We start from the raw sequence: 127,682 nt of genomic DNA, 5'->3' as shown, positions 1-127,682 counted from the left end.
GTTCTGTAAATACATGCTTTACTGTTATCTTTGAGAAATCTATGTAAATAATATAGTCTACAACATAGAGACTGTACAATTCTGTGTTATATATGTGCCTAGTGCTCTGTTGGCACTCAATAAATTTTAAGTAACAAAATCGATAATCATATAGCCAAGGCATATTTTTCTTCCAAGCTCGAGGCAGGATGTGACTATATCCTAATGAGACTCGGTATACAAGCCACATGTGGAAACTTGTCTCATTACTTTATAGTCATGCCATGTATTTTTTTTAACAATAAAGTGACAATAAAAATGATTTTTAAAATGAGAATGTTTTGGATAAGTGACTTCTGTCCTGATCTTAATCACTGTGATTAAATATTAAACGCCAAACAAGAGAGACGTGACGTTCTTCATCACAACAGAAGCTGCTGGGAAGCCGCAGCACAGCGACAGCGTTAACCACACGGGGCACCGGGCCGTTGACTCTTGGATCATTTTGACCAAATAGTGGTAAGTTAAAAGAGAAAAAAAATCCAGAAAAACTTCCAAGGGAAGTTTTAGCTTAGCACTCTCATATTGCTTGAACTCTTCAGAGTACACAAAACAGTCCCTGAGATGCTCGGAATTGTAACTACCTTCTCCCGAGGCAGCAGAACGAATGAAGGCAGTGCCCTTTCTCATTACGTCACAGCCCGTGTTGACCTTTTCCACTGCCTTGATCTTGGGAGTCTTAGGTTGCATTCGTATATCCTCCTTTCATGAAGAAAAGGAGCCAATGCTGCTGTTGGTAAAAATTAAGTCCAGGATTGCCCTGTGTATAAGTAAGAAAGGCTGAGGCACACTGTCACACGCTCAGGTAAGCCGAGTGCTCCGATAATAAGACTACACTTCAGGAATGAGAGGAAAAGCTATCAAGTCAAGTCCTGGTTCCTGTGGATTTCAGTCTGAAATACAATCCACATTGGATACATGTATTGAAAAGATAAACTGCCTTTAAAAAAGTAACTTTTGTGAATAGGTAATAAAACCATGCAATTCAAGAATCAAAAAATTTTTAAAAGGTGTTCAATGAAAAGTCTCCTACTGCTCTCCCATCTGCTGGATCCCACCCCCACTGCCAGGTAACCACTGCTCACGTTTCTTAAGTACATCTCTGGTGTTGATTACATATAAGCAAATATGAATATTATTTTTACACAAAATATTTCATACCATAAACACTACTGCACTTTTTAAAAATTTTAATATATTAAGAACTTTCCATAATGGTATGTAAAGAGCTTTCGCATCCTTGTTTACAGCTATATAGTATAGTACTCCACTGTACGGGTGCACCGGGATTTATTTAACTAGACCCATTATTGATGGACATTTAAATTGTTTCCAAACTTTAAATATGCTGGTCACTAATGTTTGCTGAACACTTTCCTCTGTCAGTCGCTTTGCTGGTAAGCAGTTGACAGCATTGTTTCAGTCTCAACCCGGTGGAGTCGCTGACCTTTTACACAGCGGGTGCAGAGGGTCAGGATGGGTGAGTACCTGGACCAAGGTCGGACGGCGAGTGAGTGGAGCGACTGAGCCAGCACACAGACAGCCTAATTATAGAGAGTAATTAGAATTCTTTCCATGGGGAGTCAGACTGCTAGTATAGACACACAAGACACCTATTTTTGGTGCAAATCTTGTTTCTATTTGCTGCATTGTTTCTATTAAGTATTTTCTTCTATGCTTTTGTTGTCTTTGTAAGATTTTCCATAATTCCTCATGTATATTTTTCAAGTATTTCATTATTAATTTGCCATCAGGTGACTTCCCAGAGCCAGAAAAACTTTCTGGGAATTCTCTCAACAAAGAAACATTTCTAAGACAAAGGTATATAGTAATTGAAACCACAGTTTCCTATCAACTATCCATTCTGGTGTACAGTTTGAACTGTTGGCTGACTCTTGGACAGAGTTATTCCTCCTAAACATTTTTAGGATGTTAGTAGGATTTTTTCATCTGTGTACACCTCCTTTAAACTTGCAGCTTGCAGCATGGATGGAGTGAGTCCCTCTGCCGCTTGTTTGGAGGCTTAAGGAGACAGTCCTGCTCTGAGGCTAGGGCAAGCTTACAAATGCTACCCAGTAAGCTGAAAGGTAACACAAGGGCCGGAAGAGAGTTATACAGTGTTTGGGAGTTCAGTCATGGAACAGGTTTCATTTGATTGGTGGGTGGGGAAGGCAGAGTAGGAAGGGTTTCGTGGAGGAAGAAAAATGTCTGTTAATTAGAGACTTTAAGGGCCGATAGAAATTTGATAGACCTACTAGTGGTAAGAGTGTTTGAGTTTGGAGAGGTCTCGTTTAGGAAGAGAGGAGACTAGATTAACGGGGCGCAGGGATGAGACAACTAGTAAGAGATCAAAGCTGTAAACACTCTCCACACACACAAACAAAATGCACAGAAATAAAACTCAAGAGAGTCCTGGAAGGAGCAGAGCGAGTGAGACGTGGCTCGGCCAGCAGGGAGAGAGAACCTAAAGGGCTCCGCGAAGTGCAGTCACAAATCAGACATCACTCACACTTGGTTGCGAGGGGTTCCAGAATCCCTGCACTTGCTTTATGGCTTCCCCAAACGGATGGGGACAACGTTTAGCCTTTGCTGAGGGAGGATTGCTTGATCTGAATGATCAGCTATGGTGCCCTGTTCACAGCTAAACTGTCTGACAGGATGACCCTAGCCTGATTCTCAGGTTGACCCTTTCAACAAAGTCACTCTTGCAGGGCAGTTGCCTGGAAACAGGAAGCTTTCTGAGTTGCGCAACCTTTGAAAATTGGCATGATTTGTTAAAATAACAACAGTGAAAAAGAAGTGGGCGAGCTGAAAGCCGCTGCAGTCTGATACAGAGAGCATGGTGCCGGCTCCACACAGCAACTGCACTCTCCTGCACGGCGCAGGCTGCCGCACGCTGTTGCTCTAGTTCTGGTTCCAAACAGAAGCACACTTTACGCGATACATAATCATTCTTTCAGTGGGTACTTTTTCCCCCCAGATTCATAGATTTCTTTTTCCCATTGAGACTGGATTGAAAGAAGGGGAAAGATCAAGAATGGTAGATTTGACTACCACGAATCTAAAGAATTGAGTTAATTGCCGGCCTCTTGATTTTGTTTTTACAATTTTTTGTGTGTGTGTGAAATATAACACACACATAACATGCCCCTCCTCCCCAGCAGGCCTTCCTCCCATGTTCATCACAGCCTCCTCCCTCCCCATGTCAGTGCCACTAGCCTGATTTTAAAGGCAATCACTTCCTTTCCTTTAAAGTTTTTCTTAATCACTTAAATATAGATCTCTAAATGTTATAATTTTGTGTAATTTTGAACTTAATATAGAAATACAGTATTGGATTGTATTCTTTTGTTTCTGTCTTTCACTCAACTCATTCATAAGATCTATATTGCTGCAATAGCAATAGTTCCTTTATTTTCATTGCTGAATGGTATTCCAATATTGATGGTATTCAGTTTGTTTCCAGTTTGGGGCTATTACAAATGATGCTATTGAACATTCTTTTTTTTTTTTTTTTTTTTTATTTTTATTTTTTAAGATTTTATTTATTTTATTTTTTCCCCCCAAAGCCCCAGTGGATAGTTGTATGTCGTAGCTGCACATCCTTCTAGTTGCTGTATGCGGGACTCAGCCTCAGGATGAACGGAGAAGTGGTGCCTCGATGCGCACCCGGGATCCGAACCCGGGCCACCAGCATCGCAGCGCACGCACTTAACCACCAAGCCACAGGGCCGGCCCCTATTGAAAATTCTTATCCTCCTCTCCTGGTGCCCTTGGGCATGCATTTCTGTTGAGCATTTACTTAGCTGTAGAATTGTATCTAGTTACCTAGTAAGATACTGCCATAGAGCAGTCTACCAGAGTTTGCAAATCATGAATACAAATACAGTCCATACTGGGTGCTAAGAGACCCTCTGACTATCCAGGGATACCTCAAAGGAAGTTGGGTTTGGGGCATGGACAAGAGGATGGCTTAGCAGGTGTGCTGCCTTCCCCTTTAGCCTAGGCAGACCCTTCATAATTGTTTTAAGATTTTGTTTGAAGGAGTTCTGCTGTAAAAAGTTCGTTGGCAATACAGCATATGGAAATTACATTGCTTAGTGCAAGTATTTAATTAATATTAGTTGAATTAAATGATTAATAGGAGTCTGAAGGATGAGCAAGAAGAGGAGGCTAAATAGGGTGACCAGTTGGTTATTATAGTTGACTAGGTGAGTGATTATGAGAACTTCATGTACTCTGGAGAGGGGCAATGGAAATAGTAATATGGACGAGGCATTTCTGGTCCCCAGACTGCCTGGGTAGGTTGAGTGAAGAAAAGTAAGTGTTGGGCACATTAGCTGGGCAGACCTTGTGATGAGCCGAAAGGCAGGATCGCGAGATGGTTTCGGGCCTAGGCTTTGGACTCAGGCCCATCTGTGAGGTCTGACTCCTCCACTGACTAGCTGAGTGATCCTGGGTGAGTAACCTCACCTCATCCTCATTTCTTCAGTTGTAAAATGAGGTTAATAACAGGACTTTCAGGGTTGTTATGAAACTTAAGGGAGATAATGCAAGTAAAGTATTGGCACAGAAGCAGTAAGAAGCACTCAGGGTTAGCCACTGCTGCTGTGATTAGTAATCAATATTGTACTTACTAGAGCTAAGGAGGACATACTATCTATTAAATAAAGTGTAAAAGAAAAAGACTTCTTGAAATGAGGCCCTGGAAGAAGATATGTCACAATGATAATTTTAGAAGTGTCTAGAATTCCTTTAGGCAAGTGTGTAAATAAAAACTTGTTGAATTAAGTATATACAGCCTGACCTTACCAACGGTTGGGTTCCTACAAGAGTCACACCCTGAAACTGTACGAACACCCTGGAAATGTTCAAGATCTTATCTATTTAGTGGGATCTAAACCCCAGATGAGGCGGTAGATAAGGATTTGAAAACAAGGTTTAAAAAGGAGTGGGGGTGGTGGGGCTGCTGCTGCTTCTGAGCACAGGGATAGGGTCCAAATGGTTTTAAGACAAGCTGTGATCTAATTAATTATGTTGTTCTAACAGAACAGCTGTGATCTACAGGGGCTCTAAAAAAGTTTTATATACTGGTTTGCTTCTTGGCTGCACATTCGCCTCCACCTGGGGTGATTTTAAACTATCCCATTCCCAGAGACTAATTGGTCTGGGGTGGGCCTATGTATTGATGTTTTTAAAGCTCTCTCTGACATCCTAAATATGCAGCTAGATCACAAACCACTGGACAAATTGTTTCCATCATTATCCAAGAGAGTGGGAAAACCAGCCCAGATAACAAGGGCAGAAATTCTCCAAGTAAATAGGAAATTTCAACGTTCACATCTGTTAACTCAATCCTCAAGGTAGGTAAGCAGCACTTTCACAGGCCGCTCAGCTATGAGAAGTAACTTACTCAAGGTCACAGAGCTGCGCCCTAGTTCTCTGCAAGCTTTAAAGCCAAGCCCCTTACACCACACGTGGATTAGCTTCTCTAGTGCGCAGAGGGTTGGAGGGAATATGCTCAAGCTAGTTATAGTTTGGGAAGTCCACTTCCTTATGATTAAGGGGTTTCTCAGCCCATGAAACCAGTGGGTGCTGGCTCCTTACAGACTGGCACCCATCAGCTACCAGAGGCAGCTGAGCTCCTCCCTGGGGGCTGTGTGGGGAGCTATTAGAGGCCTGTCACAGCCAGCTGCTCAGGCTGAGACAGCGGGCCAGTTCCAGAGTGAGCAGTTGGCAGCTCTCAAGACCCTTCCCCTACCCTCACGCCCCAAGCAATGAGGACTTCCATTTTTAAAACGTTTTTTCTGATCATACAACTCTCATTCACTGTAGGAAACTTGGAAGCCAAAGAAAAAAAAATCCTCTGCTAGCCAGAAATAACTCCTATTAATAATTTGTATTTTTTGGTCTTTTAAAAAAAATGAAATTGGAGTATTGTATATAGTTTGTGTCCTATTTTTTCTCCATTTAATATTAATCCATTTTTTTCCCTGAAAACATTTAAAATAGCTGCAAAATACCTTCACACGAATGAATCTTAGTTTAACCACACCCCTTCAATTTTCTATTAAAAACACCAGAAAGGACTATGTGGACCAGTATGTTTATATCATTATGGAAAGAGTATACAGCCCTTTTAAGACTCCTAATGCTTATTTTCAAATTGCCTTTCAGAAAAATTGTACAAATTTGCATTCCCACCAGTACTGAGTTTCCTCATGGCACTCTTGCAAGAATTAAAAATGTTCTTACCAGTTTGATAAGATTTATAACTAAACTGTAAGGTCGAACAGTTTTTCATGTTTATTAACCACTTCTATTGAGCCATTGAAAGATTCCGAGCAGAACAATCTTTTAATATGCGTACCTGATCGTGTCAAACACCTCTTGCTTAAAAGCTTCAAAAGCTTTTCTTTGCATAATATATAGCCTTAAAAACTCTCCACTAATCTTCATTCCGGCCATTCTAGGCTTCGAGTTGCCATGCTTTCTGGCCTCAGACCTTTTGCACCTGCTATTCCCTCTGCTAGCTCTTTTCTCTTTGCCTAGTTCTTAGTCATCTTCTAGCTCATGTCACCTCTCCCAGGGACTCCCACTGACCACTCTTAGGTCCTATTATTCTATTATGGCTTCGTGGAACACCTTGTAGTCCTCCCCGCTGTAGCCTGCATCAGTTATATAAACAGATAGCTGGTTTTTTCCACCATATTATATAGCTCCATGAGGGCAGGAACATTATTGTTTTGCTCACTCTTCCCTGTGTGGTAACACACACAGGCTGGCGCTATACATTGAATAAATGATGTAGAATAATATGACCAACGCTGTCGCTATTGAAGGATTAGTCTGCAGTGTCTAAAATGAACTGGTGTGTATAGAATCTAAATAATAATTTGAGACTATTAAAAGAGGTCAGATGGTAACTGCTGGGAACTAAAGAATTTAGATTTTATTGCAAAGACTTGATACAGAGGACAGCAGTTGTTTTGAGAGCATGGAGATGGGGTGAGAAGAGTGACAAATTCATGAACGATAGCTTCGAGATTAGTTTAATACCTCCAACATAGGAAACACGGGAGTGCTATTAAAAAGGCAAAAATGAAGAGGCCTAATTAGACACAGGATAAATATCCCTCCTCAACCCTTCTTCCCCACATGCAAAGTCATTTGTGTCCTCTTCCATGCTCTCACTATACTCACTTTTTACTTCAGCCATTACTCCCATGTATTATGCAAATGTTAGTTTGCATCTCTGAGCTCAATGTAACACCCCAGTCAAGCAATGACTTTTGGCATCTACCAACTCTAGATCTGAATCCTGGCTCTATCAACTAAGTGGCTGTGTAAATATGTAACTCAGTTAATGCTTTATGCATCTCAATTTTCTCATCAGAACAAAGATAATTATTAGAATTGGTTTTATAGATCAAAAGAGGTAACACATAAAATGCCTGGCACATATTCCCAGCTTAATATGATATTACTGTACTATTCTTTTAGAAGACTGTGGTATGATCAAACCTGATAATATGTGAAGAATCCAAGATTCTTGACACATAGTAGGTGTGCATTGTTTAATGAAATTAATGTTCATTAAAACCTTATAAACCAGAAGAATTTTATATGCTCAATCACAATATCAAAGGTGGAATTAAAGGTAAGGTAAACTATAAGTTCAGGAACTGTGGTGGGACTATAAATTAGTATACTCCTTTCAGAGAGCAATTTGGCAGTATCTATCTAAATAAAAAACGTGCATATCCTGAAATTCAACGTAACCTTGTATACAAAAAGAGAAGTTCACAGAGATAAGTCACAAAGGGTTTTCATTAAGTTTCTAATAGCCATAACTTGCACATAACTTAAATGTCAGTCAACGGAGGAACACAATATAGCTATTATAAAATGGAACATGGACATCAGAATACATCTTCAATGTATTAAGGGGACTAGAGATACAAGACAGGTTTACAGAATATAATTCATGTGCTGGGTAAAAGGATCTGTGAAACCTACTATTTTCCTGGAAACTTAAAAAGCATTTTTGTAAAGACACTGAAGAGTTTGGAAAGATCAACAGAACTTTCTGATGGTTCTCTCCGGATGGAAAAATCACTTTAGGAAAATGATGGAGTTTTACACTAAATTAAATTAAAAAAACATATATCAAGTGTGTGTATATAATTACATTTAAAAATTTATTATGGGGAAATAAAAACTGATTGACCAAGATATTCTACTTCTTGGAATTAACTCCCCAAAACAATCTGAAATGGGTACAATTTATGTATAGATATTTACGTCAGCCTTACATTAGTACAACTTATATTTTACTAATTTACTTATTTATAGTAGTAAAAACAACTAAATACCCAACAGTAGAGAACTAAGTAATGGTACATCCATGTATTGGAACACTATATAGCCATTTAAAAACCATGCTGTAGAATAATTTTTATTAAAATGGAAACTCAATACTTCAAGGGAAAAGGATAAATTACAACAGAGTTATGTGCAGTGTGATCAGTGTTAACAGTTGTTACCTTTTTTTTTTTTTGCAAGGAAGACCGGCCCTGAGCTAACATCTGCCAATCCTCCTCTTTCTGCTGAGGAAGACTGGCCCTGGGCTAACATCCGTGCCCATCTTCCTCCACTTTATATGGGACCCCGCCACAGCATGGCTTGCCAAGCAGTGCGTAGGTGCGCACCTGGGATCCGAACCAACGAACCCTGGGCCGCCGCAGCAGAGTGCGAGCACTTAGCCGCTTGCGCCACCAGGCCGGCCCCAACAGTTGTTACCTTTAAATGGTAGGATTACAGGTGATTTTTCTCCTTTTGTTTTTTGGTTTCTTCCCCCTTTTGCGATCTTTTTTATTGACCAAAGTTTTTCTAATTTCCTAGGATGATTATGTAAATGAGGAAAAAATGCTATTAAAATATAGTCACACACTGTTTAACCATGTTTCAGTCAATGACCGACTGCATACATGATAGTGGTGCCATAAGATTAGTACCACATAGCCCAGGAGTGTAGAAGGCTCTTCCATCTAGGTTTGTGTAAGTACACTCTGTGATGTTCACAGAACGACGAAATCACCTAACGATGCATTTCTCAGAACGTATCCGTTGTTAAGCGACGCGTGACTGTATGCCAAGCTAACTCTAGGCTTGCTTTACAACTTGGACATTAATGTAACCACGATGCTAGTTACTTTGGTACAAATCCAAGAAATACTTCAATACTTCAATGTTTGGAAAGAGTTATAATGAAGTAAAAGTCACCATTTCCCAGGAATCCTAATAATAAAATGTTAAAGACACTATTTTGTTTATCAAAAGAATTTATTAGAAAATATTACATACTACATATCTGTTTAAGAGTATTGTTTCAGTAGACAGCACTCCATCCTCACACTGCAAACAAGGTCTCATGGATCATGGGGCAACCACTGTGCTTCTGAAGCTACATCTGTTGATGGAACATTTGAGCAGTACACACTGTGGCCATTTAAAGGAAGATAATGGAGAAAATGTGGTAATTAACAGAAAAAAAAAATCAAATGTTTGGAATGTTAAAATAATAAGTAACTATTTTTAGTCTCAAAATTCTAGGCATCACTATAGCCCAAAAACATCAGTCAATGTGACTAGTAAGTTAAAGGGACCGGGGTTTCAAAGGTCAAGTTAACACTGAATCTTCATAAAGAACAAGAGAAATCTGTAACCCCACAAAATGTTTTTAAGTTTGTGCACATGCAAAATTAATGTAAATTTCTGAAAAAAGCAAAAATGGGGAATGTTAAAACAATGTAACTTTTTTTTAACATAAAGCATGCACTTTCTAATACATTCTTAAATATTTCAAAGTTTCAAAAGTTTGAATTCTAATCCAGTAACATTCTTCATTAGCTATTTTAAATGCAGTCTAATCAGTACCCCAACCAGATATGGAATACACACTTGTTATTTTCAAGAAAAGTGGAAATAATTCATGGCACTGCTAATCAAAGATGTGAGACTTTAACTCTTGACCACACCACTTTTTTTCTTTAAAACTTTTAAACGTTTGCCAAAACTAAATGGTATAAAGCAAATTTTAAAATGTCACCAAACTCCCAAATGTCACTGCAAGAAAATGTAGGAAAAGCATGCATTGTGTGCTTAATCAGTTTAGGCAATTTGCTACAAAATTTTCAAAGTGGTAACTAGCTTTAATTCAAAATAGATTTGAAGTTCATACAATTGTTTCTAGAGTTCAAAACTGAAACAAATGAGGTGTGCATTGATATTTAAAACACTCTCTTAATATTTATTAGAAGAAATATACTTCCAAACTTCTTTCTCCATCATAATCTAAACACAAACTTTAATTAAAAATATATAGAAATCAGTAGAATACCATATTACAAATGCCCAGAAATGCAGAATAAAGATCAAAAACTGCTTGGAAATATTTCTAACACTTTTTGGGATTACACTCATAATCTAATAAAGATTATGAACTAGCACAATCATTATTGGGGCCAACATTTCAAAATATTTTGCCTATCAAAGCTAGCACCAGGAAAGTATTATGCACATACAATTGAGCAACAGATAATCTTTACTTCAGAAAAGCACAGTTCTACAGAGTATTGCTCTTGCTAGTTTAGCTAGTAAAAGGGTCAGTCTGTCCCACTGAGGCCTATATCTATCGTTGAGCCATTAACATCTTATCTGAATAGCTTTCCAGTTATTTGGTATCTACTGAAAATTGTTACTGGAATGAAACACAGTTTATCATGGAGATAATCCATTTTTTCCTCCAAGATGCCAATTAAAATAATGGCACCATGACATTTTTAACTTACCTTTTACAAAAATTAACATATTCTAGTATTTAAAAAAAACAACCAAATCCCTAGTCCCTGAAAGCCTGACCAAGACTCCATTATTTAATTTTCTCCCTTTCCAAAACACAGGTTTTAATGTCTAGAATTTTGCAACATGGTTAATGGCCATTATATGGTCACCAAATTAACACTATTAACTGTAAAGCATTCAGAGATTTCACAAGAGTGAAAAGAATTTCATTAGTGATTAGATAGATGAGCAACAAGCTGAGAGCCACTGAAGTGAGTCTCATGATTCTACCCTAGTTCTAAGGAAGGGAGGGTCACCACTTAACAGTAATTCTCCAGCTAGCACAAATAATTTGACACCTCTGATAGGTAGAAAGTATTAGGAAAGAACGTTAATTTTCACAAAGTCAACAGGTTTTCCAAACTGGTCTAACCTCAACAAAGAGTTTAGGCTGCCAAAGTTGTAAACCTAGCAAATCAAACTGCTTCATCTCAATTGGGGGAAAAAAGGCACAAAAGAAACACAAGCAGCATAACCTTTATTTGGTGATACAATAGGTGAACAGTGTTCAAAGTTTTGAACACTGAATTTGACTCGTGATAATTTGTTTTCTATCTAAACAATTTATTCAGATGTGTGCTTTAAAAATACACATTAGGAACCCTGCAATTGGTATGTTCTGTTATTAGAAATATTTTTCATGGTAATACATTATTTAACTTTCTATAATTAGAGAGAAAAATCATAAAGATCATACTTTATTTTTAGCCTGACAGAATAAATGTATTATATATATATCTATCTTCCAAACCAGTGCACTTAGAAGTTGCTAATTTATGCACTTCATTGTTCAAATCAAAAAGCTGTACATCTTCCAGTATCCACACTGTAACACAGTCGTAGTAAAAACGCACATTCCTTTAACCCTTTACTTTCCCTAGGATTTTCTTTCATTTGGGGGGGGGGGGGAAATGATATAGAAGTTGCAGTGCAGAACTATATTTACTTAGAACAAAACATTATATCCTACATTAAAAAAAATAATTTTATCAAAACCAAATTTCAATCACAGTTATGTATGATTTTTAGTTAAAGGTACATGTTGAAATTGCACTTTGCAGATATCTTGATAGTGTCTTTTACGGTGCTCCCCATTTCAGCCTATGTTTTTTTCAGTAGAAACAGGTTCTTCCAGAGTTTTCTTTTGGCTTCCCTTCCGTGAATACTTGTATTTGTCTACATAAGCTTTAACCAGATTTGCCACTTTAGTAGAATTTACTTCTCCACTCTTACTATGACAAACCTATGAAAAAAGAAGGGGAAATATTTTTTTCATACTTAAAGAGATTAAAGCAAAATGGAAAGCTTTGTGAACAACAAACAACCTCCAAGAGGTAACTAGACATTTCCACGTTTCATATCTCATATGAACTTATTCAAAACATAAAAAAACAGACAAGAACCTAGCTTTTATTATTTTAATTAGACTTAAGCATTCCTTTATTAAAATAGAGATGGTTCAAAACAATATGTCCATAACTCCACTAAAGCTATAACTTACTTTATCTACTGCTTTCCGTACAATCTCTTTATATTCTTCCTTGGTGATATCTTTATTTTGGTAAAATGGCTTAATGGCCAATTTTACCTCCTGTGCTGCTTTTTCTTGAATTTGCAATTTCTGATAAGAGGAAAATGTATAATTATTACTTGCCCAATCACATACTTTCAAAAAATTTCTTTAAAAATATGAAATTAAAAACACTGTGCATTTACATTATTGCAAGGAACTTCAAATATTAGTGTCATAAATACAAAATAGTTATTTACTAACACACATAACAAACATTTCTAAAAATAATTATGAAATATTACCAGTAACTCACTGGGCATCAACATATCTAGAAAGAACACTTCAAATAATGTTGGAATTTAAGACTATCAACAATAAATTCCCTTCACCACTTATACAATAGAAAGCTGTTATTTTTTCATCTTTATCATATACAGAATATGTAGGTTGCTCTCAACCTTGAACTTGCCTTGTCTGTCTTCGAGCTATCTGCGCTGGCTTCCACTGTAACACTTACTTTGCTTTCTGCCAATTTTACAGCAGCATTAGAGGCTTTGTTGTGACTTGATGAAGAAGTATTACCAGAACTTGGTCCCTGAACTGTTCCCATATTTCCTGGGGCTGCTGTTGGAGCAGGCAAGACTGGTGTACTCATGTTATTACTTACATGAGAAGCACTAGGAATACCCTGTTTTAAAGAGTTATCAGTTAATAAATTACTTGTATTCAACAGAAGTCTTTCAGTCACTATTAGAAATAACATTAAAAAATTCCAAGCAGTTCAACCTTAGTACTTAAGAAAGAAATGCATATGTCAGTCTTTCATGTCTAAAAGACTCTGACGAAAAATGAGTATAACATTTTTAAACACAGCCCTATTTAAATATGTCAAGATGACATTTAAATTATATATGTGCACTGTAATATTCTGACAGCAACACTAAAAACAAGAAGAAGAATAGCATTTAAAAAATAGTATCTTCCCTGCAAGGTTTTTTATGAAAATTAACTAAAGTAAGTGCCCCCACTTTAAAGATGGGAGAAAATGAGGCAGTGAAGTCAAATGGCCTGCAGTGAGTTGATAGGAGAAAAAGATCTAAGATCTCAAATTCTGGAATCTCATTCCCCTGCTCTTCCAATTACATCTTCCTGTCAGGATCCTAGAATTTCTGAAATGTACACATAAGGCTATAAGCAACACAATGTTTACAAATTATTATTCAAATTTTCTATATGGCTCAGTTTTATCTGCCATTTGTCTGAACAAGACAATACAAGCTTCATCACAGTACTTTATCACAAGTTCCTATCACCTAAAAAGTCCAACAAATCAGGGAAAAATTTTCAAGTGCCCACAATTGGATTCTAGTTTGGCTCATAATTTGGTCTTCTCAATCTGACAAAAAAAATCTGTCTGGATATCAGCAACAGCATATATGTAGCTTAGATTTGATAATATGCATTCAATTCATTTTCTTATTTAGGGATTGAGAGGTTTAGGGAAGGACAGTGAAAGAGGGGTTATGAAGGTTCACCATAAACCTAATCAAATAAACAATTGTTTTTGGATGCCAGGAACCTCGTCCCCCTCCCACCCACCCCTGCCCCCAGAAGCCCTTTCTTGAACATCTATCCCTAATAGTTAAATGTCTACAATGGCCATGTTGATTAAACTTGAGTTGCTAAAAACATACCTGCAATTGGTTTCCATCTGGCTGTGAAGCAATGTAGTTGACTTGGGATGGTGGGGGAGGGGGTGGTGGTGGTGGCAGTCCCTGAGTTACACTGGTAGGAGCAGCTACCGGCATGAGAGGCACTCCCGTGTGCAGATGCAAGGGTAGCTGAGGATGAATGTTAAATGGATTACGTTGGATGTTCATCAAAGGAGCATGAACACCCACTGGATATGGGAAGATGTTCATAGGCTGGTGTTGTGCATTCATTTGTTGCTGCATTACATTCATTTGTGGTTGCATCATATTTATAGGTAGCTGAGAACCATCACTTTGTTGGTTTGTTTGGTCTTTAAGGTTAGAATCTAACAAAAGAAAAAAGGCTTGTGAAAAAAATCATGTTACAAATTTCTTTAGATAGAGAAGTAAAGAACCACTGGTTATAGTAAAATTAACAAGACTCAAAACACCTAAACCCATCTCCAATTATTTAGTTTAATCCTGTCATTTCTAAATAGTGTGGCTGATTTTGTAACTAAAAGAAAACATTCAACTAAACTTATTTTTAACAATAAGTTCACATAACATCCGTCAACATTAGCAAAGAATCAGTAGCTCAAGAAACTTACTGACTAAAGAAATAATCATATAAAATTTAATGAGGTCACTAAATTAGAAGGTTAATCAATTTTTTTTATCGTCAATAGTTTTTTTCTTGCAATGTTCTTAACAAAAGCCAAGGAAAGATAAATCTTTATTAGAAGACTGACTTATTTATATGAGAACAATGATCAAAATAAGTCAAGTGCACACATCTGAAACAAATGAAAAAGAAGTTAAATCCTGCATAGGAACATCCCAAATTCTTCTACTGCAGCAAACTGTATATAAAATATTTACATCTTTGGCAAAGTTTGGGGAAGGGGTGGGGTGAAAAAAAATAAATACTGATGTGTGTATATATTTATATAATGCAAAGTGACTTGTAAACAACTAGGATTCAATTTAACATTACTAAACTATAAATAGGGATTATTTCAATTCATTCAAATAAGGTATTAAATTTGAAATCTCTTTCCACAAATAAAACAGTGTTAAAAAAGAAATAGAATATCTTACCCTGTTCAGTTGTTTCCTCTTCTTGTCTCATCCATCCGGACTGTGGACCTGAAGAATTCCTCCCTCGTCGTGAATAATAGTTTTGGACATCTGCTGGTAGAGTCTTTCTCACAGCCCAACTAGAAGCAGATGTCCACCCTGATCTATCTGCCGGTGTATCAAATGAGAACTCTTGCTCACTCTTGCGTTTATAGGGTTGCTGTTCCACAAACTTGAAAGACTCATTCCCTGAACTATTTGAATTCCCTGAGAGGGGTTTTCGGTTTTGCCACCGATTTTCGTTTTGATCTGTATAGGCAAAACTGCCTCTGTAAGTGCCTCTGCCACGGTGACCTCTACCACGGTTAGACATCCAACCTGAACCAAAGTTTTTATTCCAAGAATTCCCTGAATTTTCATTTCTATTTTCTTCCCAATGAGAATCTTTTGACTTTTCTGGATTTCTGGTCCTTGGATCAGGTCCAGAATTTATTTTTTCTGTTACCCAAGTGGGACAGTCATTTCTATGTTTGTCAGCAGAATTTGGATCATCAGCATCTGGACTGATGTCAGTTTTTTCTTTCCTTGTATTTTCATTCTGTTTCTCAGGGTCATTCTTTCTGTACCGATCATTTCCCCGTGGACATCTCCAACCATCATTTGTCCATCTTTCCTTCCACCGAGGAGAGTAACTATCTCTGTCATTTCTACCAAATGATGAACTCTTGCTTTTTGTTCTAGATCTTGATGGTGACCTAGAACGAGATTTGGACCTAGACCACCTTCTGGTTCTCCTTTCTCTATCTCGATCTCTCCTCGGCCCATCTCTATCACTTTCTCTTTCTCTGCTCCGGGACCTGGATTTTTCCCTTGGGGAGGAATCTTTCACTCTTGACTGAGATGTTCTGTTCTCTCTAGAAGAGTCTCTTTTTGGGGAGAGTGATTCAGATCTTTTGCCTTCCCTAGTGCTATCTCTTTTTGGAGATCGAGACTGAGATCCCCTCCTTTCTCTAGTAATATCCTTTTTGGGGGACTGAGAACGAGATTTTCTCCGTCCTCTTGCAGATTCTTTCTTGGGAGATGGTGATCGAGACTTCCTGCTTTCTTTTCCAGTTTCTCTTTTGGGAGACGGAGACTGAGACCGTTTCTTTTCTCGTGCAATGTCTTTGTTGGGAGACCAAGTTGTAGATGGGGAATGAAATCTAGATTTTCGAGTACGAGGCTTTTTGGCTTTATCCATCATATCTATTGGGCTTTCAGATGGTTGAGATACAGTTTCAACCTTTTCATTTGTGGGATCAGAAGATGACATGTTATTTTGAGAACTGTGCTCCACAGAATTTTCATTCAATTGTTTAGCATCAGCATTTACAGACGGTTCAATTTCAGATTCATTCTGGTCACTGCAAAATGAATCACATTCCATAGGTATCATTTCGTTATTGTCCTCACTAAAATGCTTCTCAATCTGTTCAATGTGTATATTAGGCAATTCTGTAGATCTGGGATATTCAATCAGAGATTCAGTCTTTTCTTCTAAAGATTTGTCTAATTTTGCATTATTTTCTAATAAATTATTTTCAGAGTCTTGAATGCTATTGAAATTTTTATCCCCTGAAGTATCATGCATTGCAATTATTTTTGCATCTTCAGTTTCAACATGCCCAAGCAACTGAACCTCTGAGCTCTCAATAGATTTTTTGTCCCCTGTTTGTATAATTTCACCCTCAGAAGATTCCACTTTGGGGCTGTCTACAAGCTGCTCTGTTTTTACTGTAGAATCTTCATGATCAATATTTTCTACTACAGGACTCTCTATAACTTTTTCTTCATTAACCACTGATTCTGCATTCTCAGGCAACTCACCCAGGCTTGGTACAGGTTGCTGTACTTCAATTTCAGATGCTGAACATGTCAGAAGATCATTTGGAGGATGATCTGTACATATATCTGCTTTTACCTCTGATTCTGAAGGTCCAGATATTTGGTCTTGATTTTCCAATGGATCACCTCCTTTTTCAGAAATATTTTTAGAAATCTCACTTTCTAAACACAAAACATTAGCCTCTATACCTGTATTCTCAATTTTTTGAATGTCCTCCTCCTCTCCAACTAGCACAGGAGGATCTTGGGCACAAGACTCAGAATATGAAGATTTCACTCGTTCTTCTGTACCATGGTTCTCAGTATGTTCCTCACTTTCTTCTCTTTGCTCACTACAACTTCTCAAGCCATTAGCAGACTCACTGTCTACTATCTGCACAGTACAAGTGTTACTACTTTCTATATCTGATTGGTGCTCTTTCTCTAACACAGGTGGTGTGTCAGATTCTGCTGTTTCTTCATCTATGGAATCACTGGAAGATGATTTTTCAGGGGGAGGTACAGAGCTCCGAAGTTTCTTTTTCAGTAAAGGTGGTTTTCTTCCTCTTCTTATAGACTTCCGTTTTGGAGCCTGTCTTGTTTGCTTTTCCGACTCAGCTGAAGAGGAAACACTTACAGATGGATTGCTGTTATCTGGGACATCACACCCAGAATTATCAGATACTGGGGATCTCTGAGACTGACTGGCTGTTTCAGCTCTCGTGTTACGTGTAGATCTCCTTGTAGGAGCTGTTGCTGCAGGTTTTCGTCTTGATCCTCTGGTGTTTGATGCACCAGAAGTTTGTTTCTTCTCCTCTCCTTCTTGAGTATGTGCTAATGCATATCCCTTGCAAGAAGTACCTAGTAATATATTTTTTAAAAAAAGTAAAAAGTAAGTATACATTTCAATAAATGATAATAGTTTGGCTTCAGCTTATTTTAGCATAAAACAGACCAGAGTGAAATCAAATATACTTAGGAACCAAATTATAAATAAATGCATAGCTACTAACATCTGAGTAATATCAGGTATTGATTAGCTTCTTTTTTTTTTTTTTTTAAAGATTTTATTTATTTAATTTTTTCCCCCCAAAGCCCCAGTAGATAGCTGTATGTCATAGCTGCACATCCTTCTAGTTGCTGCACGTGGGACTCGGCCTCAGGATGGACGGAGAAGCGGTGCCTCGATGCGCACCCGGGATCCGAACCCGGGCCACCAGCATTGCAGCGCGCGCACTTAACCACCAAGCCACAGGGCCTGCCCTGATTAGCTTCTTTTAATGCTACTGAAATGAGTTATCACAAGATTTGAATCCATGTGAGCAATTTTATAGGGAAAAAAAACAAAAGAAAATATGTTTGGTCTGATAACTGCCATTTGCTTTATGAATTAGTATTACTAGGCAAAAAGCAAGAGAAACCAAGTTATCCACAAATAGATAAAGACACAAACTATTATTCATAGTAAACAGGAGATGTTACTTCAAAAGATCTACGGATTAAACACTGAAGCCCTAAACAGAAGGGAGACTTCTAATCAATCAGTTCCTCAAAGACTTGTAATTTCTTCAAAAAAGGGATTTTCTAGTTGGAACAATTTTAAAGTCAAGTCACCATCCAAATATTTACAGAAATATCTAGGACTTACTAATCTATACCTTATTTTACAGCTCTTCTAAGTCATCAACACTCACTTTTTATGAGATTGAAAGAAGTTAATTTTTTAAAAACTAGAAAAACATTTCACAAACTTTACCAAAATTTTCTGAAGATATGGTACTTGTTGGAAAAATAGCTCTTGGCAACATTGAAGAGATGAGAGGAAGGACTTCTGTTTCAATATTCCAGGGTAGAAAATCAATTCTGAAAATTCAAAACAAAATAAGGACATTTTTGTTCCAATAGTTTAAAAATTTAAACCAGCAATTTAAAATTATTAATTTTCCAAATCAGGTAGCAACATTAAAATACAGCACACTTAAATTATTTTTTGCCCAAACAGCTAAAAATGTACACTCAAGGTTACTCATTGTTCAAAGATGGCTTCCAATTGGCTGCAAAGAAAAAACCTTAAAAAGTATGTTTTTCTGATAAATGGCAAAGGGAGATCAAGGGCAACTTAATATATAATAGCTGTTTCTCTTTTAAATAATTTAACGTAGTATTTTATCAAGAATTTTTTTAGGTTTTGTTCTTTGTCATTCTAAAAAATTTAACCCGGAGAATAAAATGCACAGATATATAAAATGCACAAATAAAATGCAAAGATTTTATTTGCATAAGTGTATGGTTTCATGACTTTTGACCAATATATATATCTGTGTAATCACCACCCCAAGCAAGAAATAGAACAGTTCTACCACCCCAGAAAGCACCTTTATGCCCCTTGTACCCCCTCTCTTTCCAGGCAACCAAAGAGATAATTTAGTTGAATTAATCAAATCAAGGTTTTAAGGAAATTAGCAAGGTCAAAGGGAAATCAGTCAATAAATTTTATTTATTTATGAACAAATAAAAATTTAACAAAAAGTGGAAATAGAACTTCTATTACTTGAATTTTGAAGCATATCATAGATAGTATCACATTTGTTAGATTTCTTTGTTTTATAGCACGTATCAAGGCCAAAAACATCAAAATACTTTTTTTTTTTTGGTGAGAAAGATTAGCCCTGAGCTAACATCTGCTGCCAATCCTCCTCTTTTTGCTAAGGAAGATTGGTCCTGGGCTAACATCTGTGTCTATCTTTCTCTATTTTATATGTGGGACACCTGCCACAGCATGGCTTGATAATGGGTGCGTAGGTCCGCGCCTGGGATACAAACCTGCGAACCCTGGGCCGCTAAAGCGGAGCGTGCAAACTTAACCACTGTGCCACTGGGCCGGCCCCATAAATACTTTTTTAAAAAGAAAAAAAAGAACTGATTTCTATTGCTATATTATATTCTAAAATTCCTCAACCTAAGGATGATGGCTCTTCAAAGTTTCCAGTGTCCCTATGGACCTGCTAAGACTCGAAAGTTTCTGCATCCAAACCCAATCCACTCTCAGCTGCTTCTTTCTCTGAGTCATATTTGTTCAGTTCAGGTCTCCTAACAAGACCATCCCATCCAGTATAAGGTGAGATTCTGGGGTAGGAGGAGAGAAGTCTGAAGAACAATGTGCAACTTGTACATATACAAAAATATATAACTCTAAGAAAAGGTTTCATGTTACACATATCTGGACTTCCTAATTTTACTTCTATTTATGTCCCATTGTCATTCCTAGAGGGTGAAGGCCCTATGCAGAACTATATCACAGTGATGTATAAAATAAACTTACAACATGTTACAGGAATGAATATAAAACTCAGACAAGGACCTTGATCTTTACATAGGAGCTTAATTTAAGTACATATCATGTACCTAGCAATGTTCTGGGAGCTTTAGGACTTAAACTAAGAAAGAAAGGGCTAGATTATAGAAAGTTATGAATACCAGGGCAGAGTAGGGACTTGATCAAATAGTTATTGAGGGGCCGGCCCGGTGGCGCAAGCAGTTAACTGCGCGTGCTCCGCTGCGCTGGCCCAGGGTTCGCCAGTTTGGATCCCGGGCATGCACCGACGCACTGCTTTAATGTTAAGCCATGCTGTGGCGGTGTCCCATATCAAGTGGAGGAAGATGGGCACAGATGTTAGTCCAGGGCCAGTCTTCCTCAGCAAAAAAAGAGGAGGATTGGCAGATGTTAGCACAGGGCTGATCTTCCTCATAAAAAAAAAAAAAGTTATTGAGAAGAACATTTTGGAGAGGGGAAATATGATAAAAGCAGTGCTTCAGCTAACAGCACACAAGTAAGATTGGAATGGGGGAAAGAGTAGAGGAAGGATGACAAATCTGAATGCTATTATTAATAATAAACCTCATTATTTAGGTGCTTTACCTTTGAAATGAATCAAATATCTACATTTATTAAACAGAAAAATAAAGGATTCTTTACTTTTTAAAGGGTTTTTTAAACAGCAGTCTTCATTAGGCATTTGAAAAACCAAAATTTAATTTGCACAAAACTTTCTTATAAACATAACTATTGAATAAGATACCTCTGTAGTTAAGTATTAATGATATCTTGTGCTCATGTTAGCATGTAAACACTTTAAGTAAACAGTGTTTTTTACCTTCCAATTCCAGGTAATGTATCAGGAAACCATGACAATTCCAGTTCCTGTCTCTTCTGCCTAATCAATGCACTGATTTCATTGACTTCTATAAATTCTGTACTAAAAGATAAATTTTAGACTTTCATAAGAATTCCAAAAATTTAAGTTTGGAGTAACAACTGGGTTATACCAGGAATAGCAGAAGTTTTTGTACCTAGCATTATAAATCACATTTAAAAGAATAAGAACTTTTTTCTATTTAAAAACTTACAAAATGAACTCATTCCTAAAGTAAGTAAAATTTTTATATTATAAATCAAAATTATATTTATCTGATTCATAAAAATAATGCTTGAATTTCTACCTTAAGTGACAGAATTTCTAAAAAGTCAATTCAGACTAATATCCTTGTTATTGAGAGAAAAAAGCAACACTATCTCTATCCCATGAACCAAAGCTGCAGCAAGCAGTTCTGGCAGAAATTGTAGGCACGACAGTTTCCCATCTGAAACTAAGCATAAGACAAAAGAATACAAAGGAAAGTATGGTTACTGTAACCAAAAATGGGTATAGTTCAGCTTTCAAAAGGCTACTTAGATGTAATTGTTTTCTTTGATACCTTGCCAAGCTCTAAAATTCAATCACACAATCTTAATCTGTCTTGTTCATTCAACCAACTCGTACATGATTTTAAAACTCCAACTTAATCTTCAAATTCCACAAATATCTACTTAGTATCTAAACGCCAGTCACCATGGATTCAAAGATGTCTGGATCTACTCTAAAAGGGTTCTGCTTTATTAGGTGCCACCCCCACAATTTAACAAATAGCCTATTTCTCTATCACATAAAAAGCTTGTGTAGAACAACTTAATTTATTAATTTTACTAATGAAAGCAAAGCCCACTAGCATAAGCAGTCATTGCATAATTGAGAGGGTCACAAAATAACAGGTTTTCTCTTTGCTTAGAACTGGTTTACTTTCCATAAAAACAAAAAACAAGGTGGGCTTTCACAGTGTTTGTTGAGCCAGGGTTTAAATTTCTACCAAAGGTTAATTATAATTAAAACATCAAATATAAAAAGCATAAATTAAAAGGAGAAAATACTAACCAGTAAGCTCTACAGGTAAAAGAAGATTCTCCAGTGTGACTATTAGAAGAAAACATATTGGAGAAAAAATTTCTGAAGCACTGACTTGTACACTGATTTGATCTTCGAGGCTAGAGAAGTAAAAGGAGGTTAGTGAAACAGCAAAGAAAAAAACTTCCATAATAGGGAGGGAATAGTTATATTTAAATATTTTGATATACCTGAGGCACTAGAGTTATGTACTAAACAACCATAAATTATTATCTAAGAAAAAGATTTTTCTTTATTTCAACAAACCTTATCTATCTTTATTGTTGCATTTTTCTTTCCTCCTATTTCACTGTATTTAGCATTTCCTGTACAAAGACACAAAAAGACTTGGTTATTTTGTCTTAATTTTATTTTAGAAGGTTGTAAACCAGTACTGATACTGGCATACTGACAAGAGAAACTTACAATATGTACAAAAGTTGCATTTAAATAATAGTACTTGCATTTATATAATTTTTACAAATGCTAATTTTATCTTATCTTGTTAAGCCACAGATACAAGGTAAGAGGCCACAAAAGAGGAAGTTGGTGAAATATGTAAAACGGCTATGCTCAGAGCATGAGTACTAAAATTCTAGTCAACATTTTCTGGCATCTTATGCAAACTGAAACTACCTTTTGTAACAAAAAGTATATACAAGAAATCAAATTATTTAATATCAATAATGCACTCCCTACGTCCTTTCAAACTATGACCTGAAAAACAGGTACTGTTAACTCACCTCAAGTAGGAGCTGACCAGGGAACTGAGGCCATCAGTCCTTGTCAATCATAAATTACCATTTAACCAGTGGTACCAACTTCAAGTAAGTACCTTCCTTCCTCTTCAAACTTTATGATTAGAATTAGGACAAGTAGGAGTGTTTATTAAAACAGCTTTCTGTTATAGCAATGTTTTTGGCTGCATTGCTTATGACTTGTTTTTTGGTTTTACCTGTCCCATCTGGAAATGTATTTCTATGGATACGTACTTCCAGGTTAAGGAAGATAAAGGATAGTTTCTGCTAACCACAAAAATTGTGTTAATCTCTTTATAGATTGCTGCTCTTAGTTTTTCTTTACCATCAAGCCTACGTTATTAGTTATCTTTACCTACCAATACATTTGTTGTCTGCAATAAACTGCTGCTGGTACTGTCATTGCTCTCTCCTCAGAACTCTGGAAAAAGTCTACAGTGCAAATGACAACTGTTCTTTCAATCTTCAGTCTTGCCTGCCTCACAAAGGGCCTACTGATTTTGTTCAAAATAAATCACCCTAACTTGGAGGCCTGTCTCCTGTTGTTATAAGACCATATGTATTTGGGGTTTCTTCTGTCAGTCCAGTTGGTAATAGCCTACTTTCTACTTAATAGCATACTAATTTCCTTTTAAGTTACTATACAACAGCTGTTTGGTTTTGTGCTATTATCCATCCTTCACACATGTCCTACCTAGAACTGCAGTAACAAATGTAATTTCAGCAGTGGGGAGAGGGGTGCTCACTGAGTTCCAGGAACTTATTTTCTTACCCTTCGACGTATATTTAAAAGATGACATCAATTTTTTAAATTGCTTAAAGAAGCCAGGAATAAAAATGTGTGATAGGTACCCAGCCACGTTCTTAGAAATAACTATTTCCTTCAGCTAGACACACAATTGCTGTGATGTAGCTACAACGTCTTTTATGCCCTAAGGTGCTGAGTCGTTTTCATTCACTCAACACTTGATGAGTATATACTGTTCACATAGCATACCTTCCCCCTTGGAAGCCTATCTCAGAAAGCCACCATTAGACAAAATGCTCCCTATGGGAAGAAGTGTTCGTTTTCTGGTCAATGCTAAGTGTGAAATCTAGTCCAAAAGCTATTTCACATATTTCTGGGTAATTCTCAGGTAATTACTGAGCAGTTACAATAACAATCGCAAAAAGTATTCAATGCTGGTGGATTTGTCTAAATTGTGGTTTCCTAGAGACCATTTCACAAATCTATTCTACTTATCTATCTGCCTTTGGACAGCAGTGATATGCCTTTTCATTTAATTTTTATCAAAGTAATGCAGGTACAAACTCTAAGAAATCAAAGAGCACTTCTAGGCTTATAAAGAAAAACTACAGAAATCCCTACTCTTGATTTCAGCCCCCCAAAAGCACTCATCAAATCCTGTGGCTGTTTCTTCTAATATTTGCCTCTTTATTTCTTAAAAACATGCTTATACTACTCTACCTTGATTTTTTTGGTTTCAGATATTTTCTAATGATTTTTTTTTACTACATAAGACTTTTCTCTTATACCACTGCCCTACCCATCTCCTCTGCTACCTCCACCCTAATGTTCTTTTTGATATATCAACATTTGATATATGCAATATTATATTATTATATAAACATTATTCACAGATGAACCATGTACTGAATTATGATTACTTACCTTGTACGATTTCTTGCTTTTCCTAGGGTTAATAACTGCTTTGTTTTCTCTTTTCCTATATTATCTATCATTAATTTCGCTAACTCTACAACCAAAGTATAAATCTCAATACACTCAAACATATCAACTCATCCATCAAGTTTGTTGCCTACTGTCTTGGAAATACTCTTCCTTTGTCCTACTCTAATCTGAAATGGTAACTTTCTAAAACCTGCTGTTCAACTGTTATTCTGGGACTGTCCTCTATCATCATCTTGATAATCCCCGTTATCTTTTTCCTGAGTTGTAACATTTTCTGAATCTCACATGTTCCTTCATTTACTTTCTCATTTACTGAAGGATACACATCCCTCCAGTAGAATTCTGAGAAATGGTGAGTGAGAATGAATTTTTGACCTTTTATGTGTTTGAGAATATCTTTATTCTGCTCTAACACTCGATTGATAGTTTGGCAGGGCACAGAATTTTCTAGGTTAGTAATTATTTTCCCCAGAATTTTCCAGGCATTACTCCACTGCTACATCTGTTGGTGTTGATAACTTTCTTTTATACCTGGTCTGTTTTCTCTAGAAGCTCTTAGGATCTTCTTATTTGCAGACTTCTAGAATTTCATGAAGAACTTCCTGTAGTTCTTTCCTCTTTTACTAGGTATTAGGTTATTTCTTTATCTGGATACTCACACTCTACTATTCTGGGAAATTCTCCCTTGTAGTACTTTTCTTGATAACTTTCTGCCTTTTGTTTTATTTTTCCTTTCTGAAATTTTATTATTCAGTATTGAACCTCATGGACTAATACCCTATCATCTCTGACTCTTCATCCCACTTTCTGAGATTTCTCAGCTTACCTTCTATTCCTGTTGAATTTTTAAAATTTCCGCTATAATATTTTTAATTTACCAAAGTTTTCTTTTTGTAGTCTTTTCTTGTTTCATTGATGAAATATTCCTTCTCTTATCTCTGAGGACATTAATTTTTAAGTTGTTCCTTGTTTCCCAGCACAGGGTTTGTTCTATCAGGTTCCTTTTGTCTCCTGTTTTGATCTCTATTATTTTGAAGATTTCCCTCAATTATCTGGGGATCCTTGACTGTTTGTGGGACACTAAAATACTGATTGAAAATGGTATGGATGGGTGGTCAGAGCCTTTCAACTAATAGGTTTCACTATAGGGTGATCAAGCAGATCTACTTCATTCAGAGACTCCCAAACGTTAATATCTCTAAGCCTTTTTTCTTAGGCAAGACAGTATCCCAGAAGATGTCTCCTATCTCCCACTTTGGAAACAAGCAAGACTGCCAGTGCTTTGGGAAACGACCATGGGTTGGGAACTAGAGGCCTCAACATTTGACTCTTGACTCTGTTGTTTCCTCTACTCATTTGTGCTAGAGAGTAAGCTTCCAGTCTTTGCCTGGGTAGATTCTTCCCCTACCCTGTTCAGCCAGGAATCTGCAGGATAAACTGCTCCTTTAAAAAATGTATCCAATTCTGGTTTTTGGCACCATCCTGTATCCCTGCCTTCAGAGATAATGGAGGCCTCCAGACCCAAGACTGTCTAAGGTTCTATGGTATGTAAACTGACTTCTTCCTTTTTTTTTTTTTTTTTTTTTTTTTTAAAGATTTTATTTATTTAATTTTTTCCCCCCAAAGCCCCAGTAGATAGTTGTATGTCATAGCTGCACATCCTTCTAGTTGCTGTATGTGGGACTCGGCCCCAGGATGGACGGAGAAGTGGTGCCTCGATGCGCACCCGGGATCCGAACCCGGGCCACCCGCATTGCAGCGCGCGCACTTAACCACCAAGCCACAGGGCCGGCCCAACTTCTTCCTTTTTTAATTGAAGTACAGTTGACATACAATATCCTATTAGTTTCAGGTGTACATCACAGTGATTAGAGACTTATATACGTTACAAAATGATTACCACAATAAGTATAGTTACCATCTGTCACCATACAAAGGCATTACAGTATTACTGACTAAACTCCCTATACTGTACATTATATTCCCCTGACTCATTCATTCTATACTTGGAAGTTTGTAGCTCTTAACCCCTTCACCTGTTTCGCCCACCCCCCCAGCCCCTCCCCTCTCTGGTAACCACCAGTTTGTTTCCAGTATTTATGAGTCTGTTTCTGTTTTATTTGTTTGTTTTTGTTTTTAGATGCCACGTATAAGTGAAATCATATGGTATTTGTCTTTCTCTGTCTGACTTATTTCACTTAGCACTGATCTGATTCTTAACTCCATTCTCCTCATGAAAAGTTTAGGTTTCAGCTTTCTGCTAAGATAGTTAACTATTCACCTTGTACAATCACTTTCAAGCTTCTATTCTGTGGACATCTCTTATCTGCTGTCCTTTCTCTCCAGTTCTCTTGTCTTTGTGGCTTTAAGTTTTTCTTTTCTTTTCATTCCTTTATTGTCATTTTAGTAGAGTTCTGGGAGGAATTAAAGAATTAAACAGGTGCTCAATCTGCTATGCTTAACTGGAAGCTTGTCTTATTTGTTTGAATTCAGCATATTCCAAAACATGTTTCATGAAAACACCTTTTCTACAATACAAACCAGTACAAAAAAGGTAGTGAGCTTAGAGTCCACTACTTGGCAGGCACCCAATTAAAGTTTGATTAATTGATTCCAAAGTTAATAAAGCCATAATTAAATAGATGTAGCACATAGTTAAAGACATACTCCATTAAGAAATGCCTGAAAAGGGGATACTTTTTGTAAACTACATCAATTATAAACTATTAGCACAAATCAAAGATTAATGTTCATTCCAAGAATAAAGTACATAAAGGAGGTTAAAATAAAAAAAGTATGACAACTCAGTTATCTAATATGACTGAAGAATAAAAGTGACATATCCTTAACAACTTTGCCAAAAGACAGTCTGTCTAACTTTTCATAATACTGCTAGTAAGGCAACACCATCTTCATTAAATGAAGAAACTAAATTAAACAGTTTATATACTTTTAGTAGAGTCACAGATGATTTAATGGAAAAACTAATACAAAATCCAAGTGGCCTAACTTCCAATAAAATTGTCTATTAGGCCTGCTGGAGTTTTAACTGTTATACTAATAATTTCTAATCCAGAAAAAAGAATTTCACAATTTCACACACTCTTCTCATTAGTTTGAGTAGTGCATAACATAAAGATAGATAACTAAATAGCCCTTTCCTGCTTCAAAAAAACTTTAAGAAATTAAAGAAGCTAAACTGAGTTGCTTCTAAAATCCAACCAAGCCACCCTAGGTAAAGAGACAGACAATATTTTCTCAGGAACTTCTTTTATAGAAATTTTTTTTATTTTTATTTTTTTATTTTTTTCCCCCCAAAGCCCCAGTAGATAGTTGTATGTCATAGCTGCACATCCTTCTAGTTGCTGTATGTGGGACGCAGCCTCAGCATGGCCGGAGAAGCGGTGCGTCGGTGCGCGCCCGGGATCTGAACCTGGGCCGCCAACAGCGGAGCGCACACACTTAACCGCTAAGCCACGGGGCAGGCCCTATAGAAAGAAATTTAAATTATCCTTGGGACACCACAGCTCCTATTCAGTGTAACTGGGTAAACAAAGATGTACTTAATTTGCACAACTTTCCACTAACTCTACCTTCATCTTTATCTCTTAGTTCCTTGCTCAGTCATCAAATGCCTACATTTAAGGGTCTAAGGTTGCTTCTCTCTTGAATGACAGGTTCATTACTGCCCTTCAACTTGGAGACAATTACATGTAACATTTACAGGTTCTCTTAGTCTTCTAATGAGGCAGTTTGTTAATAAATAATATCTAAGAAATCTCATAAGGAATGTGAAAATCAAAAGTTAAAACTCTTAAAGGTTCTATTCCTATAGGTATGGTTTATGAACTGTAGCCTGAAAAAAAAAACTGCTATCTATCACATTTCTGAAAAGTAAGGCAAAATAATCAAGGTTAATTTGTTTATTAAGTAGGAAGCAGACACTATGCTATCAAAATGATAGAGTTAATTTTACATTAAAAATTACTTAGCTCAAAAGTACCTCCAAACAAGAGCCATCAGGATAAGGGAGTAATATGAGTTATAAAGGTTGCAGACAACCACATAGTGAGAGGCTTCAAGTGGGTAACACTAACAATATCATACTTTAGTATTATTCTGTAGTGGGAAGAGGCACTGGATATGCAGTCAGAAGACTGGATCAAATTCCGGCTACTCCAACTGTTAGTTGTATGATCTTGGCCAAGATATTTAGGTTTTTAAAATTGCTTTACTGTTTATAATTATGAATGATTTTGAATATTCATAAAGCACAAAAAATGACACCTACAGAGCAGATTTAACATTTAGCCATTTTTACTTTACATTAATCTCTTTGTCTCTTTCCTTCACTAGAGGAAACTTCTTTCCTGAAACTGATGCTATCATTCTCATGCATGCTTTTATTATTTAAGCTTTCTGAGTCTCAGTTTCCTGTCTGTTACACCTATAGATCAGTTTTTATCATCAAGTAGTTGTAGCCAAGGGCAATCAAATAAATACTTAATGATCATTACCACTTTGTATGAAACCCTGGAAAATGCCATATAGATAACACAATCACTACCCATAAGAAACTTAAAATCTTACTAGAAAAAACACAAAACAAGACAATACACTGTATTTCACTGAAGTTAACTGTAAGACCTTGCATTATTTTATCTACAACTATGGGGGAAAATGGCCAATTAAATTCTCAGGGTACATTTTTTTTAATTACAGAAAATTTCAAACAAATACAAAAGTAGAGAGACTAGTATAGTGAAATCCCGTATACCTATATCCTAACTTCCACAATTATTAATTCGTGTCCAATGTTAATTTATCTACTACCTTCTCAAGATCATTTTGAAACAAATTCTGGACATCATATCATTTAATGCATAAATATTCCAGTGTATAATTCTAACAGATAAGTGCTCTTTAATCTAAGGATTAAAAATCCTTAATATCATTATCACAAGTAAAAAAACAGACAAAAAACCCCCAATACAAATACCCAATGTTCAGTTTTCCCCAATTGTCCACGTAGTTACACTGTTTTACTTTCTTTTTATGACATGTCGGAATATGGATCCAAATAAGATCTATACATTGTGACTGGCTGAATGTTTCTGTCTTGTTTAATCTATAGGTTCCCCTCCACCCCTTTTAAACTCCTTGGAATTTTTTGATGGAAGAAACCAGGTCATTTGTCTTTGGTCTAAAGACTGCATCCCGCTGTTGTCACTTAACATGCATCTCTGTCTCTATCTTGTAAATTAGTAGTTAGATTTCTTAATCAGATGCGGGGTTTTGTTTTTTGTTGGTCATATGACAGCATATTTGTTATTATTTACTTCCTTAAGGAGGTGTTTAATGTTTGGCTGTCTTTCCTTCTGTGATGCTAACAGCCACTACTGATCACTGCCTAGATCCATTAATTCATTAGAGTTTACAAAACACTGATATTCAAATTCTATAATTCCAACTTAAATTATTTGCTGAAATACTTCTAAAAAACTTAACTTTCCTTTATTACCTGTTCAATTATCCTGATGTATAGTTTATTTAGGAAAGGCAAGATAGATGCTTCGATCTTTCCTTTTATATATCAGTTTTCAAAATGAGTTAACTTTCTGGCATCCTCCAAAACAGACTAATTAGTTTATCTATTTGTTTACTTATAAGGTAGCATGATGAACTCATGGACTTAAACATATCTGAGAAGTTTCAATAACTGTAGTTATTTTAGCCTTCTTGCTGCTTAAACTGTCCCATTTTGGGCTAGAGGGAGCCCAATCAAGTTGATTCCTGAGACTTCATGTTATGATCCTAGTAGTCTTTGAAAGCTTCCTTGCTATCTGTTAGAAAAAATGTTCTAGGCACATCTTACTTATCTACTAACTCAAACCTGGAATCAGTCATTTATGTCAATAAGCCCTGGTTCTTTTATTGGGAAATGTTATTTAGAGAACACAATCTGGGCACAGGGTTGGGTCACAGTGTTTCCTATCATTTAGATATTTTATTTTATAATTATTGAAAGAGCTCTTTTTGACCTTGTAGTGGGTTGAAAGTGCCCCCCCAAAAATTCATGTCCACGTGGAACCTCAGAATTTAGAAATAGGGTCTTGGCAGATGCAATTAAGACTGATGTGAGATCATACTGCATTAGGGTGGGTACTAAATCCAATGAGTATCCTTATCAGAGACAGAAAATGATATAGAGGGAGACACAAAGAAGGCCATGTGAAGACAGGCACATTTCAGCATTGCAGCTATAAGCCAAAGAAGGCTAGGAATTGGCAGGAGCCACCAAAAGTTAGGAAGAGGCAAGGAAGAACTCTTCCCTAGAGCCTTCAGAGGGAGCATGGGTCTACAAACAACTTGACTTCAGACTTCTAACCTCCAGACTGTGAGAAAATAAATTTCTGTTGTTTAAAACACTAAGTTTGTGGTAACTGGTTACATTGGCCCTAGGAAACTAATACAGATCTAAGCATAGTTCTTTTTCTGTGTTTAAAGCAAATCATAAATAAAAATGAATATACAGGTATAATAAATTGATTAAGGTATTCATAAAACTTCTTTACATGCAGAATTCAACTTTTTCTAATTCCTTTTCAACTCCTGAGTTTGTCAGTGACCATTTTTCACACAATATCATCTTCTGTGCTATCAAGAACAGTGGTGGTTTCTTCAGGAAATCCATAAAAGAATTAGATCACTGGTGCTGGACTCTTATACCAGCTTTGCAATTAGGTATGTAGAATCAGCCAACTTTTGACTCTCTTGGGAATGATGGCACACATGTCTGATTAATTTCTCCCAATTCTCCCACTCTCAAGTAGGTGTCTAGAGTGGTCCACAATTATCTATGGATTTTCTTCTAAACTTCTGCTATCCATTCTTCAAATTTAATGATAACACCACTTTGTGTGTTCGTACATTCGCAGGCAGTGACAACTACTGCTGCTTGGCCAACTGTGATCATACAGGGCAAGTGATATGACAGAATCCCATTTCAGAGATGTTAGAATCTGAAAAAAATGGATTTTCAGAATTGATCAAATAAGGGTGTGCTAAATGAGTTATAAAGACAAAAAGAAACACCACCTCAGAAGACAGAGACAACTTTAGAAATTTTCTAACAGGTACTTGGCTTCCCATCTTTTTGGAATACCTTTACCAAGTTAGTTTTCCTAAAATGGTTTCACCACATTGTATCCCACTGGAAAAAACCTTTAATGGTATCTACTACTTGCATAGCTTTACTCCTCATAAGATAATATGCATAAATTTTAGCTTTATTGATCAAAACTCTCTAGGATGACCTGAAACTTCCTTTCCAGTCTTATTTCTCACATGGTCTTAAACATTTTTTGCCTGAACTCAAGAGTGGGGAAAGAAATGACAACTGGAAGAAACCAGCAATTTAAACTTAGAGCCAAGCACAAATACATATATCAACATCAACCAATCACCACTAAAATAATCTGAAGATGAATAGATCTTATTTGCATATGACATATAAACATCCATATTTCCTCACAGCATCTCTACTTGGTTGTAGAATAGGCATTTACACATCCAAAAGAGAACTCCAAAACATTCTCCTACCAGCCTTCCCCATCTCAGTAGCTGGCAACTCCATTTTAACAGATGCTCAGGCCAAGACCTTAGAGTCAACCTTGACTTCCATCTTTCTTATACGCCACATTCAATCCATCAGCAAATCCTGTTAATTTCACCTTTGAAATACAACACATACAGAACTGAACCACTTCTCACCACCTCCACTAATACCTTCTTGGCCCAAGCCACCACAATCTGTAGCCTGGAAAACAGCCACCTAACTAGTCTCTCAGTCTTCCTATGAGACTCTTGTCTTCCTAAGATCTATTCTCCCCTTAACAGCAAGAGTGATCCTTGAATAGTATGTCAGACTATGCTATCCCTAAAAATGCTTTTCACCACAACAGGCCTCCCCACCAATGTCTTACTCTTCCTCCTCCATTACATCATAACTCACTCTAGTCATACTGACCTCCATGCTATTCCTTGAACATACCAAGAATGCTTCTGTCTCAGGGCTTCTGCACTTGCTGTTCCCTCACCTGGAACACTTTTCCCTGAGATGTCTTTATGGCTTAATCCCTTACTTCTCTTAGATTGCTATTCTAATATAACCTTATCCAAGAAGCTTTTCCTGACCCCTTATATAAAATATCACTTCCAAAATGTCATCACCCTTTATCTCTTTACTCTGCTTTATTCTTCTTTAAAGCACTTATCACCACTTGTCATACTGTACATTTATCTTTTTTTGTCCACAGAAGATACTCTCTGTTAGCCAGTAATTTGTCTCTTTTGTGCACTACTATACCCCTAAGAGCCTAGAACTGTGCTTGGCATAGCTTCTTGAATGAATGAGTGGATCTCAATTGCCTTTTGCTCTCCTAGTATGAACATCTCAAACGAGTATTATGTACTGAGTATGGATTTAGAATTTAAACCTGAGTAATTTTCATTAAATGCGATACCTAAATACAAGCTATTTCATCAAATACATAATCTATTTCAATGCAGGAAGAAAAACTGGCCATGTTAGATATATTAAACTCCCCAAGTAAAAAGCAACATCATAGAAAAACTAACTAAATGGGTAATCAATAAGTATCCAGTACCCCACAAATCGAGCCAGACTCGTTCAGTTAAGACATTTGCTCATAATTATCTGGGTATTAGTACTCTTGTATTAAAGTATATGAGAGTATACTCAAAGTATAATGAGTATTTCTGCCTATCCTAACCAAATGATTTCAGGCATCTTAAGTAGACATGGCATTAGGTTACAGGCCTTGGACAATGTTAATCTTCTCGCAGGAATAGTTTTCTTTTTTTAAGAACTATAATTAAAAATTAGCTCTTCAATGTTAAATTGGCTTAGGATGTCCACTAAAAACTTATTTAGTATTTCATACTCTGAATAGTGAAACAAATTCTCAAATCCGAATGAGTTGCAGATTCTTATAAATGGCCTTCACTACAGTGAAGCACTAGAGGTTTAAGATTTGCCTATGCTTCTCTCTCTAAAAATGAATCCAGGCAGGAGATATATACTTAAAGAAAATTACAGTAGTCTTAAAAGTAAAATTAACATAGTGAGAGCGGGCCTAACACCTAGAGAAAATCTGTAACACTATTTGATTTTCCTCAGCAGTAAACTTTATATCAGATCCTAGAGTTACCAAGGAACGGCTATCCATAAAAAAGGATGCTAATCTACAGCAACGACATAGAAAAATAAAGAAGTTTTGGTATCAAAAGTTCTTTAACAAAAGAAAAATGCCTATCTAACCATTAAAGTCTTTTTAGCGCAATTTCACCTTAATAGTAAATTACCTAAGGCAGAGCATTTAATCTATAAATCTGAGGATCTATAAACCTGAGAGATGTTAATTCCAATCAGAAGAATCAATAACAACCACCAAACTTGGTATTCTTAATGTATAAAAAAATGAAGTTGATTATCATTTACTTTAAGAACAACAAATTCATTATTTTTAACTATAAATAGAAATTTATTTTAACCTAGCCTATAAATGCTCACCTCCTCGCTTACAAACAGCTCATAGTAAGTTGTTCTTTGGAACAGAATAAACAGCCTGAGCTCCAAAGAGGAGTCACAAAGCACTATACTGCCATTTTTCTCAGGCCCTGCTGCAAAGCTTTCTTGTATTACAGAACCATGCACTAGACAAGAACAAAAGACAAGAATATTTAACTGCTCATGTAGATAAATACGTAAGATAAATATGCTTTATTTCCAAAGTTTCAAATTAGAAGTGTGGCTAGAGGCCAAACCACAACTTCCTCTGGGAACTGGGAATTCACTTCTCACTGTCACAGACTTCCCTTGCTACTGCTTACAGTTACTGGCCCACAAGGTATTTTATCCCATCTCCCCTAAGGACTTCTGCACTAATGAGTAGAGTAAGACCACAAGGTATGTTGCTAACCATAAAGTAACTGGAAAACACTCTTTTCTCCTTTTTCTTTCTCAACACACACAGATACACACACTCTCACTCACTCTCATCTTCCTTTCTCCAAGCTGAGGATAAAAAGAAAAAGGGCAAGGAACAGCATAAATGACTCCATGAAAGCAGTTTATGTAGGGCTGAACACAAGGTACAGAGCTCAGTAGAGTTCTGTGCACAACTATTTTCCAAACCAAAACATTACAAATAAGAGCTTTAGCACAAGCATTGAATTAAGAGATACAAAAAGGTAGAAAACACAAGTAAAAAGTCACTTACTATGTATCATCTTCAAGTCATAAAGTTTTGCACTTAATAGATCTTCTCTTATGACTTTTTTTCTGTAAACATCAATAAAGAGGTGAAATAAGATAAAACTGTCATTTTGCTCATTTATTTTCAATTTACTGCTCACCAAAATGAAATCTATTATACATTGAGTTTTAAATTCTAGCAAAGGAAGCATGACTAGTTGCCACCCTCCACTCCAATGACTTACAGTGGAGGTCCACTACCAAGACACAATATATCATCACAATCCCCTTCCCTGGAACTGTCAGAAAGCATGAAAAAGAGAGTGGTGTCAGAGTTTTACTGCTTTAGAAGGGAGAGGCAACACTGAATGGATATCATCTAAGTGCCGGAGAAACTAGCTATATGCAACAAACGTAAGACTGAATGGGAAGAATGCTAAAAATATCCAAAATACTCCAAAAAGAAGGTACTGTAAATATCCACTAGCTGACAGATTTTCTACCTTGGGAGAAATCATTAAGGGTCTGACTTCGTGGACAAAAGCAAATTATTATTTTGCATCTGTTATTTCCCTACACTGTCTCCCTACCACAAATTCCCTGAGAAAAAGCAGTTAAGCATGTGGACTACCTCAACTGTGTTAGACCCGCTGTATCACTCTGTTACAGGTAATGATCACTGCACTCTCAGCAAGAGGCATGAGCACTGGGGTAATTCTGAGACAGCACAAAAATTCATATCCATGACATTGTCACAGCCAGTGATAGGAGCTATATCAAGAATGAAGCTAGCAAAAGGTCTTTCTCTCTTTTTTTTTTTTTGGTGAGGAAGATTAGCCCTGAGCTAACACCTGTTGCCAATCCTCCTCTTTTTACTGAGGAAGATTGGCCCTGGGCTAACATCCGTGCCCATCTTCCTCTACTTTATACGTGGGATGCCTGACACAGCATGGCTTGAGCATAGGTTTGTGCCCAGGATCCGCACCTATGAACCCCAGGCCGCCGAAGTGGAGCGCATGAACTTCACCACTACGCCACCCGGCCGGACCCAAAAGGTATTTCTTCATTATGCCTGGGAAAAGTGTGCTATCTACTATGTAAATATAAATGCAAGAATCAAGCTGACTCAGATACAGTTAAAAGAAAATGTAAATAAAATTTGTTCTAATGCAGGTATTGACTTGGGTTTATGGGTAGGCTCTTGGAGTGGGTATTCCATGAATCTTAGAATCACATACAAAGTTTTATCTGTAAGTATGTTTTATGACATGTTTTTCTGGCAGAAGATGTCTAGAGCTTTCTTCAGATTCTCAAAGAAGTCCATAACTTCCCAGAAGTCAAGATCTAAAGATCTACAGTGTTATAAATTAGTGGCATGATTCAATAAATCTCAGGGACTACTGTCAACTCTTTTGGTAACTAAATAAATTTACTCTCCTAAGAAATTAGTATTCTGATTAAATGTACTTATGAATCATAGATTTAATTATGAATTTGACAATATATTGACTTAAGAATACAACTTTTGGACAGCTCTAAATATATTTCAGATCAAAATGGGCTTGAGTTTTAAATGTATAAGAAAAAGTTATTTTAAGTATTATTAATAAATTAATTTCCGGTATTCTACTAACTCAATTTAGTTCAAAAAACATGTTAAATTAATCTGTTAAACTCAAGTACTAAGCACTATTTCTAGGCAATTATGTTTTAACAATAGCAGTTAAAGAAACAAAACCAAACATGTTAAAAAAAATTTTAAAACATAAACATTTGCTATAGTAGGTAGCAAGTGTCTGCTACAATATGAAGAAGCAAAATGAGAAAGATAACGAGAAAGATAATAAGTAGTTTCAATTACAACTGTCTCATGAAGAATGCTGTGCTCTATCATTAGTTACTTTCTACTTTTTGTCCATAAATACTAGAGTGGTGCTACAAGAATATGGTCTATGCACCAGAGCTTATCCATTATTGGTTTGTAATATGTACAAAAATGAGTAAGCATTCAGAAAATTTTATACCAAGTTTACACTGCCATACCATTTTTATTTTACAAAAATATCGATCTAAAACAGATCTCGAAGAAAACTAAAAAGACCAATTCGTCAAAGATAGGGCTCAAATTATATTCTTGGATTTCAGCTGATCCTTCCTTATATTTTTAAGTGTGTGCTTTAAAAGAAGTAATTAAATACATTTAAACTCCACATAATTAAGAGTACTCTTTTTTTTTTTACTAGCTATTTTCTGGTTCTACACATTTGTATTCCACTTCTAAAGTTCACCACTAACCTCATACAGCTTTTAGAATTTTCATGACAGGAGAGCTGTTTCTTAAAAGAGCTTTCATTTTTCTTTTCTTTTGTTTCTCTCAACTGTCTTTTTACTTGAACCTATGAGAAAAGCAAAATCACCTATTTAAAGTGATAATCCATCATCACAAATGATAACTATTCAAATCTCCCTTGAAAGGATAAAAAATTAAAGCAACAAACTTGTCTGAAAGGAAGTATAGCCCAAACACATATGCTTATTCATTCAAGCATGCTAAACCATAAGGGTTTGAAACAAAATAGTGCGAGACAGGCATAAAAATAGATTAAGTGCTCATAACAGAGATATGACCACAGACCTGTGTTCCCGTGTAGGACTGAGAAATTAACTCTATTTGAGGATATCAGAGAAGACTTTCACGACTAAATGATTTATGAGTTGGTCTTAAAGAATGAGTAGAAATTTGTCTCAGGAAAAAATACTCTAAATGGAGCAAAGAACACAGTTACAAGGAACAGTGAGAAGCCAGTGCAGATGGGGAAGAAAAGATTAGCAGGATATAAAGTTGATGTATTAGAACCAAATTGTAAAAGGCCTCAAATAAGAAAATAATTCTATAGGAATCAGAGAACAAATAGGGTTTTTAAAGTGAATGAGATGATCAAATTTTTTTTTTAGATAACTTTGGCAGTGATGAGGAGAATGTTAAGGAGAGACTATAAAAGCCAAGAAACCAGAAGAAAGTTCTTACAATAGTGTAGATCTACACTTTGAGACAACAGTCACTAGCCACATATGGCTACTGAGCACTTGAAATGTGACTTGTCTGAACTGAGATGTACTGTAAGGTTTAAAATATACACTGGATTTCAAAGACTTAGAACAATAACAACAAAAAAAGGTAAAATCTCTCAATAATAATTCTTTAAAAATATTACAGGTTGAAATAATACATTAGATATGTTGGGTTAAATAAAATACACTATAAAATTTATTTTAACTGTTTCTTTTTACTCTTTTAATGTGACTACTAAAAATTTTAAATTATAGTATATACTTCTACTGGCAGAACTGGTCTAGATGACAGCATAAGGGCCTACAAAAAGGTTAACAGGCAGAGGAATGAAGACGGAACAAATTTAAGTCACTGCCCAGAAGGAACAGGCAAAGATGAGAGAGAGAGAAAAAATGGAAAACTCCCAGATAAGTTTTGGATTTGTTAATGTTTAGATTCTTTTGGTATTCTAGATGGAGATGTCCAATAAGTGGTTGAAAATACAAGTCTGGTTCTAAGGAAAGAGATCTGGGCTAGTAACAGAATTTTAAAAGCCATACAAATACAGGTAGTGGTTAAAGCTACTGAAGTAGTTGAGAAGACTTAGGGAGAAAGCATAACCAAAGAATTGAAAGGAAGATCCCATGAGGAGCCCCAATGATTTAAGAAAAGGGAAGGAGGGCAAGGACATGGCAAAGCAGATTGCGAAAAGTCAGATAAGTAAACAAACAAACGTACATACATACATACCCATAAGAAAAGGATGTCCTAGAAGCCAAAGGAAGTAAAGGGCAGTCAACAGCATTATATGAAGAAAACAAACCATGAGATGGCCAGTCAGAAGATTATTCTGGACCTTAGTGAGGGCAGTTTTAGGAAAATAAAATGATAGAGGTAAATGTTCAATGGGAGTTGAAAAGTAATTGAGAAAAGGGAGTAAGCAAGTATAGATGTCTTATTCAAGTTTAGCTGTAAAGGGAAAAGGACAATCAAGTGAAGATTTAAAAGAAGTAAAGGTCAAAGAAAGATATTAAGAGTATGTGGATAATATCACATATGATAAATACCTTTTAAGCTTGACAAAATTAGACTGACACTGCACCAAACTTTTAATTTAAATAAAGTACAAACCCTATTAAATAAAACGTAAATTTTTATTCCAAGCAACAGAACAAAATTTTATAGGAAAATATCTTTGGAAGCTAGTTCATGCTAATCCATCTTTAGCAACATAATATATAGAGTCTGGAAAAACAGAGAACATGTCTTTCAGAGAAGCTATGCTTTAATTTTGATTTTAATATCACATATTTATATAATGTTATATCTTTTCTCCAAGATATATACTGATGTGCATAAATGTCCAGAGTTCCACACTTACAACAAACAAGATCATTTTTTACACGTCATTTTATTTGAATTACAGTCTCATTTGTACCTTATGTCAGCAACACTCATCTGGTAGAAATACATCAAAACAAATTACAAATACCTATGCTGAGAACATCTAATGCTTAAATAGTTGTATGTTGCTTCCATACCCCTTGCTACTCACACAGACAGCAACTAAGCTGTCATGGACTTATAGTGCTACCTAGGAACAGTTTGTTTTTCCCATCAATGGCATCATGTATGTATATATTGAGTATTCTCATTTTTAGCTATACATCACTTGTGACTTGTTAGTGATACCTCAAGAAATCTCTTTCTCATGGATTATACTTAACTACTGACTCCCCACTTCTCTTTTTGCTTTTTACTCATTACCTCAGGAATATGTTCTTATTTCTTTTTTCCTTCTATTTGTAAGCCAAAAATAAATGTGAATACAAATCATAACGATGGTTCATAATCACAAGTAACATCAATGAAGTACGTGTGTGCATCTCATGGAAGTGATCAGGATTAAGCATTACAATAAGGTTGTACTTAATATAACAATCAAGTCTTCTGCCCATGCCAACCCTGCAACTGTGCGAAGCCCCTCTCAAGATCTCCACGACTTCCCTTACCCTTCTCCAATTAAACTCACTTTCCTTCAAGTACCAGCATTTAAGAACGAAGTCACCATTTTATATTTAACTTTATCGGCTTAATCTTCTCAACATTATAATATTTTTCATGAAAACATAATTTTCAGTTATTTTGGACTTAAGTTTTTGTGGGGGTCGGTCTTTGAATCTAATACTCCATTTCAAACATTTTTTCAATGGAAAAATGTATTCAAAGCACAATAAATGTTTTTGAAATATAGAAGTCCTCATGCTAAAAATATTCTAAAAATTTAAATATTCTGCAATTAATACTTAATGTGAAATTTCTTTTAGAGCATCAGAGATCTAACACATTTCGTGGAAAATCATAAGGTAACCATCATGGATATGTCCTCTGTAGGGGGCAAAGAAAAAAAGGTTTAAAATTTCTGTATTCTTATAGAAAAGTCTAGGCTTGTCAGGCTGAGGAGGAGTGATAATCACATATTAAACCTTACTGAATAATTCACAAATATACTCAAACTGGAAATCTATTAAAGCAAAATCATCACTAATAAGTTTATACAGTTCATGTTGCAAAATAAAATCTAAGCCTTACCTTAACGTAACCTTCCAATGCACTGAATTTAAACACTGCCTGAAAAGGTTTTCGGTCAACAGGACATGAAGCCAGTGTCTGAAAAATGATTAACAAATTATAACTTTACAAATGTTTCTTGGATAGATCAAAACTAAACTATAACAAACGCATTTATAAGTTTTCCACCAGAATAGGAAACAAAAGAAAAAAACTTATTCTTCTTTCAAAGATAAAGATGAAATACTTTCCACCTGTATCATGCCACAAACTAATAAATACCTTAAATCTGTTTAATTCATTCAAACATTTACTGAGTAACTTCTATATGCTACATAAGTGGAATACTACAATGAACAAGAGAGATGAGATCTTTGTTATCAAGACAATACCTATGAAGACCTGCTTGCCCAGTTGAGAGCTACTGGCATAATGAAAGGAGACCTGGGCTGAAACCAACAGCTCTGTGATCTGAAGCACTAGGGCAATTATAAATCAGCTGTAAAAGGAACGGCTTGGACAGGTCCCTTACAGATTTTAATATACTATGACTTAATATTTTCCCCAAAATTAATTATTTGAAAAGGCAGTTGCACCAGCAATAAAAAAAATTTAAAGATATGAAGAAAATGAAGGATTCCTTCACTCCTCCCCTCAGCCACCTAGATGCCCTCTCCAGAAGTAGTTTCTTATATATTCTTTTGGAGATAGCCAATGCACACAGACATATATGTGTATCTTTTTAATATGAAATATAGTATAATTAATTCATATACTGAACTGAATTTTGTTTTTCTCTTAATTTATCTTAGACTGGTTCATATTACTATTTCAGAGCTGCTCCATTCTTAACAGCATGGTACACCCTAATAGTTTTAATTTACATTTCTTTTTATACGAGTAAGGTTGAACATATTTTCATATTTTTAAGGGCTATTCAAAGTTCCTATTCTGGGCCGGCCCCGTGGCTTAGTGGTTAAGTGCGTGCGCTCTGCTGCTGGCGGCCCGGGTTCGGATCCCGGGCATGCACCGAGGCACCGCTTCTCTGGCCATGCTGAGGCCGTGTCCCACATACAGCAACTAGAAGGATGTGCAACCATGACATACAACTATCTACTGGGGCTTTGGGGGAAAGATAAATAAATAAATAAATAAACTAACTAAAAAAAAAAACCAAAAAACAAAGTTCCTATTCTTTAAACTGTCTATTCACGCCCTTGCCTAAGTTTATTAGATTGCTGGTCTTTTTCAAATTGAATCATAGGTATTCTTTACAGATTAAGGAAAATTGTACTTTGATCACCCTGTGATTCTTAATCAACTTTATTTTGATATAAATATACTTCTTGTACTTTCAAAATTAATGTGCATCAACTATAATTGTTTCTCTGATAATACTATATAAATATTTGATTTATATTATTTAAATAATTTAAGATGGAGTATATTGTCTACTAGGGTAGGAGGGAAGATTCTGTAGCCTATGAAGAAAATACCAAAAGGTGATATTATCAATACCTATAGTTATAAAAGTAAAATAGGATTTTAACAATTTAATACCAATACTCTAAAAGACCACAAGATAGTAATCGAATTTTCATAAATTATCTTATATTCCCTAGTGAAAAAATATTGTGATTTTTGCCTTTCTGAACTTAAGATATGCTTATAAGCATATAAGATATGCTTATACAAGTTGAGGTAGATCAGACTGTGTGTGGCCCTCGATCACACAATACATTTTCACAAAGCTTGTGAGTCACTTTGCAAGCAGCTAAAATATAAATTGAGGTACTTTTTACTACTCTGCTAAAAAGTGATTTTTCTTTTCCTGTTAAGTAAGTAGGCCTTGATAAAATGCTTTACCACATCCGTATTAGGAAATGTGACCTTACTATGTTAAACTGGTTCAGACTAGTAGAAGCCAGCTCAGCTTACTTTCAAGTACTATGGATTTAGTATTGGTTGCTATTACTTTATCTACAGAAAACCTGACCTTAAGCAGCTTTGCTACAAGTAGCGACAAAGCTGTCCACATCTTTCTAATAATGTACTGCAAGTAGCAATTCTAGTTCAAAGAACTCAACATCATAACTATGTGATGTTTACCACATTAGCATTTACTGTTTGAAATTTCTTAGACTAGAGATTATATTAATATAGTTATAATTCAAGAGAATATTTAAAAGTAAAACTTTCAAATACTTCTATTTTTACCAAAGTTTCAACATACATTTTTATTTCTATTTTAAAGGTAAGTTTAGATAAATATTCATAAAAAGATAAAATAATAAATCAAAATTTATTTACTTCGATGTCTTTTAAAAAATGATTAAGATAAATGTGTACCAGCTCTGGATTTACTGTCTACTTTCGTATCAATCCTTGTGTGTAACCTTGAGCAAGTGATATTGCCTTTTTGAGTCTCAGTCACCTCATTTGTGCAAATGGAGATAATAAAAGAACATCTCTCTTAAGTTTTTATGGGAATTAATAATCGTAGAAGAGACTGTGGCATATAAAGTCTTCTAAACATCAACTAGCTTCACTGTACGAACAAGAAAAAAGCTGGGTTCATTAACAAAAAGATAACCCACAATATGATGTATATATACATGTGAGAGACGAGTTCTTAACGATTTTTTGTTGGAATTTGCAAAGTTCATGACATACATGGAAATTAAAAGTATTTCATTAATTACATCTATTTCAATTTGTAACACTTACTAAGATCCAAAGAAAGCCACTGTGTTCAAGAAATTTATATCAGATGCATCTTTCAAAAACACTGAAATTATACAATCCCATTTTCTTATTAAATTTCTTCTGCTGACACCAGCTAAATGGCACTATTTCCTTTACAATGTTCAAACTGACAAGGTTTTAACAGGAGCCATTCTATTTTGATCAAATAATGTGGTTCTGAGTAAGATTTTGTTTTTGTTCTTTTTTCCTTAAGCATAACTGCTATGGATTTGTCTAAGGTCTCATTTGAAGAAAGGGTTCCACTGCTATTATAAAAAGAAAAAGAAAGAAAACAGGAAAAGTAGTAGTGGGAAAACCACTGCTATATATTATCATAATCTGTATATACCTACACTTCCTAAAGACAATCTAGTTACGCTAGAAAATAAGTTAATGGATCTTCTTTGGCTCAGGCTCAGCCATCAGAAAAATTTCTTAAAACCAAGTTATCCTCCCCAATTAAAGAAAGCACAGGTCAGAAAACAAGCTACCTACAGTAGACAAAATATCTTGGCTATGGTGACTGAGAAATGATAATACCCATTTCTGACCTTAAAACAGTTTAGCAAAACACTTCAAAGGGGAAACAGAAAAGAAATTCAGTTACCCTGAGTTAAGTCTTCATAGCATACTTCAATAAATTAAGAGTGACTAAAGAATAATTTAATGAAAAAAATCAAAAGAGATTTAAAAAAATTAAGTGGATCTTTAATTTTTTTGTTAATGCATACTGCAAGAAAAGTATAAGGCTACTTTAACACATGCCAAAGTTCAAAGACAACATCATTAATAGGTACTAAAGCATAAAATTACGCACAATGTGATGATCAAACAGCTTTAACAGAAAAGTTTTACAAATAGGTTTTCAAAAGTAGTTTGCATTGGTCTAATTTTAAGGCATTCTCAAGGGTACTACACCCTTATATCCAGCAGACATCCATTCAGAAAATCTCAAAGATATTTTAATCTTAGTTTTCAGAGTCTGTATCACTAACATAACTAGTTTTAAGTTGGGGGGTTTTAAAAATTCACATTTAAAACTAAGGTAGAAAATTTTTAACTAATAGACTTATTCTGCTTAAAAATGTGATTTTGGTTTTGAAGAAAATTATCCCAAATTTTCGGTTTTCCTTATATACAACAAAAATAAATATCCCTTGATTATTCGTCATTTTGATTCCTCATATACAACAAAAATACCCTTCAATTATTCACCTATTTAAATCAATATGACTTTCATTTCAATAACTTTTAAAGTACCTAATTTAGTTAGTTTCATAATCTAAGCAGTCCATTATCACCATCTGACTTTGTGATACAGCTACAAAATTAATAGAATTTGATCACTGCTTTACAATGTAATGTATATTAAAAAACAGAGCATATATTTTACTGTGAATGCTCTGTACTAAGGTTATATCAGTTAAGGAGGCAATTTTGATAGAAAAAAATAATCTTCCTAATGATTTCAGTAAAACATACCCTAGTATTCTGTCGCGTTGCAAATTCCCAGCTCAGACAAACCCATATTTAAATGTAAGAACAGGAAACCTTCCTTATTTGGGAATTCAGGATTCTTGATTTCTAATATTTCTTGCTTCCTGCTGCTGCTCTATCCTCAATCACAAAGGCTGCCTACAGATAGCCCCTCCTAGAGAGAGAGAAGGAAGTGTTAAAGGTAAGTGCTTAAAGACTAAATCTCAGAACCTATGTTTATAGGTAGGTTTGTCTGTTCATGGGAATCTTTAGAACATCTATCTCTCCTACTAACAAATAAAGCATATTATATATAAAACTGCAGTTCAAAATCAAATAAAGATGATTTAGGAATGCATACCATCAGAGGTTGATGCTTATTTTAAAGCTATTCACCAGGACCTATCCTTTCTCGTTGATGGTTCCGAGATACCTAGCCTGGACCTCCAAAGAAAAGTGCTCACCTGTAGTCAGCCTACATGTTCCCTATCAAACTTAACCAGTTCCTTCATGACAGTCCTTGTCAATCCATGTTAGTGAAAGCGTGGTTCTTTATAACAGCTTTCAGGAATGTATTCCTAAAGGACAAATGGCTGTCAGTGATAAAATTAACACCATGAAAGCATTTTATCTAAGTACTCAAACGGAACCCTTTCATGTTCTCAAAGATACATTACAACAGTTGGGTAGAATCACTTTTATTCTTAATTTCTTTTAACATTTAATAGTTAAGACCTTCTTTTTCTAATATAAAAGACAAATTCTGTAAACTACCTGTATAAATCATTTTACAAATTCTGACATTTAAAACTGGGCTATACAGAAATACATTAATTTACCCAAGTGGTAAAAATAAAATATTAAATGAAAATCTATTACATATACACTTTAAGCAATGAGTGTTCATAATGTAAAAATATTCTTTGCTCTACCAAAGGATTAATCCACAGACCGAAAACAACAGGGGATTTGAAATAATTAGTCACAAATTCAAGTTCTGGAGGAGTCAGAGCTAGCAAGCTCTCTAACCCACTTTGGTAAAGACAGATAGCCCTGAATCACCTATTGCATAGGTTGTAATAATTAAATGAAACAATGTATTTGACAACACTTTATAAATTATAAAGATAAGGACTAATAGTAGTGCTCCACAGATACGTTTATTTTTGTTTTTTTTTTTTTTTTGTGAGGAAGATCAGCCCTGAGCTAACATCTGCCAATCCTCCTCTTTTTGCTGAGGAAGACTGGCCCTGAGCTAACATCTGTGCTGATCTTCCTCCACTTTATGTGGGACACCGCCACAGCATGGCCTGACAAGCAATGCGCCGGTGCGCACCTGGGATCTGAACCCGGGCCGCCAGCATCGGAGAGCGCCCATTTAACTGCTACACCACAGGGCCGGCCCCCACAGATACATTTAAATTACTCTTCTAGAGAAATACATAACCGAGAGGTTTGGTTTAGTTCAGGAATAAAGAAAAATAAAAATTTTAGGAAAAACTGATTTTAAAAAGCCAGAAAATAGGGGCTGGTCCAGTGGCATAGTGGTTAAGTTTGCATGCTCTGCTTCGGCGGCCTGGGATTCTCAGGTTCGGATCCCGTGCACAGACCAATGCACCACTTATCAAGCCACGCGGTGGCGGTGTTCCATATAAAGTAGAGGAAGATGGGCATGGATGTTAGCCCAGGGCCAATCTTCCTCAGCAAAAAGAGGAGGATTGGCAACAGAAGTTAGCTCATGGCTAATCTTCATCACAAAAAAAAAAAAAGAGCCAGACAATAAAGCTTTGCTGAATTATGTTATTGACAAGTAATCTAATCACCACAATGATGTGTAAATTTCTACTCAAGGAACACCTGTATATAAAACACATTAGTGGTCAAGATATAAGTCAACTAGTCATATTTTGCTTTTTTTGGTATGTATTATTAATTAAAAAATATACTCTTCACCTGTCTGCATTGAACACTGTTGTTGACTTCTTTAAGAACTCTTACGTCATCATAGTAAGACTGCATTTCTAGTCTCATGAGAGAAAACATACCTTTGCCAACTGTCCAATTTTGATTTTATTAACCTTATTTTCTCAAACTGAAGCTATGAGCATTTGATATGAAATGCGGGACTGACATAAGTTGAGGGAGGATAATTTGCTTATAATAGGAAAGTTAATCAAATTTTAAAAAATTATTAAAAGATAAGGGAATAGAGTAAAAACTCTTAAACGCTTCAAACACAAAATGTTTCCAAGTCCTCAAACCTTTTAACAGCGAAAATTTTAACTACTTCTTGGCATCGTGACAAATCATAAATTGTATCTTCTTAACCAGTGTATGTGTGGAGGGTGTATCTTATTGTCTATAGGGGATCATAATTATGATCAGCTGTTGCTACTACAGCCATGTGTCAAGACTTCTCTAGCCTTCACCTTACTAATTATCTTCTACTTTAAAATGTGCAAACTCAGATGATCTATGTTAAACTTATGTGCAAATTAAAAACTCGATATGTTTAGACTGTGTTTTTGCTCACAGTATATGTGAAATAAATAACTTTGGCTGATAAACTTTACTGTATTGGCTCTATTCATATTTCATCAGTTCTGAGGCCTTCTTTTGTTTAGTTTCAGATTCTCAGCTCTAATATTGATGCTTTAAATTAACAAAAATTTCAACTTTAAGTGTCAATTACTGTATCTTTGTTTAGTTCAACATTCTATTTCTATACCATCATTATTATTTCAAAAACTAATAGGCTTACCATCTATAAGTTCCTCGGAACTAAACATAGTCATAGTGGACATGCTTAATCTCAATTTGTTCTAGTGTCCCCAAGGGCAGGCAATTAGGCTATGGGCCATGAAGGCCACTAGAGCTTTCATTATCCTGAATCTTTTTGCCCTAGGTAAAGTGGATTCTATAAAATATCCAGAAACTAAGTCCAGTTACTTAGTCACTTTAAAAGTCCTTACATGGCTTTGTCTTAACCACAGAACCAAAATTTTAGAGCCTGAAGACACTGAAACTAACTTTGACTTGGGATACAGATATTTTAAGACCATGAAAAATTTCAGAAGGGTGTCAAAAATAAATATACTAGACTACTATATACCTTAATTTTACTTATTTCTTATGGAGCAGAATTTCTTCTATGCATAAAATATTAAGGTGAAAGTAAATAAATGAGTCCTTCTTTTTGGTTCTTGATATCAACTCTGAATCATATTTCAGTGAACCTTGAATATAAATCTCAGACAGCTCAGCTGAATTTCTGAAAGACACATTGGACTAGGAAGATAATCCTGAAAACATTTTGTACTATTTCCTTATGTAGATTTAAAACGACTGTAAATCTCACTTTGATTTCTACCTTCCTACTAGAAGTGAACATGAGTAAAATTTTAAACTATGGATCAATTTTTAAAAATTATTTTAATCTCAGGCTATCCCTTGAGGTATTTAGAAACAAATCAGAGTTCAGAATTCTTGCCTTGAATATCAAATATACATCAAATAATGATTTGAATGAAAGAATATGTAAGAAAGCCTTAGCATAGGGCCTGGGGCCAGTTAGGAGACTAAATACAGACACTTACTCCTAACCCTGAAATCCAAAGTAAACTGCATGTCTCTTTTTAAAAACAGAAAGGGATTGAGGAAAATGAAAGGAGACAGCTTAACAACTAAAGGCTGTGAAAAAAGCCCCTAGTGAATCTCAAAAAATCTGATTCTATTTGTCAAAGCACATACATACTTCAAAACACAACCAATTTTTACCATACCAATAAAAGATTCAAACTGAAAATTTAGTTCAAGGCCTAAGTGATTTTGTTAACTGGTATTCATTTATTATTTACAATGAACAATTTATTAGTAGATTGTGTTCTTGTTACTGCTCAACTTAATGGTCTATTTAACTGATCCCCATTAGGGACAATGAAATAATTCAGAATATTCTCTGTTTATTCTCCACTTTCGAGGTTAATTATTTTGTTTAAACAATACCACAACTCCCCTCCACCTATTCACAATTTACCATAGTACAGCAGATAAGTATGTACTTTCTTTTAAAAGCAATTTGGCTTCAACAGAAGGTTTATATCCAAAGGAGCTGACACAAAAGGAAAATATTACATGCAAGAAAGGTGTTGACTGCAACACTGTGTATGTTATTAAGTATTTTCAACTTAAAAATATTCAACAAGAGTTAAAAACATAGATAAATTGAGCACTGTCTAGTAGAGATGAATATGTACAAAGTCTACAACCTAGTAGTTTCACTTCTAGATACATACCTTAGAGAACCCCGGAACATGTACACCATGATAAAGCTTACAGTTGTATGAAACATGCATGTAGAGTGTAAGGAAGGATGGATAATTATGTCTACTTCATATATTCTAATTTTCATAGAGAAAAACACATATTCAGATTATGTTGTTGAACTTCACAATTATGTGGTCACTGAATACCATCTCATGAAAAGCTTTGAATTGAAACCTTCTACCCATCCAGTAATATTGTTTCTCTACTGAAAGCAACATCTCCTCTATTTTTAAAATATTTAATCACAAAGCAAACCAAGGTACACTAAATTCAATGAAATCTTTAGTTGGGTGGCAGAGAAAAACATGCATTCTTATTTCATTAGTTAATGCTCCTGCAAACATACAGAGATCCACAACTGTATTGAACAATTAAATTAAACTCAAAAAACTATTTCCCCAAAATACATTTTCACCTATCCTTAGTCCCTTCTTGCCAAAGACCAGTTTAGGTTTTAATCTAATTACAACTGTTTCCAAGTATACTATTATTAATTCAATTGGTATAACAAATCTTTTCTTCCTCCCCCCAGAACTCAGCCACAGAGTCTGTATACAGTTATGTCCTCCCTTCCACACTATTAATGAAAATATAAGTAAAACATAGAACTCTGAAAATCCCAATTATGTAATAAGTGATTAATTCCAATCTGCTTAGGGACATCAAACAATTTGAACGCAGCTAATATTAAAAATATTTTTGAGATTTATCTCCTTTACTAATTTTTACAAACTGACAAACTACTAACTCAGAAAATATAGCATGATTAATATGACAAACAAATTTTTATTTCACAATTCATAACAATGAGGCTTTATAATGAATAGTCAATGTACCAATACCATGATCTACTTGGCTGGAATTGAGTCAACATAATACAGTGAAAGTCAAAAATGTCCTGTTTCTTAATCATTTACTATCTATGAAGAACCTCAGTAATAATCTCTAACTCAGACTCTGAAATCAGTTCATACTAAATTAAAAACAGGAATTAGAAAATACAGTTCTAAATTCACTTCTGCCTCTTAAGCTAGGAGATCTTGGGGCCAAGATATAGAACACAAAATCTAAGTTTCCTCATCTTGAGAAAAGGACACCATTACATCTGCTCTGGTTATCCTACAAGGCTGATATAAAGAAGAAATCAAATAATCTATGTAAAAATTATTGGAAAAATATAAAACACAAAGCAGACACAAGGTGGTATTATTAGTAGTGAACAGATATCCCAAGGGGGTCAAGTACATTGAAGATGAATTATTGCATTTCTACTAGAAAAAATACTTAATCTTTTTTCTAGAAAGGTTAAGTTTTTTTTAAAAAGGTATGCATTTAAAAAATTTTAAGTATAAAAGAACAGAAAGCTGAATGAAAGAAAGTTAGAAGGAAATATACTGACGGAATTTGAAAAATACAGAGAAACTTGTCCAAAGTAAGGGGAAAACACATTTCTGTGAAATAACTTAATGAAAGGCAGTATCAACTCTTTAGACTAGGTGGAATGAAATCATGCTGGGGAACTAAAGTACAATAATATTTAATACTTATTCTCAGACTTACCTCTGCCCATTTAAGAATACAAGTCATGCAGAAGACATGATTACAGCTTTCTGGAAAACCAACTTCCTTCTCTAATAGGCAATTAAGACATATTGGACATCTGTCAGCTTCACTGTACAACAGACCAGTGGTAGCAGTATTATCTTTGTTTTCTTCACCTATAAAGTAAAGCAGCCATAAATGCTTTCAAGTTGGCCAGACCAAATGACTTATGCTTGTGGGAGTATCATGGACTAGATACTCTAAAGGCCTCTCCTACTACAAAGTAATTAGACCTTAGATACATTATAACAAACATACTCCTTGAGCACAACACTTACGACATTTACTACTAATTTATATTTTTTAATGGGGGAGTGAATTCTTCACGAATTTAATTTTAAAATAAGTAATAGTCACGTGCTTCAAAAATTTAAAAGTAAAAAAATAAGGTTATACTGACAAATCTTCCACTCAAATCTACCCCTATTCATCCAGTTCTGCCCAACACAACATGCAACAACTGCTTAGTTTCTTCTACGTTCTTCGAAAGATTTCTTTAACGCAAAGAAAAGTACATCTAATACGTATTCTTTCAAAACTTCTTCACATAAATGCTAGAACACTATACACACTAGTCTGCATTTTTTTTGTTTTAACCTACTGATGGACATTCACTTGTTTTCAACCTTTGGCTATTACAAACAATGCTGCAATAAAAAACTTTGTCATTTCACATTTTTAATACCTATAGGATATCTACAGGATAAATTCCTAAAAATGAAATTGCTAGATCAAGGTGTATGTACATTTGTAATTTGAACAGATATGGCCAGATTATACCCCTTAGGGTTTGTACTAATTTAAATGCCCACCAGCAATGTAACCAACATACAAAAGTATGCACTGCAGTCTTAAAAGTAAATAAAAGAAACTCCAAGATTCAACATAAAATAAAACAAAAATAAAGAAATGGTCAACTGAAATGTGAACAGCATACACCAAGCAAATGGAAAAGCTGGGATCGCCCTGGGAGCAAATATCCATACACTTGCGTTCAGATCTGGAGACTAATCCTTAGGGCCAACCTACATAGGGAAACCAATCCTGAGAGATTCCAATGTTAAGCCACGACCCTCAAATGGGGCTACAGTGGTCCCGGCACGGGTTCAGGAAAAAGCAAACACAAATCCTCTGGAGGAAAGCATCCCTAATTTAGACCCTCAGGATTCCACAGATTAAATTTATCAAATATGAGCTCATAATCAAACATTATCAAACCCAGGAAAATAAGTTACCTTGAGTAAGAATCAGCAGAAACAAGAATCTATTTAGATTTACTTATTTTTTTATATATTATATGTATTATAAATCTATTTAGATACTCAGTGGTTTCAAATATCAGAATTTTCTAACATTACAAAGAATGATTAAAGAGCAGATTAGATCCAGAAGAAAAGAATATCTGTGAACTGGAACAGAGATCTGAGGAAACTACCTAGACTGTAAGAGACAGACAAGGAGATGTAACCTGTGAAAGAGAGGTTGCGAAATGAGGTCAAAACAAAGTCTAACATACTAATTGAAGTCCAGAAGAAGAGACTAAAGGAGAGGCAATAGTTAAAGCAGTAATGGCTGGGAAATGATAAAACAAACAAAAAAACAAGATCCAACAGATAAAGACACACAAAGTGTATGCTAAACAGGAGAAATGAAAATAATCCATGCCTAGAAACAATGTAGCAAAACTGTATAATATCAAAGATGAAAACAAGATCTTAAAAGCAAAAAGACGGAAAAGACATCATCTACAAGGGAATGATAATTAGGCTGAAAAGAGATTTCCTGACAGCAAGAAAGAAAACCAGAAAATGGCTAAATAATATCTTCAAAGTGCTAAGAGAAAAACAAACACAAACCTACCAATTCAGAATTGTGCATCTATCTTTGAATAGTTTTGAAGAGGATAAAATAAATGCAAAAACTTAGAGTTTATCACCAATAGACTCTCACTAAAGGAACTTCTTAAGGTTTTTTTCAGGAAGAGGAAAAGAAATGGAAAAGAAAGAAACCCCCTAAAAATACTGTCTGTATAAAATGTCATCTAATTTGTGGTGTTTGAAAAAAAAAAAAAGGAATCAATTAAAATGATGGATAACTATAATCTATAAACTGAGAGTAGGATAATCATTGTTCAAGTGTTCTAAGGTTCTTCTACTGTTGACGGTGAAGATTAAAATATTAACTTTAGAAGCAGAGGAAAACATCAATGCTAACTATTTTTAAAAAACAAAAAACAACAACAAAAATGGAAAAACTATGTAATTCTGAAACCAGTAGGGAGCAAAAATTTAATAAGAAAAAGAAAAGAGCTCAACAAACCAAAAACCTTGACCAATGAAAAATAAGACACAGGAGGAGGAAAAAAAATGTTTGCATTTCTTATTCAGGCAACTTAGTCAGACTTTAAGAACAACAAAAGTAAAAACAAAAAACTTGAGTATTTTGAAATGTAAACAAACAAACAGTTTGGAAACAATGAGTTTGCTTTCAACACACAAGCTTTACAAAAATGAAAAGTTACCTTCCATATCTTCATACTCCTGATCTCCCACATTTACGGTATATACAGTTTTCTTCTTCATTTCTCCTTGAAAAAGGGTTTCCTACAGAATGAATTACAATAGAGAATTTTTATGTTTGCCTTCTCCCAATAATATCAACAAAAAAACCCCCGGAACTGTAAGAAATTACGTTACACATAAAAGAACACAGTCACAAGCCAAGCCAGTAAATTTTCCAGATAATCCAGTACTATTTTATACTCCTTGCCATCAAGCTCACAGTCTCACTGAAAAGAAAAGCCTTATATAAGTTTTAGGCAACAAAGACTAAATGATAAATTGTGTGGTACAGACTTAAATACAACTGGAGTTTAGGGAAAAGACACCAATTTGGACTGGAGTTTTCATTGAGAAGATAGGTTATATGTGTTCAGGAACTTAAGGCATTTAAGGAGTAACATAGTATGAAGGAATAAAATAGCATTTAGCTAGGCCAATCTGTAAGAACAAGAGTGAGTGGGTGAGTTGTGAGTGTAAGAGAGAGCAGTGTGTGTGCACACTGAGGAGGGATGGGCATCTGAAAGACTACCATGAGGGGTAATGAAAGCAACAAGCAGAGCAATGTAAATCAAGTAGGGCTAGATTATAGATGGATCTCTAATGATTGAGAAGTTTAGATTCAATCTTATAGACTCCCTTGAAGATGGACATGATAAAAGTGATGTAAATGAATCTTTTATAAGAATGATTTGCCAGCAAGCACAGAATGGATTATAGTGGGGAAAGAGTAGAAGCAGAGAGATTTGCATAGCTAGAGTAACCAGCTGTGAAGTGAAGAGAAAAGCAAGAAATTTCAGAGCTAAAGAATTTCTGAGATTTGGTGACTAAATAAGTACAAAGAAGGAGTCAGAGATTATTCTGGCCTAGAGGACTAGGAAAATGGTGATTACAAGAGGCAAGATGAGAAACGTGGGAAACGAAATTAATTTGTCAGTCAAGGGGAACAAATTTATGAAGTAAAATTATTTTTTAAACCAACTCTTAGAATTCTTTCTTGAATTCACACAAGACACATGATTGCAATGAACTGTTCCAACACGTTTTGGCACAAGAAATCCCCAATTTCATCAGTTAGGATTCTCCCATATATAGATAAAGTAATTTTTCTACTAGTTTCTCAAATAATTTACACATGCTAGTTTCTACACTAAAGGTACATACTGCCCAGGAAAATTCTCTATTAGGTCAAATAAGGAGAAATGTAAAGACCCGTACTTTGGTTCAAAAACCAGCTGTAAAGCAGAATAAACTTAGTAGCACACACAAGAATGATTTAAAGATTTTAGTGGATTAAAAATTCAAAATGAGGGGCTGGCCCCATGGTGTAGTGGCTAAGTTCAGCATGCTCTGCTTTGGTAGCCCGGGGTTCACAAGTTCGGATCCCAGGCATGGACCTACACCACTCATCAGCCATGCTGTGGCGGCGACCCATATACAAAATAGAGGAAGCTTGGCACGGATGTTAGCTCAGGGCTAATCTTTCTCGAGCAAAAGAACAAAGAGGAAGATCGGCAACAGCTGTTAGCTCAGGGTGAATCTTCCTCACCAAAAAAAAAAAAAAAAAAAATCAAAATGAGTCAGGATTAGTTTTTCAAAAGTTAATTTAATCATAGTCTGCCTTAATAAAAGCAGAATGTCAAAAACAAGAAGAAAAATTCCCACTCAGCCTAGATTTGCAACATTTATTTTAGTTCTGATGCTATTCTTTAAGGACAAACAACAAAATGATGAATGTCCAGGGAAGATGACTAAAATGCTGACAGCCCTGGAAACCATATCATATGCAGAAATGTAAAGTAGTAAGAAAGTTAGCCTGGAAGAACAGAAAGCTTAAGGAGAAAGGCTAGCACTTATCTTCAAATGGAATGGGCTATTTCAAAGGGTGGTAAAATAACCTACCAATGAAGGTATTCAAACAGTGGCCCAATGACCTCTTGTGGGATTTTTTTTTTTTTAATTCAAAGACTTGAGTGTTATAGGTACACTATTAGGCAAACCTCTATGTACAACACTGAAGAAGACAGAAATTCCTGCCTTTACATTCTAGTCAGGGAGATACAATAAATAAAGTAAGTTAAGTAAAATATCTAGTATGTTAGATATGGAGAAGTGCTTAGAAGAAAAATAAAACTATACAATTGTAAAATAAAACACACAATTAGTATGGCTAATAAGTGAGAAAGTGGAGAAGCTGTTATTTCACACAGACTGTTTAGGGAAAGCCTTTCTGATAAAGTGACACTTGAACTAGAAATCTGAAAGAACCAAGGAAAAGAGTTATGTAGATATTTAGAGGAACTGCATTCTAGGCAGAAAGAAGAGCAAACATGCAAGTCCAAAGGCAGAGGAAAGGAGGCATGTCTGTGTGTTCAAGGAACAACAAAGAGTTGAAATAAAGTGTGGTTATGATAAAGTGAAAGAGAGGAAAAGCAGTAGATGAGGACAGAGAGGTAACAGAACGTAAGATCACGCAACCCCTTATAGGCTAAGGGAAATACATTGGCTTCTTTGAGTCAGATGAGCCAGTAGAGAGTTTTAAGCAGAGGAGGAGGCAAAGGAAAAAGCAGAGGCCAGCAAGGAGACTACTGCGATAATCTAGGCAGGAGATGACAGTAGCTTGTACCAGAGTAGTAGCAAGGGTGATGAAAAGTGTTCACATTCCAGCGTGTTTTCAAAATACGGCCATCGGGATTTGCTGACAGATTGTGGGTTATGTGCTAGAGAGCAAGAGTCCAGGATAATTCTCAAGTATTTTGACCTGAGCTACCAGAACAATGGAATTGCTGAAACAGAAGATTACTTTAGAAATATTCAGATAGTCACAGGTTACTCTACTTGATATTCACTCAGGACAATATCAATATCACATGGGAACCTGTTACAATTACAGGATACCCAGGCACCACCCAGACCCAGTGAATTAAAAATCTGCATTTTATCAAGATCTGTACATCATTCACATGTACATTAAAGCCTGTGAAACAGTACTCTAGACAACTTCCCAACTTAGTTGATTTTAGAGTCATACTGTGCTCCTGTATGATCTATAATTGAGTGTAATTCTTTATTTGCAGAAATTCATACCATACTATCTCCCCCATTATCCTAAATATCTGAATAAAAAACATCTAAGTTGGAGTTGATTCAATGTGAGAAAACACCAATTTGAAAATCAGCACAATATTTTAAAAACCTAGGAAGTTTTCAGAAGATGCAATATACCATCCCTGTATATAGCTAAATAATTTATGCCCTATTGGATAGTCTAATCTATGCTATTTTCACATTTCCTCCCTTAAGAATATTAAGCTTATATTTATACCTTAATATATTAATTATAATTTACAATTAATGTTACAATAAATACTGTCTTCTCTATTTTCACTCATGCAATGAAGTACATAAGCAACAATTTATCCCTGAGAAACTAAAAGAATTCAATCAAGTTACAGACTGCTTTTTCTTATGTTAGAAATCTGCTTAAAAAACTGTTCAAGCATTCCAAATTTTTAGAAGTTGCGTACTTCTTCTTGAACATATCATGTATTAACTCTTTCCATACCTAAAATGATTATGCTACATTACCAGTTTATTATTTCAAAATGAACAGCGTGTAGCACTTCACTAGATAACAGTCACAAGTTTCAGCTCAGCAATTTATAAACTTATAACTTTTTCATGTTTATCTGTTCTATCTGCCTCGACTCCAGTTTTTAATCTAAGAATCTAGGATTTCTAATACCAGTTTTGCTTTGAATTTCCAGTAACAGGAGCATAGGAATACAATATAGATTCATGGTCCTAGCCAGTAATTTGTGGTCAATAAAAGACCTAAGAGATAACCTGGGTGGGCAGGACTATCCTTTCTTGTGGTTACCTGAAAACTCAGATATAATCCAATTTCATGATATTAACTATATATGACTCTATAATCATAAGTCATATTCTACCTAGACTACTTATTAGTACTACTTAGTCCACTAATAAGTTTTGTAAGTTAATTATCTATAAGCCAAATTGAATTTTCTTTTAATTTTGGTTTACCTCAAATAAATTTCAAAGAATACATGTTCATTCTAGATTTTAAGTAAACTCTGCTTACTTTTCAGATGATTTTAATTCAAAAATTTCAATCTTTAATGTCTCTTCCCAGGTTCTACCTTTCCAAACTAAAATATCTTTAAGTCTGTTATCCCTAATACAACATCTTAAAGTGCTTCTATGTTTCAGGTTGCTCTTTTCTATTTCATTATCTATTGTTTCTGTTACGTATTAGAAATTCTATTTCAAATACGTTCACAAAACAGTTTGGGAAGAATGACCTAATTTTAAAATTTTATTTATCATAAAAGCCATTGACTTTTAGAATTTGGAATGAAAAAAAGCATTGGTACAAATCAGTTTTCAGGAACTCAAAACTCATTTTCCCATACAAACCCTGGAATATATGGAAGTGAGAATCCCAGGCCATTCATTACAGTGCATTCAAGTAACAGTAGTGTATAAGACAGTTCAGTTCTCTAGAACAGTGCTGCCCAATAGAGAACTGTTCTATCAAGCACTTGAAACACAGCTAGCGCAAGTGAGGAACTAAATTTTTTATCTGTTTTAATTTAAATTTAAGTGGTCCAATGTGGCTACTGGCTACTGTACTGGATAGCGCAGCTCTAGGATATAACTATCACCCTTTATAAAAGAAAACTGTTTCAAGTTATACTTGGATGCTAACAATATATTTTCTACTGTAGCAGTTGCTGAGGCACTTCAAGCTTCAAGGGATCAGAGGAGGGACCAGAGGTTCCTGATAATGAGAACTAAACTTTCTTAGCCTTGGCTAGCTCTGTTTAAAAATTCCTACCCTTCCTCCTTTCTCCCCATATTTTTCTCTTCCAAAGTCTGTTTCCTTCCATCTACTACAAAACAGAACTCCTTTCCTTTCCGGTTCACTTCAAAACTCCCTCTCCTTGCTTCCTCCTACTGTCCTTCAAGCAAGCCTATGGTATCTAAAGATACAAAGATCCTACTTAATACTACAAATGTTAGAGTCCAACAGACTTAGATTCAAATCTCAACTTCACTGCAACGCAATAAATGGCTTTATTATTATCACTATTATTACTGCTAGTAAGACCAGAAAAACAAGGAAGGGTAATAAAATTGTTGCTTGCTCAATTTCTTTGTTTTCCCTAGACAAAAGTGAAAGACAAAGGCAAATACAGGACTGAAAAAATACAAATCGACGTTTATGAGTAACCACTAAATTGATCAAGTCTACTAATACTTTGTCAAAAGGGTACAATCAGACCCTTTAGGTACAAAGAGAGAGAAAGAGGGACATATGATGGCCATGAGGAAGTTTAACTCTATTTCCCATCCCACTCCCAAACCCAATCCTGCCATTACAGACTCTGCCATAGCTATAAAGGCACTGATATGATAAATGGGAGCCAGGGTTGAATCAAAGGCGTACTGGGAAAGCAAGAACTGTCCCTATGTTGGGCATACTTAAGCCAAGGACAAAGCACACTTCATGAACACGCTAAATACTATATTGATTCATACGGCTAAAGTGTTCAAAGAATCCACATTGACTCCCAGAACCTCTCTAGGTAGTCTATTCCTCTTCATCCTTTTTTAAGCCCTTTATCCTTATTTCCAATCCTCTATCCAAGAGAAACCAGTCCCCAAATTCAACCCTCTGTCCAAAAACATTAAAAAACAGGGGGCATTCAGCAAGGTACGAGTAGTATATTTCAGTGCTAATGACTTGGGCACTGGTTTCAGGCAAACCTGTGCTTATGACATTGTCTAGCAATAATAAGCATTCAAATGTTAACCATTACTATTAATGCAGGATCTTCCATCCCAATCTCAGTCTTAAATAAAACCATTAAATGCCTCCCAATAATCTACTCAAAAATTTGATCCTCCCTCTAAGAATGTTATTTTCCCTTGGAAAAATCATAAACAAGGCTACTTTTAACTGATGTCTAGGTAAGGATACTATCCATTATTATAGGCCAGTGGTGGAAAAACCGGCTGAGTGTTTTTGTAAATAAAGTTTTGTTGAAGCACAGCCATGCTCATTCCTTTACATATTGCCTATGGCTGCTTTTACACTACAATGGCAAAGTTGAATAACTGCGACAGAAACCATACACTTTCCACAGCCTAAAATAATCACAACCTGGCCCTTTTCAGAAAAAGTTTGCCAACCCTATTAAAGACTATAGAAGATTGCCTAGTTTGAAGATGTGGCTCACTCTCATTGCAGAAGGTGCCTCAAGCCTTCTTAAGTACAGGCATCTATCTACATTTGTATTCAACTTGTACTCTGGCACAACAGCTACTTATTACACATTTGAGTCAACAGTTCTGCAATGCTGTCCTTGAGTTCCTTTAAAACTCCCTGAAGGCTATGTGATTTTTTTTTATTTATCTACATTTATTTTATCAATCTAGCTAAAACCAGCACAGATATTTGCTCTAGTGCCTTCAACTTATTCACTTCAGAGTAAGGGTAAGGCAATTAACTCCTTCAGCTTGACAGTTATTTCCTTTCCAGCTTTTCTGCTACATAATCAACTAACTCCTGATTGTGATATATCACTGTTGACTTTTTAATCCCTTGCAAAATGCTCTCAAAGTTTATTTTTCTTACCTGATTTCCACTGTATGACCATTTTACCAGACTTTGTAAGTAGACTTCTTTCCTTCAAGTGGGCTATCTTGACATATTTTTGTTCAGAATATCCTTCACCTGCATATTTGGTGCTAAAAATTTAATACTAGTCCTCTTCAGTATAGAGACAGAAATGTCCCTTTAGGATAGGTTTTAGAAAAAAAGTGCCTAGGTTCAAACCTCAACTAGTCTGTCAATAGTTGGGTGACCCTTACCTCTTAAGCTTGTTTCCTCATCTATAAAATGGAGATAGAGCAGCAACCACTTCAGTCATTGGAAAGATTAAATTACATACATGTAAGTTGTTTATGAACTCCTGGCTCACCCTTGAGCTACATATATATAGACTTAACCTTAAGCAGCAGACCACAGACTTGGAAAACTAAAATAAGGGATAAACACCCATGCAGGTCACAGATTGGCTACTGGATAGTACACACATGGAAAAAATCCAAATAGTACTGCAAAGGTTTTGAAAACAGAACTGAGATTAAAACTACAACCTACAGAAAACTGGCTGGAACTTGTGGCCTGAACCCAACAGAATCAACTGCCTGCCAAAACAAAAATATCAACATTCTCCATAGCATTTAAACAAGACACTAAGTCATACAACATAATGCTCAAAATGTCCAAGACATAATCCAAAATTACGTGGCATAGAGAGAAGCAGGAAAATCTCAAACTCATATGGGAAAAGACAACCAACAGAAACCAACACCAAGATGACACAGATATTAGAGCACTGGGTGAATTATTTGACAAAGATTTTAATGCAGGTATAAAAATGCTTCAACAAGTAAGAGCAAATACTCTTGAAACAAATGGGAAGCTAGAAAGTCACAGCAAAGAAACAGAAGATATAGAGAACTACCAAATAGAAATTTTAGAACTGAAAAATGCAGTAAATAAAATATAAAATACACTGGACTCAATAGCAGAATGGAAAGTCAGTGAACTTGAAGATAAATCAATAGAAATTACCCAATTTGAACAACAGAGGGAAAAAATATTGAAAAGAAATTATTAGCGTCTCAGAGACCTGTGGGACAATACCAAAACCCTAATATTCAGGTCAAGAGCCCAAGAAGAAGAAAATGAGTGCAGTGCAAAAAAAAGAAGAAGAAATAACGGCTAGACCTTCCAAATTTGGTGAAAGACAGAAATCTCTAGATTCAAGAAGCTCACAAACCCCCAACAAGTTAATTCCAATGAAATCCATGCCTGGATGCATCACAGTCAAATTGCTGAAAACTACAAAGGAGGAATCCTGCAAACACATTGCAAAAACAATGCATTACTTATGAAGGGAAGACAGGTTAATGATTTGACTAACTACTGATTTCTCATCAGAAACTATATAGGCCAGAAGGAAGTGGAACAACATTCTTAAAGTGCTAAAATGGAAAAGAACTGTAAACCTAGAATCCTCAATCTAGCAAAATTATCCTTAAGGAATGAATGTGAAATAAAAGACTTTTCAGTTGAAGGAAAACTATAAAAGTTAGTTGCCAGCTATAAAAGAACTGCTAAACGAAGTTCTTCAGTCAGAGGAAACAGAACACGAGGAATGATGGAAGAACAACAGAAGGGTAAATATCTGAGTAAATATAAGTAACTGTTGTCCTCTTGAATTCTTTAAAACATGTTTGGCAATTAAAGCACATATTACAGGGCCAGCCCGGTGGCGCAGTGGTTAAGTTCGCACACTCCGCTTCAACAGGGTTTGCAGGTTTGGATCCTGGGCATGGACCTACACAGTGCTTATCAAGCCATGCTGTGGCAGGTGTCCCACATATAAGGTAGAGGAAGATGGGCATGGATGTGAGCCCAGGGTTCATCTTCCTCAGCAAAAAGAGGAGGATGGGCAACAGATATTAGCTCAGGGCTAGTCTTCTTCACACACACACACAAAAAAAGCACAAATATTACAACACTTTCTAATAAGATTTCCAATATATGTAGATGTAACACAAGACAACTACAACATAAAGAGGGAAGCGTAAAAGGACCTACATGGTGGTAAGGTTTCTATACTTCACTTGAAGTCATAAAATATTGATTCTAAGAAGACTGAAAATATATGTATACCATCATCCCTAGAGCAACAACTAAAAAAATTACATATAGGCAAAAACACAATAAATTAAAAGGGAATACTAAAAAATGTTCAAATAACCCAAAGAAAGAGGTTACAAAAGGACAAAAACAATGAAAACAAACAGAAAATAAAATGGTAGATCTAAATCCAAATGTATCAATAGTCAAAATATGTGAGATGCAGCAAAAGCATTACAGCATTAAAATGCTTATATCAGAAAAGGTCTCAAATCAATGATCTGAGCAAAATATATACAAAGTAGACAAAAGGAAGGAAATAAAGAGAGCAGAAATCAATGAAATTGAAAACAGAAAAATCAATGAAACCAAAAGCTCGTTCTTTGAAAAGATCAATAAAATTTAAACCTATAGCAAGACTAAGTCAAATAGCACTGAATAGCTCTAGTACTACTAAAGAAATTGAATTTGTAGTTAAAAAGTCTTCCAAAAAAGAAATCTCCAGGCCCAGATAATTTCCCTGGTGAATTTTACTAAACATTTAAAGAAGAAATAACACCAGTTCAACAAAACCTCTTCCAGAAAACGGAAGAGAAATACTTCCCAACTCATTTTCTGAGTCCAACATTACCCTGATACAAAATCAGACAAAGATAGTCCAAGACAAGAACAAACTGATATACTGGATTTCATCAAAATAAACAAACTATGGTACATTCACCCATACAATGGAATACTATTCAGCCATAAAAAGGACTGGATTAGTGTTTCATTAAACAATTTAGATGAATCTTAAAGGCAATATACTGAAGGAAAAAAGCCAGTCTCAAAAGTTTACATGCTACACAATAGCATTTATATGACGTTCTCAAAAGGTCAAAACTGTAATGATGAAGAACTGTTACCAGCGGTTGCCTGGGTTAGGGGTGGGTTTGACTACAAAGATAGCATGAGGGAGGTTTTTTGGGGTGATGGAACCATTCTCAATCCTGACTCTGGTGGTGGTAATATAAACCTATACAGGTATTAAATTCACAGAACTACACACCCAAAAAAGGGTCAATTTTACTATATGTTAATAAAATTTAAAAATGTTTTTAAAAGTAAAGACTAACATGATAGAGCAATTATGGGCTAGAATATAAACTGTTAATGTTTTCAACAAAGGTACTTTTTCACTGACAACTTCATAGCCTCAGTTTTTCCAATAGTTCTACACTATTGCCAACAGAGAGAGGCCATCTAAATTACATAGCCACAGATGAGCTTGAGATGAGGTATTTGAATTTTCTCTCTGGTTCCTGCATTTCTATAGCACTGAAAGGTCTGACAGAAAAACACATATCTATAAAATCTGAAAGACAGCACATATCTATAGCCTGTGGAGACACAGCGATTAAAAGCAACATGCACGATTTTACAAACCCCACTAAATTCTAAGGCAGTGTTGTAGAAACAGATCAGTTCCAAGACCCTAGTGATGATATGGAGCTGACCAGTTTTTCATTGTTTGGGGGAAGACAGACACTACAGTTGGCTCCCAGCTGGGTTACGCTCTTATGTGACAGTTGTGCACTCTATGAGAAGAATATAACTACAATGCAATACTTTATTTTAAAAAAGAAAAATGAGTGTCTTCTGTGTGCCTAGATAGTTTAACACAGGGAGTTTGATAAAGAAATCGTAATATATGACAGGCTTCCATTATTTCCCCAATGAGAAACTATTACGGAACAGTAGCATGTTATATGTCCTCTAATAATTTTAATATACATTTACGCAATTCTTGTCTGATAACTCCACTCCTGCTTCAAGTATGGAGAAGGAAATGGAAAGAGTTGATTATGTTATCTTCATTTGTCCTGGAGATCCTCATCTCCATTTTCTCTTCCCCTTTTACTAAACCACGAGGACATAACTAATTTAAATGGCAACGGAAAATCTAAAGCTCTTATATTTTTTGTTTCTTTCCATCAGCAATTCCTCAAGGCCTATTACAGGTCCCTTGAAAGGAAGAGTTAACAAGTGTGGAAAAGTAGAGTTTATATTTAGAAGATTAAGCCCTCATGTCTATTAGAGACAGAAAGCAGAAGAACAGTGAGATGTTAGAGACTCATCTCACAAGCAAACCTCTCGAGAGAACTACAGGAGCCCTTGGGATCAACAGCACTGTACCCTCAAATCTGGCAAGCAAAATAGCCAAGAGAAGAAGAAAGGCTTCCTGGATGGAAGTATGGAAGTAGAGGAAGAACTGATGTCTTCTAATCCTTTTCTTCTAACCCCAAACAGGAAAACCATCAACAGTATCTTTATTTTAACCTTTAGTCGACCTTGGAAAGACTGAACTGAAATGGCAATCTCTGTCCACCCACCTCCCAAAAAAGATGGGAAAATTATGTATGGCATAGGAAACACTTGCAAATAAACAAACAAATCCGAAGAACTAAAGAAGAGGAATTAGTGACAAAAAATGACCACATACAAATGCTTGTTATAAAGGAATGGAAATGGATTTCACCTATGACAATAGGGAAAAAAAGGACAATGTTCAAAACATTGCTTCTAAAATACCACTCTGTTCTATTTAAAATGTAAGATTTAGAAACCTTACATTACAGAGTTTCAACTCCAGAAATTACATCTTCAACTTTTTGCACAGATGCTAAATGTCACTCTTTGGTTCCTCAAGAAATGCCACTTTCTTCGTACTAATCCCTTTTAAATTGATACAAGTTGCCATAGCAAAACTAATATTGAAAAAAAAGCAATTGTTTTTGTAGTAAACAGGACATCCACTCTCTTTACTCTAGCTATGCTTATTATCAAATTTCTTCAACTCATCCTAGGTAGTTATCTCAGACAGAGATAAATACAATTTTATTATATTCCATAAGTATAGAATCAATGTGTTCTCAAGTGAGTATTTTACACATAATTTGAAGTAGCATTTCATAATCTTACTCCTATGAAACACTACTATTCTAATCTGGAAACACATTATTACATACTATGAAAACTTAGGGGAAAAACCACTCTTCTACATTAATATCAGGCACAGGCAGATATTAGGATTCTCTCCTAATGTAATCTTATTACAAATGCTTCAGATGCCCCAAGAGTTGGACTATTGGGTATGCTTTTCGTACTATTTCTAACTATTACCTTCTGACAAGTCCTAAGTTATTTCATTTAACTCTTATAGTATTTTGTGAAGGAGGTATCTCCATTTTACATACAATGAAATTAAGTAACTTGTCCAAGATCACAAAGCCAGTGGTAAATAGTAGGATTGGAACTCACTAGCCCTTTGCCAGAAAATAAAACAAATATTAAAATACAAGTCATTAGATATTAAAAGTATTCAAACAATGAGAAGCGGTAACACTCTTAATGATTCAAATGACTGCAAAATTGTTAAGCTGTTATTTGCCTTGGTCACTATGTTACCAGAATCCAGAACCATGCCTTCAAACGAGTGCCCAACAAACAGCTTTGAATGAATGACTTATGTATATGTACAACCACCATAGGTAATATTTACTCAGCACTTTTTATTTGTCAGGCATAGTTCTAAACTACACACACACACACACACACACACACACACACACACACACACAATGCTCAATGGAGAAAATTAACACTTCTGAAATGAATGGACAGAGGTTCTCAGCAAAGAAAAAGTAACTATAAAAAAAACGAATGGAAATTTTAGAACTGAAAAATACAATGTCTGAAATAAAGTCTCAATAACAGAATGGAAATGCAAAGGAATGAGTCAGAAAATGTGAAGATACATCAATAGAAATGATCTAATCTGAAGAACAGAGAAACAAAAGACGGAAGGAAAATGAAAAGTATCAGGGTCCTGTGGACAACATCCAAAAGTCCATTTGTGTCATCTGAGTTCCAGAAAAAGAGAGGAGAGATTTGGCACAGGAAAAAATATCTGGAGAGATTTGGCACAGGAAAAAATATCTGAAGAAACAATGTTCAAAACCTCCCAAACTTGGTAAAAGGCACAAATTTCAAAATTCACCAAGTCCAGAGCACACCAAATATGATTAACTAAAAAAGAAAGAAAAACATGCCCAGACAAATCATAATCAATTGAAGAACAGCAAAGATAAAGGAAAAAAATCTTTAGACAGAGAAACGTAGCACAGAGGAAATTAATGATTTGAATTACCGTAAACTTATCAGAAACAACGGAATCCAAGAAGAGAGCAAGACATCTTTAGTGCTAAAGAACTGTTAACCCAGAATTCTATATCCAGTGTAGAAATCCATCAGAAATGAAAGTGGAGGGGCCAGCCCCGTGGCATAGTGGTTAAGCTGAGTGTGCTCTGCTTCGGCGTCTCAGGTTCGTGAGTTCGGATCCTGGGCAGAGACCTACACCACTTGTCAGCCATGCTGTGGTGGCGACCCATATACAAAGTAGAGGAAGACTGGCACAGATGTTAGCTCAGGACTAATCTTGCTCAAGCAAAAAAAGAGGAAGACTGGCAACAGACGTTAGCTCAGGGCGAATCCTTCTCAGCAAAAAAAAAAAAAAAAAAAAAAGAAATGAAAGTGGAAAAGACATTTTCAGTTAAGAAAAACAAAGAGAATTTATCACCAGCAGGACTACTTTAAAAGATATACTAAACGAAGTTCTTCAGGATGAAGAGAAATGACACCAGAAAGAAACCTGAAATTTCAATAACAAAGAACAAGAAAAATAGTAAATAGCTAAGTATTTTTCTCCTCTTAAGTTCTTTAAAAAAAATGCATGATTATTAAAAGCAAAAATTACATAGCTGTCTGGTGGGGTTTTCATTGCATGGATACGTAATACATGTGACAACTATAACATAAAGGTCACTGGGGGCAGTATATGGCTTCTACATTTACCTCAAGTGGTAAATATTAACTCTAAGTAGACTGTGAATGTTTAGGTATATATATTATAATCCCTAAGGTAGCACTGTTCAATAGAAATATAATGTTAGCCACATATGTAATTTTTAGTTTTCTGGTAGCCACATTTTAAAACTTAAAACAGATAAAATCAATTTAATATATTTTATTAACCCAATATGTCCAAATATTAACATTTCAACACGTAATCAATAAGAAATTTATTAAATGAGACATTTTACATTCTTTTTTGTGGTAGTAAGTCTTTGAAATCTGGTGTGTATTTCACATTTACAGCACATCTCAATTCAAACTAGCCACATTTCAAGCTGTCAAGAGCAGACCTAAGGCAACCACTAAAAAATAATGCAAAAAGATATAGTCAAAAGGCCAATAGATAAATTTAAAGTAGAATATGAAAATATATTCATATAATCCAAAAAAGACAGGAAATGGGGAACAAAGGAGCATATTCAATCGATAACTACATTAAATGTAAATAAACGCATCAATTAAAAGAGATTGTCAGATTGGATTTTTAACAAGACTGAACTGAATTACATGCTGTCTACGAGAAACTCACTTTAAATATAAAGACATATGTAGGTTAAAACAAAAGTACGGAATAGGATATGCCATGCAAATAATAATCAAAGAAAGGAAGAGTGGCTATGTTATATGAAATATATTTTAAAATTCTTTTAAGAGCTTGACTGGATTTGTTTCTCCTTCATGTTCAGTTTTAGTTTTATCTAGTTCTGCAGCAGTTTTGAAACAATAAAGCTATATTCTGTTTCATGCATCTCCCTCACATTACTCACGTTGATGTCTAAATAACTGGACATGTACAACAATTCCTAAAGAAATATGGTCTAACACATTAAAACTGTCCTATCCGAAGGCTTTTCTATGATAAGGTTTTCAGGTGAATGACAGCTTACAAACTTTTATTTAAGTTATTAATATTTTATTCTCCATTAGAACAGTAGTTTAAAGAAACAATTTTATTGACCATCTAGGGATACAAAATAGTGTTACAAGTATATTTACAATAACACATCATGTATCCTTTGTAAGTGGTTTCACTGATCCCAGAGAATTTTCAAAGCAGTGTTGCTGTGGTTGCTCTTTTTAATGTTTATATTTCTGTTTTTGTTTACTTTAAGCAGCTGAACTACTACTGTGGTCAGGGTATTGAACCTGACATTGGAATACAAAGATAGATTAAAACACCATACCCCTTCCTGTTGCAAAAAGTAGAGTTGGAGAAATAGGATATAAAAGATGAAAAAGATAACATATACTAAGTGCCAAATACTAGGTACAGGTATTTTTCAGGACTAATTTAGTCAGAAAGAATGCATTTAGGACAGCAACAGGAGATAAGGGCAAAGACATAATTATGAACCAGAATGCAAAGAGACTTAAAGTTTAAGTCCAAGATAGGACTTAAACTGTGTTTTGTAAAACGTAGAGAATCACTAAGGAAAAGTCCACCTCTCTCCCATTTACCTACTTTGAGAGGAGTTTCTGAGATGCTTAAATTGCGGGTTTTGAAGATAATGCAACAGCAGAACGTGGGGGAAGAGAGGAAAGTATAGTTAAAACTATACTTTTTAAAACTAGTTAGAAAAAATGAAAGAACATTGGGGAGCAATAAAGAAGGCCTGATGAGCACTCAGCTCCACAAGGGCAAAGGTCATGTTCCATCCCCAGACCTAACAGACACAGATATCAACAAACCTAGAGCACAGGATTATGTGTAGGGAGAGTGCCTACTTTATGTCAGGCAAAATACTCTGGCACACCTTGGAACATTTAACCTTCAAAATACCATATTACAGTGCATTTTAAAAATTAAAACACCACCAACATCGAACACTACAACACTGCATTAAAAGGCTTGAAAATCACTCACTGTTAACAGAGCTAACTTACAGGTATGAAACACAGAGATGGAGTTAGCTGGGTAAATGTTACTTAAAATTAAAATAGGTGAAGAAACTGGGACACTGATTCAGTCACCTATAAAAGGCGACAATCAGTATATGGGACAACCAGAACTCAAAGCCAGATATGACTGACTCCAAAGCCTATATACAAAAAAACTGAGCTAATTTTTACCTTACTGTCAAAATTATGTTAAAAAGACTCCACTCAAAGTACATCTAAGAACTCTAGGGTAAAAAGGAAAATAAGGAAGATTAGTTTTATCACTCATAGAGATGTGAGAATCTCAAGAGTTTTTTTTTATTTATTTCATTTATTTATTTTTATTTTTTGTTTTTTTGTGAGGAAGACCAGCCCTGAGCTAACATCCGTGCGAATCCTCCTCTTTTTGCTGAGGAAGACTGGCCCTGGGCTAACATCCATGCCCATCTTCCCCTACTTTATATGGGACGACGCCACAGCATGGCCTGACAAGCGGTGCATCGGTGTGCGCCCGGGATCCAAACCTGGGCCACCAGCAGCAGAGCGCATGCACTTAACCGCTACGCCATGGGGCTGGCCCTCAAGAAGGTTTAAATTTAAAAAGTCGAGAACATATTTGATCACTAATTTTCACTAAAATTTTTGGTGTAATAATCTTTTATAAAAACAAGTAAGTATAATCTTTAAAAGAACATGTCTGCATGCTACTATTCTGCCTGGCGTTGCCGGAACCCAAGTAAGTGAGCAAGGTATCCATATGAGGAATGGTGAGGGAGCCCCGAGTAAGGTACTGCAACACAAGCAAAATGCTGACATTCAGCATGAGGTATCTGAGAAGCCTGGAGTGAGGGGAATGCATCCTGGAACAAGGTGTGTGAGTCTAAATAGAGTGAAAATGTTATGCAACAAGGGGGTGGGAGCAGCAGTGGCAATGGGAAATTGGCTACTTACTGGGAATTGATCATATAAGTAAATACACGAAGAGCCAGGTTTCTCCTCGTAAGAGAAGGGAGTCATAAATTTGGAAAGGGAGAAAACTAAAACACTGTGGATTGAAACTGGAGAAACTGGTACTAACTCATGGTTTTCCACATATAAATATAGAAATACATATAGTGTCCAAATCTTGGTTTCTAAATACCTTTCTTCACCAAAAGAAACTACTCCTTGGAGAAATGGTTGATTCCAGGATGGTGTGAGGGTACGTACAAGGTAAGCCCCAACATTTTCTTGTGTCAAAAAGTAAGGAAGTACTCAAAGCAAGGCAAAAGAATACAGAAACTAGCTTGAAGGGGCTTTTACTGGCAAAAGCTGGGACAATTTGTGAATAAATAAACACTACGTTTGATAAAAAATACGTTATTTATACAGTCTCAAAATACTTGCCCACAAATATTTATTAATTGCTAAGAAGGAAAAAAACCACTCCACAGTGAAGAAGCTTGGGAAACTTCATCTTAATCAAGTGATCAAAGTGCACATCATCAGGAATGGGACAAACAGAAACCGTATGCCATCTGACAGGATGCAATGAGAACACAGCATCATTACTGTGATACTCCCGCCAAAAAATGCACAATCTGAATCCAACCATGAGGAAATATCAGACAATTCCAAATTAAGAGACATTTTACAACAAAACTAAACTGTAATCTTTTAAAGTGTCATAGTCATGAAAATCAACAAAAAACTGAACCCTAGGTTGAAGGAGTGTAAAAAGACATTACAATTAAATGCAGCACAAAATTCCAAACTGGATCCTTTTGTTACAAAGGAAGTTACTATGGAATCTGGCAAAACTTGGAATGAGGTCTGAGGGTCAGATAGTAGTAATACAGTATAGCAATGTTAATTTCCTGATTTTGATATAGTTTATGTAACAGAAAGTCTGTCCTTGTTTGGGGTGATGAGAATGCATCTGTAACGGACTCTCAAATGGTTCAGGGGAAAAAAGTTCTTTGTATTGTACTTGGAACTTTTCTGAAAGTTTGAGATTGTTGAAACAAAGAAAGGTTACCTACCATATTCCTTTACAGCACCTAAAACTAGCATATAAGCAAAACAGTACTCCTTTCAAATGAAGAATGTTTCTCTATCTCTTCTTATTACAAGAAAAGACTCTGCTTTATTATTTACTGGATTCTTAATGACTTCTGATCTATATCTGCACTGTCCAATACAGTAACCTCTATTCCATTTCTCAGTTGCACTGGCCATATTCCAAGAGCTCAACAGCCACATGTCACTATCAGCTACTGTAGTGGGAAGCAGCACAGATACAGAACATTCCCATCATCACAGAAAGGTCTACTACTAGACAGCACTGATCTCGAGTTTGGGAGGCCAACTGATGTAATGAATAACTAAAGGCCAAAGAGTCAGATGGACTTGGATGTAGATTCTTAGCAAGTGCTCTTTTAGCAAGTCATTTAATTTCTCTAGATTCTCGGACTCCTTTCTGTAAACTGGACTAGTACACCCAAGATTGCAAGGCTGCTGAAAATATCAGATGAAAATTTATGTAAAATGTCTAGAACAGAGTGGTTGGCACATAGTAAACATTTGATAAAGTGTTCTCTTCTGTAATGTGGGTGGATAATTTCTTGATCTATGATCACAGTACTTTTAGATCTAGTTAAGTAATTAGAGGAGCAACAGTTTGAAAATAAGCAGCTTACCATATTGCTTGTTCAAAAGGCCAATGAGCTCCATGTTGTTAAGTTCAATGAAAAATCTTTTAGCTCTTCTTACCTTACTCAACTCTCATCAACACATAACCCTACTGACCTCTCTCTTCCTTTGGTTTCTGTAATACCACACTCACCTCCTACTTCTCTGACCTTCACAGTATTCTTTGGGAGCTCACATTCCTCCAATAAACTTCTTTTTTGTTGTTGTTGTTAGAAGCCATTGCAATTCCGTTTCAGAGTTGCTTTTTTCCAAGTTATAATCCCTTCCCTAGGCAATACCACCTATAGTTTCAACTATCTATATAAGTGACTCCAATTTTCTATTTCCAGCCCATACCTCGCCTCTGAATTTTAGAACCACATATCTAAGTGCCTACAGAAATTTCTACCTGAAAGCTCCAAATGTACTTCAAACCCACTATGTCAGAATCAAAAGAACCTTTGTCCTTAATTGGCACCACCATCAACCCAGCTATTTAACTCAGGAGTCATCTTGGAAATTTCTCTCTCCCTCACCTTCAATCCATCAACTGAGGCCTATTAATCACAAAATCCCATTAACTTTTGCCCATCTCCACAGTTCTCACCCTAATTCAAGCTATCCTCATCTTTTCTGGACTGCTACTGCAACAGTCTTAACTGATTTTCCCACATTCACTCTTGCCACCCCTCTTCCCTTTCAATATGTATCACCACAATTCTAGTTCCACCTTATGGAACTAGCAAAAATAAGTCTAATTTGGCTTCTAAATGAGAACATTTTAAACAGTAAGGTAGTTATATCACTCTATTCTTAGCCAAGCATTCTTAGTTCCTTCTATATTCTGACAAATCAGTTTCAAGGTCACATTCTGTCATACCCTCCTTTAAAAATGTGGACCCCTGAACTGAAAATAATGCATGGACAGGAGTAACTTAGCAGTTTATGCAAAAGACTGAGACTTGCATAATCTAAAGTTTCAAACCACAATTACTATTTTTAATGTTTCCCAGCTGAAAGCATGTTAATCCATTATTTATTAAGTACCTACTATACGTCATTGTTCAGGTGTTTGGGGACAAAATAGTGACCCAAACTGATAAATCCTGTTCTCACAGAACTTGCATTAGAGTGAAGAAAAAATAAAATAAACTTCAGTTAGTAAATTATACAGTACGTTGGAAAGTGATAAATGCTATAGGGAAAAATCTGGCTTAAAAGGGGTGAGGGGGTCAGCCCAGTGGCGTAGTGGTTAAGTTCACATGCTCTGCTTCAGCAGCCTAGGGTTCACAGGTTCGGATCCCGGGCGCGGACCTACACACCGCTTATCAAGCCAGGCTGTGGCAGGCATCCCACATATAAAGTGGAGGAAGATGAGCATGCATGTTAGCCCAGGGCCAATCTTCCTCAGCAAAAAGAGGAGGATTGGCAACAAATGTTAGCTCAGGGCTAATCTTACCAAAAAAAAAAAAAAAAAAAGGGTTAGGAAATGTCAGAAGAGAGCCCGCTGTTTTATGCAGAGTAGTTGGAGAAAACCTCAGTAGCAGAGTAGAAGTGTGGCTGGAGAAAGAGTAAGGTAATGAAGTCAGAGAGGAAGAAGAGACTCAAAACACTCAAAGCCTGGTAGAGCAAAATAAGGACTATGGATTTTACTATGACTGAGAAGGGAAGCCCTCTAAGAAAAGAAGCAACATGATCTGATAAATTTTATCAGGATCACTTTGGCTGTTGAGCGATAAAGACTATAGGCTAACAAAGGTCATAGGGAGACTTTTTAGAAAACCATTTTACAAGTGAAAGGTGATGGTGTTGTTTCCACGTTTTATATTGAACTTTTATGTGCCTAAGCACCTCAAATTAACAAAGCCGCAACTTTAAAAAAAGAAATGACAATGACAATGCAAAGAAGAGTCTTGCAAAAAGCAACAGAATGATTTGGAGTCTCTGGCCTCTACTCAGTGCTACTAACACTTTATCACCACACAGATGCAGGACAAGGTGCATACCTGTTAATTTATTCTTTGGGACAGAGGATATACTTAAGAATTTAGCTTTCAGAATTCTTTATTTCACTGAGCAAGAAAAGTCAAGATCCAATTTACATCACTAAAAGACAAAGGCAGATGATGGCAGAGCTTGCTAAAGGGTATTTACAATGAAAATTATTCTAGGGCTGACTCTTTTCGTTACTTTTATGTCTGACACTCTCTTTAGTTAGGTTTTACAACTGTCTCTCACTGATGCGTCTAAAAAATTCAGTTTTAAGTCGATGAGTAGTATAACACTGCACTCATTACTAAAGAATGCTATGGATGAATCAAGAACATCATGTAACTGCACTGATCGTCCTCTCTCTGCTGATTTACAGCACAGCTTTTCAAGAAAACTGCCTAGGCACTGGTTAGTGCCCAAAGGATGAGGAAGTTGAGTGTCCCCTGAAGAGTTTCAGTCTTAACCCACGGACCCCATTACCACCACCTAAAGACATAAAAAAAGAAATTCTCCTTAAAATTTTCTCCATGAATGTTTCAGGCAGCATATTTAGGAACAATTTTCCATTTTCTTCTACAGTTTTCTTCTCCCTTGACATACTGAAGAATGTCTCTACAGCATGAATACACTCAGAGTAATAAGCAAACATCCAAACCTTACCCCACTGAAATCTGAAAATGTACTCAAATTCTCAGGCAAAAAGATCACTATCTGAATGTAAAATGTAATGATGATTAACATACTTGCAAGCACCAAAAAATATTACAGTGAAAAAGTGCAACTACGATAAGAATTGCTCATTAAAGAAAACTTCATATTGCATAAAGTAAATTCAGATTTACTTTGGAAAAGTAACCCAAAGACAATTTTAAAATTTCATCTCTTCTGCCCAAGAAGTTAAAGTCCCACAAACTTTTTACTGCAGCTCTTAACCAATAGCAAAAAAGTGAGATGATTAAGCCAACTGCCAAAGAAACAGGAAAGAGAAAGCAATGGTCTGGAAAAAGACTTGATTACATATCAAAATTCTAATACAATTACCAATAAAATACAAAAACCACCAGTTATTTAAGAATGTTTTACCTTCAATATTCTGCTACTGAACTAAGTAGTCCTATGCATCAATTAGCCTTTGCTTTAAAACGAAAAAAATGCATCTATTATGCTTTTTCCAAAATTCAGTGAAAATCCTCAAATTGAGAAAATCGAAGATCAGCATCTACGAGCCAAAGCATTATATTAAAATTTTTTTGACCAGTTTTACTTAAGTATCTTAATTCACTGGTAGTACAAAGACGTTAAAAAGCAATCCAAAATGAATGAAAGAAAAACGCTCAACTCGTGGACACTGTAATATACTACCGAAACACACCGGGGGCACTTTAAAATTCAACATTTGAATCTGTGAATGTTTTAATCAAGTACTTTAAATCGGGCATTTACTTTTAAAGCAATTTTTCAAAATGTGTGTGGATGGCAAGACCGCCAGCAATCTGTAAGAAATGTCTTGAATGGTTCAAAATTCCTAGGTCTGAGCAGGGCCGGCGACTGGTTAAGCTAAGTTTAGATCTCCCGGCCCTTTTGTTGTCAGCCCAGGAAACGGATTTAAAAAGTGGGGACGGGAGAAGTTTGAAATTCAGGGCATGGGGTGAACACGGATGCTCAGCGGCGCCGGCTCTTCCCCGTTCGCGCACTCGGCGAGGTCACGGCGCAGTAAAGTTTGGTTTCACGAGCGGGCTCGGACGCTACCGACAAAAGCAAAGTCTCGCAAGTGCAGCGGCCCCAGGGGTCGGGGAGCGCCCGGAAGCCCGGCAGGACACGTTTCCACTGCAGGGAGGGGGTGCGTGTGTGCGACTCTGTCGTGGACACCCCCCCCAGGACCCCGCACCCGGGCGGGGACAGGCTTCGCCGGCGGGAGGCGGGTAGGCCACAAGGAGGAAATGGGACGGGGTGCCGAGAGAGGCGGCGGCGGCGGCGGCCGGGGCCGGGCCTCCCCCGCGGGGCAGCGAGAGGGAAGGGGGCCCTCCCCGCCGCCGCTTCCCCCGCCTCGAGAGGCAGCTGCAACTTTCCTCCGAGCGCAGAACGCCGCCTGGGCCGCGCGGGATTCCGAAACTTTGTCGGTCCTCCCGGCGCCCCGGGCCCGCTCCTCCGCTCTGCGCCGGCCCGCAACCCCCACGTCGGCCCGACAGCTGCCCGAGCCCACCCACCCCCGGGGCGGCCCGTGTTTACCTCAGGCCGAGGTCGACGTGCTTGCTCCGGTGGCGGCCCCACTGCAGGTCCCTAGGTCCCCGTCACGCCGCCGCCAAGTTCCCCAACATGGACTCCTTCGTCCGCCTGGAGGTGTTCCGGGGGCCGCTGGGGCGCCGGCGCTGCCGGCCGGGGCGGCAGGCGGCGGCGGCGGCGGAGCAGGGAGCTGACCCGGGCTGCGCTGCTCCGCGCGGCTTGCGCCACCGCTGCTCCCCCTCCCCCCGCCTTGTCTGGCCTCCTCCCTCCCCTCCCCGCGCGGTCCCTACCCCTCCCCGCTCCGCTCCGCTCAGCCGCGCCGCCACATGTCGACGCGCTACGGTGACGACGGCGGCGGCAGGACCCGCGGCACTCTCCCTTTTCGCTCGCTCTGGCCCTGCGGCCCCGGCTGCAGCGCTCAACGGGACCACAGGGGGGCGCCGGCAAACCGCCGTTTGCGACAGAGGAACGTGGCGGGCGGAGTCACGTCACGCGGCCTGTGAGCGGGAGGGAGAATGGCAGCGAGCGGCGCGGGCTTCTGGGAAACATCCTGTCGACCCCGCCCTCTTTCCACGCTGCGGGATGTGCGCGTGCGCCTTGCCTGGAGCGCTGAAGTCCGCGCTGCTTTGGCGGCTGTACGGGCTGAGTCGCCCGAGCAAGTGAAGGAGGCTCTTGGGAACTTGGACGTGAGGGGGTTTGCACGGCATTTGCTATCCTATCTTTATGTTTATCTGATATTTGAAAAGAGTGTTAATGTGTTGTTCGGCGGTGGGTTGAGTTTTCACCCAGAGAGTTGCCCACCTGAAGTCGTCCTGCGGGAAGGTTGAAGTGTCCGTAACTTGTAAGCCCACCTCTTTCTTCCCTCCTGGGGGGCGTTTAAAAACTGCGAGCCTCACCGTGACTCCCCGAGCCTAGGCATATCACCATGTCCTAACTCCCACAACAAAAAATTAACTTGATCGCGATTAACTTGAAGGACCTCCACTCTGTGGTTAGATAGTGACATGTGATTATTCATCAATAATTTGTCGGAGCTTGCCGTGTGGAACGTTCTATTCTATTCTAACGTTCTGTGTCTTCCCTGTTGGGTCGTCACATCTTTTGTTTTACCTCAAATACCTTTACAGACTGTTTTTCGAAGTCACGGACTCTTTAACCTCAGAATTCCTCTTGTGGACAATTTCTTCAAGTTCCTGACTGCTCTGCCTGCAGTGTGTCCACCCCTCTTCCTCCAGGTGGTCCTTCCAGTCCCCCCGCCCACGCCATTGTCCAGCTAACAGCTCTCGCGGGCTGAAGCTCTGTCCCCGGGCCACCTCGCCGACTTGGCTTACCCAGGTCTCAGTCACAGCCAGTCTCGCCGCTCGCACCTTTTCCTGTCGTCTGTCCCCTTCCTCGCTTTCTGTGCGCGCTGCTCTCCCCTAGTCACGGAGCCCGGCCGGGATGACCTTCCTCCCCAGTTTCTCGAGACCCCGCCGACAGGCCACCTCTCTGCCGCGCTCGCCCAGACTAGGCCGGTTGCCGTGTCCCCGGCTTCCCGCACTGTGAGGTCGCTTTTCTGGCACCCTCCTCCTATGCATCGTGTTTGGTCTGCTCAGTGTCCGTGTCACGCTGTGAGCACTGGGACAATGTCTTATCACTTTCATAACTACAGCTCCTGGCACAGTGCCTGTCACTCAGTAATGACTTGGTAAATAATTGCTGAAGAAACATATGAGTGGCAGCCTTGTCTTTTTCTATTTCAAAGTCTTGGGAGTTTTACAATGTACAGTTTATGATACGAGGTTTGGGAATTTAGATGGGCTTTACTGTGTTTGGGATATTTGAAGGAACAATGATCTAGAGGAGTTGAAATGCTTTCTTCTGATGGAAGAACAAAATTCTTATGAAAGGCCTTTCCCTGTCACATACCAGAGCAAACAGTACATTATAAAAAATGTTATAAGGGATGGTTAAAATAATCACTGGAAGCTTTGTTTAAAGAATTGTATGATATAACCAGATCAACAAGCACTGTAATGAGCCATCCAACAGAATAAGGCTGTAGCTTTGTTGTGTATGCATGAACTTCCTCACCCTAGAGAGTCTGACCTCTAGGAGTGGAACTCCAGATGGAGACTTCTGGTGCAACGTTCTTCTGTGTGTATTTTATATAAAAATCTCTTCATTTGTTTTTGGGAAAATATTCTCTCTCAAAATTTCGTTAAAGGTCAAATGATAACATTTGCCAAATAAAAAACTGTAATTTTTAAATTGACAATAACATACTGTTTCAGCAAAACTAAACAATACAAATCTTTTGATATATTTATTCACTGACAGATAATAAATTTTTCACTTTTTTACAGTTGCCCTCCTGGGTATTATATGAGCATGTTTTAAGAGAAAAATGCTCTTAATGCTAATGTGCTAGTGGTTTTCATTTTCATGTGCAAATAGAAAAGAGGGTAGTGGTTTGTAATAGGCCATCTCTTGCCTCCCCAGGGAAAAGACTATGTATATTTCTGTACCTGCAGCATCCTCCTAATTATGTTTGCATGTTGAAGATTTATTATTCTTTCTGTTGTTTCAATATTTTTAATTTACAGTATAATAAAGAGATACAGAGCTTTAAATAAATAAAAGATGAACTATAAAATGCAGGAGTAAAGATTGATATACCAACCATCACTGTCAACATTTTAGATTTGATTATAACCATAAATAACACAAATGATACTCATCATAAAACAACCTTCAACTGAATGCCCAATTGGCATGTTGCACTTTACCCACTTAAAACATCAACCCTGTCACACAGCAACAGAAACCTATAGTGGCATCTTTAAAAATGAAGAGTAATTAATGTACTGATTTTGACAGAGCTTAGTCAGAGATAACTGCTATTATTACTTTAACTATTATGAGTTGAATACAAAATAAAATTCAAATTAAGAGCAGGAATCCCAGTATAAACACATTGGGTTAAGTGTAAAACATGGTTCTGGGGCCGCCCCGTGGCTTAGCGGTTAAGTGTGCGCGCTCCGCTGCTGGCAGCCGGGTTCGGATCCCAGGCGCGCACTGACACACCGCTTCTCTGGCCATGCTGAGGCCGCGTCCCATATACAGCAACTAGAAGGATGTGCAAGTGTGACATACAACTACGTACTGGGGCTTTGGGGGAAAAAAGGAAGAGGATTGGCAATGGATGTTAGCTCAGGGCCAGTCTTCCTCAGCAAAAAGAGGAGGATTAGCTCAGATGTTAGCTCAGGGCTGATCTTTGTCACACACACACACAAAAAAAAACAAAAAAAAAACCCCCAAAACAATAAAACATGGTTCTGATATGGACTCTGTCACTTAAGACCTTTGCAATTTTGAGCAAATCTAATTTTTCTGGTCCTCAGTTTCTATATCTATTACAATGAGAGTGTTTATTTTAATGATCTCTGGCATTTTTAAAAGAAGTGTATGAATTAGAAGGGTATGTAGTTTAAGACTCTTATAAGCAAAACATGACCAGATATACAGTATCTTTGTAAGAAATGAAAAATGTGAGGAAAAGTTAGTTTACAGGAATTAAAAAAAAAAAGCCAATGGTTTATTTCTGTTTTCACAACTGTGAAGAATTTTAATCAGGATGATACTGATTATTATCCAGTTGTTTTCTATGTGGAATAAATTTATTTCAACAGCAATCAGTTGGGTGTCTACGCTCTGGGAGGTGCTGTGAGGTGGTTATAGATGAATGAACTCAGAGACAGTTTAGTGGGTACAGATAAAAAAAGTACAAAAACAGACTAAGAAAGAATATAAACGTCATAAAAGGAATAAAAACAAAGTGCTGGGTGGAGGAGGGAGCGTCACATGAGGGAAGGAATAGAAAACGGATCAAAGACAACTTCATGAAAGAGCAAATCTGAACAAAATATCGTCAGGTATTATTCCAAATGTGAAGACCTGGGTTTCTCTCAGGCTGCTCTCCCATGCCCCACAGCAGCTCTTCTACATTTTTCTCACTCCCCTCAAGTCTCAACCTCACAATCACTCCTGCTGAGCCTTGCAACCCTGAACCCAGCAAAAGACCTCACCACAGGAAGATCTTATGGGAAATAACTTCCTCAACATCTTTCCCTACACCTACCAAGTCTGTCTATATCCACACACACTTGTTTTCCTCCATCACAGAGGAAGAACTATCTCTTTTCTCGCTTAGGCTTAGCTTTCTACTTTGCTGTAGAGCTGTTTTTTCCAGACTTTGGGATTTACAGACCATCCACATTTCTAACAGTTTGGGAACTGACATAGGGCTACTAACTTTTTAATCTTGACAAATAACAGTATGCATTTTTAAAGTCCTCCCATCTCTTATCACCATGATTTCCTAAAAGAAATGCATTTGCAACACCAAAAAACTAGATTTTATGAACTACTATGTTTATTTGCATTTCCCTGGGGAACACTGCAACCGTCACAGCTCTGGTTCATTTGGGATTTGCTCTGAAACATCCTCTCCATCCCCTCAGGCCTGCTCCACGGTTACTCTGTCTTCAATATTTTCAGTCTTCTTTACTGGAGATTAATTTCTCTCTCTTTTCGCCAAATCTAAAAATAGTTTATGTTTTAAGTGTAAACTTCCTCATTTCACTTTCTATTCACTTTTATAAAAGGTAATAAGCATTCATTGTAACAATTCAAACAACACAGAAGTGTATAAAGTATATGCAGAAGTATATAAAGAGAAAGGTAAGTTGTTCTCTCGCCATCCCAATCCTAGATAAAACCAATGTCAAAAGATTGCTGTTTCACTCCACACTTTTTCCAATGGTTGTAGAAACACATACATATAAATAGAGGTCTTGATTTTTATTTTTACAAATAATGAATCACACCATATATATTTTTCTGCAACTGTCTTTGTCTTATTCAATAATTTATCATGAATATTCTTTTATCTGTCTTTTAACTAGCTGCACAATATTATATTAATGTACCATAATTTTTGAAGCCATTCCTTTACTGAGAGATAATGCAGATTTGTCCAGATTTTGTGCCATTATAAACAATGCTGGAATAAGTATCCTTATACTATACATGTATCTTTTTTAAATTGTGCAACCTTTTTTCTATAGAATCGAATTCTTAAAGTGAGATTATTGAGACAAAAGATATGTGCATTTTTTTATTTTAATAGTTACTGCCTGTAGAGGGTATATATTGGTTTGTTTTGTTTTGTTTTGCCACCCAGCAACCATCTCCTCTTTTTCTGGTAACAGCAACACAGTTTTCTTTAGATGAATTAGTCCCGCTTCTCTCTTAATCTGTGGGGTTACATATGGTATTGACTCCTCCCCTGGCTTCTACATTTGGTCAATGAGAGTATAATATCCCCCTAGTTATAATGTTCTAGAGTTCAGGGATGGGCACATGACTCAATTCAGGCCAATAAGAATTAGATCAAAGACTTTTCTTCTCTGCTGGACTTGTTGCTGTAACGATGTAAGCTCTCCTCATGAAGAGAGACCTTTACTGAAAATGACTTCCACTCAGAGGAAGGCAGAACTAAGACACGAAAGAAACGAGATTCGAATGATAACATTTAGGTAGATTTGGTCCAACTATGTCTCGATTTTCCAGTTGTGTGACTATAAATAACTTTTGGCAGGGGGAATTGAGTTGGGTTTTCTGTTACTTGTGACCAAAGATATCTTGAGCGACACACTGCCAGATTACCTGTAGAGTTATTGCAGTTCACACGCCAGTCAAAAGGTAGAAGAATGTCTATTGCTCCATCTCTTGCCAGTACCGAAGCACGAATCTTAAATTTTTGTCAGTGTAATATGCATTAAATGTTATCTCACTGTTATTTTAATTAGTGTTTCCCTGACTACTAGTGGGGTTGACCTTCTTTTCATACATTTTTGGGCTGGTCATAGACTTTGTATGTTTTTATATTAAGTTGTTTGTCCTCATCTTTCTTTGATCTTTTTATAGGATTCTTTTTAAGTTAGAGCTCTTAACTCTTGATGTTCCATATATGTAGGTACTACTTTTTTTCTCATAATCATCTTTTCACTTTGCGCGTGAAGGCTTTTGTCGTAAGAAGGTTTTAATTTTTATATTGTCAAATCTGTCCATTCACTTTTCTTTTTTTGGGAGGAAGATCAGCCCTGAGCTAACATCCATGCTAATCCTCCTCTTTTTTTGCTGAGGAAGACAAGCTCTGAGCTAACATCTACTGCCAATCCTCCTCCTTTATTTTTTTTCCCCAAAGCCCCAGTAGATAGTTGTATGTCATAGTTGCACATCCTTCTAGTTGCTGTATGTGGGACGCGGCCTCAACATGGCCAGAGAAGCGGTGCGTTGGTGCGCGCCCAGGATCCGAACCCGGGCTCCAGTAGCGGAGCATGCGCACTTAATGGACAGGGGCCGGCCCTGTCCATTCACTTTTAAACCCACTGCAATTAAGCTTATGTTGACACGACTCCATTGAAACTGCTCCTGGAAAAAGTCACCAGGGACTTCACTTGCCAAATACAATGAACTCTGCAGTCCTCAGCAAGCAGTTGTTATCTTGTATTGTCTGCCTACTGTGTACCAGGCTCTGTGCTAGGCGCTGGTGGTATAAAGATAAGATAGTGTCCTTGCCCTTAAAGAATTTACAATGTAGTGCAACAGTCAAGCATATGAACATGATTTCAATATGTAATTGATGCTGATGTTGAGTTTGGGTTATGAGCTGAATCGTGTCCTCCCAAAATTCATGTGTTGAAGTTCTAACCCCCAGTACCTCAGAATGTAATTGTATTTGGAGATAAGGTCTTTAAAGAGGTGATTAAGTTCAAATAAGGTCTTTCGGGTAGGGCCTAATCCAATATGACTGGTGTCCTTATAACAAGAGGAGATTAGGACACAGACATGTGTGCACACAGAGGAAAGACCATGTGAAGGCAGGAGAAGATGGCCATCTACAAGCCAAGGAGAGAGGCCTCAGAAGAAACAACCCTGCCAACACCTTGATTTCAGACTTCTAGCCTCCAGAACTGTGAGAAAATAGATTACTCTTGTTTTGACACCCAATGTGTGGTACTTTGTTATGGCAGCCCCAGCAAACTAACAGCCCTTCCACAACATCCCTTCCATCCTATCCCCTTGTATAGCATCCATGTGGTCATGGAAGGCAAAGATTAAAACATACCACCAATTCCAGGAATGAACTTTGATTATTTTAAACCATTCAGGGTAATCCCATACCTCCTTCCACAACGAGTGGTTTAGGAAACCCAGACTTTGGCCCATTTGTGTCAATGAAACTTAAAAAGAGCTGGTGACTCTGAGAAAGATTTTTCCTTTTTCTTCAAATGAAGATACTAAAAGACTGCTCTCTTTCCATTTGGATGATGAAGGTTGAGAATATAAACCCTGGAATTACTTCAGCTACTGTGATTGTGAACAAAGCTAGCTTTAGAATAATGGCCCTTCTGTGGAAGGCAGAGCAGAGAAATGGAGCAAAACTGGGTCCTTGACATCATTAAGCCACTGAATCAAACCAATCCCGATACCTGCCCAGTTGTGTGGGCCAATAAATACCCTTCATTATTTAAGCAATTTTGATTTTTTTTTAAACTTAGAATACAAAAGGTCCTGACAGTTGTGAGATATACGGGGAAGGGAACCTATCACAGACTGAATTCCCTGGGAAATACACTTTGAGATGAAGATTGGGGTGCAGAAATTTCACTGGGGAATGCTCTTGGGATCCACCTGTAGCAAGAGTAAAGGAAGCAGTATTGGGCAAAGGATTGAACTGTGATGCAGTCTAACAAAGGCTCCCATTCCCACAGGGAGCTCTGAAGACTTTATCTACCTCAATCACCAATCACCTCAATCACCTTCAGTCACCTCAATCACCAATCATTTTGGCTGAAGCCAGAAAGGTAAGGTGGCCCTCTGGAGTGAAGGGTAAGTTCTGGAGAAGGATTCAGTTGAAAGCTATCAGCTTACAACATCTCCAGCTGCTGTGGAATGACTGCTTCAGTCCTGGATGGGGAGATTGCTGCACCATGATATCCATGACTGTCTACACTTTTACATATAAGTTCTAGGAGAGGCTCTTCCAAAATTCTGTTGGGTCTCTTTTCCTGGAGAAACTTAATAGAAAAGGGTTGGTGGGATTAACTACAGCCCTTGAAGCTGCTCTTGGGGCCATAATTGAAGCTGGTCATCTCCCTCCTCTGCCACCAATTCTAGATTCCTCTTGCCCTCTGCTGGTCTAGGTAGCTTACTTAGTGCAATGATTCAGATCCTCTTAACTGAGAGACCTGAGCCTTTCATCACCAAGTCCTTCTCAAGTTGTGGCTGCTGCATTTGTCCATGTGCATCTAAATTGGGCAAGTGAAAACCAAGACACCCAAATGGATTACCTGAGTATCAAACATATTCTTTCCCGTCCCTATTGTGTAACAGTTGCCCTACTGAAGATCAGGGTCAATTATCCTTGCCTTCTGGTTTCTTGGAATGTGGAGCCTGAAGTGATCAGTCAGCAGCTGGGGTTTAATGGGACTTTTCCTGTGTCTCCTGGTAGAAGCAATCCCCCCCGGTAGCCAAAACCTCTAACCTCTGGGGAAAGAAGGTTAAAAATTCCTCAAGATGCAGTCTATACTGAAGTCAAAATATAATGATGTACACCTAAAATTTATATAATGTTATAAACCAATGTGACCTCAAAAAAAATTCCCCAAGTGGATCACTGGGAATCAGTATACAGAGATACTCCTACTTCCACCCTTCCTCTACTGGATTCATGTATTCTCCCTATTGGGGACCCTGTACCATAAGATGAATATCAATTTGGAGTATACCTTGAGTCCTGGAGGTGGTGCTCCTCCTCACGAGGTATCCTTTGCAAGCTAGCACCTCAGCTGAATCTTCAACAGGTCATTCCAATGCTCTATCAGTCTAGCAATTTGCCTGGGTGGTGTAGTATATGAATGGATCAGTGGATCCCATGGTCATGCACCCACTGCTGCACCAACCCCCAGATCTGTGAATCAAACGCTTTAAACTCTCAGTAGTGCTGGCTTACACCCATCAGGCAGGAGGTCTAACTTGGAATATGTTTAAATTCCGGTCAAGATAGATTGATACTACTTCCAGGATGGAATAGGTCCAGTGTAGACAACTTGCCGCCAAGTAACTGGTAGGTTTTCTAAAGGGATCATGCCATATTGGAGGCCATCAAGTTTCTGTTGCCGGCAGGTTGGATATCTGACAGTGGCAGTAGATGGATAAGCCTTGGTAAGCGGGAGCCCATACTACTGGGCCCATGTATAACCTCCATTCCTGTCCCCATTCTTATCACTTGGCTGTTAGACCAACACTGATGTGGCCAATGGCAGAGACTGGCTGATGTCATCTGGACAAGTCACTGTTTCTTGTGGTTGTTTAGTGCCTCTTCTGTGATGGAGCTCTCTGTTGGGCATTAACATGTGAAGCAAAGATCTTCACATTTCATGTCCACTTTTATAGATTCATCCACATGCCTCTTTCCCAGACCTCTTTATCTCCCACCCTTCTCCCTCCAGACTCTGACCAAGCAGATACGCCTTTTGCCAGTGCCCATACTTTCCACACAAAGTAAATGACCAGGTGCACAAGCCAAAACTCTGCCCGCTTAGAGGTATTCCCCTCACTGGTGATTTTTAGGACACTTCCTTAGGGGCTGCCTGTGGCACTTGGGCACTAGGACTGCTGCCTTTAGGTCCCCCACATCCTACAGCAGCGATGGAAGAAAGGAAGGCCAGGCCAAGCATGAGAAATAAAAAATCTTTACTGGGCCTAGACCAGGAGTCCATGGGTCTTGAGGACCTCTTTGTATTTGTCAGTTGTCTTCTCCATATTCTTCTCAGCTTGTTTCCTCAATCCCATGAGCTGCTGCTTCCTCGGTAATGGATCTTGACCTTCTCCTTCCTCCTCTCCTCCAGGGTGGCTGTCACCACCAGTACTTCCAGGCCACCTTGCGAACCAGGTGCCCCAGGTGAGCAAGCTTCAGAGTGGGCTTCAAACGCACAACCTTGAGGGGGCGGAGGGGTGGTGCGGGATCCCATTGAACACTTTGAGGCAGTCCAGGGCGGCCGGCCTCACTTAGTCTTGAGCAACAAAATGTCTCACACGGTTCCACCAAAAGATGCAGCTAGGTGCCCGGAAGTGGTAGGGGACCAAACATGGTAGAGGACCCGAAGTGGCAGGGGACTGGAAGAGGTAGAGCCCACGGGACCAGTTGGTGTTCATGCATTTGTGTTAGAAGACCAGGTACCACAACTTGTTTCTGTAGAAATTGCCAGAAATGTGGATGCCCTCACAGCGCATGACCAGCACCTTCCTGCCTAGCAGTAACTACTTGGCCACGATGATCGACTGCCAACCCAGGAAATGGGCTCGGCTATCCGAGTACCAGGACCTGCCCCACCGCCATCTGTGGCAGTTATTTGGGAAAGGCCAGGAACTATTCTGTAAAAGGTACATAAGTCTCCACTGCAGATGACGTGACCTCACTCCAGAACCCTAGAGATCTGTGTTGTTATGCACCCAGTGGGACTTGCCATGAACTTTGTAATTTTTACCAAGATGAGAAAATTCAAATATGCAAATACATAAGGAAAAAACAAAAATGCTTACAAATCTCAATTCCCGTCAAATCATCAACATCCTAGTGAGCATCTTTTTAGACCTCTATAAAATTACGTAAATAAAACTACCTATATAATTGCTGTTTTACAGCCTGCTTTTTGATTCAACAATATGTCAATGAATCTAGATATACCTCATCCCTTTGTTTGGATATATCATAAATTATTTAACTAGTTTGCTGTAGATAATGAGTTCTTAACTGGGTGGTACTGCCCTCTAGAGTATGTTTTGTGTCTAAAGAGTCAACCTATTGAATCATATTATTTTTTATTTTGAAATGCATATTATTTTGTTACAAATTTCCATTTATTCTCTTTTATATTACAGTTAGGTATATTTTGTTGTAGGTATCTATGATTTTCATTTCAGGACTGTAAAGGGAGTGTTACAAAATAGTTATAAAAAGGAGACTGAGTTGGCTAGGGTGGAGAAGCATTGCTGGTAGATGGACATAGAGTATTTCTAATTTTCAATATTACAAAACAAGCTCTGGTGAACATCTTTATTCATTCATTCTTTGGAATGGGTTTGCTACCTTAAAGGGTATGCATGTTTAAAATTTTGACACATTGCACCAGTTTACCAATACACTAACAGGGCATGAGAGTGCCAGTTCCCTCATGTACTCACCAACAGCAATGTAATCCTGATGTCTACAGAGGTCACTCTTCTCATAAGAGCTAGATAAAATTTTCTTAAAACTCATATTTATGTCCTGGGGTAAATTTAGAGTCCTCCCCATGATTTTGAAAGTTCTAGGAACTTAGTTTATTCCTAGTCACTTCTGGGTTTAATTTCTGATTTCACTTTCTCTGCCTTTTTTTTTTTTTAATAACATCTATATTGAGATATACTTCACATACCATACAATTCATCCATTTAAAGTGTACAATGCAATAGTTTGTGGTATATTCACAGTTATGCAACCATCACCACAATCAATTTTAGAACAATGTTTTCATCACAACCCTCCCCTAAATCCCATACCCATTAGCAATCACTCCTCATTCCAAACCCCCTCCTCCAATCCTCCAGCCCTAGACAATCACTAATCTACTTTCTGTCTCTAAGAATTTGCCTATTCTGGAGATTTCATATAAACAGAATCATAAAATATGTGGGTTTTTGTGACTGGCTTCCTTCACTTAGCATAATTTTTTCAAGGTTTATTCATGTTGTAGCATGTAGCAGTACTTCATTTCTTTTTTTATTATTATTTTTTCATGTCTTTTTATTATTGAATAATATTCTGTTGTATGGATATACCACATTTTATTTATCTGTTCATCAATTGATAGCTATTTTGGTTGTATCCACTTTCTGGTTATTATGAATGATGCTGCTATGAATATTCATGTACAAATTTTTGTGTAGACATATGTTTTTATTTCTCTTGGGTTTATACCTAGGAGTGGAATTGCTGGGTCATATGGTAACCCTATGTTTAACCTTTGGAGGAACCGCCCAACTCTTTTCCAAAGCGGCTGCACCATTTTACATTCCTATCAACAGTGTATGAGGGTTCCAATTTCTCCATACACTCAGCAACACTTGTAATTTTCTGTGGTTTTGATTATAGCCATTCTTTTGAGTGTGAATTTGTATCTCATTGTGATTTTAATTTGTCTTTTTCTAATAGCTAGTGATGTTGAACATCTTTTTATGTGCTTATTGGTCATCTGTATATCTTCTTTGGAGAAGTGTCTATTCAGATCATTTGCCCATTTTTAATTGGGCTATTTGTGTTTTTATTATTGAGTTATAATAAATCTTTATGTATGCTAGATACAAGCCCCTTGTAGATATATGCTTTGCAAATATTTTGTGCCATTCTGTGGATTTCCATCTTCAGTTTCTTGATGATGTCCTTTCAAGCACAAATGTTTTTAATTTTGATGATGTCCAATTGATCTATTTTTTTTCTTTTGTTGCTTATGCTTTGGTGTCATGTCTACGAAACCATTGCATAATCCAAGATCACAAAGATTTATGCCTATATTTTCCTCCAAGAGTTTAATAGTTTTAGCTCATACGTTTAGGACTTTGATCCATTAATTTTTGCATGTGTATATGCATAAATTTTGTGTTTATGCAATTTCAGTCTTTTGCATGTGGATATTCAGTTGTCCCAAAATCATTTGCTGAAAAGACTTCCTTTTCCCATTAAATTGTCATGGCATCCTTGTCGAAAATAAATTGACCATAAATGTGAGGGTTTATTTCTGGAAGTCTCAATTTTATTTCATTGATCTATATGTCTGTCCTCATGCCAGTTGCTGTTATGTCTTGATTACTATAGCTTTGTAGTAAGTTTTGAAATTGGGAAGTGTAGGTCCTTCAACTTTTTTCTTCTTTTTCAAGGTTGTTTTGGCTATTCTGGGTCCCTTGAATTTTCTTATGAATTTTAGGATCAGCTTGTCAATTTCTGCAAAAAAGACAGCTGGAATTTTGGTGGTGATCAGGTTGAATCTATAGATTAATTTGGGGAGTACTGCCATCTCAATAGTATTAAGTCTTCCAATCCATCATGTGGGATGCCTTTCCATTTATTTAGGTCTTCTTTAATTTCTTTCAATACGTAATGTTTTATAGTTTCCAGAGTATAGGTTTTGCACTTTTTTTGGTTAAATTTACTCCTATTTTATTCTTTTTTATGCTATTGCAGATGGAATTGTTTTCTTACTTTCGTTGTCATATTATTCATTTCAAATGTATAGAAATACGAATGATTTTTGTGTATTGATCTTGTATCCTGCAATCTTGCTGAATGCACTTATTAGTTCTAATAGTTTTTCAGTGGATTCCTTAGGATTTTCTATTTACAAGATCATGTCATCTGCAAATAGAAATAGTTTTACTCTCTCTTCCAATCTGGATGCCTTTTACTTCTTCTTTTTGCCTAATTGCCGTTACTAGTATCTCCAGTACAATGTTGAATAAAAGTGGTGAGAACAGACTTCCTTGTCTTCTTCTTGATTGTAGGGGGAAAACATTCAGTCTTTCATTGTTAACTATGATATTAACTGTGGGTTTTCATAGAAGTCCTTTATCAGGTTGAGGAAGTTCCTTTCTAAGTTTGTTGAATGTTTTTATCATGAGAGGTGTTGGATTTTGTCAAATGCTCTTTCTTCATCTGTTGAGACAATCAAGCCATTTTTGTCCTTTATTCTAGTGATAGAGTATATTATATTAATTGATTTTTTGAATATTGACCACCTTGCATTTCTGGGATAAATCCCACTTGATCATGGTGTACAATCCTTTTTATATGTTGCTGGATTCAGTTTGCTAGTTCATCTCTGTGTTTTGAAATTTTTTCTTTATGAGTATCCAAGTATTAGCCCAAATGTGGGGCATGGCTGCTTCTCCTTGATTTTTCTCCAAATACCACTGTAAAGATCATTTCTCATTCATTCTGGTACCTGGAATCTGAACTCCTTATGAGTCTTGGTAGGGAGCAAAGTCCATTTCTTACTATAGGAATTAAAACAATTCACTTTTGCAACTCCCCTGGCACTAGTGCAGAGGCATAAGATCAATCAGACACACCTTAGTTTGTATATAATTTGGGATCTAATGACACTAAAAGTAAGGTAAAACTAACTCTCTCTCTCTCTCCCTCTGCACAGTGGTAAGTGTTTGCCTCCCAGAACCAGACTTGAGGCGTAATTTAGGTGTTTTCCCCAGTTGCTTAGTCCCAACCTAGTTCTCTAGCCCTCCCAGTGCTTCCATGGGCTGCCCAATATCCTTTTAATGAATCCCTTTTTGCTTAACTCACCCAGAGTCCTCTTTTATTAACGGCAACTAGTAGCCTTGTCAGATAAAGACAATACATTACTGTTACTTAATTTATACTACTAATTCAGGAGATGATGTCAGAGATTGTTATCGAAGAACTATACAGTAAATAATTTAAAATTGAATATTTGACTTCCCTTTTTAAAGAAAGAACCTTGGCCATTTTTTCCAACATAAGCTCCAGCCTTCCACAACGTACTTCACTCCATGCTCTTTATTTTTTCTTCTCCCCACCCCATCCCAAAATTCCTGTTCATTTCTTAAGAGAGTGACTTATCTAATTCTGTTTTCTCCTGCCAATCCCAAATAAGTTCTCAAGATATTTTCACAAATAAAAAGACAGCTCTTTCCCTAAGTCAAACTAGTCACAGAATTTTTTTCATTCCATCACATTAGATATTCCATGTTATTTTGTCATAATCAATCTGACAAATAACAAAGATATCACATTTATTAAAACTTGCATTTGATGGATTATTCCATTTTTTTAAAAAATTGGAGACTAATATTTCTTCTTTTGGAAATTACCTGTGATTTTCTTATTTTTTCTCTTGGAATATTTGTCTTTTTCTTGTTATTTTATAAATTCTTTTAAGCTCTTTATATACAGAGAATGTTACTATATGATCATATATGTTGCAATCCCCAGGTTGTTATTTGGCATTTGGCATTGTTTGTGATGAAGTTTTGTTTATTTTACCACGCATAAACTTTGGTCTTGGTTTTTAGGAAATAAAACCTTTCATGGTTTTCCTTTATGACTTCTAGATTTTGTGTCATGCTTAGAAAAGCTTCTCCCACTGCCTCTGGCCCCAAGACCCTATAAATGTTTACCCGTCATTTTTTCTTCTCCACCTATCATTCATTAAAAACCAAGAAACTAATGTCCAGATTGATAAAATTGACTTGCCCATGGTCATACAACTAATTAAAGGTAGAAATAGACTACAAAAAAAGATGACGGTCCTACTCAAAGCAGTTCTGAATAGTGGTACTTTGTTTAATTTAAAACAATTTTTTTAATGTTAAGTAAGATTTTTCACCCTTAAAAATTCTGGCTGTTTTCTAGAAGCTCTTTATGATGTAAAAAGAAAATACTCTCTCAAACACTGATAATCCAAAAGACACAGTGGGATTTATTAGACAAATGTATACTCACTCTCGAGAAATTCCTTTATTAAGACACATGGGAAAATTTGCATCAGTTTAGTAAACCAGCTGCTCCTCCTAAGTCCTATTGCCTTAGAGCTGCTGTGTAAGAGTTAGAGCAACAGAACGCAGAGTATTCAAAAAAGCTACTATTCTTTCTTAAAGTCATATTTGGCATGTAAAAATTATTTATACACTCATTTTAAGCTGACAGCAATACTTTTGCCAGCTTCATAAATTATTAATATTTTTTTTACTATTTACCAGAATCTGTGAAGAATTCTTATATCTTGTTATTTTTAACAAGTGTATTTGTACACCTCTTAAACCAGCAGAATATTAACATTCAATAGTTACAGCTGTGCATGTCTTCTGAATTCACTATATGAGTTTCACTGATTTTTGCTTTCTATTATAGATTTATTTTTGAAATAATATAAAAATCTGTGAGGGGAAGTCATTCTCAGAAAGAGCTATTAGTATACAGACAAGCAATAATTGGTTATTTCCCAAATTAAGTCTTTTCTTAGCTGAATTTGGTTTCAAACTAATTTAGTCTTCATGCTTTCTGTAACAGTAAAAGAACTTTTAAATACAGTCTTTACTTTGATTAAACTCTAACATCCAAGAAATATCTTCAGAATCTGCCTCTTTAAAATACACCTGTATTTTTCAATAAATGTACAGTGAATTGTGTTCTTAATTTTTTTCCTTCCAATAATTATGATGAACATTCAGCAATAATAAAGCAGCTCTGGAATACAGCGCAGGAGAAATCAACAATCATCCCACTCATACAATAATTTATTTCATTTATGGATGTTTCCTTTCAATATTTCTAGATATAGTATATATAGCACATAGTTACAATGCAAGTGTTCATACATTTTGTTTTCATTTTTCTGTTATTATGATGTCATAAAACTTTTGGTATTGCCATTTGATTGACATGAATTGAATTACCACAATATTCCTATGAGGATATTTCACAGTTTAATTAATTATTGTTTTTCTTTCCAGCTACCAGAATATTTCTATTATGTCTTTGTTGTTTATATTTCACATACTTTAAAAAGGATTTGAGGCTGTATAAAAACAAAACAAAGATTATTGAAATAGAACTAAAGAAAGCTTTGTAAAGGGTTTAATAAATAAATATGCTAAAAATCAGTGTTAATTTAATTAAATAGCTCTAAGTTTCACTCCAGAATATACTTTCATACAACTGTGTCTATGATAAGACAACACAGGTAGAAAAGCGTGAGCCTATATGTATGTAAGTGTGAGTCTACATACATTTGAGAGTGAATATTTCATTTATAGAACTATTTACTTCCAGCTTCTTTAAAATTGAAGCTTCTTCTATTTTATATATCCTATCTTTGTCAGATTTTGTATTTGGGTAATGCTGACCTCATAAAATGAGTTGAGAAGTGTTCCCTTATTCTCTAATTTCTGAAAGGTTTGTATAAGATTAGTATTATTTCTTCCTTAAATATTTGATAAAATTCACCAGTGAATCCATATGAACCCAGCATTTTCTTTGAAGGAAGTTTTTAGATAACAGATATAATTTCTTTTTGTCTTGTGTCAAATTTGATAAGTTGGATTTCTCAAGGAATCTGTCCATTTCATCTAAGTTGTTGAAATTGTTGGCATAATGTTGTTAAAAATATTCTCTCATTTTCCTTTTGATATCTGTAAAGTCCATAGTGAGAACCTCTCTTTCATGCTTGATGTTAGTAATTTGTGCTTTCTCTTTATCTTGATCAGTCTAGCTAGGGGGTTATTGATTTAGTTGATCTTTTCAAAGAACCAGCATTTGCATCTGTGAATTTTCTCTATTGTTTGTTTTCTATTTTGTTGATTTCTGCTTCTATCATTATTATTTCCTTCTTTCTACTTTAGATTTAATTTGCTCTTTTTTTTTAAACTTTTCCTTTTTTTTTTGGTGAGGAAGGTTGGCCCTGAGCTAACATCTGTGACCATCTTCCTCTATTTTGTATATGGGACGCTGCCACAGCATGGCTTGATGAGCGGTGTGTAGGTCCATGCCCAGGATCCAAACCTGCAAACCCTGGACAACCAAAACAGAGCACGCGAACTTAACCACTACGCCACCGGGCCAGCCCCTAAACTTTTTAAGATGGAACCTCAGGTCATTGATTTGAGACTTCTTTTCTAATATAAACATTTAAAGCTCTAAACTTCACTCTAAGCACTGCTTTAGCTGCATCCCACAAATTTTGATATATTGTGTTTTCATTTTTACTAAGTGTTCTAAACATTTTCTGATTTCTTTGGTCATTTCCTTTTGACCCATTTATTATTTATAAGTGTGTCATTTAATTTCCAAATATTTGGGGTTTTCTTCAATAATGTACTTATTACTATTGATTCCCAGTTTAATTTCACTGTGTTTCAAGAGCATAATTTGTATGATGTAATCATTTTGCATTTATTGAGACTTGTTTTATGGCCAAGTATACTTATCTGTCTTGATAAAAAGTACCATGTGCTATACATGGTGACTGACAAATAATAATGTACAACTGAAATTTCACAATGTTATAAACTATTATGATACTAATAAAAAAAGTACTTGTGTGCACTTGAAAAGAATATCTATGCTGCAGTTGTTGGGTATAGTGTTCTATAAATATCAATTAGGTCAAGAAAGTTGATTGTGTCGTTCAGGTCATTCGTGTCCTTGCTGATATCTTGCCTAGTTGTTCCATGAATTGGTGAGAGAGAGGTATTAACATCTCCAAATACATTTGCGGAATTATCTTTTTCTTTCTTTAATTCCTTCAATATTGCTTCATGAATTTGAAGGTCAGTTATTGGATGGGTATACAATTATGATTGTTATGTCTTCCTGTGAATTGGCCCTTTTATCAGTATGAAATGCTCCCTTTTGTCTCTGGTAATACTGTTTGGAGCTATTTAATATATTAATATGGGCACTCCGTCTTTCGCATGCTTACAATTTTAATGGTTATTTTTTTTCTGATTTACTTTCAACTCGTCTGCATATTTATATTTTAAGTGTCTCTTGGAGAGAGCATATGGTTGGGTCTTTTAAAAAATCTATTCTGATAATCGTTTTTAATTAGATTGTTTAGTCCATTGTCATTTGATACAATTCTTGATATGGTTGGACTTGGGTCTAGCATGTTGTTATTTTGTTTACTGTTTGTCCTCTCTATTTTTGGTTCCTGTCTTCCTCCTTTCTTGCCTTATTTTGGATTATTTGAATATTTTTTAGAATTCCACTTTATTTTACCCAGTGTTTTTAAAAATTTTATCTAGAATTTATCTTGTCTTTTTGGTTACTTTTTTGCATTTTTTTAAGTAGTTGCTTTAGGGATCACAATATATACCTTTAATTTTTCACAATCTACTTTGAATTAATATTATATCACTTCACATAAAATATAAAAACTTTGCAATTGCATTGGCCCATTTTCCCACTCTCTACTGTCCTTTTGGCTATAGTTGTCACATGTATTATATTTACATATATTAAAAATTCCATAAGAAAATGTTATAATTTTTGCGTTAAATTAGCCTGTGTATTTTAAAGAAATTAAGAGGAAAATAGCCCTTCATATTTATTCAGATATTTACCATTTCAAATGATCTTCATTCCTTCCTGAAGATCCAAGATTCCCTCTGGTGTCATTACTCTTCAGCTAAAAAACTTCCTTTAGCGTTTCTTGTAGTACAAATCTGCTGGAGATAAATTCTCTTAGTTATCTTTTATCTATGTTTTTATTTTGGCTTCATTTTTGAAGGATATTTTCACTGCATATAGAATTCTGTTTGACAGAGTTTTTTTCTGTTAGCACTTGGACTGTGTTCCGGTATGTTTTGGTTTCTGTTGTTTCTGATAAGAAGTCAACCATTTACCATATCACTGTCCTGTATGTTACATGTCATTTTTCTCTTGCTGTTTTTCAAGACTTCCCTTTATCTTTTATTTTCAGCAGTTTGACTATGATATGCCTAGCCATTATTTTCTTCATATTTATTAAGCTTGGGATTTGCTGAGTTCCTTGTGTCTGTATTTTTATTTTCTTCAACAAATTGAATACATTTTCAGCCATTATTTTTTTCAAACTTTTTTTCTGCCTCATCCACTCTTTATTCTCCTTCTGTGACTTTAATTTCATATATCTTGGACCTTTGGTATTGTCACACAGGTTCATGAATATCTGTTCATTTTCTTTAATCATTCTTTTTCTGTTCTTCAGATTAGATAATTTCTATTGATTTATCTTCGGATTTACTGATTCTTTCCTTTGTTATCACCATTCTGCCGTTAAGATCAAGCAGTGAATTTTTTGTTTCAGATATTGTGTTTTTCGATTCTGGAGTTTCCATCTGGTTCTTTTTCATAATTTTTAGTTCTCTTCTGAGTCTTTCTATTTTAATTCATTACAGTGTATTTTTCTTTATCTCATTAAGCATGGTTTTAATAGCTGGGTTAAGTCTTTATCTGCCAGCTTAAGTCAGCTAATACCAACATCTGAGTCATCTTTAGACTGACCTCCATTCATTATCTTTTCTCTGTAGAATAGATCACATTTTCCTGATCCTTCATATGTCATATATTTGTGTTGTATCTTGAATATTGTGAATTTTATGTTGTGGAGATTTTGGATTCTGTTATAATCCTCCAAAGAGTGCTGGTCTTTTTGTTTGAGCATGCAATTAACTCAGTTGGATTAAGACAGCAAACTGTGTCTTTTGGGGGCAGCTCAAATCTCAGTTTAGTTCTTTTGTACCTGAGCTATTTGCAGTGTGCTCATATTTCAGAGGTCAGCTATAAACTTGGTTATATTTTAGATATAGAATTTAGGGATCCCTCTTTGGTTTGCTCTTTTCTACGATTCCACTCTCACCTTCTAATGACTCAGGTTGCCCTGAACTCTGTATTTTGTTTCTTCAGGCCAGAAGGACTACAGATTATTGGAGTCCTGCACATTGCCACAACTGTGGCCTGACTTCAGGCTAAACTGTCCACCACCTAAAAATGTGAAATGCCTGTGCTATTCCCTTCTCCTAATTTTTCAATTTTCCTCCCAAAACTACTTGTTGTTTTTCACTTACTCTCCAGAATCTTCAAGTAATTATTTTATTTTGTCCAAAGTTTATAGCTGTTATCTGTAGAAGAATTAGTGTTTTAGGAGCTAATTCAGTCATTTAAATAATTCTTTATTCAAATTTTTTTTCTTTTGAAAAGATGTTTAAGGGGCTGGCTCCAGGGCATAGTGGTTAAAGTTCGGCATGCTCCACTTCCGTGGCCCAGGGTTCATGGGTTCAGATCCCAGGTGCAGACCTACACCACTCGTCAGCCATGGTGTGGCGGCAACCCACATACAAAATAGAGGAAGATTGGCACGGATGCTAGCTCAGGGCTAATCTTCCTCATGCCAAAAAAAAGGAAGATTGGCAACAGATGTTAGCTCAGAGTGAATCTTCCTCACCAAAAAAAAATAAAAGATATTTAAAAAATTCTCACAAATGCCCTCTGCAAACTGGCAAAGAATGCAGATATATGCAAAGAAAAAAGTTACTTCTTTTCTCCTCTCCTTGTCAACTCCCACCCACTGGAGGTACCTATTATTAACAATATATTCTATCTCCCTACCTACCAGATCTCCAGACTCACACACAGTTGTATTAAAATATAAAGGATTTTCCTTTTTAAAAAATGGAATCAAACTATACCCATTGCTGTGCAGCTTTCTTTTTCTTTTTCTTTTTTTTTTTTAGAGATTTTATTTATTTATTTTTTTCCCCCAAAGCCCCAGTAGATAGTTGTATGTCATAGCTGCACATCCTTCTAGTTGCTGTATGTGGGACGCGGCCTCAGCATGGCCGGAGAAGCGGTGCGTCGGTGCGCGCCCGGGATCCGAACCCCGGCCGCCAGCAGCGGAGTGCGTGCACTTAACCACTAAGCCACCGGCCGGCCCAGCTTTCTTTTTCTTAGTGTGTCTTGGACAAATTTCTAGGTTAACATATACACATCTAACACATTTTTAAAAACTTTAGAAGTCTAGATTTTCGATTGTCCATATAAAATATGAGAAGACAATGTCTTGAAGGTAGGAGTGGCATTTCCCATCAGTTCTTGCCACTTCAGACCCCAGCACCGGTCTGGATTAGCAGAGAGAAAGAAAGAGTAGCTTCAATACTGGCTCTGGGATCCTTCCAGATGAAACAAAACTGGGGTCTCTTTCTACAGAGGATTACAGCCACTACTGTTAGAAATTGTACAGTGTCTTCCTTGTGCAAAGAGAATTTCCTGAGAGAATTATAATAATTAGAGCAAAACACAGAAGAGAATTTTCCATTATTAAAACAACTGATGAAGCAGTTTTTATGACAACACTCTAAAACTTTGTGTAACTGATCTCTTTTCCTTATATGGCGGGTCATTAGAGTCAACTGGGAGTAGATCCATGATAAAATAGAAACTAAGAATAGTAGGACTGGATTTTTAAAAAAGACGAATGGTTTTATGACCATTTATGGAATCTTATCCGCAAATTATAAGTTTATCATCTTTTGTCTATCTAATCATGTTGTCACTTGAAGAGCAGCTGGAGGATTAAATTTTCCTAAATCTAACATCAGTTGAGATCTTTATAACACATTTCATCTTTTTTTTCCTTTTGATCATGTGAAGCTTTAGCTCTTTTCCAGAGATATGAGATTTTTGCCTGAGAGATCTGTATGTGTCAGGCTGTTTAAACACAATGCCAGAACATTCATTCAGTTCAAATATATGTATCCTGATACCCAGATTGACTGACATTTTGCTAGAATTGATTAAATTTGTTGTGATGTTAATACAATTTAAGCCTTACTAGTGTTTCATCAAGATTGCTTTATACTCTGGCATGGGTTAAAGTAAAGGATCAGGGGTTTTAGTTGCAGTTATCAGAATCTAGCAAGTTTAAGCAAGAAGGGATTTGTGACGCATTAATAGTTTGTAAAATCTGTGAGAAGGCCAGAGAACTAGATGTGGGTTGCTGCACAGCCAGCAACAATAGCAGCCAAGAGAAACATCCAAACAACGTCCTAGCAGAAAACCACTGCCACCACCTCACTCTGATTGGCACTTATTATACTAGGGACCAGATACCAGCACTTCAAGCTCCAGCACTTCTCCAGAAGAGCCAATGACTTTGCTATCATGTTTGCAAGAAGAATCAATTTCCTTATGTGTGACCATCATCTCACATTGCTCACTTCCTCTGATTAAGTCTTGTGCAGCCTGGAAGGACCCAGGCTACTTCTGGAACCCTAGATGCAAGGGATACCAGGAAATGTAGTTTTAATTCTCCAGTCTCTGCAGTTCAGGAAGGAACACCCAGGAGGGGTTGTGATGGGTGTTTAGCACAGATGTGTTTGGTGGAGATGATTTGTAAAAATACTGAGATATGCTCTGTTTTTTGTGAAGCCTGGGGAGGAAAAACAATATTTTCCGATACATAAGAGGTTTAAATGCTTTAGTTTTATTTGAATTGAATGTCACAAAAAGGAAGCAGAACAAGACAGATGCTGGCTTGAGCTGACTGGGGCTGGGTGGTTTGTGCTTATTCTCCCCAAATGCATTCTAGCTACAAAATATTACTCGTGGAGAGGCAGCCCTGTGCAAAGAAGCCTCCTTACCATACTCCTGGGAACAGAGAGTGGACTCAGGCAGTAACTAAGATGTTCTCTGCATCATCAAGACTTGAGTATTGAGTAGAGGAGTCATCCAAGAAGTGGATATGAATTTTTGTAATCAAACTTAGCGCATAAAATGTAACTTTATTTTTACGTGATTGAATTTACTTTCTGTCTCAAGGCCCCTTTGGAACTGATTCAAAAAACTTAATCTGGGGGCCAGCCCAGTGGCGTAGTGGTTAAGTTCTCACGCTCCACTTCAACAGCGTGGGGTTCGGGGGTTCGGATCCCGGGTGTGGACCTATACACCACTCATCAAGCCATGCTGTGGCAGCATCCCACATGCAAAATAGAGGAAGATTGGCACGGATGTTAGCTCAGGGACAATCTTCCTCATCGGAAAAAACAAAAAAAAAAACAAAAAAACACCAAACAACTTAATCTGGTTACTTCCAGATCAACTCAGTCAAAGTAGTGCTTTTGCCACCATTTCAGATTTGAACTTAAACTTGGTTAATTCAAAATTTTTACCTCCCTCTCCTAAAGTAGTTATCTGAGTTTTGGGAGAACTTAGGAATGAAGCAATGGTAGACAAAAGGGTGTCTCATCCATGATCTCTGATCTCCACAGATTCATGATGAGAAGGTATACCTTGTTCCTTGTAGATGCCTGGGCATGAGCCTCTGTTTGTGTTGCATATGCTAACATCTGTGTTCCCTCTTACTTGTCATGAGAAGGATCCACTTTACACATGATGGCATCCACTCATCAAGATCCAGAGCCTCTCCCCACCCACTGCTCTCTCTAAGCCACCCTGTATCCTGCTCAGGGTCTCAGGAAATTTTCACATGCTCCCTCTTGATCATTTGGGGTCCTCATAGAGTTGGGGGAGGTCTCAGGCCCTCCTTGCTTAGACATGCCGCGACTGTAACTTCACTAATCTGGTGTGGAAGATATCTCTATAAGCCTTGCTGCTTCAGGACCCCTGTACTCCCCAAAGCCTCAAAACTTCTTTGGGGTCTCTCTGGTTTTCAATCCAGAACTTATCCCAGAGTGAATGTACATGTTCCCTTCTCAAAGATTCACATCCGTGCCTATTTCTCTCCTCATTTTCTCTTTTCTCCCTCTCCCACTTGATAAACCTTAATCTGCCTTTGGATGGGATTGTAGAAATTTACATCATCCCCAATTGTGTTGTTTATGGTATAGAGGCTCACAACTTTTGAGAACTTAAAACAATTTTTTTCTTTTTTTGCAAATCTAGCTCTTGCAATTACTGAAATCCTTAAATCTTAAAAACCTTGACTTCCAAGACTTCTGTCTGTTAAGAATTTCAAAAGCCCACTTGGAAGTGTTTGGCTTTTTATTTAAGCAATAAGCCTCAGCCTTATGATATCTATATATCTATATCTGGATAAATAGATCGATAGATAGATATAAAATTTATACAATTTTTTAGAGCAATTTTAAGATCACAGCAAAATTGAGTGGAAGGTACAGAGGTTTCTCATATACCCCCTACTCCTACACATGCATAGCTTCCTTTATTATCAACATCCTCCACTAGAGTGTTACGATTGTCACAACTGATGTATCTACACTGACACATCATTTTCATTCAAAGTCCATAGTTTATATTAGGGTTCATTTTTGGTGTTGTACATTCTATGGGTTTTGACAAATGTATGATGACATGTATCTACCATTATAGAATCATACAGAATAGTTTCACTGCCCTAAAAATCCTCTGTGCTCTGCCTAGTCATCCTTCCCTCCCCCCTAACCCTTGGCAACCACTGATCTTTTTACTGTCCACATAATTGTGCCTTTTTCACAATGTCATATAGTTGAAATCGTACAGTGTGTAGCCTTTTCGGATTGGCTTCTTTCACTTAGTGATTTGCATTTAAGGTTCATATGGCTTTTCATGGCTTGATAGCTTATTTCTTTTTAGCGCTGAATATTCCATTGTCTGGGTCTACCATGATTTACTAAAGGACATCCTGGTAGCTTCTAAGTTTTGGCCTTTATGAATAAAGCTGCTGTAAACATCTGGGTGCAGTTTTTATATGGACATAAGTTTCGTCAAATGCATTTTCTGCGTCTTTGAGATGATCATATGATTTTTATTTTTCATTCTATTAATGTGGTGTATCACATTTATTGATTTGTGTATGTTGAACCATACTTGCATCCCAGAGATAAATCCCACTTGATCGTGGTGTATGATCCTTTTAACGTGCTGTTGAATTGTGTTTGCTAATATTTTGTTGACGATTTTTGCATCTATACTTATCAGGGATATTGGCCTGTAGTTTTCTTTTCTTGTAGTTTACTTATCTGGCTTTGATATCAGGGCAATGCTGGCCTCATAAAATGAGTTTGGGATTCTTCCTGCCTCTTGAATTTTTTGGAAAAGTTTGAGAAGTATTGGCATTAATTGTTATTTAAATGTTTGGTAAAATTTACTAGGGAAACCATCTGTTCCTGGGTTTTTCTTTCTTAGGAGGTTTTTGATTACAGATTCAATAACTTTACTTGTTATTAGTCTGTTCTGATTTTCTGTTTCTTCATGATTCAGTTTTGGTAGTTTGTATGTGGAAATTTATCCATTTCTTCTAGGTTATCCTACTGTTGTTTATAATCGTTCATAGTAGTCTTTTATTATATTTTGTATTTCTGGGATATTGTTTGTAATGTCTCCTCTTTCATGTCTGATTTTATTTATTTGAGTCTTCTCTTTTTTTTTCTTTGTCTAGCTAGGGGTTTACCTTTTCACAATAACAGCTGTTGATTTTGTTGATCTTTTCTATTGGTTTTCTGGTCTTTATTTCATTTATTTCTGCTCCAATCATAGTTATTTCCTTCCTTCTACTAACTTTGGGCTTAGCTTTTTCTTTTTTTTTTTTCCTAGCTCCTTGAGGTGTCAAGTCAGGTTGTTTATTTGAGATTTTTTTTTTTCTTATTGTAGGTGTTTTTACTATAAACTTCCCTCTTAGAACTGCTTTTGCTGCATCCCATAAGATTTTATATATTGTGTTTCCATTTGTTTCAAGATTTTTATTTCCCTTTTGATTTCTTTTTTGACCCATTGGTTGCTTAGGAGTGTGTTGTTTCATTTCCACATATGTGTGAATTTTCCAGTTTTCTTCTTGTAATTGATTTCTAGTTGCATATCATTGTGGTTGGGAAAGATACTTAGTATGATTTCAATCTTCCTAAATTTGCTAGAACTTGCCTTATGACCTATCATATGATCTATCCTTGAGAATGTTCCATGTGCACTTGAGAAGAATGTATATTCTCCTGAGGTTGGGTGGAATGTTCTATATATGTTTATTAGGTCCATTTGGTTTAAAGTATAGTTCAAGTCCACTGTTTCCTTGTTGATTTTCTGTCTGGGTGATTTATTCATTGATGAAAGTGGGGTATTGATGTCCCCCACTATTGTTGTTGTCTCTTTGTCCCTTCAGATCTGTTAGTATTTGCTGAATATATTTAGGTACTCCAATGTTGGCTGCATATATATTTACGATTGTTATATCCTCTTGATGAATTGACCCCTTTATCATTATATATTATTGACCTTCTTTTTCTCTTGTTTCAGCTTTTGAGTTAAAGCCTATTTTGTCTGACTTAAGTATAGTTACTCCTTCTCTCTTTTGGTTTCCATTCGCATGGAATATCATTTTCCATCCCTTCACTGTGAGCCTTTATGTCTCCTTAAAGCTGAGGTGAGTCCCTTGTAGGTGGCATATTTTTTTTTGTTTTTTAAAATCCATCCAGCCACTCTAATGCCTTTTGATTGGAAAATTTAGTCTGTTTACATTTAGAGTAATTATTAATAGGTAAGGACTTACTGTTGCTACATTATTAATTGTTTTCTGGCTTTTTTGTAGTTTCTTTGTTCCTTTCTTCCTATTTTACTGCCTTCCTTTGTGAATTGATGATTTTTCTGTACTAGTGTGCTTTGTTTCCCTTCTCTTTATCTTTTGTGTATCTACTGTAGGTTTTTTCTTTGTGGTTACCATGAGACTTATATAAAACTTCCTCTATATATATAGAGAGAGATATATATAGATATATATATATAACAGTGTATTTTATGCTGATAACTTTGATCACATACAAAAACTTCACCCTTTTACCCCTCCCCCTTTTATGTTTATGATGTCACAATATATCTCTTTTTGTGTTGTGTATTCATTAACAAAGAATTGTAGCTGTATATATTTTTAGTACTTTTGTAGTCTAACCTTTCTACTAGAGTTAAGTGGCTAACACACCACCATATTACAGTATCAAAGTATTCTGAATTTTACTATATCTTTACCTTTACCAATGTGTTGTATATTTTCATATGTTTTCATGGTACTAATTAGTATCCTTTCATTTCAGCTTGAAAACCTCATTTCAGCATTTCTTGTAAGGCAAGTCTAGGTGATGAACTTCCTCAGCTTTTGTTTGTCTGCGAAAGTTTATCTCTTCTTCATTACTGAAGGACAACTTTGCCAACAGAGTATTCTTGGTTGTCATTTTGTTCTTCTAGCACTTTAAATATATCATCCCACAATCTCTCGGCCTGTAAGGTCTCTGCTGAGAAATCTGCTGATAGCTTTATGGGGGTTCCCTTGTAAGTTACAAGCTTCTTTTTTCTTGATACTTTTAATATTCTCTTTCTCTCTCTTTTTTTTTGCTGAGGAAGATTTGCCCTGAGCTAACATCTGCTGCCAATCTTCCTCTTTTTGTATGTGAGCCACCGCCACAGCATGGCCACTGACAGATGAGTAGTGTAGGTCCACACCTGGGAACCAAACCTGGGCTGCCGAAGTGGATCATGCCAAACTTAACCACTAGGTCACTGGGGCTGGCCCTAATATTCTCTCTTTTTCTTTGATTTTTGACAGTTTTATTATAATGTGTCTTGGAGAAAATCTTTTTTTTTTTTTATAATTTTTATTTATTTATTTTTCCCCCCAAAGCCCCAGTAGATAGTTGTACATCATAGCTGCACATCCTTCTAGTTGCTGTACGTGGGACACAACCTCAGCATGGCCAGAGAAGCGGTGCGTTGGTGCACGCCCGGGATCCGAACCCGGGCCGCCAGCAGCAGAGCGCGTGCACTTAACCACTAAGCCACAGGGCCGGCCCGAGAAAATCTTTTTAAGCTGAGTTTGTTTGGGGACGTATGAGCTTCATGAAATTGGTTGTCCAAATCTCTCCCCTGATTTGGAAAGTTCTCAGCCATTATTTCTTTAAATAAGTTTTCTGCCCCCTTCTCCTTCTCAGACTCCAATAATTTGCAGATTGTTTCTTTTGGTGGTACCCCATAGATCACGTAGGGTTTCTTCACTCTTTTTCATTCTTTTTTTTATTCTCCTCTGACTAGATAATATCAAAGGTCCTGTCTTCTAATTCTTAGATTCTTTCTTCTGCTCCATCCATTTCTGCTGTTGATGTTCTCTATTGCATTTTTCATTTCATTAATTGTATTCTTCAGCTCCACAATTTCTCTTTCTTTTTTATGATTTATATCTCTTTGTTAAACTTCTCATTTTTTTCATGTATTTTTTCCCCAATCTCATTGAGTTGTCTGTCTTTGTTTTCTTGTAGCTGTTTGAGCTTCTTTAAAACAGCTATTTTGAATTCTTTACTGGGTAAATCAAAGATCTCCATTTCTTTGTGATTGGTTACTGGAAGATTTAGTTATACTTCGGTGGTGTCATGTTTCCTTGATTTTTCATGTTCTTTGAAGTCTTGCATTGTTGTCTTTACACACCTCCTTCAGTCTTTACTGAATGACTTTGGGAGAGAAATATTTTCCATCAGCCTGCTAGAGCTTCTGAGGCTTTCTCAGACCTTCTATAGATACACATGCTCCACACTTACTGCTCCCTCTTGTGGCAGAATTCTTAAGCTTGTATGCCTTCTTTTGATCCTACAACACACCAGGCTGGGGGCTGACAGCCTCCCTTTTGCTTTCCCAAGGGTGGTGCTAAATCCAAGTTTGTGGTCTCACCTTGACCTGCAGATTCAGTCTGGCTTTCTGTGTATACTCACTAGCCATCTGCCAAGGCTCACTCTCACCACCATCAAGAGTGCACACAGGGAGCCAGCCACAGGGTGGGCGTGTGTTTGTGAGGCAGGCAAAGTGCTGGGGGTACCTGTGGGCAGTTGCAGTGATCCATTTGTGAGGTGTCCTCAGTGGTGCATGGACGGGCTTCTTGATGGAGTCCATGATGCGGTTATTAGGATCTACATCCCTTCAATGCCCTCCCAGAGTCCTATCTGCTGCTGTCCCAGCCTCTTCCCACCCACCAGTTGTGCAGCTCATGATTTAGTACTGGATGGAGTGAGAGAGAAGTGGACCTCTTTGGCTGCATCCTGCACAGCTGAGGAAGCTGGGTACTCGCTCACACACTCTCACTTTCCCCTGTAGGAGAAATCATGGTGCAAGAAGTTCTCTGTTAACACTGAGTTGTGCCACCTTGGAGGAGAGGTGACTTGAGTAAAGTCAAACTGTTCCTCTTACCCTCACCAATGTGTCCAAACTTGTATTTTTTGCTCCAACTGTATGCTGGAACTTCTCTGCTGGATCCTGGACTTCCACAAAGGCTCTCTCATCTGTGGGTGATTGTCTAAGACAGTGTTTTCCAAGGGCTCCCAGACCCCAGCTGAGAGGGACTGGAGCTGGTTTATGGGCCACTGCAGGGTCCACAGCCAGGACTGAAGTCTGTATGCCTATTACACAATGCATGGGTCGCTGAGACCCCTCCCTGGTCCCTGGTATGGTGCTGGATCCCACAGCTCCTGCAAAGGTACTTTTTTCTGTGGATGGATACTAAATTGTCATTGGACATACAAGTGAGAGACGTCTTATTATGCCATTTTGCTGATGTCACTCCCCACTGTCTTCTTCCTGGCGTGGTTTCTGAGAAGAAGTAGGGTGTAATTTTTATCCTCACTTTTTTTTCTCCTTCTCGCTTCTTTCAAGATTTTTTCTGTACCTTTGATTTTCTACAGTTTGAATATAGTAGGCCTAGGTGTAGGAGTTTTTTTTTTTTTTTAATGTTTTGTTTATTGCAGTAACATTGGTTTATAACATTGTAAAAGTTTCAGGTGTACATCATTGTACTTCTATTTCTGCATAGATTACATCATGTTCACCACCAAAATACTAATTACAACCCATCACCACACACATGTACCGAATTATCCCTTTCACCCTCCTCCCTCTCCCTTCCCTCTGGTAACCACCAATCCAATCTCTGTCCCTATGTGTTTGTTTATTGTTGTTATTATCTACTACTTAATGAAGGAAATCATACGGTATTTGACCTTCTCCCTCTGACTTATTTCACTTTGCATTATACCCTCAATGTCCATCCATGTTGTCACAAATGGCTGGATTTCATCGTTTCTTATGGCTGAGTAGTATTCCATTGTGTATATATACCACAGCTTCTTTATCCATTCATCCCTTGATGGGCACTTAGGTTGCTTCCAAGTCTTGGCTATTGTGAATAACGCTGCAATGAACACAGGGGTGCATGTACCTTTGCAAATTGGTGTTTTCAAGTTCTTTGGATAAATACCCAACAGTGGAATAGCTGGATCATATGGTAGTTCTATCCTTGATTTTTTGAGGAATCTCCATACTGTTTTCCATAGTGGCTGCACCAGTTTGCACTCCCACCAGCAGTGTATGAGAGTTCCCTTCTCTCCACATCCTCTCCAACACATGTTGTTTCCTGTCTTGTTAATTACAGCCATTCTGACGGGCGTGAGGTGATATCTCATTGTAGTTTTGATTTGCATTTCCCTGATAGTTAGTGATTTTGAACATCTTTGCATGTGTCTGTTGGCCATCTGTATATCTTCTTTGGAGAAATGTCTGTTCAGGTCTTTTGCCCATTTTTTAATTGGGTTGGTAGTTTTTTTGTTGTTGAGATGCATGAGTTCTTTATATATTTTGGAGATTAAGCCCTTATCAGATGTATGGTTTGCAAATATCTTCTCCCAATTGTTAGGTTGTCTTTTCGTTTTGTTGATGGTTTCCTTTGCTGTGCAGAAGCTTTTTAGTTTGATGTAGTTCCATTTGTTTATTTTTTCTATTGTTTCTCTTGCCCGGTCAGATGTGGTGTTTGAAAAGATGTTGCTAAGACCGATGTCGAAGAGCGTACTGCCTATGTTTTCTTCTAGAAGTTTCATAGTTTCAGGTCTTACATTCAAGTCTTTAATCCATTTAGAGTTAATTTTTGTGTATGGTGTAAGGTAAGGGTCTACTTTCATTTTTTTGCATGTGGCTATCCAGTTTTCCCAACACCATTTGTTGAAGAGACTTTCTTTTCCCCATTGTATGTTCTTGGCTTTTTTGTCAAAGATTAGCTGTCCATAGACGTGTGGGTTTATTTCTGGGATTTCGATTCTATTCCATTGATCTGTGTGTCTGTTTTTGTGCCAGTACCATGCTGTTTTGGTTACTATAGCTTTGTAGTATATTTTGAAATCAGGGAGTGTGATACCTCCAGCTTTGTTCTTTTTTCTCAGGATTCCTTTAGCTATTTGGGGGTCTTTTGTTGTTCCATATAAATTTTAGGATTCTTTGTTCTATTTCTGTGAAAAATGTTGTTGGAACTTTGATAGGGATTGCATTGAATCTATAGATTGCTTTAGGAAGTATGGACATCTTAACTATGTTAATTCTTCCAATCCAAGAGCACGGAATATCTTTCCATTTCTTTGTGTCTTCTTCAATTTCTTTCAGAAATGTTTTATAGTTTTCGGTGTACAGATCTTTCACCTCTTTGGTTAAGTTTATTCCTAGGTATTTTATTCTTTTTGTTGCAATTGTAAATGGGATGGTATTCTTAATTTCTCTTTCTGCTACTTTGTTGTTAGTGTACAGAAATGCAACTGATTTTTGTATGTTGATTTTGTATCCTGTAGCTTTACCATACTCATTTATTACATCTAAAAGTTTTCTGGTGGATTCTTTAGGATTTTCTATATATAAAATCATGTCATCTGCAAATAGTGACAGTTTCACTTCTTCCTTTCCAATTTGGATCCCTTTTATTTCTTTCTCTTGCCTGATTGCTCTGGCTAGGACTTCCAATACTATGTTAAATAGGAGTGGTGACAGTGGGCATCCTTGTCTGGTTCCTGTTCTTAGAGGGATAGCTTTCAGTTTTTCACCATTGAGGATGATATTAGCTGTGGGTTTCTCATATATGGTCTTTATTATGTTGAGGTACTTTCCTTCTATACCCATTTTATTCAGAGTTTTTATCATAAATGGATGCTGTATCTTGTCAAATGCTTTCTCTGCATCTATTGAGATGATCATGTGATTTTTGTTCTTCATTTTATTAATGTGGTGTATTACGCTGATTGATTTGCGAATGTTAAACCATCCCTGCATACCTGGAATAAATCCCACTTGATCATGGTGTATAATCTTTTTAACGTATTGTTGTATGCGATTTGCTAGTATTTTGTTGAGGATTTTCGCATCGATGTTCATCAGTGATATTGGCCTGTAATTTTCTTTTTTTTGTGTTGTCCTTGTCTGGTTTTGGTATCAGGGTAATGTCAGCTTCGTAGAATGAGTTAGGGAGCTTCCCCCCCTCCTCAATTTTTTGGAAGAGTTTGAGAAGGATAGGTATTAAGTCTTCTTTGAATGTTTGGTAGAATTCACCAGGGAAGCCGTCTGGTCCTGGACTTTTATTTTTGGGGAGGTTTTTGATTACTGTTTCGATCTTCTTACTGGTGATCGGTCTATTCAAATTCTCTACTTCTTCTTGATCCAGTTTTGAAAGGTTGTATGATTCTAAGAATTTATCCATTTCTTCCAGATTGTCGAATTGGTTGGCATATAGCTTTTCATAGTATTCTCTTATAATCTTTTGTATTTCTGAGGTGTCTGTTGTAACCTCTCCTCTTTCATTTCTGATTTTACTTATTTGTGCCTTCTCTCTTTTTTTCTTGGTGAGTCTAGCTAAAGGTTTGTCAATTTTGTTGATCTTTTCAAAGAACCAGCTCTTGGTTTTATTAATTTTTTCTATTGTTTTTTTGGTCTCTATTTCATTTATTTCTGCTCTGATTTTTATTATTTCCCTTCTTCTACTGATTTTGGGCTTTGTTTGTTCTTCTTTTTCCAGTTCCTTTAGGTGCATTGTTAGATTGTTTATTTGAGATTTTTCTTGTTTGTTGAGATAGGCCTGTATTGCTATAAACTTCCCTCTTAGAACCGCTTTTGCTGTATCCCATAAATTCTGGCATGTCGTATTTTCATTTTCATTTGTCTCCAGGTATTTTTTGATTTCTTCTTTGATTTCTTCATTAACCCAGTCGTTGTTCAGTAGCATTTTGTTTAATCTCCATGTATTTTTGGCTTTTCTGATTTTCTTCCTATAGTTGATTTCTAGTTTCATACCGTTGTGGTCAGAAAAGATGCTTGGTATTATTTCAATCTTCTTAAATTTATGGAGACTTGTTTTGTGGCCTAATATGTGATCAATCCTGGAGAATGTTCCATGTGCATTTGAAAAGAACGTGTATTCTTCGGTTTTTGGATGGAATGCTCTGTATATATCTACTAGGTCCATCTGTTCTAGTGTGTCATTTAAGGCCAATGTTTCCTTATTGATCTTCTGTTTGGATGATCTATCCGTTGGTGTAAGTGGAATGTTAAAGTCCCCTACTATTATTGTGTTACTGTCTATTTCTGTTTTTATGTCTGTTAATAATTGCTTTATATATTTGGGTGCACCTACATTGGGTGCGTAGATATTTACAAGTGTTTTTATATTTATCCTGCTTAGTGTTCTCTGAGCTTCCTGAGTCTGTGGTTTGATGTCTCATATTAATTTGGGGAAATTCTCAGTCATTATTGCTTCAAATATTTCTTCTTTTTCTTTTACTTTCCTTTGCTTTCCTCTTCCTTCCTCTTTTTTTCTTTCTTTCTCCTTCCTTCCTTCCTGTCTTTTTTTCTTTTCCTTCTGGTATTCCCATTACATATGTGTTATACCTTTGATAGTTGTCTAGGACAAAATACTCCTTGGTATTTCTTTACTCTCACACTACTGCCACACTTCACTTCTGACACCAGATATGTAGAATTTTTCCTTCACACCAAGCAATTCTTTGCAACACCAGCTGGGTATCCTAGAATTCAGTTCAATTTCTGACACTAACTGGAGTTAGTGCAGACGCCATAGTTTAAGGCTTGATCCCAGAAGACTGCCCTCCCAAACTCAGACATCAGTAACATGTCCCAAGTTGTCACCTTTTCTTCGACCAACTGGCTATAAATTGGAGGTTCTTATGCCCCCCTCCTTAGGTTTAGTCATTTGCTAGAACAGCTCACTGAACTCAGGAAACACTTGCTTATGTGTTTATTATATAATAAAGGACATAAGAAAGGATATAGATGAACAGCCAGATAAAGAGATACATTGGGTGAGGTCTTGAAGGGTCCCTATTGTAGGAACTTGTGTCCCCATGGAGTTGGGGTGCATCACATTCCTGGCACGTGGATTTTCTCACCAACTCAGAAGCTCTCTGAGCTCTGTAATTTTGGGATTTTTATGGATTATCATGTAGGCATGATTGGTCATTAACTCAGTTGCTAGTTCCTTTCGCCTTCCCAGAGGGTGGAGGATGGATTGGAAAGTTCCAAGCTTCTAATCATGGCTTGGTGTTTCTGCTGAGGAGTTCCCATCCTGAAGCTATCTAGGAGTCCACCAAGAATCACCTCTTTAGAACAGAAGACACTCCTATCACCCAGGAATTCCAAGGGATTTAGGAGCTCTGTGTCAGTGACTAGAGTCAAAGACCAAATATTAGAAGAAAAGATGCTCCTAAAATTCTTATCACTTAGGAAATTACAAGGGTTTTTGGAGCTCTATGCCAGGAACTGGGGGCGGAGACTAACATATATTTTTTCTATTATTTCACAGTAGTTGTCCCTCAGTTCTTGGATATTCTGTTCTTTTTTTTTTTTTCCAGTTTTTTTTCTTTGATTTTCAGTTTTGAAAGTTTCTATTGAGATGTCTTCAAGCTCAGCTATTGTTTTTTCAGCTGTGAAATTTCTGTGTAACAGAAATTTCATTTCTATTACAGTGTTTTTTTTTATCTCTAGCATTTCTTTTGATTCTTTCTTAGAATTTCCATCTCTCTCTACTTACATTGCCCATCTGTTCTTGCATGCTGTCTGCTTTATGCATCAGAGCCCTTAGCCTATTAATCATAGTTGTTTTAAATTCCTGGTCAGATAATTCCAACATTGCTGCCACATCTGAGTCTGGTTCTTATGCTTGCTCTGTTTTTTCAAAATGTGTTTTTTGCCTTTTAATATGCCTTGTAATTTTTTTCTTGATAGTCATTCATGGTGTACTTTGCTATAAACTGAATGTGTCTCCCCAAAATTCAAAATTCCCCTCCCCCTCCAATGTTGAAACCTTAACCTCAATGTTATGGTATTTGGAGGTGGGGCCTTTGGGAGGTGATTAGATTACGAGGGTGGAGCCCTTATAAATGGGGCTAATGCCCTTATAAAAGAGACCCCAGAGAGCTCCTTTGCCCCTTCTGCCATGTGAAGACCTAACCAGAAGATGGCTATGAACCAGGAAGTGGGCTCTTACCAGACGCCGAATCTTCTGGCACCTTGATCTTGGACTTTCTAGTGTCCAGAACTGTGAGAAATAAATTTTTGTTGTTTATAAACAATCCAGTCTATGGTATTTTTGTTATAGCAGTCCGAATGGACTAAGACATACTGGGTGAAACTAACTGCTTAAATAGGCCATTAGTAATATGGTGATAAGTTGTGGGGAGAGGAGAAGTATTTTATAGTCCTATGATTAAGTCTCAATCTTTTAGTGAGCCTGTGCCTCTGGACTGTGGACTTCACAAGTGCTTCTCAGTGCCCCCACCTCCCCCTTAGGTGGGAGAGGATGGTTAGAGTAGGCTAGATTTGGGTATTTCCTTTCCCCCGGGTCAGTTAGGCTCTGATAAAACTCCAATAGTTTATGCTCTGCTAAAATAGTTTCTCTTGAGTGTAGGCCTTGTTAAGAACAGAACACTCTGGCATATTTCAAAATGGTTCATTTTTTCTCCCCCTACTGGAAGCATGAGAGTATTTTTCTCTAATATTCACTATGAGAACCTGGTAGAGCTCCTGGAGTTAATTCACCAAAGTATGGGGCTCCCTGTATGACTGGCTCTCCCTGGAGTTTTTAACTGTCAGAATTGTCCACACTGAGCTTCTAGAAATTCATCAGTGACAGTTTAAGCTTTCCTACCCTGGCCCTGGTTCCCATTGAGGTTTCTGCTTATGGGTTTCTGCTCCAGTAAGTGGTTCTTTGTATTCATCTGTGTGTCTCTCCAATTTGGGGAACAGTGGTTTGCCCTGTGACCTCACTTCTCTGACAGATCTAAGAAGAGTTTTTTGTTTTTTCAGTTTGTTTAGCCTTTCACTTGCTGTCAGCATGGAGTGGTGACTTCCAAGCTCCTTATATGTTGGACTGGAAACTGGAAGTACTATGATGTCATTTTAATGTTGAAAAAAACTGCAAAAAAGTAACAGAGAATTGTTGAATAAAAAATAAAATAGTTTAATATTCAAATATTATCCCTCTGTACCCTTCAATTTAAATATTATCAAAATTCAATTCAAATATTATCCCTCTGTATATTTAATAAGAAAAAACAATTTCCCTGTAAATGAGTGTAGAAGATTTTCAGCTTGAGATTTGGCTATATTTTCTGCTGGCAAAATAAGGGTTCTGAATACAGCTCAGTGATTATTACTCCATCCGTCTTGGGTATAGCCCCCTGAACACATCTCTGGGTCCCAGGGAGTGAAAACCTAATGGCTTTAAGTAAAAACTGAAAGAGCTATTTCACTAAAATCTTTAATCCACTGGGTCCTAAATGTCTTTGGCACTGTACTCATAGAGTAAGTTAGAAATCTGAGGGAGCCATCTGCCCACCCCTGCTATGGACAGCAGTGCACTTTTGGTACCTTGAGAGCTAAGTGTGTTGTCTCTGGAATACTGCTGCACCTGGCAAAGCCACAGGAGGGACTATGGAATGCAGAGGAACAGCATGTAATGGTGTTAAGTTCCCACCAGTGCTCGATAGAGCAGCAGTAGTCATCAGTAAAGAATTGCTTTGCTAGATGGAACAGTAGGGGAGTTTTTTGTTTTTTTTTTTTTGTAGTCCAAAAGAACAAATATGGTAGGAGTTTAGGACAAGAGAGACATCCTAGGAATACTAAGGCGGTACTTTCCAAGGGATCAGAGACCCTACATCATTAGTAGGAAGTAACTAGGAAGTAAAATTTGGGCCTTATAAAAAGAATGTAACAATTTTGATGACAAGTGAAATTTGGCTATATCAATATTCATTTAGTATCTTAACACCTAAGCCCTTTCTACCCATATTACCATTAGTAAGAAGCAGCAGATTTTTTTTTTTTTAGCCTAAAGTTGTTATCAATGAGAGAATGAGGCAAATAAGTAAAAGAACCCCTGCTAAAATGACATCTACTCAGCTGCTGAAAGGGTAAGGTAAAATTCATGTTGGCTTACACATAGTGTCAAAAGGGGTAAAGCAAACCAATATTTATTATCCATAAGTCACAATATGCCACTTTCAAAATGAGTTTTATATTAATCTGTATTAAAGAAAGGACTCATTCTAATTTCTTTTAGGGAAATTGGAGAATGACTCACTCCACTCCCAGTCACGTTTTAAAATAAATGCAATCCTAATTTAGAGACCATCAACATTCACACTGTTCATTCCAAATTGAAACACACAAAGGAAATTTTAATAGCATCCAACAGAAAAAGTTTTCTCATTATAGAACCTATAAGAAAGAGTTCCTGTGTTTTGGAGGAACAAGGAAATGAGATGTTAGATAATTGACCCCTTATAATGCTATTTGCCATATTGTCTCCTGAGGAAGATATTGGATAGATGGTTTCCTTTAAGTAGGGACCAACTTGCTTCAAGTGGAATCCCCACTGATTATTTTAATATCATATTGTTTTAATTCTAACATTTAACATTTCCTGAAGATTCTGAAACACTTAGTACTAAAGGGAAGTCACTAAAATTTATATTACTCAAGGGAAGAAATGAGCGTTCAGATTCTTTTTAAATAGTGATAAAAATAAAATTCCCTGAGTTTCTCACTTGAGAATCCATCATTCTGAGTACTTTGACTAATTTGGAGGTAGGAACATTAATTCTGTGGCAGCCTTGAATTGCCCCTTAAGCTGAAGAAACTTTTGCAGTTCTTTAGAATAATCTTCTGTCACAATGGCTCTTTTTCTCAGATTTACCCAAGTTTTCCAGAAACGTCATGAAAAAGTATAGAGCACTTGTTCTTCTTAGCAACAAATTCATTTAAAAATTTCTTCATTGGAAAAACTAGTATGGAATGTGACAGACTATCTCTTATGTGATTTTTGTCACAGACATTACTTTTAGATCAAAATCCGACACTTTTAATTATTCTATTTTTAAAGGATAGGCTTACTTAGAAGATTTTGTATATTAATTCTAGTAAAATTAGATCTTTGCCATGATCAAGGTGTTATAAGTGGTTTTGGTGATAGTGTGTAGATTCACAAATTCATACATTTACCTAATTAAATCTTTTGACTGATAATCATATATGGAACCTAAGGATCTAGGATGGTAGTGTTAATAACGCTACATTTTCCACAGTGGTTTAGAGTAGCAAGCCTCATAAATTTTCTGCCCTTCCTTATGTCTTTTCGACAAATTTTCTTGTTTTTTTCATGATTGCCTAGCAAGGAACCCTTGGAACACATTTATTCCTTTCTTAAACACATTTACCTAATATTACATACTTTAAAGTGTACCATGCTTGGAGGTTGGTCTGTTATGATGTGTTTTAAAAAGATGATTAAGTCAAAGATACATAGCTGAACATGGAATTGCCAACACAAAACTGAAAAAGAAGAATAAAATTGGAGGACTCACATTACCCTATTTCAAGACTTATCATGAAGCTACAGTAATCAAGCAGCATGGTATTGGCAAAATAATAGACACACAGATCAATGAAACAGAATAGAGAACCCAAAAATAGAGTTACATAAATATAGTCAACTGATTTTTGACAAAGGTACAAAGGCAATTCAATGGAGAAAGAAATTGCATTTCTTTTCCAGAGAAATTGAATTTGTCTTTTCAACAAATATTGCTAGAAAAGTTGGACATATATATGCAAAAAATCAACATAGACACACACCTTACACCCTTCACAAAAATTAAGTCACAGTGGATCATAGACTTAAATATAAAATGCAAAATTGTAAAGTTACAGAAGAAAACATATGAGAAAATCTACATGATTTTGAGTTTGGTGATGAGGTTTTAGATACAAGACCAAAAGCATGATCTATGAAAGAAAAAATGGATGTTGGGCTTTTTTAAAATTCAAAACTTTTGCTTTGCAAAAGACACTGTTAAAAGAATGAAAAGACAAATCACTCTCTGGGGGAAAATATTTGCAAATCATGTATCAGATAAAGGACTTGTACCCAAAATATACAAAGAACTCTTAAAACTCAACAGTAAGAAAACAATCAAATCAATTTAAAAATGGGCAAAAGAGAGATATTAGTGAAGTGGCAGAGTAGAGAACTCCAAAAGTCCATCCCTCTAAAAAAACAATGAATGAGCTGGCAAAAACTACCAGAAGAAGCTTTTTTCAAGGATTCTGGAGTCTAAACAAAAGCTTACAACATGCAGTGTAACCCTTAATAAAGAAAAAAAAAAAAAAGCTTATTTTTAGTGAGAAGATAAATAAGTTCATAAGGGTGTGGCCCTAATCTAATAGAGATGCCAGAGATCTCTCTCAGGGCATGCATGCACATAGAAAAGGCCATGTGAGGGCATAGCAAGAAGGTGCTGTCTACAGCTGAGGAGAGCAACCTCACCAGAAACCAACCCTGCCTGACACTTTGATCTTGGACTCCCAGCCTCCAGAACTGTGAGAAAAATAAGCCACCCAGTTTGTGGTATTTTATTATGGTAGCCCTATCAGTCTAAGATAACCAAGAATTCTATATCCAGCAAAACTCCTTCCAAGATGGAGAAATTAAGACATTCCCAGATAAACTTTGAGAGAGCTAATAGACCTACTTTACAAGAAAAGCTAAAGGGAGTCCTTCTGGCAGAAATGAAAGGACACTAAACAGTACTTCAAATCCACATGAAGAAATAAAGAACATTGGTAAAGATAACTACATAGATAAATATAAAGTCCATATCAATGTATTTTTGGTTTGTAACTACTCTTTCTTTCCTACATGAGTTAAAAGACAAATGCATAAAACAATAATTATAAGTATAAATGGGCACACAATGTATAAAGATGTAATTTGTGACAATAACAGCATAAAGGGGATGGAGCTATATAGAAGCTAAGTTTTTGTATGCTGTTGAAACTGTTTGAGTTGCACTAAATTCTTATAAATTAAGATGTTAATGGTAATCATCAAGTAACCATTAAGAAAATAGCTGAAGAATGTATAGTAAAAGAAATGAGAAGGGAATCAAAATGGTACACCAGAAAATATTTATGAAACACAAAAAGGCACTAATAGAGGAACTGAGGAACAAAAAAGATATAACACATAGAAAACAAATAGAAAAATGGTAGAAGTAACTCCTTCCTCACCAGTAATTACATTAAATGTTAATGGATTAAACTATCCAATTAAAAAGGCAGAGATGGTAGAATGAATTTAAAAATGATCCAACTATATGCTGTCTATAAGATACTCATTTTAGATTTAAAAACACAAATACATTGAAAATGAAAGGATGTAAAAGGTTATGCTATGCAAATAATAACCAAAAGACAGCTGGAGTGGCTATACTAATATCAGACCAAATAGACTTTAAGTCAAAAATTGTTTCAGGGCCGGCTCTGTGGCTTAGCGGTTAAGTGCGCGCGCTCTGATGCTGGCGGCCTGGGTTCGGATCCCGGGCGCGCCCCAAGGCACCACTTCTCCGTCCAGCGCGAGGCCGAGTCCCACGTACAGCAACTAGAAGGATGTGAACCTATGACATACAACTATCTGCTGGGGCTTTGGGGGGGAAAAAATGAATAAATAAAATCTTAAAAAAAAAAATAAAAAAAAAAAAAAAATTGTTTCAAAAGACAAGAACATTATATGTTGACAAAAAGTGAATCCATCAAGAAGATGTAATAATTACAAATATATATGCACCTAACACCAGAGCCCCAAAATATATGAAGCAAAACAGACAGAATTGAAAGAAGAAATAGACAGTTCAATAACAATAGTTGAAGAGTTCAACATCTCACTTTCAATAATGGATAGAACAACTAGATAGAAGATCAAGAAGTAAATAGAGGACTTGAAAAACACTATAAAATAACTAGACCTAATAGACATACAGAACACTCCACCCAACAGCAGAAGAATGCAAATTCTTATCAAGTTCACATGGGACATTCTATAGGATAGATCATATGTTATGCCACAAAACAAGTCTCAATAAGTCAAAAGTGATAGAAATAATTCAAAGTATATTCTCCAATCACAATGCTGTAAAAGTAGATATCAATAATAGAAGGAACTCTGGATAATTCAAATATGTGGAAATTAACACATTCTTAAATAATCAGTGATCAAAGAAGAAATTGCAAGGAAAATCAAAAAATATCTTGAAACAAATTAAAATGAAAACATAACTGTTACCAGGGGTGAGGGAAATGAGGAGATGTTGGTTGAAGGGTGAAAACTTCCAGTTATAAGATGAATAAGTTCTGGGAATCTAAAGTAAAGCATGGTGATTACAGTTAATGATACTGTATTATATACTTGAAAGTTACTATGAGAGTAGATCCTAAATGCTCTTACCATGAAAAAGAAATGATAATTATGTGACATGATGGAAGTGTCACTCATGCTATAGTGCAATAATTTTGTAATATATAAGTGAATCAAATCAACACATTGTACACCTTAAACTCACACAATGTGTTATATGTCAATTATATCTCAATAAAGCTGGAAAAAAAGAGAAAACACAACATACCCAAATTTATGGGATGCAGCAAAAGTAGTGCTAAGAGGGAAATTTATAGCTGTAAACAACTATATTTAAAAAGAAGAAAGATCTCAAATCAATAACCTAGACTTCCACCTTAAGAAACTAGAATAAGAAGAGCAAACGTAACCTAAAGCAGAAGAAGGAAATAATAAAGATTCGAGTTTACAAAGCTAAACATAGTTTTACCATATTCATTCAGCAATTGTGCTCCTAAGTATTATTTTGAAAAATTATGTCCACAGAAAACCTTGCATACAAATGTTTAAAGCAGGCTTGTTCATAATTGCCCCAAACTGGGAGCAATCAATATATCCTTCAATAGGTGAATGTATAAACAAACTATGGTACATCCATACAATGTACCATAAAAAGGAATGAGCTATCAACCACGCAAAAAAAAAAAGGGTGAATCTTAAATGCATATTGCTAAGAAAAAGAAACTAGTCTGGAAAGGCTGCATATTATATGATTCCATTTATATGACATTCTGGAAAAGGCAAACCTATAGAGATGGTAAACAGATCAGTTGTTGCCAAAGGTTTTTAGAGGAGGGAGGATTGAATAGGTGAAGCACAGGGGATTTTTTTATGGTGGTAAACATTTTGTATGGCACTGTAATGGTGAATATATGATGCTGTATTTGCTAAAACCCATAGAACTTTAAATACAAAGAGTGAACTTTAATGTAGCAAATTTAAAAAATCATTTAGGAGGTTGGAAGATTGCAAGATGGAATGCAGACTGTGAGAAAAGAATATAACTGTATTTCAGGGAGTTGGGGTGAGGGGAGGTGCTGACCTAACTAACGTTGGAAATGAGTAGGAACTAAGACTAAAGGCAAAAGGAACTGTACATAAGTACTGTACTCTAGTTGGCAAAGTTGTTTTTCATGGAGGCATGAGTTAACAATTCTGAAATCGCTAAAAGTGTCTACCAGAATTAAGTAAATGAATGGCAGATGGTGGGAGCTACATTTCTGACTGCTGGAGTGGGAGGTTACAGACAAGTGTTGGAGGAGGTAATCAAGAGGTTGTGACCACCAGTTGACCCACGAGCTAGACCTGGGCAATCAGAGGCTCCTCACCTCCTCACCTGTCCTTGGGATGTATGCTCTGCCTACCGTTCCCACAGTGGGAGCTATTCCAAGGACACAGCCTTGAGAGAGTAAATGTTGTTGAGAACATCTGGATGGCATACGTGACTGAACCCAGTTAAAACCTCTATAAAAACGTTTAAGATTTGGCAGGTGAATGCAGAGATCTACTCATCTTGCGGCCACCCAAGACAAGCCTCGTAGTTCCCTTGCTTATTAAAACTGCCACCTACCAAGCTGGAGTGTTCTGCCACTTTGGTCTCTTCTTGCCCTCCGTGTAAGGGGGCCAGTTTGCAAACCAACAACAAGCAAAGAGATGAAGGCTGGAATGATCCATGGATGTGGTCAAGGATGAGAGTTAGAGATATCAGTATGAACTTATGTTTAGCTTCAAACAGACACAGACGGATACATAAAGAAATATTCACAGATATGTGTGTATATGTGGATCAGCATGCACACGTATATTTCTTTTCTCTGTCAGCTAAGAGAGGCTAGAAGCAATGACACCCCAGTAGCAATGAGCACATCCAACACCCAGATCTTGGTTTCTAAGACTGATCTCCAACAAAAGGAACCAGGGCTCCTTGGAGAAATGGCTGGTTCTAGAGCTGGGGCAAGGAAGACACAAGATGGTCCTATAGCATTTTATAGCTCCAGAAGATAAGGAAGTGCTCAAAGAAATAAAAACCACAACAATGTGACTATGTCAAAGGGACACAGGAACCAACTGAAAGAGCTCCCAATGGCCAAAGCTGGAACAATTTTAGCATGAAAAAATAGTGTAACATTGGATTATAACCCAAAATATAAAATAAATATCCATGAGTCCACACTGATATAAAGAACTGATCAAATAAATAAGTAAATAAGAGAGAATATACAAATTTCCCATGCAGGAGCATTCCAAATTATTTATTTTATTATTTATTTGCAGTCAAGGAGGTAGAACATATCCCCCCATCCCTTAAGTGTGGGCTGTGCATTAGCGACTTCCTTCCAAAGAATATAGTATGGAAAGAAGGAAAAAAGTAACTTTACAGTAGAGAAACCTGACAAGCACTACCTTAGCCAGGTGATCAAGGTCAAGACCAACAGTGATAAGTCAGTTTGATAGTAGGTACCCTTGATATGATGGGATGAGAATGGTACTTTACCTCTGGGGTCTTTCTCTTCAAAATGCATAAGCCCCAGTCCAATCATGAGAAAAACATCAATCCCCAATTGAAGGACATTCTACAGAATACCTGACCAGTACTCCTTAAAACTGTGAAGCTCATTAAAAACAAGGAAAGTTTGAGAAACTGTCACTGTTTAGAGGAGCCTAAGGAGACATGATGACTAAATGTATGATATCCTGCATGGGATCTTAGAACAGAAAAAGGACATTAAGTAAAAACTAAGGAAATCAGGATAAAATATGGACTTTAGTTAATAACAATGCATCAATATTGGTTTATTAGTTGTGACAAACGTGCCATACTAGTGCAAGATGTTAACAAAAGGGGAAAGTGTGGGAGGTATATGGAAACCCTTGTTCTATTTTTACAACCGTTCTGTAAGTCTAAAACTCTTCTAAAATGAAAAGTTTATTTTTCATAAAGATATAGAACTTACATAAGGATGCATTCGTGGGTGATGTAGGTAGATGAGGTCTTCCAGCTGTCTCTGTGGACCCAGGTAGCAGTAGCACATATGAGACTGTGCCCACTGAGTCAGAGGAGACTCCACAGTGAGGGGGTGCTGTGGGCTTAGAGCCCCGCCCTCAGCAGTCTTAGCAGACTTTGCTATTAATAACTTGTGCTGAACACAAACAGGAAACAGCTGTGACCATAGACACCCACACAAAGGCATTCACATGACTTGTCCGTATAGCTGGTCAGTTCTCCTTTGTTTCCTCTGCAGCCACATCTCATACCACTCTTCCACTGATCGCGGCACTAGCCATTCAGGGTTTTTTTAGTTCCTCGTAGATATCACACCCTCTCTCACCTCCCTGTCTTTTCCTTCTGTTTGCCATCCTCTCCAAGCCCCAATCTCCACCTTGACTCTGTTTGCCCGGTTAATTCTGCCTCATCCGTCAGTTGAAATGCCATTTTTTCAGTAAGACCTTCCCTGGCATCCTGGACAGCACGCTATACTTCTCCATTTGTGGCATGCTTCCTGCTTGTAGTTGCTTATTTCATCGACTTCTCCTCCAGATTATAAGATGCTTAAGGTCAGGGCTGTTGTATCCAGGTGCCTAGTACAGGGCCTGCAGCATCAGAGGTGTTTGGTAAGTATCTGTTGAATTGAAAACAATGAAGGGTGGTTTAGAACTGAACACGATGTTCAGTAGAGCAAGAGCTCTGGAATGAGCCGCTGCAGATAAGATTGGAAAGGCGGGGAGAAGAGAGGCTGTGAAGAAATTCATAAAGGCTGACCACAGAGTTTGGACTTGAACTCTCAGTCTTGAAGGATCTAAAGCAGAGGAATGATGCAAGCAAACGGGTACTGAATTTCCTGAAATTGTACGTACATACTGAAAATATTTCTCATTACCTCTATACTTACAGGACAACTCAGCTTGTTATAAGCTTTTCATAGTCCACCTCCTGTCTTTCAGATCCTTACAGATATGCGGCACTATCATAGAGCATTAAATTTTGTTATGGTGAAGTCTGAGGCCAATCCGATTTTTTCTCTTGTCTATAACCTGCTTTTTCTACTTGGTTGCGCCCATCATTCTTTATCCTTAAATTTTAGTTACTATAAAAGAGATGGACTATTGTTACTTAATCCTGAGTCAAATTTTCCTAGGATAAGGTATGCTTTATAGATCTGTGGTTTCAAGACTTTCCTGATTTTAGAAATGCTTTGAGTGTTTAAGAGTACAGATTGTTAAACCAGCCTGCCTAGTTTTAAATCCCAGCTCTACCACTAACTGTGTGACTTTAAAGAAGTTGCTTACCTTCTCTCTGCTTCAATTTCCTCATCTGTAAAATGGGGAGGATAATAGTACCTAGTGGGATTGTTATGAGGATTAAATAAAATAATCCTCAGAACTCTTAGAACTGGCACATAGTGAGTGCTCAAATAAATAGTAGCTATTATAATTATTACAATTATCATTCATCTTATTAGATTTAAAAATTTTTCCATTTGTTTTCCTTTCTTCTTCAGAAACATAAATAATAGCTATTTTGTATTTGCTGTGTCTACCATTCATAACATGATTACAAGAACTATCCCTGTAGTTTGTTCTATTTTATTTCACTTCCTCATACATACTATGCCCCAGAATTGTGTTTATATTTTGTTTATTCTATTTTCATTGCTTCCAATGTAGCTTTTTATCTCTGTGACACTTTTATTTTTCTCTCATTTTTTTCCCTAAGCTTTGCTGGTTCGCTTTTTATCTCCTTCTATTGCCTTATAAGCTTGTCTTTGAATTATTTTTCTTTTTTTTTCAGCTCTTTTTAATGTAGGGTCATGTTTGTAATTTCTTTGAAACTATTTCTTTCACTTTTTTTTATCTGTTTCCCTGGATTATTATTATTATTATTATTTTAAGATACATGCCTTCTGTCTTTCTTTGTATTTCTCTTTCTGTCTCTCTCTTATTTCTTCCCTTGGCTTTCCTTCCTTTCTTCCCTCCCTCTCCCTCCTTCACTTCTTCCTGCCTGCCTTTCTATTCCTTGTTTGCTGAATAATATAGGAGAGAGGGTGGGAGTGGAGTAGGGTAAGAGGCAGAGGGATGAGCCAGAGCAGACCTGCTGCTTCTCCTAGATAGGATTGCTAGGTGCAGCAAATAAAAATATAGGATGCCCAGTTAAATCTGAATTTCAGATAAACAATGAATAATTTCTTAGTATAGAAATATAAATATTGCATACTATATTTTATCTGGCAACCCTATTCCTAGGGTTGTTTTTGCCTGTTCCCTCTCTCTAAATCTGATCTTTCCTTTTCCCTGGGGGCCCATTTCACCTCAGTTTCTGGCTTTCCAGAGACTGATGGGTCTCACAGCAAAGGCTCCTAGGATCTTCCTCCTTCATCCAACCACATTTCAGTGGAGAAAATGAGTCGGGTAGCTCAGACTTAGGTATTAGAAATAACATGGTCTCTCCTTCTGCTTTACCATCATTTTTTGTTGTAGAATTGGGTCTCTGTAGGATAGCCCCCTCTGTTCTCATGGATGGCTGAAACCGCTAGATTTCATCGTCTCCCGCATCAAGAATAACCACCTATTCCTTTCAGCAGACCCTTCCCTGTGCAAAGTGCACAAATGGAGCCTCCGTGGCTCTGCTTTGCAACTCAAGAGGGTGGCACATGTGTGTATGGACCCCCTGGCTCACTTGTCTAAGCTCCTTTCGTCCCCACTGCCCAGCAGCCACCCAGTGGGCACCCTTTAGGCCTAAGGGTGCACACCCAGAGGAGGAGGGGGTGGCGGGAGACACGCAGGGGCAAGAGGCCCCTCTGCTACTTCTTGAACACGACAGGCACGTGCCTCCTCAGGACCTTTACACTTTCCCGAAATGCTTTCCTCCGGATATTCGCATATCTTACCCAGATAGTTTACATGAGAAAAGCAAGACAAATGCTTGATTCTTTTCCTTTATTCACCGGTTTTCAGAATAATGAGCTGGTGCCGTAGCAATGTCCAAAAATGGCAAATGAACTTTTTAAAAATAAAAATTAAAATGAACTCATGATTTTTAATACATTTTATATGTTTCAACGTACGGTAGTCATTATTTTTTCTGATGCTCAAGTTGTCTCATCTTTGGCCAGTGAGAGCCCTCTCTAGTGGGATCCTAAGTCCTTTTGACATGACCGGGTAGTCTTGGATAGCTTTTTTGTGTTCTTAATTTGAAATTTGAATTAAAAGTTATTTGCCATCCCTGCTCTAGAACCTGGGCTATGAAATCAGACATATCTGGATTTAATTCCAAGTTTAACAGTTACAATCTTTGAAACTCTGGGAAAGTTACTTAACTTCTCTAGTTCAGGGTCTTGACTTATAAAGTGAGACTGAGTATACATATTCAGTGGGATCCTCTGAGGACTAAATGAGATGCAGTACATAAGACACCTGGCATATAGTAGACACTTAATAAATTGTAGTGCCTATTATTAAAATTAGAGACAAAACCCTGTTATCATGCAAAAGTAACAAGTTGCTTCATCATTACCCTTTAGAAGATGAGGTTGTTAGAAAAGTGAAGCTAATAATAATTTACATTTACTGTGTACTTATTGTGTGCAAACACCATGCTAAACATTATTGCTTTACTTCAGTTGTTTAAACAATTCTATAAGATAGGTATATTGTAATATTATTCCTTTATTATAGATTATGAGTCTGAAGCTTACAGAGGTTAACTCACTCATTCAAGTGAACTAGGAAGTGGCAGAATTCAGAATAAAACCCTCTGACCCCAGAGTATGAACACTTAACCCTGGTGCTATATGAATTTGTCCTATTTAGGTGTGTTATATTGTTCTGAAATAATAGTCTGGGTATTAAACTTTCTTCTAAATATTCTCAGATTCCCATAGATGATCTTGGCACTTATTATTTACTTACCTTATCTGGCTGATTTTCTCCAAAGAAAATATTGCATTTTAAGCGATAGCCTACTGGAGCAATAGCCAATGGGATCTGGAAACCAGGAGCTTCATTGACAGCCTTTTGTGAGGAAGGAGAATTGACGTGAATCGCTCAGTGCTGGGAGACGCCAGGACAGAAAGAACATCGAGTGGGCCAGCATTCACTGTTTTTGTCTCTTATTCATGTATCTTTTCTATTTTTAAATTTCTCTCCCTCTTTACCTATTTCAGTATGGTATTTCTGTATACACATTTAAAGTGTTTATGTTTTTATGTTAAGAATTACTTCTGAAATAATGATTTTTGAGTCATTGGGAGTCTTTCACATCTGAAAGTTTTAATCTGATCCTAGTCGCTACTTCTAGTATAGCACTGGACATGCTACGGGCCTCATTGGCTTTTTGTGGCTAAAAATCTCAGACAGACTTCCCATCTCATAAACTCTTATATATAACATCATTTTAAAAAGTATTTTGAGGAGGCCAGCCTGGTGGCGTAGTGGTTAAGTTTGCCTGCTCTGCTTTGGCGGCCTGGGGTTCACAGGTTCGGATCCCGGGCACGGACCTATGCAAGCCATGCTGTGGCAGGCATCCCACGTATAAAGTAGAGGAAGATGGTCATGGATGTTAGCTCAGGGCCAATCTTCCTCAGCAAAAAGAAGAGGATAGGCAACAGATGTTAGCTCAGGGCTAATCTTCCTCACACACACAAAAAAAAGTATTTTGAGAGATTAAATTCTGTAGTAGGAAGTTGATGAACTAAGAATAGTGTAAGAAATTTGAAAGTGATAAGAGAAAATCAAACACAAAAATTTTAGTGACATATCCTCGAATTTGTGCTATGCAACTATTTTACAACGAGTTGCCATTTTAAAAAATCCCATCTAAGTCTTTTACAAAGATCTATGCTGCTATTAAACCATTCTTGTAGAAAAATTTATCCACCCTATAATAGAAATGTAAAAGGTACAAATCAATGGTTCTTTCCACTAGAGTTCACGTCACTGAAGTCTTAAACTCAAAGTTTAATTTGGACCTTATAATTGCTAGTACGTTTGCAAACTGAGAATGAGTTCCGAGTAGTGTAAATAGTACTACATGTCAAGTTCAAGTAATACGATAAGTTATTTTCATTTTGCAGAGTGCTTCCTTTTAAAAAATATTAACTTCATGGTTTTCTCCTTTCCTGCAGTAAACAGATTTGCTCATAGAACTTTTCAGGGCTGAAATAATAGCTTATCATCTGATATAATTTTATAGGAACAATTATGTAGCCTTCTTTTCTTTGGAAATTATGACGATTTCTTCTCCTTAATACCTCTGATCATACCAGTTAATTTTAGTCTAATGGAAACATGGCAAGGAGCCCAGAAGTTGCTGGGCTAAAGCATTATTGCTTTAGGGGGATTAGGAAAAGACTTATTAGCTTGGAGAGTTCCCCAGCCATTTCTACCCATGAATTTATACAATGATGCCCATCAGTCTCAAACTGCTCACCTCCTGTGTCCATCCCTTTGCTCCATGTTCATAATCTGTCAGGTGCTGAGTTGTATTTTAAAGATGCCAATGGAAAGCAAAGGAAATCTACCTGTAAGGTCATCTGATAAAGAACGAGGCCAGTTGGCAAAACCAGATTCCCTGAGAAATGTTCCTATGCCCTGTGGTCTTGGTGTCTCATGACTACGTTCTACTGATGGCCTCAGCCTCACTCTCTGTGCCTTTTTGATCACAGCCTGTCTGCTGCCCTCTGCCACTGTCCCCAATTTGCCACCAGTAACCACTTCTTCCTCTTCCTGGATGCTCCTTACTTCAAGCCCTCAGTTGTTATTCCTCCCCACTGGTCTCCCTCCCTCAGAATTCTCCTCTCATTCAGTTGTTCCTACCCACTGACGACATGTTAAGTCTCTAGAATGTACTCCTTTGATCCTGGCACCAACTTTAAAGGCTCCCCATGGCCTATTAGATTAAATGCAAAATCTTCAGTTAGGGTCGTCACGATGTGAATTCACCTTCATTCTCTGCAAGTCTCCAGTACACATTCTGTACCTCATCCAACTGGATCCCTGAAATCTGTCATGAAGTAGAAGGCATGGGTCTTCTAGGAGAGAAGTCAGCAAACTTTTTCTGTAAAATCTGTAGGGCCAGATAGTAAATATTTTCAGCTTTGTGGGCTGTATGGTCTCTGTTGTAACTACTCACCTCGGCCATTGTGGCATGAAAGCAGCCATAGGCAATATATAAATGGATGAGTCTGGCCGTGTTCCAATAAAACCTTATATATGATATTAAACCTTATTTAATTTCATGTAATTTTCGTGTCATGATTTTTTATTTTTTTTCTCAACCATTTAAAAATGTAAAAAGCATTCTTTGCTCATGGGCCATACAAAAACAGGTGGCAGGCCGGATTTGACCCACGGGCCATACTTTGCCAACCCCTGTCCTAGGAGATCACTGATCCTGGGCTTTCAGTCAAGCGAGGGTGGCGAGAGCAGCATCTCCTCTCTCCACGACGGTGTCCTTTGCCACCCATTGTTAGTGTTCATCTATAGTCGTGTAGCCTTGTGTCACGTGAGGTGCAAGCCTGCCCAACATCTCCGAGTCTCCACCTCCTGAGAAGAAGGCCCCCCACTAACCACACTGCTATGAGAAGGTGCAATCCCACTGCATGTGGCTGGAGCACTACAGCCCTTGCTGTCTG

At 36.8% G+C, this 127,682-nt stretch overlaps 1 protein-coding gene and 1 pseudogene across 8 annotated transcripts; both read right to left on the bottom strand.

Annotated features, from left to right (window-relative positions):
• Positions 1-9,365: 9,365 nt before the first annotated feature.
• On the bottom strand, positions 9,366-76,018 carry SCAF11 (SR-related CTD associated factor 11). Of its 8 annotated transcripts, none has more exons than XM_004428923.3 (15): positions 75,875-76,018; positions 53,373-53,454; positions 50,810-50,967; positions 40,724-40,801; positions 37,375-37,475; positions 35,105-35,166; positions 22,617-22,675; positions 22,341-22,450; positions 21,246-21,347; positions 18,848-18,954; positions 15,250-17,952; positions 14,152-14,495; positions 12,927-13,145; positions 12,446-12,565; positions 9,366-12,187 (listed from the first exon to the last, which is right to left on the bottom strand). In XM_004428923.3, the coding sequence occupies exons 2-15, from the start codon at positions 53,431-53,433 to the stop codon at positions 12,041-12,043; spliced, it is 4,371 nt and encodes a 1,456-aa protein (XP_004428980.1). In that variant the 5' UTR covers positions 53,434-53,454; positions 75,875-76,018; the 3' UTR covers positions 9,366-12,040. The 8 variants fall into 8 exon arrangements, with proteins under 8 accessions (XP_004428980.1, XP_014641875.1, XP_087298645.1 ...); XM_014786389.2 differs by having other exon boundaries at positions 12,975-13,145; XM_087442519.1 differs by lacking the exon at positions 75,875-76,018 and adding an exon at positions 74,729-74,872.
• Positions 76,019-85,681: 9,663 nt separating this feature from the next.
• LOC147914754 (large ribosomal subunit protein uL13 pseudogene) lies at positions 85,682-86,318 on the bottom strand (annotated as a pseudogene).
• Positions 86,319-127,682: the final 41,364 nt, after the last annotated feature.

The sequence above is a fragment of the Ceratotherium simum genome, chromosome 17 (genome assembly GCF_057802395.1).
Source record: "Ceratotherium simum simum isolate JZ-2026a chromosome 17, ASM5780239v1, whole genome shotgun sequence".
Classification (NCBI taxonomy): domain Eukaryota; kingdom Metazoa; phylum Chordata; class Mammalia; order Perissodactyla; family Rhinocerotidae; genus Ceratotherium; species Ceratotherium simum.
Note: the sequence above shows the minus strand (reverse complement) of the source record. Positions and strands in the feature narration are given on the sequence as shown.

What these genes read in the sequence shown, in the direction of transcription:
- SCAF11 (XM_004428923.3), bottom strand. Translation starts at nt 53,433, where the DNA reads ATGAAGAAGAAAACTGTATATACCGTAAATGTGGGAGATCAGGAGTAT. An exon ending in AATTCTAAAAGCTGTATGAG is followed by an intron (nt 35,167 to 37,374) that starts GTTAGTGGTGAA and finishes TGATGTTTACAG; the next exon opens with AAAAAAAGTCATAAGAGAAG. An exon ending in ATAGCTCGAAGACAGACAAG is followed by an intron (nt 12,566 to 12,926) that starts GCAAGTTCAAGG and finishes TCCTCTTATCAG; the next exon opens with AAATTGCAAATTCAAGAAAA.